The sequence below is a fragment of the Numenius arquata genome, chromosome 10, assembly GCF_964106895.1.
Source record: "Numenius arquata chromosome 10, bNumArq3.hap1.1, whole genome shotgun sequence".
In the NCBI taxonomy this organism is placed as follows: domain Eukaryota; kingdom Metazoa; phylum Chordata; class Aves; order Charadriiformes; family Scolopacidae; genus Numenius; species Numenius arquata.
In genome coordinates, this window is record NC_133585.1 from 42,787,149 (window position 1) to 42,931,327 (window position 144,179).

A 144,179-nucleotide genomic window follows, 5' to 3' on the forward strand; every position below is an offset into this window, starting at 1 on the left:
CAGAGAAAGCAAAAAATAAGCCCAAAGAAGGCAGTCAGGACCTCAGCAGTTCATAGGAAAACTGCTCATGTATCTTCAGACTTTCAAGGTTCGCTGTGTGTGCAAGAGCACTACCGAAATCTGCCTCTGATTTTTATTTGGCACAAGTGAGATAAATCCACTCGAGTGATTGAAATGCCACTTATCCACACAAAAATAAACCACCCACACATGCACTTTCAAGCAAATACTTAAGACCTTAACGGGATTTTTCTTTCAGGATGGGGCGATTTGGAATTCAAATAAAGAGAAGGGTGATTGTGCCTGTTTGATGAAGACCCTGTACAGCTGCCATCGGATTGCACATGAGGGGAGCAGAGTGTCCCCCCTCTGCCTAAAGTGGGGCACAAAGACAAACCTTTTACTAATGATCCAAGCTCTAGAGATGCAACACAGGAGAAATAAACCCAGGTCAAAATCTTGCTGATGCCTGTGGATTTCCCCCTGCTTTCTCCCCCTAGAAGAATGTCTCTGCAGTTCTTGCAGGAGCTTAACATCGAAAATACATATATCTCAGAAAGATTTTTTTCAGACCTCTTCTTTTTGGGGGGGAAGCTGGTGATTTAATTAGCAAAATCATCATTCTTATGAACACATTTACTCAGCAATTCCTACCAAATGTGGCGTTCCTGCAAATCTGACAGGAGGGGTCCCTTGCCTCTCTGTCCTCTGCACCTGAGGACAGCTAAACATACCATGCAGACTTTACTGAGCTCCTGCTCTGCTCCAAGCCTCATCCTGGTCAACAACGAGATTCCTTTTGACCTTCCTGGAAGCTGGATTAGGCCTTTGAAAGCCATACATTTTAAAACATTCCATGGAGGTTATGTTTGCTCTAAAACCACAGTGAAGTAAATGCAAAACTATATTAATATTTAACATTGGCCTATAAAAACTAGGAACTCAGAGTCAGGACAGCTGGTACAAGTTTAATTCACATCATCATTTCAAAATGAAAATGCAGAAGAAGACAAGGCATCACATCTTCACGTTCGAAATCCATTTTTTTTCTCTAAGATCCAATTTTGTCATTTCTATACCTACACCTGTTAAATAGCCACGAAAACTATTTTGCATTTATGCAATTTTTTAAATTTGCTTTTCCTATCTGGTAGTTCTGGGTATATTTAAAGAAATCAAAACAGAAAAAAAGTGGGTCAGAGGGGAAAAAAAAAGAGAGAATGGATTAGTTAAAAGAAAAACAAACACAAATAATTGTACTTGTGGACTGTATTTAGGGGTTGGCCAGAAGTCTAAGGTCTTGATAGATGGTTCTGGGCGCCCAGTTTTATTGCTGGTACACAGCACACTTTGTTCCTTTTGTTTCACTGAACCTGCCAACTTTGGAAATTAGTGACACGGGCATTCAAAATGTTTGACAAGTGGTCAGACTCCGATATACATATTCATACCCCAGCGGTAAATGATGGCAGGAAGTTTCAGATGCAGTAAAAATGAATTCTTTAGTTCAGCCCAACTTTAATATAAGTTTTGTAAGCACTTTTACTGTTAAAGCAGGAGTGCCTCTTAGATAGCACACAGGGGACACATCATTTAAAGAAATGTTTCTTTGCTTGAACCAGAAGTCCAAATCTGCTCGGTTCATTTAAAATATTTTTTTTTTTTTTCTCAAGAATAAATGAATAAGCAGTTCCTTTTGTGGTTTTCCTGATGCTTGGTGACTTGCTATTATTCTTCCAGCAGAAAAAGGATCAGACGCTCATATGAACAGATGTGTCCCTCCTCCCCAGCCCCACACTAGCCCTCTCCCTTTGGAAAATAAAGGTGACGGGGCCTGGTGTTTGACTAAAAGAGGCCATAAATCTTCTGGGGATATACTGCTATGTCTTTGCGCGTAAAAAGTATCGAGGAAAGGAAACAGGTTAAAAAGCAAAGACTCCTCGTAATAAATCATACGCTGTGCTTGTGTTTTTTTAACTCTTAGAAGCGCAGGGCTGCTTTAATGAAGTGCTAATGCCAGAAGCCCTTCTGCTTTGGGGCGCCGGGCTACGGGTAAGGCAGGGGGCATATTTCGGGATGGAAGATGCCCACATATCAGCGCAGCCGACTTTGCAGAGGGGCTGAGCCCCCGAGAGGCTGCAGCCTCTTCCCCCACCCCGCGAAAAGCACACGCTGACCTGGCCGCAGCCCTCGCTCCCTCCAGGCTCGTCCCCGGGACTCACGGGGACTGGCCCAGCCGCACGGAACGGGACAGGGGGCGGGTAGCGACCCGCGGGACGGCGGCGGGGGGGGAACGAAGCCCCGACGGCAGCGGAGCGGCGGGGCCGGGGGGCGGCAGGTGAGGCCGGGGGCGGCCCCGCGGGGGCGCGGCTGCGGGGGGGGGAGCTGCCCCCCACCCCCGGGCGCGGCGCTGGAGGCCCCGCATCGCTCCCGGGGCCGCCCCCTGCCTGCCCCGGCGGGGCGGGCGGGCAGCGGGCCGGCGGCGGCGGGGCGATGGCGGGGCGGCGGCGGCGAACGCTGCTGCTGCGCTGGCTCCTGCTGGGGCTACTGGGCGGCGGCGGCGGCGGCCAGCCCGGCGGCGGCGAGTATTGCCACGGCTGGGTGGACGGGCAGGGCGGCTACCACGAGGGCTTCCAGTGCCCCGAGGGCTTCGACACGGCGGCCGCCACCATCTGCTGCGGCTCCTGCGCCCTGCGCTACTGCTGCGCCGCCGCCGAGGCCCGCCTGGAGCAGGGCGGCTGCACCAACGACCGGGAGCCCCCGGACCCGGGAGTCACCGCCCGTGAGTGCCCGGCGCCCCCCCCACCCCCGCGGGTCCCGGGGCGGGCGAGTAGCCGGACCCCCCCTCCCCGCCGAGCATCCCCTCGGGCGCAGCCCGGCCGGTTTGCGGGGCTCCCCGGCGCCGCCCGGCTGGTCCCGGAGGGGGGGGGGGGCAGGAGGCGGGCGCTGCTCCAGGTGCGCAGCGGGGGGAGGCACCGGGGGTGCGGGAGGCAGAGCGGGGATGCGCCCGGTGGCGTTAACTCCGCCGTCCGGAGGGGTGCCAGCGGTTGGGACCGTCCTACCTGGAAGGCGCAGGTTGTGTTTTAAGTTTGCATCGGCAAACTTAGCTGTGTCTGCTCGGCTTGCTTTTTCCCGGGGGTGAGCCCGGGCTCCGGTGCTCGGCAGACGCAACCCCGGCGTGCAAGGGGCCGTCGGGTTTCCAAACAAAAGGAATCCGGCAGCGCAGAGGGAGACTAGTGTCCCAAGTCACACGTTTTGCCCTTATTTTCCACCTTAGGAGCGAAAGCGGATTAACAGCATCTGCAGCATTTGAGCTTTGCCGTCAGATTCATGCTGTTACGTTGGACAAACCCAACAGTTTTGGGGGGTGAGGGAGGGGGAGAGGAGGGTGATTCCAGAGCAAAACCTAACTGGAACCAGCAAACGGGACGCGGTGTAGACAGCTTTTACCATTGATAACTATTAAAACTGTCAGCAGAAGGAAATTTTGGCTGGTATGTGCAGGGTTTAAACTTTAATTTTGTTCTGAGGATAATGGTCGGAAGCTCTGTCTTCTGAGCAGCTGAGTGTGTCCGTGGGACTGAAAGAAACGGTGTGGGGCTTCGTAATCTCTGTGGAGTGCATTTCTACGCAGCAGAGCTGTCACTTAGTAGGCTAACGCGCGTGGCTTTTCTTATTCTTTCCTCTCCCAGAACCGATCTACGTCCCATTCCTCATTGTTGGATCAATATTTATTGCTTTCATTATCGTGGGCTCTCTGGTAGCCGTTTATTGTTGCACATGTTTAAGACCTAAACAACCCTCGCAGCCAATACGGTTTTCTCTGCGGAGCTATCAGACCGAGACTCTTCCCATGATCCTGGCCTCGACGAGCTTCAGGACGCCGTCGAGGCAGTCCAGTACCGCCACGAGCTCCAGTTCGACCGGCGGCTCGGTTCGCAGGTTCTCCTTTCCCCGGGCAGAGCCAGGGTGCCTGGTGGCATCGCCGCCTCCGCCGTACACATCTGGCTGCTTCCAGGCAGCCCACGCCGTCCACCTGACCCAGCCGTCGGGATTTCTGGTGTCGCCGCCGTACTTTGGGTATCCTCTCCAGCCAGAGCCTGCCCTCGCTGGGAAAAGCTGCTCCGATTTTAGTCAGAGCTGAAAGGAGTTGCCGAGAAGTAACGGGGCCTTGGGAAGCTGCTGCTGGGTGTCACCCCGACACGCTCTGGGGCTGCAGAAGTCAGAACCGTTCCCGTGGGTGAGTTGCCCTTGAAAAGTGCAAGGTCTCGTTTGGGACCTCATTTCCCAAACTTGGATCACACTTACGAATGAATTGTAAAATACTCCAAACTTAGTTGCTCTAAAAAGTGACTGCTCTTATGGTTCGGTCTAATCTGCGCAGAACGTGTTCAGAGACAAGTAGAAAAACTGTTTTGGGATAAAATTACTCATTTCACGGCATTATAAATGACATTTTAACCCTAAGTGCTATTAACTTAGCTGTTAATTTAGTTAACAAACGGTGGCTGCGTCCCACTGATAATAACCAGTCTAGTTCTATAAAGCAGCAATAAGCCTGAGAAGTAAGAGAGGAGCTAAACTGAAGAGAAGAGTTTGTGGATCCCGAAAACAGCTGACTGCTTCCCACTTCCGTGAGCAATGGAAATAGGAGGAAGCATTTTACTATAGATATCAAAATGTGTGGGGTTTTTAAAGTACACATAATATACCTGAACTTACGCTGCGTATTTCTATTAGTAAACTTTAACTACCATAGGTAAAACTAGTACTAATTATGCTAGTTGAAAACATGCCAATCCCAAGCAGCCAAATAATTATCTATGAGAAAAGCAGAATGTATTCAGCAATATCACTAATAATTTCTCCGCATAAAATTCTAAAACTGGCGTTATATTAAAGCATATTTCAGAAGGAAGTATTTATTGTTGGCTTTTTGCTCAGCAACGTGTTAAGTTGGACAAACTGATGGTAAAGTTCTATTTGTAAAATTAGCCGTGTATAAAATGTAAAGACAAGCTTGTAATTTAAAATGTATTTACAGCATTGACAAGACTAATTATTTAGTAGTCACACACACACACGAATACCAATAAACTGTGTGTTTGAAATGTTGTGTCATCTGTATGTCTCCGTACAGATAGTGTTGGATGAGCAAGTTTTCATTTTGATGGTGTAACTATACTCTGTTTTTTCCTGTTAAAAATAGTTAATTTTGCTTTTGTAAATGATTTACATCTTTTACTGTGCACCTGTTGTGCAGATTTAATATAATATAAAATTCTGAATGTATAGCAAACTAACAGATCAATTAATGTCTTTTATATGCAACTGTGGTAAAAATGTGGTAAAACCTACACTGATTAGTTGGGTATTTTAATTTAAAACATCCTGCCCTAGGAATAAATTTTGTTTGCCCTCCTACATTCCTTCACCCAAGTAAACCAACAAACCAAATGGAAGAAGAAAAAAAAACGCATCTAAACCAAACACATGCAGCAAGCAAATGGAAAATACACACGAAAAAACGCAGCCATCAAAGGGCTTCTCTGTATACTTATTTTTGTGAACAAACGAAGTCATTCTGCGTGTCAGAATCTGCAATATCAGAGGCTGAACTGTCCTATTTTATCAGCCCCAAACTCCCCGTCTATAGGATCTGTTAAAGAAGTACATTATAGCTGACCTATTTCTCCAGTGCTAGTGTAGCGGTGCGTGTTAAAATTACAGCACTTCTGAATGACAGTATAACTGCTCTGGGTTTTAGAAAAGCCCCGTTGATTCTTCCTCAAGAGTCAAATACAATTTTTTTTCTTGGCAAGTATCTATCAAACAGTATCTTAGCATTTATGAAAAAAAAGTTTTGAAATAACCCTTTTAATATATTTTATATTGCATAGTTAACGTTACAATCCAATACATACTACTATTGGAAATGTGGTTTCTAAGCAGAAGGACCACTTGAGTTGTATACAGTGATGTTTGAAGTAACAGGTTTTAGCTTGAATGTTGTACTTGTTAATTACAAACTAAAATAACGATACACAGGAGTGTATGTTTGATCAAAATCTAAAAAGTAGATTTTGAGTACTTGGGAAATTACTTGAAAGGTAAAGTGTTTTGCCTTGCAATTTTTAAGAAACAATCTTCAAGGAAGGGGGTGGGTAAATTTTTGCCCACCTTTGATGGTGTTTCTCAGGACTCTTTCACTGCACATTTGGAATGGATAGGAAACACGGGACTGTTCATCAAGTAAATTTTTGGAAAAATCATTTAATATTACAACAGATACCGGTTTGGAAACATCGAGATCTGCTGATCATTTCTGTATAAAGCAGAAACTGATAGTGAAACAGTTAAACTGTATTTTTTACAAGTAGAAGTCTTCAATTAGTAGAAATCTAGTAAACCAAGGCAACACGGATCCTTCTGGAAGCAGAAACTTGATTGATTAAGAAGGTGCAATTTTACATTCCTTTAAAGAGTGGTTAGTCATCAGAGGCACTGACGCAGGCGGTGGGTCGCTGAAATTCAGTGTTTTTCTCCGAGATGGGCTGTACCCCGGGAAGCCACGAGGTGGGCTCAGTTATTGCCCATTAGCGTTTGGGGGCGTACCCTGGCTGGGCCAGGCTGCCCCACCGCCATGGTCTCAGCGGGCTCGACAGGCAGATTTATTAATGTTTTAGCACAGGGGTGGGTTTTTGCGACACTTGCGTGTAGGCTTACAGATTTTAGTGATTATTCAGCCTAAAGTAAAGGCTGTGGAGTTTGCCCTGTAGCGTGAAACTGAGCCTGGTGGGGAAGAGCCCTCCCAGCTACTGCCTTTCCTCCCTTGATGCTGCGTAACAGGTTTGACCTCATAAAATGCTGGAAGAACTGGACACGCAGGAATAATTCCACTGAATCAGACTTGGAGAAGTCAGTGAGTTTATTATAGAGTGCGAAGCGCCGCGCAGATGGGTGGCCACAGAGCGTGACAAATCCTGCAGATGGGGGCGGTGGGCTCGTGTCTAAGGCTGGGAAAGATCAGGGGGAGTTAAACCAGCTGTGGTGGGTGACCTGTAAAGCAGGTGAGGTGGGGGTTACGCACCATCTGCCAACAGACAGACGAGAATCTGTAAGTTAAGAAGAATCTATAAATTATAGTTCACGTAGCCACCCTGGCAGTGACCTGTACAGCTGAAGGGAGGGGGCGGGAGGTGGCCAGAATAGAAGCCCACCGACTGACATGCTCGTTGCCTGTGCCGGGCGTTTCCAACGCAGGCGGATGCTGGGTGCAGGTGAGAACCCTGAATTCCCTGCCTACAGAAAAGGACCTAGCGACACTGGATGCTTCTGTGTTTTACAGAAAATAGACATTTTCCCCAAACTTGCAGGCAGAACACAAGTGGCATTCTGATACCCCGTTTCAATGACTGATGGAACGGTTTGAAGGGCTGGATGTACACTTGAACCAAAAGAAATGGCTTGCTATCAGAAGTAACGTGTACACAGTGCTTGCTTTACTGCCGTGCTTCTTTCTTACCACGGTAGGCGTCACTATTTATTTTGAAATACTAGAGTTGGTTCATACTCACTTTAACAGAGTGACATCAACGTAAAATAAATCGAAATGAAACAAAAATCACAGCAAATTGATTATTGTCATTCACACACCACACGCACAAAATGCTTTCATTGCCATTAACGGGTAAAGGCATGTCTGAAACCCAACCCTTCCTTGGGCAAAGAGTAATAGTGACACGAATTAGATCAGCCATTTGTTTTGTATGTCTACATTTTGGGTTTCTTAAGCCTGCATCTCCAAAGTGCATAGAAACTCTTCAGCGCTAAGAAAAACATGACGTGTACCTGCAGGGACGTCTGAAGGATTTTATTTGAAACTCGGTAAGCGGTAGGGCGTATTGGCTACGCAAATGCATGGGTTATTTCTAATACTAATCCCACTGGAATATTAAAAAAAAAAAAAAGAAGTGACAGTTTCAAAATTAGCTTGTCGCTACTGCTGAGTTACAGCTTGACAGTAACGTTAAGGGGACGGAGTCAATTTTCGGCGCTGTTTTTCTGTGGACTTGATCCTCTGAACAGAGCTGCTGCTTTTGAGGGGGCTGCTGCTCCACAACACTCACGTAAACAATTTTTCCTTCACAATTACACCGAGGCTGTAATTCCATGATATGCCACCTTCATTAGCAAAAGCAGAAGAAACGCCTTTGTGTTCTTTTTATTCTCTCCACCTACGACTTTCGCAAATTCAGGGGGCTGTGGTGTAAATCAGGGGGGTGAAATAATTTAGCTTAAAACCAACATTTGCCATAAGAAAGGAGGGAAAGGATTTGAAAGGGAGCTGGGATCATTATAAACTGGACTAGAATCCAAATTTTTTCAATGGCCTGGTGACTGCCAGCGGAATAGAGGCGGTGACAGACCATGAGGTGGAACCTCCTTAAACCAGCTCTGCCACTGAAGACTGGGTATCACGCAGCTAACAGCGTGAAAGATGCATCTATTATCAAACCTGCCCTGACAGGATACAAAGCTTACAAAATAAATTCATTGTCTAGTGCGTACATAAAGAATCTGTCACCTGTCTACAAACAAAACTCCGTTTAGGTTTGGATAGACTGATTTTTATTCAGTGGGTGGGCACTGGTAGGGGAAAGAAATACCCGCTCGTATCATACCCAAAGGATACGGTATTTATCACTGTTCTATGAGAAAGGAGTTGATGTTTCCTTATTCTCGCTTTACCGTTCTTGTACTGCATATTTCTCTTTCAAAATATGGTATCAGCACCAGAGTGTGTTGCCGCTAATCGCTAAATTGCAGACTCCCGTGCTCCCCCCCCCCCCTCCTTTTTTTTTTTTTTTAAATAACTTTTTCTGGACTTCACATGAGAACTGAAAAAGACATCGGAAAAAAAAACCTTAAAATAATTTTCTGCTTTTTCAGTTTACCTTAATATCAAGAATTCTTTGGTATTTGTGAAATGCTACTTCTGATATGTCCCACTTTAAAGAATTCAAAACCAGGAGTGATGAGACATGTTTTCCCTTGAACGCAACCCCTAGCGTTTGCGACCAATCAATTCAGCCAAGCTTCTTCATTTAATGGCAAAGTTTATTCATTTTTTAACAATTAAAAGACAAAACATTTAAAATTTGCAGTTCAAAACATGCACATTCACCAAATGCCAAATGACATGTAACACTGCATGGAACTGAAAGTGTTACTAAAAGAGAAGAACTATTTATAAAACACAGTGCATTTAACATCCAGTTAAAACTAAACCTGAGAAACTACCATAAACACCGAGTCAAAAAGTCTTCATTCATGCAGCTTCATAATTTCCACGACAGTTTCAGCAGTAATGGCTTAGTGGAGCTGTAAAACCTCACTTCACCTTGAATGCAAATTTTGCTGTTACAGACTGACCGCTTTCTGCAGCGGTTCACACATATCAAACACTGAAAATCTTAATGAAAAATTACGTCCAAGTAGAAAAACAATATTAATGCATTTATGGCTTCTATTCTACAATAAAGAAACACCATAAAATATGATTTAAAAAAAAAACAAAACCCAAAACTTGTTCTGGTCACAGCTTTGCAATTACAAATCACTCTCTACACGGAAATGCTTTCATTGAAGTTAAAGTATCACCTCTCCGAAGTGCCCAACTTTGCACATCACCGCTCGGATGAGTAGTCCTTGTACTCACAAACAGTCCGGCTGAAGCCTACGCGAGGAACGGTTTGCATAAGCAGGGACCAGGTTTGGAATGCTAAAATATTCCTTTGTTTAATAAAGATCTATTGGTTAACAGCGAGGAAACTGGGGGAGCGAGGGCTGGGGGGTTGGTGGGTGGGAGGGGAAGGAGAAACTCATTTGTTGAGTTTTGTCACCAGTGAAAACATCCAGTGCCAAGAAAGTTGAACTGACAAACTCATTTGCGTACATAGTGATAGCTTCTCCATATATTATGAGCAGACTTTTAACGAAGGCATTAAAAAACAGGGAACAGCAACCACCATGCATTGCCTCGAACACTTAGGAATATTGTCTCATGCAGACAGAATGATAAATTCATCAGAACCACAAGTGCTTTTACACAATACACAAGAAAAAAAGGGAAAAAAAAACTTTGCTTTAAATTTAACACGCATCCCTAATTACTCATCATTCAAGATGGGTTTAAATGTAACAAAAGAAGTCTTAAGACACCTGACGCGCATCTTTGTAACACGGTGAATTTTATGGATGCATGTGGATATATAGGAATCTTCAGCTATCTCTTAGCATTTCAAAATATTTTATTTATCATTTTATACAAATAGAATGATGACTAAGTATAAATCTGTTGAAACTGCTTTGCAAAAATAAGTGTAAAATTAGGAAATGGCAAGAAAAAATTCCAAATACAAATTATCAATAGGTTGTTAAAATTTGTTTCCTGTTACTTACTCTTTTGAATCATTTATATATATATGTATATATTTAAAAATAATCAAGCAACAGTATTTATATAAGATATCCAATTTCTAAGTGGCACTGGTGCCACTTTTTGATGGAAATTTTTAATACTAACTTGCAATTGTTATGCAGTGCACACAAAGCAGGCAGAAAAGTCCATGTGAGTTCTGTATTTGATACAAATTTGAATTTTCAAACAATAAGACCAGAGGCATTGTTATGAGAATTTGTGCCTAAACTGTTTTTTCTTTAAACAAACATCTGCATGATCCCCTTATTTTAACAAAGATACGATGTACTAACAGGATGGTCATAGATTATATTACTGTGTACTCAACATGAAAATAAAGTGCATACTGTATACTTGACCTGATGTAAAAATGGGCACATGTAGATAAGATCATCTTACATTTTAAAATGGAATTGTATGAGCAACCAAAAAACACAGTTAGAATTGCCACACTGTCTTTTTCGCTATTTCCAAGAAGTGGTCTCTTCTAACCGCTAATTACCAGAAAAAGTACAGAGACAGGAGAAAAACACATCAGAAGTAATAAAAACGAAAAATGCACTTTGTGAAATACCACTTCAAATTCTGTAAAGATGTAAGGATGAAATGCTGTGATAAGACTATCTTTAAAACCTTAAATTACAGTCTAAATGTGCAATCTTTGAGCTGTTTCAGTTGCTTGCTTCCTTCTTAAGATAGTTAAACTGGGGATGTACTGCGTGTTATTTTCCACACACTGTATTACAATGGTGAGACAATTTTATTTCACAGGAAGAGTAAGAGATCGTGTAAATTTTTCATTGTTAAGTATTTTACAATGCATTCTAGTCCTTATGACATTTTCTGCAAAATCAGCAATTAAACCATTTAGGACAAAAAAAACCCAGTAATAATAAAAAATTTACCCACAGAGTACATGTATACATTGAGTCGTTTGACGTGAGTTAAGTACACTGAAAAATTGTAAAGGAGCAACAGTGTCATGGTTAATTTCAGAAATGTTTTGAAGTTGGTCATTGTCCCTTGGATGACAGAAAATAGGGATCCCCATTTTAGGAAAGGGGCATGCCCCCAAATTTTTTCTTGCTTTAGGTCAAGTGATTTGGCCCTCCCATATTGATCCATCTATTTATCTATGCCTGAAATGGCTTTTCTGAAGGCAGTTCTTGTCTGCATGACTGACTGGCAGCACTGTTTCTAGTGGGATACGTTCCCTTTGTCCCCATGTCTTCTGTTTTCTGTTTAAAGATCACTCCAGGAAGGCGAGAGGAAGACACTGCATTACATGCATATGAAATGCAGACTGCCTGCCCATTGATGCGCCTTCCTAAATATGTACTTTCATATAGTGCCTTTTGTTGGGCTTCCCATGTGTATTTATAAGTTTCTCCTGGAATGGAGCGTAAGAAACTTGGATAGTGCAATAAAGTTACATGTTAAGTGTTTAGCTAGATAAAAGGCGCGGTAAAGTCAACGTTTAGTAAGTATAGGACTAATGAAGGAGGGCAGAGAAAAGACGGGATTGGACGACTTGTTACTTTTAAGATGAAAGTGGATGATTTGGAGAGCAAAGAGGAAATTCTTAATTTAACAGATCATTGGGGATGCTGCTGTTCTGCCTTTCCATCAGTTGATCTCCATTCAAAGAAAAAAAAATCATTTCTATGTAATGCACAGAAATTTAATTAAAAATTGCTACTATAGAAAAATGTATTTGAAATGTAATTATGGTGGCTTTTAAACTCAGAATTAAACATGGACCAAAAAGCTACAAGATTTAACTAAATTCTAAAGTTAAAGTAGCTTTTCTTATTTTGAAACCTGATAATCTGATGGTTGTTGGGTAGTAAGCTGAGAAATACCAAGTATAACTACTTAAAAAAGTTACCACGATGCTCTCATTTAACACCTCCCTTCTTTTTTTTTTTTATCTTCTCTTAAACCAGGTGTGTGTCTCTTTCGTCAGTCACTTCCTCTCCATTCTTCATTAGAGGTGAGAGTATATAGGTATTCTGCACGACCAGTAAGTCGTAAAGAGGCTGCTGCAATGTATTTCACACCTTTATAGGAAGTGGCTTTAGTGCAAATAAAACAGTACATACCACAGACTAGTGAAGGGCATGCTTTGCTCTCTCTTTAAATGTATGCATTTCAAATAATTTTAGTATAAAAATGTTGAAAATTTAATTAATTTTTTAAATTAAGTTAAAACAAACTTTCTTTTTGAACCTACAGTACAAGCAGATACAACTAAGCATTGCAAAAGAATTAAAGTTTGTTAAAGGGAAGTAAGGCAGAGCAATTCTTAAAAATTGAACAAAGTAATACCTGTACTCAATTTTACAAGGTGGCAGCCATTTTCAACATATGCAATACAAATGAAAATAAGGGAAAAGCTTGTGTAAGGCCAAAGGTGCAAAGATTTGCAGTTTTGAAAGCAAATGCCATAAAGGCCACTCAAATTAGACTCACTCTACTGTAAATGTTTCTCCTGAAGTGTGTGGAGACGCAAGCATGCAGTTCTGAGATCAGGACTGGAGTTAATTTCCTTTCAAATTATTTCTAACAACAGAAAACATTTATGGAACTTCTTTGGCAAACGTTTTTAGGTTAGTTTGACACAAACGTCTATAAACGTCTTGACTCAAAAATCTTTTTCAAAGAAGGTGAATTAACACCATTAAGATACTATTTTTTTTTAGCACTTGTTGAAATCAAAGGCTTGTTATCAACTGTATTTAAATATATTAACACTTAAAAACCTTCACAGGTGCTAATGGTCTGTCAATGTAAAGTATGTTTAGCGATCTGACCATTGCCTTCTGAGTATATGACCAGTATTGATTCAACTTCAGTGTAAAATAAGCAAGCTGGCAAGATACAAGGTAAATTCCAATCCGTTTACAAAGGCTAAGCAAATACTCGTTAAAAAATTTAGAGATGGTGTGTTACAGTATAATTGCACAGTGCTTATGTCTACTGAATACACAAATCCAAACTTTATGGAACAAGACCATCACAGATCTTTAAATCTCTGATAACTGGGCATTAGATGCAGCTCCCAGCAAAGATCTAGTAGTCCATCTCACAAAAGTAACTAATAAGGCCTAAATCTCGAGCTGTGTCCCTTCACCATTCATCCGGCCTTTGTTTTGTGGTATCATAAGCTCTTATTACTTCAGACTGGGAAACTATTCCATTTTCATCTTGAGAGAAGGCGTAGCCATCTGCAGATATAAAACAAAATAGAAGCCAATTAAGTTTTGATCAGATTGTTAAGTTGTTTTTATTAAAGCTTTTAACAAAAAACCAAAGGTCAATAGGGGGGAATAAATGTCTTTTTCTTACATAATTTTACAAATATAAAATAGCAGAAAGAACATTGTGCAGTATCTTAGGAACGAAGAGAAATCTACCAACAGGCAAAGAAGATGGTTTACTGCATTTAAGATACTATATCTTTACTATAAACAAATGCAGTGAAAGGTAGAATTTTAATTCTATATTGCTAATAGGTATTACTTTTGATTTGTCAGTGAAAACTTACGAAGCAAGTTTTGCTGCAGAGAGTCAGAGCGATACAAGTTCACATGGTTCTTCTTGAATACATTCTTCAGTAGTTGGGCTCTTTCAGTTAAGCTAGAAAGAAAGTGGACATGCGTGAAAAATATTTACTCATTATAGTATCCCTTTATCTTTGAGTCTGTTAAACGAGAATTAGTTATTAAATGAAAAGTGTCCATTCTCCTTTTTCTTTTTAAATTGTGCCTGAACTAATTACTAAGAAGATGATTAAAAGCGTGTGTGAGGGCAGATTATGAAGTCCAGATCCCTGATAATGTCTCTACTCGTCCCAGTACAGGCAAAACATCTATTTGAACCACTGTTGTGTGCTGGCAATGCAAATAAATGAATAATATTGTGAACATTTGAGCATGACTCCTTTAGAAACTTGTGGTGTAAAGAGAAGTCACTGGCTTCCTTGATGTAGCGTGGCCAGATTAGTGCCAGGCTGAACTACAGTCTTTGTTTTTTTTACATAACAAAGTGCTCTCGGCCTCTACTGACACAGTACCCCATGGGGATGGGAAAAGGAGGAGGGAAAGTCACATCCGTGGCCATCAGCTGTGTGTACAAAAACATACTGCTTCCATGAAAAGTGTTCTAGCAAGGCGTGTTCCCCACGAAACTCTAGATGGTGTTTTTCTGGAGATCATACACAAATAATAGACTATTTTTATTACTAGAGGTTGGTCACTTCAACCGATCTCCTTCCTTCCCAGCAGTACCCAGTCTGTTGTGTTATGTGGTTATTGTGCTATAATGTGATCCCAGCGACTCTCCATTTCAGCCCAAGTAGAAAACAGGAATATTAAACAGTTTTTAAACTGAGACTCAAGCATCAGCTGAATCCTGCAACCTGTAGTGAATGTGTCAGGTTTCCTTACCGTGCATCTTTCTTACACTTAAAGTTCTCTCAAATAGGACCCTATGTTACTAAATAAATAATGGACTAGCCATAGCTCAGAAAACTTTCGGAATCTGACAATTTTCATAACGTATTAAAGATGTTCAAGGGACTATATTAAAAAAAACCTCACATAAAACCTTCAATTTCTTCCTCTGAATTAGAGCCTGTGTTTCAGAGAAATACCAGCCTACCACATAAAGTTTTCCAGTGCTGAAAAACCCAGCCCACCCCCAAGTGAACTGGTCTAAAAATTAGTTCACTTAGAAAGTATCTTATGTTTACTCTGAGTATATAGCGATTCGCCTTGTTTTTGTTATAGCTTTGCTAGATTATCAAAGTTGTCTCCTGTGCAAGGACGTAGGATAACAGATTCACATACCTGCATTATTGAGTTTTGATTAGTCAAATTACTTTTTAATATTATTGTCAATTAGCTCAACAGACTTACCTTCCCAGGCTACTGACCACACTAAGTGGTGCAAGGAATGGAATTAGATTGCTTTCCTTACTAGATTAGCATTCAAACCATCACATTAGAAATGTTCATTCGTTCTTCAGCGAGTAGACACTTCTTATCTATGAAGCTGGACCATTGTCTTAAACTGACGAGACTAACTGTCTCCTCTTTGTGTTCCCCTCCAGTCCCATGGTTAAAGCACATACCAGGAGGTGAGAGCTTGGCTCTTCCAAGTTGGAAGAGGGAAATAAACCGATTATTCCCACACCCACAGAGGAATTCTAACTGCAAAATCTACAGGGTAAGGGGACAGGCAGGGGAAACTGCTTCTGTGGCAATGTTTTGAATGACAAGATGGAATGAGACTTCCTTGTAATAAAGTAATTAGGTACCAGTTCCAGGAAAGCAGCTGGCATCTGCTGACTGAACCAAGCATGGAGAGGCTGCAATACCGAGACTCACCTTACTCAGTGTTTTCATAAGATAGCTCTTTGGAGATTTGTTTGTTTGTTGTTTAATATTTTTTTTGGTCCTAATTGCTCCTCTAGGCTGTGTAGGAGCCTTATTTTTTAGTTCAGAGCTACAAACTGTTAAAGCGACAAGATCAATAAAAAATTAGGGACTGAGGTTTAAACCACAGGGATACACAGAGTGAGTAAGTATCTTCATGTAAGATGGCAGGTCAAAGAGGTGGAAGGCCATGCAAATACTTAGATACAGTTATCAGCTGTATCTCCTCTGCTATACATCTGAGAAACCCTTCTTCATGTGAGTCAAAAGCAGCAAATTTATATGTTATTGTCTAATAAAAAACTATTTTATTAAAAACATAGCAGGTCTATTCTAACATTCTTGATACCATCTCTGTTCTTTGTTTGTGTTCCAGAATGAAATGTTCAGTTTGCTCAAATGCTAAGCACTGAAAATACTGCCTTAAGTTTTACAGGAACACGAAGTAAGCACATTTCTTAGTTTAAGTATAATGAAGTTTCCACTGCACAGATCTGATTGCTGGTACAGAAAATACAAATAAAGTAGGAAATACCTTTGGGAAAAGAAAAGTGCTTCCAGCTATTCAGGTATTAAATTCTGCTCTATTTCTATACTCGAAGAAATATTGCAGGCTCTTTATTATGAATCACCCTGTTGCCATTCAAACGCACATTTAAAAATCTACATGCAAAGTCAAGAAAACACGGTTTCATAATTATCCAATGGTAAATCATAGTAACTAAATGCCTATGCTCATTATGTGTACCAACATGGACAAGCAGAATATTAACTATTTTTGAACATGAAAAGTATACATTATTTTCTGTATTTTATTTACAGAAAAAGTTATCAAAAAATAACTATTTGATCTTGCATGAAAAGCACTACAATTTAAGAATAGGACATTCCTTACCAATTAAAATACTGGCTTTGCAGTGGTAACTGCAGACTTCTGCAATTTAGGAGACTAAAAAAAGGTTTGCAATAGTTCAATCAAATTTCTGAAGATGCAAGCAAGTCAGTTCATCAGACTGTTTGTTGAACAAAGAATACTTTCTCCATAAAGGGTGAAGTTTTGGCTCTTTAGCTGAATTAAGATATAATTTTTTAAAAAATCATGGAGGGAATAAACCCTTAAGAGATACCAAGATGTCTAACATCCATTGATTTGTACGCTAGGTGGATGCTTGCATACTTTCAAGAATACAGGTCTAAAACCATCTTTGTGGAGAAAGAATGGATCTAAGAAAGACACTCTAGCAGGTAACTAAACCACCTTCATGAAGCCCTCCTAACAACTTAATCGTGGGATAAAAATGTAAAAATGTATAAAATTGTAAAATAATGTAAATATTGTAAAATATTGTAAAATATATAATGTAAAATAATGTAAAAATGTATTTGTAAAACCAGTGGTGAAAACACCAAGTTCCTCTTACGTAAATAAGAAGGGATTTGGAAGACATTCTGTAGGAAAAGTGTACTGCCCAGACAACTGAAATCAAAGTAGCTGAATTTGGGAATAAAAGAGAAGTCTTGGGAATGCGAGCATGGAACACTAAAAAGGTACACTACCTTCCTTTCTTCTACATCCACAAAATGTTCCCCTTTTAGCACTATCTAGTACTAATGTCTGCTTTCTTTTCTGTAATTCATTCTTTTAGAAATTTTGCTCTTTCCAAAAGAGCACACAGCATAGAGTGCTTCTGGCTCAAAGCTCAGCACATTGATACAAGAGATGGTTAATTTCAAGGAAGATCTTGTCCTGAAGCTGCCTGAATGAGCACTGCCACCTGCAAGAGGCATCCAAAACAATCAATTTATATCGCATTTAAAGCACTGTTGGATCTTGCAGTGATGAGGAAAAGTATAGTCAATGCAGGAATTGTCATCAACTAAGGGATTCTGCAGCACTTCCAGTATGAAGCTGTTGTTACAAAGACAGCATATAGAGCCTGATGGGAGACACTATACAGGTATGCGCTCCTATGTTGCCAACCGCACTAGACTAGGTGTTCCACAAGTGGTGGGATGAGCTTACAGGCCTAGCAGTACCTCCCCTGGTATTTGTCTGTGGTACAAGGGAACATGAACTCCCCTAGAAACAAAAAACTCTCGTGAAAATAATTTCTAGGAAAAGAAAGGAAAAGTAGGAGCAAACACACAAGCGGGATAATCCAACCATTAGAAATGGTGGTCATCACCTTGGTATCCAATGTAATCTGGCCTCAACTTGGTAAATCCTAGTAAGCTGATTCCCACAGAACTGCAGGAGGGATACAGTAATATTGAAGTATAAAGGGGACTTAAGTATCTTTATGAACAAAAGGTGCTTCCTGAAAATTGAACCTAGAATAAAATAAGTGGCTGTTTGTGTTTTTTCTGGTCTCTTTCCATGCATACCTCAGCAGGAAAAGCGCCTTCTTGGCTAAGCTCTTTGCCATGAAGATACTAAAAAACCAGCAGTCCAAAGGAAAGAAAGAACAGGAAAATCAAGTATCAACAGTTTCAGCTTTTTTTTTTCAGACTTCACAAAACTCATGAAAATGAAGACAAGGAAAGAAAGCTCTAGCTCAGCCAAATGGCACTAATGAATTGGAAGGGAGTGAGAATGGGGCTTTGTCATCTCATACACCCGTTCAACAAGCGCTTGCTACAAGTTGAACTAGGGTTAAAGTGTCTGAAGTATTTTAGTGAGCGCACACCTTTACGCTGAGTTTACACATAGAAATAATCCAAATGTTCAGTCTTACTTTCTCCCTTTTCAAACTACCTGCCTGACCCATGAAGGAGGACGTAACAAGGGAATTCTTGTTGAGTCTTAGTTTATCCTATCTAAGGTAAGAAATAATTTTGTCGAATTTATTTGCTCTGGACTTATATTAGATAGAAAGCCAGCTTGTTCTATTTGATTTCAGCAAATCCTAGACAGATTTTGCTGTTTTCCCCTATGGCACCAAGAAGTTTTTAAAAATTTATTTTATTTCTTGTATTGTGCATAGGCTCAATTTATAACTATGGTAGTAAGTGATGCAGGTTTAAAATCACTTTGTATTAATTGTTAACACAGTCCGAAGTTACAGAATTCAAAACGTACCTGAAGTTTGTTCTATACATAATAACTAGAAACATCAGTCAGCTACAAAGAAACACATCAGTTAAAGCCCTTGGCAAAATCTACATCGAAGCGCATGAAAAAAAACCTATGTGGCTCAGTAGACCTGAAACCTCTTTACAGATGCCTTTTGTTTGTATGCATATACAAAGACAAAAATAACCTTTTGTCTTTGATACATGTATAAGGCTGAAAATATTAAGCATTTTTTAATGACAATGACCTACAGATTTTTCAGATTTTTACAGTACCTCTTGCCATGCACAACTGCCCCAGGATCCTCAGACTTTGCTTCCAACTCCTGAACTTCATCTACCAGTGTCTTAAAAGTGGCTCTCTTTACTCTGTAAGAAGTATAATACTGCCAGATTTACTCTTCTTGAAAGTAAAAGAACAGATTAACACTTGTATAAACATTCAATTTACAAATCCATTTTCCCAGATGACTTAAAATTAAGCTTTACAAGAAGAAATACTATAAAGCAAGTCTAAATAATATATTTTATCACCTGTTCTTGCAAATTAGAAACAACAAATATTTATAAAAAATACATGACAATTATCGAAACATTTAAAATACTAATAACAGTTGTAATAAAGTTTTTCAAAAAGAAACAAGGTGAAAAGTAATTTTATACAATCACCAGAGATGATCTTCATTTACTTTTCTTATATTAGTAATTAGAACACACATTTAAAAGTCTGTACTTTCTCCTGTAAACCTCATCATTTCTGTACTCACACTTTGTAGACTACATCAAAAAGTAAAGCTGTCATAGGAATACATAGAAGTCCCATCCAAAACACTCCAGAGCTGAACAGCATAGCTGCCTGGAGGGAAAAAAAAGCACAAAATGTGATGTTATGACAAGAACTAGGGAAAAAGCCTTAGAAATATCAATTACTTGGTTAAGGGTATCAAAAGCAAATTTAAATGAACCATTCCAGACTCTCTAATGTGAAATAAAACTTCAATTCCTTTCTAAAATCCCCTGAGTTGCTATAGAAATTCACTAGATAGCAAGTGCTAATTCACGTTAAGAAGCTGGTAGAAAGACCACACCGCTTAGCTCTTTGAGAGGGGGAATCTACCCCTCCACAACCCCGCTCTACGCCACTATGCCGACTGTAGACATTTCCATTAAAATCAGATTTATTGAAAATCCATCCCTCCCACCCACACAATCTTTTTCAATACCTTATGAGCACAATTTGTTATTCGCAATCATCCCTAACAGGATATAATGGTTCCTGACCCGTCACAGGGATATTGGACACTGTTACAATCATTTTGCGATATAACTTGGATCAGAGTTCTCTCCAGCAGAACTCACTGTACCACAGTTCCCACACTGCCACAGAACTGCTTAAAAATGAGAACTAAGAAAACGACTAATTACATAATTATGGAAGTATGCAACACATTGTTAAATGAAGATCTAACACATTAACTCAAGGTGAAGTATTTGCAAATCAGATCATTGCTTTTAGCTGCGTGTTTGCTTTTTTATACGCTGCTTTATATTAATACATAGAGATTTCTTCTGTTCATAACTGAACTTGGTCTGTAAACACACTAAAAAGCCAAAACAAACATCATAATGTACGGACATTAAAGGAAAAAGCCACTTTAATCTACCCTTGTAATTCATGCCCAAGTATCGACATCGATAATATTATGGATGCAAAGAGTATGATAAATATATAATGAAACATATTACTGAAAGATTGTTTTGAGGTCAGTATAAAAATTACCTTTGTAATGTAATTAGATTGCAGAGAGATTGAAAGTAACTGCTACACAACGATACTCTTTCAAATCCTTTGCTTCATTACTTGAAGACTAATTCCTTTCAAAGGTTAGACCTCAGTACGTAACTAAAATAAACAAGCTGAAATTTTCCTAAGATTAATTACCAGACACAAGCAAGTAGCTACAGCAGCTAAAGTCTAATTTCTGAATGTGTATATATGAACATTTTAGAATTCTACTTGATATGTTCATATGTAAAAACAAAAAGTGAATTGTTTTCAGAAAAAAAAAAATCTTTCTCTTATAGGTAAAAAGTTCTATTTACCTTGTTTTCTTATCCAGATTCCTGCTGACACTGATTCTTTGGAAAGCATTAGAATGTATTTGAACTGAAAATTTGGTAAACTTTCCACAGCTATGTTAAAAGGATACAGATACCACCCTGAGATTCTACTAATTATTTCTGCCAACAGCTGTCAGCAAAGGTGTAAACACTGAGCAGGAACAGGTTCAAAATAAAACAATTCACATTTTCAACGGAGAAACAAAAAAGAAAATTTCGTATCAGGAAGTGGAGAAAACGTATTAGCATGGTCACTTCTTAAGCAAAACACGACTTTTGACATACTTGATGAAATGCTCATTTCCTAAACCAGCAGCTAATAGGAAATGTTCATCACAACAATTTGCAAGACTTTGTATAATTAAGAAGCAATTAGAGAGACCAAGTTTCCTAAAAAGCAAGCAAAAGCATAAAAAATACAACTTGAAGTAATTACAACTCTTACTACCTACTATTAACAACATTTTTTAATTTATATGAACATAGCAAAGAGCTGAGCTTGCGTTAGCCACCCTGTAGTAAATGTTTGCTGGTGAAACAGCAAAAGTGATAATGTAGGTCTTAGGATGTTAATTCTGACCATTGTAATGCTAACTATGAATGAAGGAACAACTGGCGCCTACTATTCAGTCCATCCAGCCTTTGGCTTTACAAATGAACAACATGAATTGAGGAAAAAAAAAAGTTTTTCTGCGTCATATTTGAAAGCCTGTCAGATTTTTTTCCTTTTACAGAGTTAATCCAAACCTAAAAGATTTAAAGCCGACATTCGCATTAAAGACAGAGGGCCTCTTTGTATTTTTTGGACGAAGAGGGGAAAAAATAAAATCCCACAGAGGTATTTCCTTCCTTTCTGTACAAGAAAGCTCCCCCCTCACTCTGTAGAAAACATTTTTGTCTCTAACTTTTCACATCTCTCTACACATAGGCAGGTCATCTGGGAAATGGCAAACCAATCCTTTTCAGACAATGGCACTAACAGGAGCAGCCTGTTCTGGGGACGGACTCTGACTGCCTCTGTTCGTGGTTTACAAATTGTTCCTAATGTGAGAGATTTGTGGTCTATGCCAAGTTTTCCCCCTTTAGGCCTTGTGAAACCAAATGGAATCTGCCACAAAAGTGGCTCCCAGGGGAATTCAGAAGTAATCCAAAATGAGAGCTGGGAAACCTAGTTTATTGCAGGATTTACAAATCCTGCAGGGAGGATAAATAATTTTAGATAATAAGTCTGTGGAGCTCATGCTCAATATGAGGACTTTAGAAAGTGAATTAACATTGCTCATTAAGTGCATCGTACAGATTTTATATAAGTTCTTATTTTTAAAAAAAAGAAAGAAAATGCTGCCCTTTCATGGCTTAGTGGCAGATCAGAAATCCTGGCTGCAAAACATTTTTAATGTACTGATGAAGATGTACCGTTAGGAAATCACATGCCAAAATGAACAGAAAATGTTCCCTTTTTCTTCACTATGAAATATTCTACCGAAACAGCTAACTCAGATTTTAAAAAGCCTTCTGAAAGTAAAGAGAGAAAGATGAAAAGAACAGTAAAATTCTTGCTGCAGAAAAGCTTATGAAAACCACTTTCAGTTTATCTATTTCAGGTATCATCTATGTATGTGTCCTCTCCTTACAAACTACAGAACTATTAAAATAATACCTCCTCAACACCGTCAAACCAACTACAGTTTCTCCTCTCAACAGCCTACAGAGACAACTTCATAGGTTTTAGATATCTGCATGTGTTTGCCTTCATGCATGCCAAAGTACTTACTGTTGTAATATTAAAACAGATTTGCATTTAATTCCCAGTGCAGCGAAGTTCCAACAAGTGGGTTCTCGGAATGCCTCTAGTCTTTCTTCACTATTTAGAGTTTAAAAAACATCCCATAGGTCCTATTAATTAAGAACTATGTAGAAACTCTGCTTATTAGGTTTATCAAGGGTGTCCCTCCATTTTCTCCAAATACATTCAAAAGAAAAAGCGTTACAGGTACACAACGCACAGTACAAGGCACTGAAACAGAGGGAGCACCAGGGAGTCAGGAAGCAGATAGCTGTGGATATCTGCAGGCAGAATCTAGAAGTTCTTGAACAAATCTCCAATGAGACAAGAAAAATGAGTAAGGATAGACTAAGTAATATGTCTTCCCTTTTCCCTAGTTCCTCTCATTTTCTTCAGCTAAGGGTACTAACTAGTCCATTGCAAGATTACCGATTTCCTCACTGCATGTGGAATGCACAATTAAGATTCTGGTTTTAATTATATAAAGGCAAATAATAAATATTATCAATAGTAAAAACATATAAAAAACCTCACAAACACAGACGTACTATAAATCCTCAAGTTTCACAAAGCACTCCTATGGTGACATAGAGTATATGAACAGTAATGAAGCCTGACAGAGCAACACAGAGAATTAACTGAGGCTCAGGTCTCCTCCTACAGACTACTGTCCTTAGTTCAGTCCCTTGTTTCGATGAATATTTTAATATTCTAAGTATTCATCAGAACACACATCTTGCCTTTTCCTAAACAGTAAAAAAAAAAAAGCCAGCACATTGTCTCTTCTGATCTGGTAAATATTTGATTATTCCACACAAAGTGAAAGAGCAGAAGACACAGTTCTCTGCTCAATCACCCTTTCAGCAGAAAGCATTACCCTGAAAGCTGCAAAACAGAGAGAAACTTAAATCTGCCTTTTGTGTAACATCCATTCTGGGTTCACCCAGAATGTTGTTCTAGTATTTAACCATTGGATAAATGGGTATTTTAAAAAACATAGGTGATAAGGGTCTAACTGCTGGAGGTAGTTCAGGTTTGTGAATTATCAGATCAGCGTTTATCTCTAACCACAGTAAGGCATTTGAGCCCGGAAAGGGATGAAATGCAACACTGCACCTTAGTACACGTTTTTCTGACTTGCTCAGAGTGGTCGCTTATTTTCACATTGTCAATTAAGTTCATAGGCATTTAACGCCTTCCCTGCTTTTTATGAAAGCCTAGGTTACCTCAGTAAGTATTTCACATTTGGAAAAAAACAAACAAACAAACCAGCAATAAATCACGGTGCCAGGAATAGCTCTTATGAAGAGAAATTATCAGTTGTTATCTCTGTTGACTTTAGACAGAAACAGCGATGAAAGTGCTTTCAAAGATAAAAAGCAAGAAGAGAGTAAAGAAAAAAACCTCACAATAAATAGGAATACCTGGAAGTTTCCTCAAAAAGCTAGAAGGGAAAATGATACACAAACAAAAAAAGCTTCCCCAAGAATTAGGAAGAGAAGCAGGTTGTTAGCAAATATTTTATTTCTCTGAAGACCCAGAATTTTGGATAATATTTTAATCCAGATTGGCAATAAGCAGTGAAGCAGGAAAAAATTAAAAAAAATCAAAACAATTACTGGCTAACTCAGCATAACTGCCCAGATATTAGCCACTAAAGAATGGCTGTCTTCCACAAGTTTTGCAATAACCAAGTGAAAATTGAGAGACTTCAGTATTTGTTTACCATATAGGGCTCAAGGTGATTTTTACAAATAGAGATTGTCAACTGAGTTATCTGACAAGTTCCCTTAAAAGCATTACACATTACTACTCTTCATTGAAGAACTTAAGGAGAATCGTTACTTCTCAAATTTTAGGTGCATTATTTATAATTCCCCTTGCTAATATCCAGGGAAAGTACCAAAGCAATTTTCTTAAATATACAGGCATTAAAATTTATTTATTATGCTGTATTCTGCAAAAGTTATTAAAATAACACTTGCCTGATTTTAAAAATGCAAGAGACAAGTATCCATTAATAGCATCTTTTACAGCTGGAGGGACAACACAGCAGGGCGTAAGCCAGATGACCCTCACAGAGAACCTGTTGATGGATGGGCTGGAGGAACAGGCAGTGAGGTGGACTGAAAACTGGCTGAATGGCCAGGTCCAGAGGGTGGTGATCAGTGGCACAAAGTCTAGGTGGAGGCCAGTAACTAACAGCATACCTCAGGGGTCAATACTGCTGTAAGGTCCTGTTCAACATCTTCATCAAAGATCTGAATGATGGGGCGGAGCATACTCTCAGGACGTTTGCTAATGACACAAAACTGGGAGAAGTGGCAGATGCACCAGAGGGTTATGTTGCCATCCAGAGAGACCTCAAAAGGCCGGAGAAACAGGCTGACAAGAACTTAATGAATTTCAACAAGTGCAAAGTTCTGCACCTGGCAAGGAACAACGCCCTGCACCAGTGCATCCTGAGGGATGCCCAGCTGGAAAGCAGCTTTGCAGAAACGGACTTAGGGTCCTGAGGAACAACAGGTTGAACACAAGCAAGCAACGTGCCCTTGTGGCAAAGAAGGTGAATGGTATCTTTGTCTTAATTAGACAAAGTATGGCCAGTCAAGGGAGGTCCTCTCTACTCGGCACTGATGAGGTCACACCTGCAGAGGTGTCCAGTTCTGGGCTCCCCAGCACAAGAGACACAGACATACTGGATCAAGTCCAACGACGGGCCACAAAGATGATGGAGGGGCCTGGAGCACCTCTCATACAAGAGGAAAGGCTGAGAAAGTTGGGACTATCTAGCCTAGAGAAGAGAAGGCTCAGGGGGAATCTTATCAATGGAGATAGATTCTTGAAGAGAGGGTGTAAAGATGATGAAGCTACGCTCTTTCCAGTGGTACCCTGTGACAGGTCAAGAAGCAATGAGCACAAACTGAAACACAGGAGGTTCCATCTGAACATCAGGAAATACTTTTTTACTGTGAGGGTGACTGAGCACTGACACAGGTTGTCCAGAGAGGCTGTGAAGTCTCCATCCGTGGCAATATTAAAAAAAAAAAGAAAAAAAAGAAAAAAAAAGGCAGCTATCTGGACATGGTCCCGGGCAACTTGGACATCTAGACCTCCAGAGGTCGACTCCAACCTCAACCATTCTGTGATTGTCGACTAGCCTGAATACTGGCTTTGCTCTCCATTAGACTAAAACAAATTCCTGCCTTTCAGATCAGACTTTAGACAAACATCTCCCCAGATAAGACCTGTTCACTAGAGATTGAAGTATACGGACAGCCAGCTTTTGTAAAAAGTTGGGTGGGTGGTTTTTTTTTTTTTTGGTGTGTAAAAAAAAATATCAGGGGATTAAAGGATGTGTATCTATTATTTTAACAAGCACAATTCCATATAAGCAGGTTATGTGGAATAATACAAAGGGAAGCAATATTTAAGAAACTAATACTGATGATATAGTATATTCTAATACAACTTTCCTACATGGTGCAGCTAAATCATCCAACAAGGAATATTATTGTTTTTAACAAAGATTCTGCAAACCTCAATCAAACGATCTAAATTTCTGTAAAATACATGCTTGCTCCTTAACTTCAATTTCCGTCAGTAGTTTTATAGATCCCCTGGGTCAGACAGAGCAGAAACAGATGGTGCTCTGGAGAACTTTACCATGCATTATCTACAGTACCACAATAAATTAAAAAGTTCTGCAGATACTGAACTTTTGGTTTTAATCCCAATGTCATACTTCTTATTCCAGTAAGTGTTATAATTTTAAGCTAAGTTATTAATCAGGTAGGTGCACAAAAAAAAGGCCTAACAACTCAGCGCACACGACAGTAACAAACCCAAAAGAGCCAGGAGTTGTACTAGTATGAAATATACAACAGGTTGGCTTATTTTTCCCTCTTCTCCAATTTGTTTTTCAACTCAAATCACAACCATATTTATTCAAGAAAGAGATAACCATACCAGCCTAGAGAAGTATCTATTTTGTAATTTTAAAAATCATTAAAGTGGCATTAAAAAGAAAAGTAGCCTTTTGAACTGAAAGGACAGAAGCATTAATGGAAAAGTTTGAGCAGCTTTATAGTCTACTGACACATGAATGGCAGCTACACTTATTAGGGTGATAAGTTACAGAAACTTCATTAGTTAATGCAATTATTGCAAGAGAATTACACAGATATAGAAACAGATAATTTAATCACAGCATCATTTCTTTCTTTCAAGTGGGTATAATGCACAATATGACAAAACATGGACAACAGGAAATACCTCCTGCTAATTCACTCGATCACAGATTTAAAATGCATTTTGTTTGGCATCACAGTCCCAAAGAAAAAAAAATTACATCTACAAAGTAAACACCTCATCAAATATGAAGAGACTTGGCATTTTCTTTTAGATATTTATGAAAACTACACGTGGTTTAAACTGAGAAAATAATATAATTTGTTTAAAAAAATATTGACGTATACTTCACTTACTCTCTTCGTTAATGTTACACATAAAAGTATTAATTTCATTTATATTAATGTAGTAGAGAAAGGTCTGCAATGAAAATGTTCTGTAGTGGCACCTTTTTTGATATTAAATGGAGCTTGTTTCATGTAACGGGTCAAAACAGCTGTCCTGTGGTATTACCCACTTCTCCATAATGGTGTTAAATCTAACAAAAAATCGCATATAAAGGAGTATTCTTTTTTTTTTTTCTTCTTTCTTATGCATCTATATTTTAAAGCACAACCTTTACAGGTAAAATATTAAGAAAATAACCTATAAAGCTGATTGTTCAGATGTTTCCACACTTGACAATACTGCCAAACAACAAATGCAGGAATAAACATTACTGCAGATAAACATTATACCGTAATATAGACTATGCTGAGATTGCAAAGTTGTTATAAAATCACTGAAAATTTTTGAAATGTTTTCCTTATTTCTCTCTCACACACTGTGCATCAAATTCCTTCCAACAGAATCATGTTTTGCTACTACTACCAAAAGCCACCTGGTAGAAAAGGTATTTTAACACTCTGGTATAAGCAAATACAATGTGAATTCCTAGTATTTTAAGATCTCTAAGCCTAGAAGAATATATCCCTAATGAGTCTAAAGTACAAGCAAAAATAGGAACTTCAGTGTAATTAATGATAAAAATTGTAAGTCTTGTTTCAGACTACTAAAAGACTCATAACTTAAAGTTGATCTGCTGCAGTAACTGAACTAGCCATGGATACTATACAGTTAACTACCTAGGTTATTACCCCTTTTTTATCACATATCCTTCTTCAGTTTTACAGCCTATTTTTCCATTTTATTCTGCTTCATAAATCCCATTGCTTCTCTCACATTTTCCATCCATTTTTCCTTCTAGCCTGTGTCTGCAGAAAGACAACGGTGAACTGACAGTTTTCATCTGAACATCATCAATCAGGGAAAATGGATGAAGTTTTCTTCACTAGGGACTTTTTTTTTTTTAAATGGAACATAAACTGTTTTAAGGTTGACAATATGTAACTGGTTTCTTGCTTGAGTGTTGATTCTAAGGTTTTCTGAGAATTTTACTGAAGAAACATGTTTCAGCTACTACCACCCAGATGCCCGTTCCCAATCTCAAACAGATACGGGCTGTATAACTACCAGTTATCCATACCAGGAGAACACTTGTGCCAGGATACCTCTGCTTATGTGAGCCAGAAGTCACACCTTTCACTGGTGCACTACCTACTTGGCAGCCTAGTTACCACTATTGATAGGACGTAGGAGTACCGTAACATGGAGAGTCATCTAGTTCCCATGCTGTGAGGAACAGTACTGTACAGGTGGGAGGAGTTGGTCCAGAGTGGAAGTAGCAATCTTGAAAGACCAGAACACAAAGGTCTTGATGCCAGAAGTGCCTCAGCAGAATGAAAAATATGGTTGATTATAGTACTAGGAACATGTCAAAGAAGGTGGTGGTGTGGTAGTGGCCTAGACACTGAACAAAACTGTTGGCCCTCTGTCAGAAAGTCATCATTTTTCATCTCACTATATTTTGTTTTAGAGCACAGCATTCTACAATCTTTCCTTCTGCATTATTAGCATACAGCAACACATATGTAAAAGCCGACTTAGTCATCTTCTCTGCAGTTTGAATGATACACAAAATGACAGAAACAAAATTAGTGTAAGAAGTAGGGAAAACTTGCAAAAATAAGTGACATGCTTGTTTCTTTGTTCAGTAAGTTATTGGGTGATGCTTTGATACTAAAAGATGAACACAAATCAACAATTCTTATGATTTAAGTTTGGGTTGCTGGCTTCAGTGCAAGAGCTTCAAAATATTTAGATGAAATCTTTCCTCTGCATCCAATGAATGAGTTTTCCATCAGCTCCATATGCTTTTTCTCTCCCCTTCAAGACCATTAGTATTTTATTTTCTTGGAATAGAACCAGCAATAGGTAGCAAGGATCTTATTATTCTCGTGACATGAATACAAAGAAGTTTGACTGAACTCTTATTGGGGTGTTTCAGTAGGTTCTTTCCTGTCTAAAAAAAGCCATGAAACAGACATTTGTAGAAGACAGGTATCATCATCTAGTTAGGACTGAATGGTTGGATGTATATTTTACCAAGAATACTGACTGGTAAGACTATAAACCTACTAATGTACAACTCTTGTTACCAGCTCTAAGGAGCTGAAAGAGAATACATTTAAACTTTATAGGGATTGTAGTTAGTAAAATCTCCTTATAATTCTACCGTTTATTAAAAAGGGGGCATTTTTAATGAACACATTTGGAAAAAAACCCCAACCCTGAAAAATCCCCTTCAGCATAATTTATCAGATCAGGCTAAGGCAAAACAGACAAAAAGCTACAGAAGTAGAGGTCAGCTTTTGACTTGTTAATTTAATTTCTGCCAAATGTACTTGGATGAAGTTTTCAAGTCTGACTCGCACATTTGAAGAAATCAGACAAGGAGTATTTGCACAGGCAAGCAGAGATGTGCATATGGATTTGTTTCTATCATGCCACAATCTTTTCCACAGTTAAATTTGTGAATCTTTTAGTTTGAATACTTATGGAAGGCCTGGACTTGCTTCTGAGAAACCCAGTGAATCCTGCCCTGCCAGAGACCACCTGGTCAGTGAAGGGGCTTCCAGAAGAGAATACAAAAATCCTGCTTCCAATCTGAGCCGCAGTATGCATCGACAGGACTTTTCACCACACAGAGTAAAGCTCAAAAAGCTAGACCGGAGCATTTAAAATTAGCTCTTATGGTCTATGAGATGTTCAGGAGACTTTACTCTGATGTTACAGACTTCTAACTATATTCTTAGAAAGGAAACAAAACCAAAACCGACCTCACCCAACTACACCTCCCCAAATAACTGCATGCACCTACACACATCTCAAGCTACTATATAGACATAGAAGCATAAGCAAACATTCTAACAAAATAAGACTGTCCATTTCAAGTGTAGATACAGTTTTATCACAGTAAATAAATGAATATGGGTTTGTAAGTCAGACTACTTTGGTGTCATGTTGAATTCAAACTGCAACAGTACTTATTTTTGTTGACAGCTACATCTCTTTACAAACAACTTTTTTTCCAAGTTTGTAGGAATTACATTCCCTTCAAAAACATCTTTTGCTCACAATAACTTCAGAGACTGAAAATGTAATAAGTAAAATATTCAGTTATTTCAACAGTGAAGTAGCTACCTTTATGTCATACCAAGTATAACACACCTGCTGCTCCCACTGTGCTTATTACTGTAAAAGTTCTTCTGTCCTAAAGAACAATGTATAAAGTTTTTACAAAATCTCTAAAACCAACAAGTTCCAAACCCATTCTATTTCTTCTATAAAATATGGTCTATATGAAAAAAATGCTTAAGTATGACAGCTTCAATTACTTTAATTTAGTATAATGTACATAATTAATTTTGAGTAGTGGAGGCAACATGGTAATGTAAAAAATCTACATATATACATGGGTAAGAGTTTATAATAGAGAGGAAAACCAGCAAGAAATTGTATAATTTTGAATTCTTTCTTTTTCTTGGGTGTGCAAATACTTAAGTTAATTCCTTGTGCTTTCCATTAAAATGTCATAGTTATATAAATGCCTATATACTAATCTTCCCATAACTGCTTATATGTAGGAGGTGAGATTTTTGGGTCTGAATTACCTTGAAATGAGGGAGAGAGATGCACCTAAATTTCCCACATTCTGCTGGAGTTTTTAAATTGCTGAATTATATCGCAGAGGCGGAGTTAAAGGCACCCACTCTTTTACTGGTGTAAGGCTCGATTTAGTTGATATGCTTTAAAAACCACTGGAAGAGTATCCTTCTGAAACAAGCTGGTATTCTCAGTTTCTGAATCCCACTGAGACTGCACACTGAACTTATCAGCTCAGGAGGTACTGACCATGCCCAGGAGCAGCCACTACTGTTGGGAAAATTAATATTAAACTTGAGATGTTTCAGGAACTGAGTGGTTTTGAGAATTTGGGACCAAATTCCCAATTTCATCAGCACAGGCAGAAATTAGGCAGCTTTTATGGATTCAGTCCTATTTGCAATATTCAGAGCAGGTTTACACAAATGGGATAATAAATGAAAGAGAAAGCAGCATTTACTGTCAAAAGGTGAAAGACAGAACAATAACGCATTCCAAGCAGAACATTAACAGAAAAGGAAAAGTTTGCATGACAAGCAGTTGCTCACGCAGTGTTATGGCACCTCAAATTTTTTGAGGCATTTTACAGTTTCAAATACTTATCAAATTTGTAAAATTGAAGATGAAAAAAAGCCTTAACCAATGCAATACTCGTGCTACCTCATTGTAAAAAACCTCCAGCCAAATAAGTGTAGTAAATCCAAGTTCTGAATTTCTTAAGACTTCTCTTTAGAAAATTAAAACTTAAAGAAATACAAAGCGGCTTACTTGGCTATTCTTTCTTACTAGACCATATAAACACAGCCCGTTAGTTGAGCTCCATTTTCCCACAAGTAAAAATTCATTGTTTTAAATAAACACGGCTACCACATTGGTATAAAAGAAGCAACCCTTTTATGCACCTCCAGTTCACAGAAGGATCCAATAAAGATCAGATCTGTACTAAAGACTGCAAGAATATTCTTTGCACACATTCAAATATTAGTTAAAATATACTTTTACCTCTCCTGACATATCAGGTGCCATTGGAATGACTGGCCACAAAGAAGAGTAGATTCCAAAAAACACTACCCAAAGTGCTATGCTGCCCCAAATAGCTATATGGCTGAACTGTTAAAACAAACAAAAAAAGAAAGCAGAACGATCATTACAGATGTATTATGACATAAAAACAAATCTCTGCTACTTAATATTTCCAATATGATTCTGATACATTGGATAAAATTTCCATGCCTTCTAGTAATTTAACTCTGCTACTTCAGTTAGCTATTTCTTAAAGAAAGATAATACTTTCAGCAGCAATATTACTGCATTTTAAGTCAATGTAAGTTCAATTACAATCTGTTCAGAGTAATTCAATTTTTCTAGTTTAGAGATTACGTTAAGCCTTATCCTAATGTCCTCCTTTATTAATTAATAATTAAGCATTATTTTTTGCATGTGGATATTCTGTCTTTCCAAACAGTAACCAGAGTTTAGTTTGATATTGGGGGTGTGTTTGTGTGTGTGCTGACAAACTGTAAGGGCGTAATATAATAAATAAGAAGAAAGTAATATAATTATTCATCCTTCATATTTCATAGAACATTTGAAAATATGGTAAAGACATTTGCTTACCAAAGTCCAATATGAGGTCTCTAATCCAGCCTTCAAACACACAGTGAGAACCACAAACTTAAAAAAAAAAAAAAGAGAGAGTATTCTTATTTAGTATGGGAATCTTACTTAACATACAGAATTGATTAGTTTTGTTAAAATTTCAGGAGAACAGAAGAAAAAGTTTAATGGCTTTCACATGTTTACTTGTACAAATGAACTAAGGGAAAAGATAATCAGTCTCTTAAATTTAAATATGAGTTCCTTAATAATACTCAAGAAAGTACTGTGTGTGTCAGTGTACCCAGCTGTGTAACAGGATCCAAACCAAAGTTCGTAACGCAGAAGGCAATCATTTCTATGGACCTGCAGAAGCTATGGAAGAGCCCTTATGCTTTAACAGAATCTGCTTTAACAGAATCTGCTCCTCCCAAAAATGTAGGACTCTCAGTGCCCCAAAGTGAAATTCTTTTAGACCACAGCCAGCTGTATTTTTTCCTTTTTTGTGTGTGTGTGTGTGCGCGCTTTGATCTGAAGTGTCCCTTCAGAAAGGCCACAGTAAAATGCCACTAGAAGATTTAAAACCTACACCCCAGTAATAAGCTAGTAATAGAACACTGAGAATGATTAGCTTCCCTTAATAATCTCCACTCATTTGATTTGGAAAAATCCTTCTTTTGTATTAGAAGTCTTAAACATTTCCCTTGTCTCCTAGAACTCTGCAAGCCTGGCTCTTACTGAGTCATTAGCTTCTTTCTCATTGACATTTTGGTTACACAGGAAGGGTTGTGAGAAGTGTAGTCCCCTTCAGTGGAGACGGCAAGCTCCCTAGTTATGGGAAGGTTGACTACTACTTTCTACATGAAGACAGATTTAGAAGATCTAGATGCTGGGCTGAAAACTTGCAATTGATCAAGCTCACACTAGTCTAAATAAAAAAAAAAAAATAAAAAAAAAAAGAAAGAAAAAAAGATTTGTTTACTGCATTCGTACTTGAATGACCTTCGCCAAACCCTGAAAAGCCAGAGTTAAATGCTGGCAGTCTAAGACCCATGTTCTGCATATAAATTAACATGTTGAATGAGTCTGTTATGTCATTTTCATTTTTCCCCTCTCATCTTTAGTCTTGTCTTTACTCTTTTTATGGAGCACTCTCTGAAAACGTCATCTTATGCCTGTAGGGCATACTCCATTTTAGTTTAAATATGAGCAGTAGTAGAAAGTTTATAATCCCACAGCAAGGACTCATTGATTCAGGAAAATTGTTTATCTCCTTCCTTTGAAATTCACAAACCCAAGTCTTCTGTTTAGCAAAGAAATAGTTATTACATTTTGTAAATCACCTGTGAACACGTATTTTAAGTTTTGCTATATATGCAATCCGAAAAAGGTGAGGCTTGAAAAACTGAGTCACAAAGACCAAGCTCCAACTGGAACAGCTATATTTAGTTTGTTGCCCAGGTTGGCCGCAACGATGTGAGTTTGTCTGTGGTTGAACTTCAAGGAGCCTTAGAAACTCAGAAGAAATTTACTTCAATCAGAAGTTGCAAACAGCTGGTTAAATATATTTGACAAGTCCTTCACTATGTCTGGTGCACAGGAGGATACAAATCCTGCCAGAAAGCTTTCACCCTAGCTATAAGTTTATGCTCTTAATTCTGGAATCTCCTATTTCAACTACTGCTACATTATTAAGGACACAAAAATTGCAATGCCACAATTCCATTATCTAAAACATGTGTGAAATCTAATTAGAAGAAAATTAAGGACCATGACGAGTGTTATAATTTACTTATTCTATCCAGTTTTGGTGCTATATTTGGATGAGCGAAAAAAATGAATTATGGTCAAAAAAAAATACTCATCTGGTACAGTTGCTTGCTACTTTTGAGTCAGTCGTAAGAAAAGAAAACATGATTCTCCAGGATCAGATCAAGAATTCTCATTGCATAGACAAAACGTGTACACAAAACAAACACTGTAGGTCTCTATAAAAAGAGACATAGACTACATAAATAGACACCATCCTTGGACTCCCCTAACAAGGTTACCAACTATGCACAGTGGCTTACTGAAGTATTTGGTTTTTTTTTTTCTTCTGCCTCCACCCCTTGATCCAAACTAACAATAGCTCACTGAGTCCTCCCCAGAAAACAAGAAATCAAACTGGAATTCCGTAAAAAGCACTGAGCTTTTTTTAAAAAGACTTTTCATGAACGTTCGCAGAAATATTTTCATGGCACTCTAGTCTTATTTGAAATTTATGTTTGAAGAAATAATTCCAGGACATGATATGAATCAGTGCACATTCCTGACTTTCTTTGCGGATCCAAAGAAACTGTATTAATTTCTCAATCCCTTTGCTATTGCTTTTTGCATGATTGATGAATGTAGACTTCCTAAAAACAGATTAAAAGCAGTGGGAAGAATGAAAAGTACCTTAGCTTTGTGATTTTGGTATTTCAAGACAATGACAACTGTCAGTCCACATCACTTCACGTGCACAGATATTTAAAAAAAAAAAATAAAAAAAAATCCCCCTTGTCCCCCAATTTTGAAAATCTCTCAAATCTTCATGTGTGCTCCAGACCTCCTTGAATTCCTGTGCAAGAGCAGTAATACATCAGTTGCAACCTCCATCCCTCATCAGATATTCAATCTGAAGTAAAGGAAAGTGGAGAATCTGGAAAACAAATGAAAAAGCAGGTTGTCTGGACTTATAATGGTGAAATAATGTTTTATTGGGAAATTCTTGGCCATTCTGCAGGTCAAGCAATTAGCTTCTCAAGATGGTGAGGTTTCAGGTCTTCCTGTTAAAAACCGGTTGCAGAAGATGACAGAACAATTGCATTGTGGCATTCTGGGGCGCATCAAGAAGAGTGTGGCCAGCAGGTTGAGGGAGGTCATCCTCCCCCTCTACTCTGCCCTGGCGAGGCCACATCTGGAGCACTGTGTCCAGTTCTGGGCTCCCCAGTTCACGAAGGAGAGGGAACTGCTGGAGAGGGTACAGCAAAGGGCTACAAAGATGATGAAGGGACTAGAACATCTCTCTTATGAGGAAAGGCTGAGGGACTTGGGTCTGTTTAGTCTGGAGAAGAGAAGACTGAGGGGGGATCTGATCAACACCTATAAATACGTAAAGGGTGGATGTCAAGAGGATGGGGCCAGGAGGATGGGGCCAGTCTTTTTTCAGTGGTGCCCAGTGACAGGACAAGAGGTAACAGGCACAAACTTGAACACAGGAAGTTCCATCTAAAAATGAGAAGGAACTTCTTTGAGCATGGCAGAGCACCCATAATTGGGTTTAACATGTACGGTGCTAACTCACTCTACAAAATGATGGGCAATACAAAGGATACTTTTAAAGCAATCAAAGAAAAGGAGATGCTACTAGAAAACTTGGCTTAGGTGTTAGAATAGCTGAAGTTATGCAACTCACATATACATAACATATATACCATTCATAAAATAAGCTTCAGCTGTACTAAGCAAGATTGCAACTTTTAAGTACAGTAAACAATGAAACACTTGTAGATAGTGTGAAAACCTGGGGCAGAAAATCTCTCCCCAAGAAGAACACGTTTCACTTACAACAACAGGGGGTTCTGGTGGATACTCTTATGAAGTATTTATCAACATTGGGGAAAGCAGTGACATTCAGATAAATGACTGGCTTCTAAACACTGCTCGGTGTTATGAAATCATAATACAAATAGACCTGTGTCAGTTGATCTACTTCTGTCAAGATTGAGCTATGACAATGACTGTGACCTTACATCTTAATTTTATTAAGACTTGCACAGAAAACACTTACCCAGGATATTCCATCCATCCCTAATGGAGATCAGTTCATCATATGATAGATTGCATGATCATATGCAACCACTGCTGACAAAACATGCTGTGCTTGCCTTTTGGAACAGGGAAAGGGAAGTGTAGAGCAAATACACTTTTAAGAGAATGTGTGAACAAACAATTTTTCAATGTGCCTGAAAGAATAATTTTAAAGTCCACATAGAGACTAGAAGAAGAAACATTTTATTTTAACTGCCACAGCAGTAGGAAATACAGAGAACGAGCTGTGGCTACTCAGCCCTTTATGCTCTTTAACCTTAGCTGACCAGAAAACACTACTCAAAATGTTCTCTCATACACAGGAGATGTTGATAGTGGCTACATTCTCAAAGAACTACAATGTATTCTAGAATACTTTCCTATTATTTCAGTTATAATGTTTCCCTATTCCCTAAGGAAATTAATTTTGATGTGACTTTGTATTACAGCCCCCTCATTTTGATGGAAGAATTAATTTCTTTTTTGTATCTGCCAACAACAGGAAGTTGAAAAATTAATCGAACTCTTAACGTTGAAGAACAGAGGGAAGCAAGCACAAGTCCAATTTTGCTTCTAAGAGAGCTCTTGGAGAACCCTCATCTATTGGGTAACATTGACGAAGTTCAACAAGGCCAAGTACAAAGTACTGCACATGGGTCAGGGCAATCCCAAGCACAAACACAGGCTGGGCAGAGAATGGATTGAGAGCAGTCCTGAGGAGAGGGACTTGTGGGTGTTGGTGGATGAAAAGCTCAACGTGAACCACCAATGTGTGCTCGCAGCCCAGAAAGCCAACCACATCCTGGGCTGCATCAAAAGAAGTGTGGCCAGCAGGTCGAGAGAGGTGATTCTGCCCCTCTATTCTGCTCCCCTGAGATCCCACCAGGAGTACTGCATCCAGCTCTGCGGCTTCCAACATAAAGAGGACATGGACCTGTTGGAGCGAGTCCAGAGGAAGGCCACAAAAAAGGTAAGAGGGCTGGAGCATCTCTGCTATGAGGACAGGCTGAGAGAGTTGGGGCTGTTGAGCCTGGAGAAGAGAAGGCTCCAGGAAGACCATATAGCAGCCTTCCAGTACCTAAAAGGGGCCTACAGGAAAGATGGGGACGGACTTTTTACAAGGGCACTTTTTACTGAGGGGGTGGAACTAGATGATCTTTAAGGTCCCTTCCAACTCTAACCATTGTGTGATTCTATGACTGATACCTAGCAAGTGAGAAACAGATATTTAGCTCTATTAATTTACTCTAGTTGATAAAAGACTAAAAGAAAAAAAAAACAAGACACAAACAACAATAGTCACTAATAGCTACAAGAGCAATAGAAGATTGCTGTTAAGTGTGGGTCAGGTGTAATTTTGGCAGTTTGGTTGCCTCCAAAGAGGCATCCCACAAACCTTGGTTCCATGTAGCTCTATCCCTCCTTCAAGGCCCCATGATAAATTGAGAGGGAGAACAGAATTATATCTTCACAAGTCCACAAACCAGTTCCATATCCAATAACCTGGGATTTCTCCAATGAAGAAACTTACCTTAAATTAATGAGCATGCAAATTAGGGAATCACAGTTCCCATTTAAAAAGCAGACAGTTTCCAGCAAAGGACAGATATATCTTCTGCATTTTTTATTAAACTGCTTTGTTTCTAAAAACTGGAATTAGAATGCAAAATGCACTTCAAAGTCTCAAAGAGTCACTCAAGTGCCATTTCTTATTCCTAAGGGAATACAATTACTCAAGTATTCTACGTAGAACATTATAAACAATAATAAACCCACATCTCTTAAAGAGTTAAAGACAGAGCCAATATAGCTAGTCAGCTGAGAGAGCACTAGATAGCTGCAGCGAGACTTACAGTGTATACAGTGTTTCCCAGGAGCAGGTAATCTGAAGTTTTGCCATTGCCGAATACGGTACCTGGAGAAAGAAATAGTGATAGAACATTTAAACATTAAATATCCGGAACAGCAATATATATGTGCATATATATAAATGTTGTTTTTGTACAAAAGAGATGGTAGCACTTCCTACAGGGTACTAACAGCAGACTTCACCTTGAACTGTATTGAACATTAGAGATCTATGACTTTTATAATTTTTACTCCTTTAAAACTTTCAGTGACTTCAGGACTCACTCTAGAAACAGGAGTTTTTTTATAACATCATGTAACAATATCAGTAATATTGTATTCAGTGATAATTCAATTAGAGTGACTTTTACGTTCAGAGATACAGTATCTTACCTTCAGAAAAGTATGAAATATAATAGCTATAGTGTACATTGATAGTAACACAGAAGTAAACAGAAAGCTTATAGAGTCAGATTTTCACGGATTCTGGATATTTTTGGTATAGAATCTCATTTTTGCTCTTACCCACATTTCTGAGATTCAGTTTAAGTAAAAATACAAAATATACTCTATTTTAATTCTTGAGATGCTTGTTATTCATACATTTTTCAAAGTTTATCCAACTCAAATCTGTGGATTCATATAAATACATATCCATTTGGCACATATGGATACACTCACAGCATTTATGCAAAGATTCAGTGCCCTGAAGAGATGTGTTTGCATAAAATTCACATCTACTGTCGTTCTTAAGTTCAGAATTCTGAAGCAGTGCATTTATACTTATTTAACAGAACTTATTTTATGACTATTGCTAGAGCAGAGGTTTTTCTGATCCCAATTCTATGAAAGTTCTTGGCAGACATGGGACAACATACAACTGAGCTATCTAGAGGGAATTCCTCATTCTCAATTAGAAGTATTGAGCTTGCTAAATTTCTATGTGTTCAGTTTAGAAATGCTTTTAGCACTGGAGATTGTTCATATACTGCAACTAAACCAGAACGCTTACTCTGCTGTAGAGCTTCTAATCACTGGGATATTGCTATTCACTGCCGTCATATAAAGAGGTATCAAAATACTGTGCATGTAATAAGGAAGGATAAAAGTTTAAGACAAAAAATAAAAAGAAAAATAATGCCCACTAATGCTGAGAGAGGACAAAGAGGGATATTTTAAAAAAGTATGCTGGGGGAATGAGAAGAATAAAGCCATTTGGGGTTTTTTGGGGGGGGAAGGTGAGGGTGGGTTTAAAACTCCTCTGATTGGGCAGACCAGAGGAAGCTGACAAGCTGATAAAAATGGGTCTGTAGTTGAAACCACTTATTTTTCCACTATCCTCAGCGAGGAAATGATAAATTAAGTGCTGCTAATTAAGTATGTTTTCATATTTGTGTTGAGCATTTTTTCAGCCTTTGTATCACCTTTACATATGCTTGAAATGAAATTCATTTTAGTTGTGGATGAAGAGTACTCCTTTCTTTTCAGGACCTGTGAGGCCAGTTTGTCACAGAAACAAAGAGATCTATTTAGTGATATTCTGGAAGAGATAGCAGGTGAAAGATCACACAAAACACTAGAATAAAAATAGTCAAAATAGTAAAAATAGGCAAATAAGTCCTCCTTAACCTAGTCCTCTCCCATTCCAAGATGAGGAGCTCATAGTGACTGCCTCCTTGGCTCTAGTGATACTGGTTGCATTCTTGGCACTTCCCCGATTTAACTTTCTCCCTGGACAGACAAGCACACCACAAAGGACTGTAAGAGCTCTGGAAGCCTGAAAACAAGCTGAGGCTATAGCTCATTTTAAAAGAGGGAGCAGCTGGTGGATTTACTTGTAAATCTAAGTTTGGCTTTGCCATTTACTGTTACGTTGACAAAGCTGCATCAGAAGCAGCTTCTGTGAAGATTTATGTCCTTGTCAGTTTTCATATCCACGACAGTACCTGGAAGTCATGTGTACTGTACAATGCTTAGGTCCCATGGAGCAAATTCTGACAAACAACAAACAATTCTTACAAATCCATACCTATTCTCTGATCATATATTTCTTTGCAGACTCTGCTTCAATGCACGCAGTTTGAAATTTTCCACTTACAGACAGAGACAGACAAGTGAGACTAAAGAGTAAACAGGAGAAACTGCTCAAAGAAAATGACTGTGAGCTCAGAGATTTTCATGATTTTCAAGATTTGATTTTCAATGTTCTAATAAATAGCTGCTTGAACATGCACTCTGCTGCTTAACAATATATACCGAGCAGTAAAGAGCATAACAAGGATGAAACAGAAGAATAGGCAGGCAGCTAAGTCTGCTCCCATCAGTCAGAGCGCTGGGACTCAGGACTTATGCACAGAGCTGAGCTATCCCCCATTCTTCCCATTCCTCCTTTCATGTCTCAGGATCCTCCTGCGCCTCTTCTTTGCTAAGAGAGGGTAGAGGCTGAGACCTGTTCTCAGAAGTTCCTCTCCCTGGTGGATCTCTCTGGCACTCATCAGCTCCTCCCTAGGAAACTAACAGCATTATTTCCTCTTTACATATACAGTCATCAGAGATTTAATTAACAGCAGCTCCCATCCTGCGCTCCTTTCTCCTTCATGCGGAACTCTGTGCATGACCCACTGGACCCACGGCAGGTACTGGTTATACCACCCACGATGCACACAATCCCTGTCCCATTTCTGCTGCCCTGGCCTCTCTCTCGAGGAATAAAAGACGACAGAAGGCAATTTGCTCAGATGTGCTAGCAGGTCAGTTCTAGCCCAGGGGCTGTGAGCCAAGGAGACCTGCACTACAGTGCTCTCACAAGTGCTCGTGCAAGTGTCTCAGCTTTGCCATTCACACATGAACAATATCTATTCTGCATCACCACTTACACTCATTAAACATTTCTCCATCATTTAATGCAGAAGTCTCTCACGCAGACTGCACAGCTTTGAACAGGGACTTTGGTTTGGATTGAGGTTGTGGTTTTGGAGTATGCACTGACACTTTGGGACCTCTTTCCTCCTGGGCTGTGTAAGCCTCTCCAACGCAAACCGCTGCCACTGAACTCACATCCAGTGGCCTTTCAGAAAAAAACAGGAAGCTACCTACTTCCCTTTACTCATCAGAAGTCACCGGGTATAAAATATTCTGCAAGAAGTTTGCCCCTTGACCTTTTCAGGCACAAGCAGCTGTGACTGTCTCACTATCTAGTCTCAATTGTTCCAAAATGCCCATGAGAATATTTCTGTCCCCTACACCAGGGCAGACAGCTTGGCTCTATCAGGGAAACTGAGAAGCCTACTAATTCTACAGAAAAGCTACAGGGTACACGCTTCTGTTTTCCTCCCCACAAACGGAAGCAAAGCAAAACCCTACCCCTGTGAGAGCACCCATGCACACAAACATTCCCACAAATGGGAAGCAGTGCTTTCAAGTTTTCTCTAATTAATACAGCTTTCCTCCAAACCACCGCGTTTCCTTCTGCAACTCAGGTGCACATACAACTAGAAGATAGGACCGAGCTGTCCAAGACATCCCAGTTTCCTCTGACACCAGCCTGCTCACACAAATGTAAACTAATGGGTTAGCATGTCCCTGAGGTAATAGGAGAGCAGGTATAAACATCGGCAGTAAAAGCCTACAAAATCTAAGGGACAACGCAAGGGACAGTTGCGCGAGGGACAGCGATTTAGGATCTTGCAGGTATTTACCATGGTAGTGTATTATATAAAAAAATAGCATAATTAAATAGCAATCTCTTTTTCTTCATCTTGTTTCAGTTTACTTCAAACATATTTATACAGTTTCATGCGCATACGTACATAATATTACTCCTACTTTCCACAGATTTTAAAGAAAACATTTTCAATACACTGTATCTGCTCTAGTTGTGGAAATGGCATCTTGAAATTTAATCACACAAAACTGTTAGTATCTATAAAGCTTTCCTAAGAAAAAAGAAGGAATTTAGATAGTTAGTACCTTTTAACTTTTATACTTTTATTTTTCATAATACTTACCATGCTGGAGGGCTTTCAGTGGAAACCAAAACAGAATGAATGAGTGGAAGAGGCCATTTAAACAATGAACCCAGAAAACCTAAGGGAAAACAGAAAATCCATGAGAACCATTCGCAATAAACTAGCTCTGTGAACCCTGACCTTTCTTTTTATCTGTGTGTTAGAGTCACAAAATGTGTTTCTGTCAGGCCACCACTGTGAAGTAATATAACTGACAGGCACTTTCTGCCTCTTAGCTCTTCATGGGTCATTTGTTTATTTTTATGTTTTGAAAAAAAGTGTGTATTATCTCCTCCTTTTAATTTCAAATCAGAAGGGAAATTAAAATGTATACATATGGGAATATCATCAGAAAAATTCAACTAAACCAGACAACTGGAACAAGTGCTACATTCTAAGCAGGGAATTAAAAAGAACTCCAGCTTTTATAATTTACATTTTGTGTAATAAGAAATTCGGGTAGTAGAACAATCAAAACCTGAGTTTTACATATACCTACCAACATGTTTCCTCACATAAAAGAATTAAACAAAGGACAAATAAAAGTATCTTCCTTAGATTTCTCCTTACATGCTCCATTCTTGAAGTGCTCAGTTTCATCATATTAAACTTCCTTTAACGTATTTGCTAAATAATTCAAATTTAACTTTCAAACTTATTTTCATTTGTAAAATATGCCTTTTGAAAAGAACTGTATTAAGTTTAAGCACAAACAACCCATTGATGCTTTCCAAAACATATTGTATAAGACTTAATCAAAGATACATAATCCATTTTCCTCAGGATAGCAATCATGTTTTTTCATTAACAACGCTCTTGACAATCATAGCCTTTATTGTAACTAACTGATGTGTATTATGAGTGTTAAGGTGTTCAAGCAATTGAAATTAAGTTGCCTGCCTCACAACATTTTCCACGATGTCTCAAAGTCTTTTGTTAGATTCTACAACTACACTAGATTGTATGATCCAATTTACACTCCAATACTTTGCACATTTGAACTTGTGCTACTCATTAACCTTTGTCTCTCCTTCTTGCTATGTCATTACCAGAAGTTTTTATTTGACAGAAAGCACAGGTGGGTGCAAGAAAAATTAGTTCTACTTTTCCATTTTCCTGACCAATTCTTATTGTCACATGCTAATCCTTTAACCTCTGTCACGACCTCATAACCTTTGATCCCTTTTACCATAACAAACATCTGCATCTACATTCAAGGCAGTAATGTTTCCAAATCTTTACCACCAACTATTCAACTTATAGAGCTGGGAATTTTGTAGCTGGGAAGTTTGTAGACACTTACTCATAACACGTCTCGTATGAGATTAGCTACAGAATTTCCAATGAAGTCAACAATACTTCTGTGCAGTAATAAAAACTGTATTATAGATGACATTTAAAAACAATCCAACAAATGTAACTCATGACTTGCATAATTGCATTTAAACTATCACAACACGAAAGTGTCTGTATTAATGGATCATGAAAGGTCTTACATTTGTAAAGGTTTTACAGTGACACAAAAATCAGTATTTCCCCTAGTTTCCTTACAATTTTTAGGTTTGCTTTTGTGGGTGAAGGGATAAAGTGAAGAAGGAGGAGAAAAATCTCATATGCTTCAGTGAACAAAGATAGCTTAGATAAATAATTCTATATACATAAGAGTACTCCAGTTCTACAGCACAAGTGGCACAGAGATAAGTATGCTATACGAGCTCCTCATATCCACTACAGACCATCGCATGTAGGCATTGTTAACTCAATGACAGACTGAAAACGTTCAACATACAAAGACATTACTTGAAATGTCCCAATTGTATTTAGAAAAATCAAATCAAATCAGAAGGAACTCTTACAAACACCACGATATTCATGACATTGCAGATTCAGGAAAAAGTTTTACTTATTTTTTTTAATGGAGACTATTTATGGATAAATCTGTAGAAATTGTGTATTTTGTATGTATTAAGAGTCCTACATTGTTTTGCTACTTCTTGTGCTAGTCTTTCCAAGATGAATGTCACCCGTTTTCCACATAAAGTAGCCTCAGATTTCTTTTGATCCACCCTGACAATTCCTGTCTCCCAGTATTTTTTTCCCAAAAGTCAAAATTAAACCATAAAATCGCAACTCCAAATTGACATAGAACAGTACCAAGTACCTCCCTCTACAAATCTAATGACAGTTCTTATTGTACTCTGCAACACTTCTCCACAGGCTTCAGTAATCCATTTCCATGTAACAGTACCAATACACACTGCCCAGAGACTGAGAGATTTAATCACTTCTGCCTACAGAAGACAGCTTTATTACTAGCAGAGGAAAAAAAAAAAAAAAAAGAATAAAAAGAATAAGGGCTTCCATACTGGCTAAAAAAGGATAAACATTATTTACACTGTTCACAGACAAGTGGACAACTGGAAATAGCCGTAATAAGAATCCCCTCAATTTTTAATTATGACCAGCACAGAACCAAAAGGGTAACTACACTGAGTTCCTACAAATTTATGCTTTGATTATATTTGATTTTTTATTTACCTTAGTATTAAAGTCCAGTGCATTTTGGGAAGTTTTGTATAACTCCGGATATTTCAGCATGTTTTCTTTTCGACAGGATCTCTCAAATATTCCAAGAGTTAGTGGAGGCATTGCTGTGAACATCTAGTAGGTGGAAAAAACCCCAAAACAACAAACATAATGCAAAACTTTAGAAGTGAGGACTTGCTTAAAGATTGCTTACTCAAGAAGCTTTCATGATTATGGCTGAAAATAACTGAGAAAACACAAATCATCTTACCACATTGTAGAGACCTATACACCACCTTTCAAAAAGGATTTGTCCAGAAAAGCCATTAACGAAAGCAAACCAGATCTGAAAAAGAGGAGAACATTACATTAGTTAAATGTCATGCGAGGCATGACAGATTTTTTTTTTCTCAGCTTCACAAAAAAGTATTCCTAGAACACGTTTACAAAGTTGAGGATGTTATGGCTTAAACCTATATGAAAATAAATAACTAAAAACCCCCTACTTGTGTTCGGAACAGATAATGGGCCATCTAGTCGAATATGTGAGCAATTCCATCTAAATATGAAAACATTTCAAGGAGGTAGCTATTTTCAGAAGGAATTTCATGCTTGTTAAATATTTAAGAGTGGTTTAGCTCATTGCATTTTTATTGTACCTAATTCTTAATGAAATAAAAATTCTCATAAATATCAGGGGGAAAAAATCCCACAGGAAACACATAAAGGTTAGAAGTAGCCATCTTCTAATCATTAGCAAACTTCCAAACTAATAGAATTCATACAGTAAGCTATAGTCTGAACTGCAAATTGTACCAATAATCCTTTCTCACGCATGAAACTCATGAAAACATGAGGCTTCACCAGAGTCCTAAATCAAGTACAATTACTTAGGTAAAAAGCACTAACTCAACTAAGGAGTATTTTGGAGAGGCAGTTGGAAATCTCTTCATTAGAGAAGTTTTATCACTTTTTGCTAAGAGGTTAAAAAAAAATAAATTTGAAAGGCATGACAACACATTTTCACATGTTTTTCAGTACAGAAGACAGCAGTCATGCTGCATGCTATTTTTTACTTCGTGACAAAGTGGAGAAGCAGCACATCTGATGAACCTTTCTTAACAAGTTACACTGAAGCTATATTGCCTATGACAAACATAAGCTATAAGGCAGCAGAAACTAAACAACATTCTACTCAATTTAAGATTCATGTTTTTCAAGAGAATCTTTAGATGCTGCTTTGTAGAAACTTTGCTACAGTTCACATGTCATTTGACTTTAATATGGAAGCACAAATTGCTACAATCAATAAGTATATTTATCAATACGTTCGCAGGCTGGCCTCCAGGTGACCAGATTCTATGACCAAGCTCATATTCTTTTATCATGCTGTGGAATGTTTGAACGTGTTTGTGAACACCTTTGAGTTGCAATACATGCTGAAATTAGCAACTATTAACACTAAAAATAGGAGTTAAAATCCAGCAAAAATTGCTATTTGTTCAACCAATAAATGAAAAGTAAATAGATTTTTTTAGTGGCAAATAATAGGAACAAGACTGCATACAAAATCACGAATATTAGTGGCTGCAATATAGAGATATAGAATACACTGAATTTTCTGAAGTCTGATAATGCTGAATTTCTTTACTTTGATTTAAGAGTAACAAGCACTCTATTTTCTAACCTTTCAGTCTATTAACTGAAAAGACAATGGAATTACTTATGCCAGTTGAATGAGATTTTTATAAGCTCTCGTGTATTTTGATTTTTGACTTCTGAAATCAGAGTTATGATTTAACTGTGATGAATTTAGAAGACACGTATTAGCATCAGTTTCTCAGTAGTTGAGTGTGAAGGAGGAAGCAGAGTGCATAATCAGTTGTTCATTACTGCACTCAGCATCAGCACAGTTTTTGGAGGCTTTACAACTAAGCTAAATGTGTGCACCTAATCCAGAACCTCACCACCACTGCTAGATACAAGTTGTGGTCCTCAACTGCATTCTCTCTTTTAAACCTTCTCATTATATATAGTTCCTACGTTCTTTTACTCCCATCCTAGGAAGAGAGGTCTTGAGAGAGGAGTGAAGGACAGATATTATTATGTGATTGACCCCTTAATTTTTTTTTCTTGTTTGTACCAAATACTGGAGTAAATTTTAGAATTCTTCATTTGAAAGGGTTTAGGGTGCTGAAAAAAGACAGTTTTAATAGAAAATATGTGACTCAGTAGCTGGGCATGTGTACATATTTATATGTACAAATACTTATATATGTGTACATCTCATTTCTGGTCATTTCAGACAGAGTTTAAGAAGAGTATGACTCTCTAGGAAGAAAATAAAACAGACAGCAAGTAGATATATACTTGACCCTTTATAACCAAGGAGTATATGTAAAGATCATTAACTTTCTGTTGTAATTTATCTAACAGCCAAAGTGTTATAAAACTTTAATTTAAAAAGAAGGGTCTAAATACATCTATTGAATCTATTCCACATATTCACTTCTATTAAAGGTAAGTGATGCTAAGCAACACTTGAAAATGTTTTGGAGTGACTGTTTTAAAGAAATGAAAGAATTTATGATAAAATTTCACTACCAAGAAATCCTCTCAGAAATGCTATTCATCATTTTATTCCTTAAAAAAACCCAGTGCTTTCAAGTTTTATTTTGTACAGAATTTAAGTTAAAATTTTCAAGCTTTTTAAACTCTGAAAACTACAGTTTTACTGAAGAATTGTAAAGAAATTCTTTAAGTTATAATAGTAACTTCCTGAAATCTTAGCATTTACTTTCTTCCAAAGAAAGCATGCAAGTGACAGACATTTCAGTTAGATTTTAGTGTAATATGGAACTGGAACAAATCTTGGTTAGAACTCTAGATGCAAGCCAAGAAGAAATGAAACTTGGTAGCACCCCTGGGTTCTAAAGTTCTTGTTTAATTTATCAAAAAATGGCTGGGAAAAGAAACCTTTGAATGTGGCTAAAAACAATGCCCTCTGTAGTAGAAATACTATTTGGTGGAACACCACATATACTACTTTAAGAGACAGAGCATTGTTAATATTTAAGCAGAAACATGAATTTTCTATTGTTTACAAGATACTATTTGAATGTTCATGTAAAGAACACCTATGGCTCAAAAACAATTAGCAGATTTAGGGTGGAGGTGACAGTGTAGTGGAAGCAGCAAGGACAAATACAGCACTCATCTCAAACTGTAAGAGGGGATGAAAGTAAGTCACCCACTTAACCTGATTTCTGAGCCTTTGACCCTAAAAATTAAACTCTTAACCATACCTGAAAAAACCTCTGTGGAGCTTACTACAGTATTAACAGCGACAAGAAAACAGAGTTTCTTGTTTCACAGTAAGAAATTGATTCATGGACAAGTGTTTCATTCCAATTATGATGGACAACGAAGTCCAAAATAAGTTTTTAGGACAAGTTGTACATGATACTAATTTAGGAGCAGACTCAGCCACTTCTCTCCTAGGGGAGCATATCCTACTCTAACAGCTCAAATTACTAATCCAGCACCCTTATAGAAGGACAGGAGATAGGTGTCCTTGAGAAGTAATTTAGGCCATGTGAGGGAGAAGTGAAAATTCGGACCATTTTGTAGTTCAATTGCTACATAATTTCCATTGAAAAGATAAGATTTAGGTTCATAGCCCATCTAAAATCACTGCAGATCCCTGTATTTCTAAGTTTTCAAACCATAAAATGCAAAAAAAAAAAGGGGGCATGGGAACAATCGCTTCCTGCTGTCGTGTTTTAAGCTGAACTTGATGCAGTTTGCATACATGAAGTATGCCATGGCACACTGAACCACAGCACCTAAACTCTACAGCCCAGAAACAGTGTGAGTATACACAGAAGTCCTGCTCATGTTTGGTGTTATGCATGATATGGGTCTCAGTATGACCACAGGCATCCGTCTGACGTGTCAGGCAAGGGAAACTGGGAGCAAAATGGTAAACTTCAGTAATGGGCACAAGCAGCAGAAAGCATGTTAACTCAGCAGGGGCGTGAAAAGGACTTGGGGGAAAAAAAAAATATAAAAAAAATAACAAGTTGATAACCAACATTCAAAATTCACAGAACAAAAGAGGCTGTTACAGCTCTAATTGCTCAGTATAATTGAATTGTTTATGTAGTATCACTTAAATTGTTACAAATAGCCATGTTTAAGGAACTGTAACTGAAACTTAAATGTGAACTCCATGCATCTGTTTCTTCTGTTTGTGTCCTGGTATTTTAACTCTTTTGTTTGAATTTTCCCCTACACGAAACATGAATGACCTACACAGATCTCAAAAAATTATTTTTAAATTTGTAAACCTTTTTTATTTAAAATTAAAACAGTTATTTTGTGTTATCACTATTTATTACTAGCTAGTAGAACAAAAAGTAGGAATAGGAAAATTTTGTCCCTTCGATGTTGAAGGGAGATTTGTGTAACTTCACAAAATGAGTAGTTTTAACAAAAGAGTATAGGCAGTAATAGTAATTATAAAACAAGCCACAAAGGCATTCTCAGTCGCTAGGATCAATCCCAACCACCATTATAAGGTAATGACATCCCCCTCAAAATAAGTATGAGACTCTGCATATGCTTATCCTATGCAAATGTGAGGCTCGGTCCAAGTTTAATAATGCACATTAGCAGATTATTAGAAATGCAAAGTTTCCACTTGCAAATTAGACTGATACTTCAGAATATAACCTCTAAAGTTACTGGGACTAGTCCTATACAAAAGATGAGGTCCATGATAAACATCTTTTGAGTTGAGACACAGAGTAGAAAAAGTTATTACAGACCACTTCTTTCTTTTGAACAGGAGTTTAAACGTCTGTAAAGACTGATCAGTGTGCAGGAATATTACTGTAGACCTTTACCGTTTTCTGAACCAAGAAACCAGTAGGACTCATTTTGTACGACCTCACAAATGCCCAGGAAAAAGCCTGTATTTTAGATTAAGTGGAATCTATTACCTTACTTGTTTGATTGGTACTAAGCAGTACCAGTATATATATTATTCAAAAATCTACTATGCATCTATTAAATAAATGTAGATGTTTTTAGTTATTATCAGCTAATAAAAGGAAACTTAATTAAAACAACTTCCAGACATGCCTTTCATAGTATTATTTTCTGAACTCCAAGAGGGAGGAGGTGTGGCCACAAAAGCTTCACAGACGTTTTCCTGATGTAGCATTTCTGCATATTAAGCAGCAGCTTACAAATACTCATTGAGCTCTCTGCTCCCACGCCTGATCCGTACAAAAAAGTGAAAAGAGAGATTCAAGACTGGCAGTTGTCCTTTCTAGAGACATTCAATGATGAATTTCTGCCCATTCACTCCCAGTATTGACAGGAGCTATTAACATCATCTGTGAAAGTTTTCTGAGCTGACAAACGTTGGGTATACGGGAATTCAAGTAGAAGTCATCTTGTCTTCCACAGAAGGTGTATATGGTAAAATGCTTGTATGCCTGATATATAAAGAGTCATAACCCATATAAAAATGATCTCTTTGCCCTCCCATCTGCTCAGGAGGCAGAGACTACCTCTTCTAGTCTCTTGTATTTTTAGACTATGATCTGTGTACCTTGCATTTAACTTGCTTCCACAAAGAATACAAATGGTGGAATATTTGTATCCGATTTAAGTTATAAATTTACAATGTGTTTGTAGGTGACAATGACAGAAAATTAAAACAAAAATAAGATAGTATGTGTGAAAGCCCAACTTTGTATGCTTTCCCTAAACACAAAGTATACATTAATACTGGTTTTTCAAATACTTCGAAAGCTACTGCTAATCAGTACTTCAGGAATTCTGATCATTTAAGCAGATATTCAGCTTTTGAAATGCAGGAACTAAAGCCTGCCATGACTGCTAAAGCAAAAAAGAATCTTTAATGGATTTGCTTTTTCTGTGGCCTTCTACTTTATGTTTTTCTAAACAGGCTACAAATTTGCAACCACTTTGATAGAAATCTACTTAAGTTAATAGTACAATAAGGAGGACAAAAAAGGAAAATTTAAAAATGTAAAAAATATGCTAAGAAAAATTCACACTTTTTGGCTACAGCACCTGCAGATAAAAAGATGTTTAAAGTATTTCCAAATATTGCAACAGTGTAAGATCACATACATAAATACCAAAATCAGAAATATTAACTTAATGTTTACATTAGGTCTAACAGAAATAAGGCATTTTCTTTCACTAAAAACTGGATACATACTGTGCATGTTTAAGATATTAATTTGAAAATATATTAAACTACAAAAGTTTTAAGAGTAACTGTTAACCCCATTACCGTAAAAATACAGAAGACTGACCAATAAAGCTTATTTTGTGATCAAATTTTGCAAAAATTTTTTCCACATTTTTAACCCAAAGCATCATTGTGAATATAAAGTTTGACTCAATTATAAATATAATTAAAAGATACATATTTGGTTAGAAGAAAGGAAGCAGCTGTTGAAAGAAAAAGAGGAATAGTAAATGAAGGGGAACAAAAAATAAAAAATGCATTTAAAAATATGTTCAAAATTTTAAGGTTGCCATGTAGTCATGAAAATCATGAAAACTGTAGCTATATATGCTGTCTTAACAGCATATATATTTATTGGTAGATATATCAATAAATGTACATTTATTACAACACAGTTCTCTCACACTGTTTCTCACTTTTTTTTTTTAACTTTTTTTTTTCATTTGTTTTTAATTCCTCCTGTTCTTAAGTATTTTTCACAAGACTCCAGTCTCCTTAAAATCCCAGGTGAGAAAACTAAGTCAACTGCTTTCAGGACAATATCCCTGTCTGTGAACTACAGCCCAATGAGGCACAGTTGGTTACCCCATCACCAAGTGAAAAGTAAGCAATAGTGTAACTAAAACATATATATAAAACTCCTAAATACTGGTCTGAACAGCAACAGCTCAGCCATGCAGTTCAACAGTGACCTGAAAAAGTACTTCAGATTACAAACCGGACAGTTACTGACACCAGCTCAAACTGCTTAAGAACATCCATGTCGTGGTAAATTTAAGGCTACCAGTGTCCTTATTCCTTAAATACTGAAATGCAGTTACAGATACAGAATATTAATAAGCTAGCAGTTTTATGCAACACAAACATTCAGTATTAATATTCAGTTTGTATTTGTACGACAATTAGGTCTTTTAAAGTAAAAAAAAAAATATCCCTAATATTAATCAGTTTATTAAAAAGCAAGATTCAGTACTAGTAGGTGTTTATTAACAATTTAAATACTTTAAAATCATATATAATAATCAAAAGCTCAAAATAATAAAATATTTGTTTTCAAGAAGTAACATTTACTGGACTGTAAAATTACCTCAATAATGTAAAGGACTATATTCTTGTAGAAACAATACAAGATGCATTTAGCTACTCTGTTATAATTCCAGGCTCCGTGAACCAACAACAAGTTCTTCAAATACTTGAACTGCAAAAAATGAACAAACATACAATCAGGACATGCACACACCAATATTAATCTGACATTAAACTACTTTATTGCAGTATTTTACAGTGTAATGATTTACCTGAGCAATTGAGTAGTCTGAAGAATTAGCAGCCTGTAGACCTTCATTCCCACTAATACCAACACCAACGTGTGCTGTTTGTATCATACTAACATCATTTGCTCCATCACCAATCGCTAGAGTTACTACCTTAACTTGTTTTTTAACCATTTCTACAACTTCAGATTTTTGAAGTGGTGATACCCTAAGGAGTAACAGAAAGAAGAAAGTTTAATACAGGATTTCAAATGAATGTACTTTCAAAACATACTTTATGTTCTGTGAAAAGGTAATAAAACCAGGCCAACTAACATCCTGGTCAGTGACACAATGTTGTTATTGCCATTTAGACTAAATGCTAAAAGCACATTCACATGAAATTCAAAGAAACCTTCCATTTGTTGACGCAAAATGTTAACAGGACTGGAGACAACGTAGATCAAACACCAATGGGCCTCTAAAACAGAGTAATGGAAGAAAGCCCAGACACTGCCACTGGCAGTGCTAACTTACAACAATTACAGATTTTTGATATATTTTGTTGTTATGCTTTCTATTTTCCTCTCTGTTTAATTATGTATTTTATAAACAAACAAACAACAAGATATTTAAGACAGATGTCAAAGCAAACAGGAACAAACAAAGTGGACCACCACTATCTTCACAAAGCCTACACTGCTAAATTAGAGGATGCCAATTGTATTCTGGGCTGCATCAAAAGAAGCATGGCCAGCAGGTTGGGGGATGTGATTCTGCCCTTCTACCCAGCTCTGGTGAGACCCCACCAGGAGCACTGCATCCAGCTCTGGGGCCCCCAACATAAGAAGGACATGGACCTGTTGGAGCAGGTCCAGAGGAGGACCACAAAAATGATCAGAGGGCTGGAGAACCTCTTCTACGAGGACAGACTGAGAGAGTTGGGGTTGTTCAGCCTGGAGAAGAGAAGGCTCCAGGGAGAGCCCCTACTTATAGCCCCTTCCAGTACCTAAAGGGGGCTACAGGAGAGATGGTGAGGGACTCTTTATCAGTGAATGTAGCGATAGGATGAGGGGTAACGGTTTTAAACTGAGTAGGTAGATCTAGATTAGATACTTGTGTTTTACAAGGAGGATGGTGAAACACTGGCCCGGGTTGCCCAGAGAGACTGGAGATGGCCCACCCCTGGAAACATTCAAGGTCAGGTTGGATGGGGCTCTGACCTAGTTGAAGATGTCACTTCTTATTACAGGGGCATTGGACTTGGATGACCTTTAAAGGTCCCTTCCAACTCAAACCATTCTAAGATTCTAACTTTGAACACTGACTCTTGATCCTCCACTTTGTTTAACTGCCAGTAACTTCTCTTTTCTTTTCAGGGCTGCTCCAATTACCTGTCATTAAGAAAATGCCTATCCCAATGCCTATTCTCTGCCAATGAAGTGAAATTTCTTAAGCTTTAAGTACAATAAATCAGAGAAAGTTTGCATAAAATATAATTGCATAATTTTGCAAAAGGAAAAAAATAAAAGGAGTGAAAAATAATATAGCCTTCCGATTGAAGGTAGCTATCCACAGTTACTTTATGCAGCAGCCTGTGTGACAAAAACTACCAGACTTTTGAGAAAGGTACTTGGGATGAGTACAGACTTGTACTTGGCAAACTTGGCATTAAAGCTTCTGGGCAACAGCCCTTTAGAAAAATTCTATGGTCCAAGTACATCAAAAAGCATTTCTATGATCTTTGGTTAAATGTTTTATTTGAACTCTGCTGATGAATATTGTACCAAGACTCACTAGAGCCAGCTTCTACAGAAGATTCTTGACACGAGAACTTCTTTTTCATCTTTTTAACTTTCCAGGAATAGTGGATCATTTCCCTTTCAGACAATGTTATAGGGGCAGTTGGAAGATGGCACTTACTCTCATTGCCTGGCACATCAAATTAATGGTGAAACTAATAAAAAAAAAATAATGCTTTGTTCATTTTGTTCACTCTTAACTGTAAATCTTTACTACAGAATAATCCATTTAACATTCTTCTTGCACACATTACTCTGAAGCCAATATAGAGTTGGAATTCAGTTTGTCAAAGTCTTTAAGCCAAACATCTGCTTGGAATTAATAACATACACAGATTTTTGAAGTTAAATTTCTACTGAATATCTGTCAGTTTCATCTGTGTTATGGCCAGTCTTTGTAAGATCCATAGGCAATAAATGCTTCTGAACAAGTGAATACAGTCTGAAAACTTCAAAGAAAGTGATGTAATTTGTACTTCAAAAACCAAGGAGTGCTTAAAATGTTTACTGCCTTTATGTGGATGGAAGAGGCCTGTATTTTAACATATCGTCCTGATAAAACGAAAGTGATTTACATTAATTAAAAATTACCTGTTTAAAATTTTTTATTTTCAAGCTCACAAACAAGGAAATGACATTTTTGTTACTACTGATGGAGCATTAACAGAAACTTTTTTTTTTTTGACAGAATTCTGACTTTTGAGAAGCATGTGATATTAAAAAAAGCACATAGTAAAGCAGTGAGTGCTACAAGCAAATATTTTAGTTTTAAACCTGCAGCCAATTTTTAAACAACCACAAAATATGTCAGAGCGTATACCTAGACGTGTACTGAATCCAGCTGACCTAAGCATATTATGGAAATGTAGAACTGGCAGAAAGAACACTACCAGAACAAAACTTTCAGGGTGTTTCATGCTGGAGCACGGCTACGAAGCTAAACCACTTAAAATTATGGTGGCATAACATATCACTTAACACTACAGAAAGACTACAAACCAGGTGTTTCTTGGGATACTATAGCTCTTCCCTGTCCTTTTGCAAGACAGAAAAATAGCTCCATTTTGAACACAGGTTTTTCAGATGTATCTGCTTTATCTTAATGGAACATTATTAAACTTTCTACCTGAACACAAGAACATTACATTTATTTATCTTATTAATCAAAAGCAGACAACTTATTAAGGTGTATTTACAACAGTTTTCACATTTGTACAGATCATGTCTCTACCTTCAAGTACCTAATAGGACAGGCAATAGTGAGGTAGTAGGCAGTAAGCTTATATAATTTATTGAAAGATTTGAATTTGGTAAGAAGTGATGCTGAATTCTAAGGATTATTTTCGTCTTGTACAAAATCCAGCCTGACCTCCATTTTAATAGAGATTTTTTTTTTTATAAAGAATATTTCAGTTATAATCAGACATAGCATCCTATTCAAATATGGAATTAGACGTGACTCGACCACACGAACAACCTTAGAAATTTCAGTACTACATTAATTGTGAGAACTTGAATTTGTGACACATATCGAGAAACAGCAAGCTATAAGGCTTCTAGAAGAGCTTGAATACCTTGTTTCCGAACTAACTTTTCCTGTTTTAATATAGGAAACAGCCTTTTCTATACTACTACAAAGGTCAGAACAGTGAATAATACTCTGAGAACATCAACTGGCTATCCCTGTAATAGTTACCTCAGATACTGATGAAAATAACAGCAATTTCCACAGTTCTGGAATGTCTGACTGTATTTCTAATACAGATATCCTACCTGTGTTGCCAATGATCTTGTAAAGAAAAGTCCTTGCTTCTGCTTTTGACAGATCAATCACTTGGCTCAAGCCAAGTTCTTTAAACATCAAAAGGAGTGGTTCTTGTTTACCTAGCTAGCAAGCAGCCAACTTCCCTTTTTGTTCAATCATTCAAATGTAGAGAAAGCGATGCGCTGCTCAGGAGATGCTTGCAGTTTTTGTGTTTGTAAATCCAAAAAATTGCAAGGCGGCCCCGCAAAACATACCCTATCATTAATACAGTCCCACGTATTCCTTCCTTCAAATAAATCTGGAAATATTAAAAAGCAAGCCAAACTGCTTTCATATTGTATATATTTAAAGAATGCAGATATTTAGTTTTCTTTGATCTGGAAAAAGTTCTCTTGTTATGATAAGCTTACAGTTCTAATGGCTGATGTTTAAATATCTGATTGTATAAAAGAATCCTAAAACAATCAGGAGTAATAATAATAGTAATAAAAAACGGTGTTTTCATCAGCTTCAGGAAATAAAAGTAACCCAGAGTACTACCTTTAACATGTCTGTGTATTTCTTATGCAATGTAAACCGTGGCTTACAGAAAAGCAGAGATACAAAATCTTGCCTACGGAGGAAGCTGTACAAAAGAATCCAGGTGTGCTAAAACCTGCAGTTAACTGTAGGTTATCAATAACTGTAGTATCAATTTAAGGTTAAGATCAGTGTCTCAATCTTGCTGAGACTACCCTTGATGGGTGACAAATTATTTTTCTAGGTATATGCAACCTGAATGCCTGACAGGAACACTCGGTAGCAGACTGCTCTACAGAAATATTTTGCTTGAATGACTGTATTTCATAACTTCAGCTACTAAGGTTAGGTTTTCTAAATATATATTTCATGGTTGGACAACATGGATATGTGTATTTTCTCTGAAATAAAAGAAGCTTCTTTATTTTTATACATCAATAAAAATACTGCAGAGCAAAAATAACGTAAAGCTTACCTGCAACAAATAACAGCTTTACATGACAAAGCCAAATCCAGAAAATACTGTCTCACTCCAAATGTCAAAGCATACTTCAGAGATTTACCATCAATGATGAGAGCAAAATCATTTTCCTTTCTCAAAGCATCCCCAAGAGTACTGCAATGATGGCTAAGCGTCTCTCTTGTTCCCTGTTGTACAAAAAAAAAATTTGTCCATTATTTTTAATTCCTACTGTTCTTAAGTCCAAATTTTTTTCAGTAATCAGAAATACTGACATTTCCTTTTTGGAAGAAATTACCTCTTGATTATGCTATCAAATAGAAAGTATCAAATGAAAAAAGTATTTCCAAGGCTGTACTACTAGAAACCACAGTAGAAATGGCATGTAGGATTTCTCTCACACTCTGCCAAAATACATATATGTGTAAGTTGTGGCGGAACTTTTAATGCTCTTTGAACAGCAACAATACTTGCATAAATGTTTGCTAAAAGATATTATTATGTAAGTTTTCTATATACCTATATAAAAGAAAATTCACATATAAAGAGATACCAGAAGAAACAATTTTGGTTCACTATTATATAAAATGGTCCTAAATGTTTAGAAAAAAAGTAAAAGAAACATCAGAGATAATTCATAAGTACATGCATTACAACTGATAATTCTAACCATCCCATTAAATTTATATTTTAAAATAAGCCCACATCAACCACATGTTATATAAAGGATCATACTTTGTATTTTTCAGTTTCTAAGAACAGTTTGAATCACACCTACACAAGCCACCACTCTGTGATCCAGTACTGAGAACTTCAGCTTACATTCAGTAGACAATACATTCTTCTGCATTTATGCAGCAGGACCTCACAGTCCTCTTTGGGGAGGTCACTAACATCTAGTTAGTTACAGTGCAGCTCCACCATCGAGCGTCATGAAACAAAAAAACAACCTGCTTGTTGCATTTCTTTCTTTTTGAATGGCCTTCACAGACCTACCACGTACTCTTCTTCTACTGTTTTCCTGCTTCACAGCCCAGACGTAAGAGGGGTTTTAGAGGCAACAGGAAGATGAAAACAAAACTTCTGCTTATAAGACCTTGAATTTGGGAAATAGTAACATCCTATGACAACAATGTTCCTATATTTTTCTACAAGCTTAACAACCAAATAATTCTGCTACGTCAGTGATGTCAGGCATACACATAAATAAAATTTGGTGCAACCACTTTAAAAATAAAACACCAAGAAGTAATTACAAATCTTAAACTTCTGAAACGAAATTAAAGATATTGCTTTGCCTTTCCCACCCAACCTCCTCTGCCCAGTTCCACACACTGTTGTGTCCATGTTTCTTGCCTACTTTGCTTCCACCAGCCTTCTAAAATTCATTGGTTTACACTAAAAGGAAATTAGGCTGTTGGGGTTTCCTGGCTCTCCACCCATAAAAACTGCAAGGAAAAAAAGGTGCCACTGTTTAAAATTACATGTTAGAAAGCCTTTAAAATGATAATAACTTCTTTAACTATTTTTCCAGAGTGTCTTTTCTGATTAAGAAATACTGCAACATAAAGGAAGTATCAATTTTTCTCATCTCTATGGACTGTTTAGCTTCTTACTAAATTTAAGCAACACAAGAGCCTGAAACCTCATGTTCCTCTCATCTATTGTTTCTTCTCATTCATGCAGTATAAACTCTTCTGTTTAAATTGACCTTAATTTTTTATCACAAACAGACATGCCATCAGGTAGCTCCAGGCATGCTACATATTAAAACAAACAAAAAAAAACCCCAAGACAATACAAAACACTTACCCCAACTGTAAACCTGTCATATTTAAAATTCCTTTTGGGCTATAGTTCTATGCTGAAATCCAATGCCTTAAATTAAAAGCAGTATCAGAACATCCCTTATTTGCTTCTACACTATTTCCATCAAATATTTCTCAGTGAAATTTAATAGTAATCGAACTATTTTCTATTATTATTAATTCAGCGCACAATTAAAAGAATAACGCTATGTTCTTTATGATTTCTGTCTATGATTAACAGTACTATACTGAAATTTAGCAGGCCATTAAGTTAATAGGAAGGCAAAATAAAATCCAGTGTTCTTCTCTACAACTGTAAGAACTTACTAACAAAAACACATTTTGTTTGTGAAGTTAAGCAGATGCTCATGGAAGCGGAGCCTCAAAACAAGTTGTGTTTCAGAAAATGAGAGATACATAAATGCTTCCTGGAAGTCTTTCCAGTTCTATCCCACCAAATGCTAATTGAGGAGTGGGAGAGGGGTTTGGGGTATTTTTCTTTTAATTCCATAAATAAGGGTATTGGTTCATACAAAAGAGAATCTCTTATTTCAGCATATTCTTTGTAAACTCAGTTTGCAGAGCTGGGATACAATCTAAACAAGTGTTGCTTTTTTTTTTTTATTCTAACTTCCTCTGTCTTGCATGCTAAGGTCATAATAATGACCAAACTGAGGAGGTATTTGTTTTGTTAAATCTGCATTGTAAGTCTTAGGGACAGGGGACTCTGTCCCTAACAGGATTAGAGTTGAGCTAGCTCTTTTTTAGAAGAAGCCACTGGTATGCAACAGATATTGTACTATTACTGCAAGAGCAAGGGCAAGAAGCATCCACTTACTGCCACCCTTTTCAGTACCGTGAATAGTATGTAGACCAAAAGAAGCCAACCTTCCTAACTCCTATGAACGTAACATCCTTATAAAGCCAAGAGGCTGTGCCTGTACCTTGCAGAGCCAAGGAGGAGAGGACAGCCACAGAGCAACTCTTCTCCAAGATCCTAAACACACAGGTCCCACTACACTGGGATTTTTTTCTTCAAGGTTTCATGGCTGCTCAGCTCCTCGTGCGCTGAGGGAACAGGGTTGTACAGTAGCCCTCACGGGAGCACAGTTCTCCTGCAAGGTAAGGGACAGAGTCCCAGTACAAGAGGGACTATGCTGCTCACAAGCCAAAGTTTCAGCCATATTCCCTAACAGACAATATTCCAACTAAATATTATGGCCTCTTGCCAGCTGTTGTTGCTATGCAGAAAGGAAAGAGGAATGGCATCCACCTTTGCAGCTGCACTGATTCAAGGTTCTGCAAACACAGCAGTCCACCCCTCTCTCCATTTCCTCAGACCCGGCTCCACTCCTCCATTTTCAGAATTTTCAAGGCCATTTTTGACTCAGTTGTACTAGAAATGGAGACTGACATCTGATTCCAACCACACCAGCAAGGAAACAGTAGGACACAAGGTATAAATTAATCAAACAGTGAAACACGCACCATCAAACAAGGCAGAAAACTTTCAATGGACTCTCTTGTTAAAATACTGGCACAGAGGTAGTTTGTTATTATTATTTGAACTGCCTCTTGCCCTCAAAATATTGGATTACTACGTTTATCTGCTCCTCAAAAAACATGATCTATGTTACCACCACAGACAGATTTGCAAGTGGCCAGTTTGCATATGTAATTTCAGCTGCCATACGACATCTGCACCCCCATATGCTAGGAATGTACTTTGTGCATGTAGGGAAAGGATCTCTCAATCTTTATGCAATCTAGACACTGCCATTTGAAATAGGGAGTACAGTGCAGTTACCATATCAGATACTATCTATTATTCCTAAACTATATCTGTATACATTTATTGTTAAAATACATTGCTTAATACATATTTACTCAGCTTTCTAATCATCGCATTAGAAGTGGTTAATGTGCAATGGCTGTTTAATGAGTTTTTATTGGACTCTTTTCAGTAGTTAAATAAAACCACCTCACTTTATTTCATTACATATATGAAGAAGTATACAAAGTAGTCAACCTTTTGCACTTCAGATCTATTAAGTATTGCAGTAGTTCCGAAATCCAGCAGTCAGCGTTAATACCCTAAATATAGGACAGGAGTTCTCCCTTCCATTGGTTAATTTTTACTTAGAGATTGCTTGAGCGAAAAATTCAAAAGCAAAGTTAAGGGCTTGAACCAAAAACCTTCCCTGTTTTTTCAACAAACAATGATCACAATCTTTCAAAAGCTACCCAATGAACTAAACTAAGAAAAGAAAATTGCCTCTTTTCATTAATATCACAGGCTACTTGTGTCAAAAGTTGCTTACTGTATCAACAGACTCTGGTTACAGACATTAATCAACAGCTTCTGCCTGTCCTGTGTTTGGGATTTTATTGTAAATCTTACCATCAAAAATATGTTGCTTAAAACAATTTATATTTGAAATAGAGTGATTAAATTCATACTAATGTTGAAAATACGTTATTCTAAATGGGTCAAAACATTTAAATAAGTACTTACCTAAAAAAAAAAAAAGGTAGTAAGTATTTTAATTCATGTTGTAGCCTACTCTTATATGCTACCATGGGAACTTTCAGTTAAGGCACTCTTATCGATTCTCATACTTTATTTTCACTTTCTCTCCCTACATCCTATCTTCAGCAATCTGACCACGATACAGAGTAAGGTAAACTTCATTCCAGGGTTTCCTCCTGAAGCCTTCTGGACAGTGAGTTTTCCCACTGAGGGAGTTCTTCCACGTCTAAGTTCATTTAAGGCTCCCTTAGGGGGCGGTAAAAGGATTTAAGTTCTTTCCCTCACGGGATTTTTCACTTAATATTGCATTCCTACCTTATCTAAAGAATCTCTTCTCTACAGTGCAGTGTATACTTGCAAGTTGGTAGTTTTAACCCTTACATGTACAGCAACATCTGATTAAAATTTCAGCTGTTTAACCACAGTAACAATTTTTGGCAGGAACTAAGTATTCTGTAAGAAACAGCATTAGAAAGGAATATAGGATTAGTTTGTTTGGGCACTGCTAGGTGTGACTAGAAGCATGTGAAGCTCCTGGCTTTGTGCCTGCATGGATGGAGTCATTTCACTACACGGGATTTGTTTGCTCATCATTCTGAAGTTCATTTGTGTAGTAGCTATGCTGTGGTTTTGGAAGCTGTAGACTAAATTTCTAGTTATTCAATAACATTTTGTGACAAAAGACCACACATTCTTTCAAGTATGCAATACTAAAATTAACTGAGAAGATTTTAAAAACAGACAAAAAAGTAACCCTCCCAAAACAAACACACAGAAACAACCCCCAACCGTAGTTTTAGTAGAATTTTCTGTGTTTGTCCAAATAAATAGATGTTCCAAGTTATTTTTCAGGCCACCTCCACCATGACGTCTGGATATTTGAAGCAGTAAATTAATGTTTCATTAACTGAAAACTTTGCAGACTTTACTTACATCAAGGGAGCCTTCATTTATAACAATTAGTCCCATGTTCTTTCGCAAAAGTTTACAGGAGTGACCTGTTAAAAACATTTTTGTTTTCAAAAATTTGTTCCACAAAATCCAATATAATATAACAAAGTATTTTTTACCCTGTAAAAGAATTACAGACAGAACTAAAAATAAGACTTCCCCAGCTGAAATCAGTGGTAAAAAAATTATACTGCATTCTATTAAAAATTAGACAGACAGGTACTAAGTCAGAACAGCCAGAATTTTCCTTGCTGCGGCTTGTGACTGTTGTGCCTTATTCACAGAGGTGCTCAGCAGAAAGACAAGAAACAAACAGCTTTACAGGGAGTTACAAAAACCAGCAAACAGATCACCCTGAGCCTTGTAAATTTTTGGAATGCAACTTGCATTTCATTAAAAATTTACATATATCCATGTTCCCATTCTTTTCTTTTAGTCTTTGATGCTTTAAACAGAATGTATGCTGTGTGCTAATAATCCAGGCTGCCTAGACAAATACATATCACCATTCTTAATAAAGTGAAAATACTGGTATTACATGTGTGGCCTGAAACCTGAAGGTACTAATGAAAATAACCTTAGATCAACAGTATTATGTGCATACAAAAAGTTCTTTAAAAATAAAAATAATAATAGTAATAAAAAGGACCGTATGACCAAAATAATGCTTTATTTTGGGCACATATTTAGGCTACTGCAGAACTGATGATACGCTCATATGCAAACAATATTAAATCTTAAATGCAGCTTTCATGTATTACTATTTAAAAATACAGATCTGTCTCTGTTGAAATTATTTAATTCATGATTCTTGTATTTCCTCCTTTATAATAAAAGGGAAGAATAAATGGAAACCTTTGATGGATGGTAAAGTTTATAGTACTTTAATGCTCAATCTATATTGTTTTGCTTTAGTTAAGATTATGGTCCCTACCAGCTTTCTTAGAAAGAAGGAAAATTACAGAAGGAAAACTAAGAATACTTACAGTTTCTTAATGTTACTCCCTTTCACTGTAAAAACCCAAACAATGTATTCTTTTTAATTCATTTTAGATGCTACAAAAAAGCAAAAATGCCTTTTTTCCCCTCTTCTCTGCGATAACATTGATTTTTCTTGCTCTTACTATTTTTGGAGCAAGAATCCCCCATTTCCCACTCTCCCCCTACCAGTGACTTTCAATGACTGAAAAATAAATTAACATTTAAATTCTGGAATGCCATATATTATTATTACTTCTTACAAGATAACTTTCCGTTCTGAAAGTAGTTTCACTCTAGCAGCTTCTATTGCTTCTAAATCTGTAACAAAGCCATCAAATAAATGCAAATATAATACCAATGTTAATGGCAGTCTCTTGTTTGTCCCCAGTAAGTATCCAAATTTTTATGTCTGCTTTCATGAGTGTCTCTATGGTTTCAGGCACTTTGTCTTGTAATTTATCTTCAATTGCTGTTGCTCCAAGCAGCTGAAGATTCTGTGAACACAAAATATTCAGTATCTGCAGTTTTTTGGGTTTAAGTTCAGCTTTAATCTTTCTGTTTCTTTTGTTTAACTTTCCATATTTACGACAAGATTAATGCTCTCTAAGTTCATTAACCAGATTGGTATCAACTAATAAACATCTTGCAGTTTATACCTATGAGCTTTAAGTTAAATATCTGTGTGGCTTGACAAACTGCACAGCGTGATCACTCAAACTTCACCCAATTATTCACAAGCTCAGTACTTTGATCAGCAACATCTACCTTTTCCTGAGGGGCACCTCTCTGATTTGAAGACTTAAGGAGTGCTATTATTATGTCTTCTCTCACTTGTAATGATTTCTCTTCACCTTCTAAAAAGAACACCCTGTCAATTCATCTTAATCTTAAAACTATAATCTTGATTATGTTTGGTTTTAACTTCCCATGCAACAAATCTATATGGTTTTTTTGAATACAGCCATTTTTATACTTCATATTTCTGTACCTTTAGAACTAGCTAAAACCCTGTTAATGACACCATTATAAACCTAATAGTGTGCAATCCTGGTTGCAGCATGACCTGGATACTACGTACTGAGAAAGTACTTGTGCAGCTAATACAAAAATTTGTAATGGTAGCAGGGTTGCCATGGCATAAATAAAGTTATACAGTTTTAAGACTGTCTTGTGCATGTCTGGATAACTGCTCATCTATGTAAACTGAAGTCTCACAAGTGACTGACGCTATATACCCTCATTCTTCTTTTTCATGAATTAAACCCTGCAGGTTTTTGAGGCTCTGAATTTTAAGCAGTTTCATCTATGTAATCTCTCTTATCCTTTCCAAGGAAAAAAAAAAAAAAAAAAAAAACACACAAAACCTAAAACGCCCAAAAAGTCAAGTATCAAAACTTCAAGCAATATTGGTCTCGTGAACTCCTTTTGCTTATACATTTCAGAGCCACAGAGCCTTTTTTGTTGAGGCAGTGAGGTCTAACCGCTGTAGTCTAACTTGGCTAGTCCAGCAGCAGCGGTGCCAGAAACTCAAGGGAAGCGATTACGGCTCTGCTCTTTGTGAAGCTGCATCTGGGTATTACATACCTCCCTTTCTGGGCCTTCAAGAGAAGTTGACAAAGTGGAGCAAGTTCAGCGCAGGGACACAAAAAGAATCTAAGGCTTGGAGCACACTGTATTAAGAGTAGCTGAGGAAGCAGGACGAGTTTAACATGGGAAAAAAATTAAGACCAAGGCTGCCTTCTGCTAATGAAGAGGGCTTGCAGAGAAGCTATCCTCCTTTAAGAGGTACACGGTAAAAAGGCAAGAGGTAATAGTCATATTCTGCACTAATAGAAATTTTAATTCAGAAAAAAGGGAAAAAGAATAGTTGAGCACTAAAAAAATTGCTTACTGCAGCTGGGAAAACTCCCTCCTTACAGACACTCAAAACTTCACCGAAGTGCTGGGCAAGCAAAATTAGCCCTGCTTTGAGCAGGGATTTTTGTCTCTAGATGACCTCCAGAAGTCTCTTACTCACTCTATGGTCCTATGATCATTAGACAAAGAAGCAGATGTTGTTTGCCTGTTATCACACTTTTTTACACAACAGAGCAACTCTGAAAAAAAGCTTTGCAGTAGTTCAACTCAAAATCAGTACTTTCTGGCAAGGCAGCTACTTGCTGTAAAAGTTTTGTCATATCAATCTTTCCTTCATTTTGATCATCTAAACAGCAAGGACTACATGACACAGCTGTCAGAATTAGAAAAAATTAGAGCTAGAAAACCCCTTTCCTCACCCCTTCCCCCCAAAAACAACCAATGAAGAAAGCTACACATACTTTTTCGATTAGTTCATAGCTCTCCTCAAGTTTGAGCGCTCTGTTCTGTATAGCTGTAGAAGCACGGTGATAGAAGTCCAACCATTCTTGATAATCACTTTCTGAAATCTCAGCCACAGCAAAACACAGAGTTCTTAAGCCTTAAGAGAAAGCAAATAGTATGATTCAGTAATTGTTAGTGCCTTTCTTGATATGCCTGCAACAATTTACTATTAAAAGCTGAATTAATTCTGTATTTTATGTATGCTTATGCCTGATTTTCAACTTAATGCTGTATGTCTCAAATGACTTCTTTTAATATATACAAAGTGAAAAACATGATGTAAATAAAAATTTATTCAATAGAATAACCATTTCAAGGTAGCTGAAGGTAATACAGGTGACATACTTCAGGAGACAAAAATAATAACATTTTACACAAAATTCGACTTACCTTAAACTGTAAACAAAACCCAAAGCAATCCCAATTACACTTGCTGAACAGGTATAAACACTAGATTTTTAGAAACATTAAAACTATAAGATTGAATTACATTTCTTAACAAAAATTTTATAAACTTAAACGTTGCTATGCTGGAAAGCAATAAAGTGAAAATATATCAGCATAATGTTACAGCTACCCTTTTCTTCACCCCTCCTCAATATCCTTAGGATATTCTCGGTTGGAGTTTGAAAGTTACCATCTAGAAGCCGACTTGGAATCTGCTCAGATTTAATTTTCCCATCTCACAGATTCTTTCAGCTTTCCAAGTTCTTACAATAAAATCTTTGTGTACAGGCAACACTTGCAGATTCTACTTAACAATCTTTGAACTGGTTATACTTAACAGATTTTTTCCTTCAGTAGAAATCTGAAGCACTGCAGTGAGAATTTGAAATGGCAAGATTATAAGAAACTTCCATTTTTGACAACACACGTTTACATTCAATTTAAGTAGCTAGGTGTGAACGTTCTGACAGTTCATTTTCACATAGTATCAGATTCTTAGATTTCCAGAGCAAGAAATTGGCCTAACTCTTTATATACTGAGAAGAGTGTTGATCTAGCCAAATGATGTCTCATGAAGCCACAATTTGTAGACAGGTCGATTTAGGAGGGGGACAGAGAGGACTGATGTAGTCAGTGCCTTTGGTTGTTTGCCTGCTCTGCTCTAGGAGATGAACAGCACCATAACCAGGGATGGCTAAATGCAATCTTCATTTGTCCACAGGTTTCTATTGTGTACAGCCCAGCATCAGCAGCAATTCTGAAATGATCAAGAGGCTGGGCATGAAATAATACATATCTGTCTTAGATGTAAGACTAATTTAGGATCTTCAGGATGAAAACCATGTGTAATCTTAATAACTTGACAACTGAACGGCATCAGGAACACAGTATTTCACCATCTACACCTAGAGAATAAACTTCAGACTGACAAATCAACTGATTTTTTTTTCATCTGTGTAATAAGGATATGCTAGCAAGGTCCAAAACAATGAATGTGATGTGAAGGGGAGGAAAGGAATTTATGACTAACAGTGACACTATTTCCATAATTCTTTCAAAGTATTTTATACAGATGATAAAATGAAGAAAAGAATGTGTGTATGGAATATCAGCAAACAAGTTTTTCAAGGCATTCACTTCTTTTTAAATTAGAAACTAATTATTTTTTTCTATTTTTCATTTTAAAAAGATTATTTTCATTGTGATTCAAAAGAATCTTCCAAAAGAAAAGCGGAAAAGAAAACATCATTAAGTCTGCTCCTTAACAGTCTGGAACAAAAACACAGGAAAATTACACACTTTTTCTATTTATCCAAGCAGGCATTAACACTCAGGCTTAATAAATGCTTAAATATAAATGCCAGCCATGCTAACCACTTCATTTTTGAACAACACACCAAGAGCATGCAGCAAATGCCAAGGACATACTGTACTGCCACATGAAAGGCTACTCATGAGAAACTTTGCAATGTCATAGGCTGCAATTTAAATCTGATGCAAAAATAAATACCAATTTCTTTAATCGATTCCAGAGAGAGACACATACTTAATTTTTCTTTTTCTTTTTTTTTTTTTTTAAAAAAGGTTGAATTTTATGCTTTTTAAAGGTTAGCAATTCACTCTTCTGAACAGTAAATCTTTTCATCTGTTGAAAAGAAGGGTACAAAAAGTACTTGAACAAACATTTTAACACTAATACTTATGTACAATGGTTTTAGATGGGTGGAATTTTTCACGTTTTATGTTGATTTATTTGATCCAATCTGACTGCTAGGGAAAAAATTCTATCAGTTGTACCACTGATTTAACGAGAACAGTAATTAATAACTGGATTGAAATTTTCATAGCAGTTCACACAGGATAGCAGACACTGATCTATTTTTACCTCTTCTGTATCAAACAAGTAGTTTTATGACACAAACTAACTTCACATCTAAGTAACTTTTCCTTGACTGATCCTGGTCAGGCTTTTATAAAACCCCAAGCCGGCCAATCAGCTCATGCAACTAGGCTCATGAGCTCAAAGGGTGTATCTGAGGCTTCATGTTCTACCATCAGTCAAATTTGTTTGGTTTTCATTCTGCTTTCAACTTTATTGTATAATTTATTATACTTTGATAGTATAAAATTATTTAAGGCTAACCAAATGTTTCCTGCAGAGATCTTGATATGGAAAATTAACAGAAGGAACGTATCTGTGGCTTGCTTCTGCTGTCACTGACAGAGTCAGGAGACTGAAGGTGCTATGACACTAGTTAAAATGCTAAATTCCATTATAAACCAAATGAGAAAAAATAGACAAGTCATATGTATAAAAGATTAAAAAAGATCTTTCCTGATACAGGAAGATTTGGCCAGACATCAGTTATCAAAAAGTAAGGACAGTATTTTAAAAGGAAAATATTTTAATAAAGTTTCCTTTCCAGTGTAAGCTTATTTCTTAAGACACATTAAAGATAACTGTAATGTTCTAGTGACAACGTATTAAAAAAAATGAAGAGGTAAAAAAATTGCAGTCCAGATTCCTGTAACTGTGATAATTCTGCTTCCAACTACTCTCTCCCAACTCATCGATAAACTAAAACATCTTCACTTTGGCTATTTCTTCCTGTGTGGCATCCCTACAGCTTTCATTGAGTGTGGGACATGAAAGTGACCATGGGAAATGAGATCTTCACAGAAAGAAACAATGATGTGCACTGTGTTTGCTCTCTGGAAAAATATATTTTGTTTAAAAGGCTCCATTGTGTACTGTGTGGGTGTTGTTTTCTGTTGTTGTTGCATGTTTTTTTTGATTTTTTGGTTTTTAAAGGATGAGTTTATTCTGAAACTTGTCAGGAAGAGGAAGATCCTTTTTAGGAGGCATTACTAAAAGATAATTTTCAAACTAACATGAATAAAACATTACTGTAACATAAAACTCCAGAACTGAAAAGTTGAGCAGTAACTGAATTTCATAACTACTTTTATATTCAATAGTATTACCCACCTTCTGTAGCAAACTGCTCTAGATGTTTTAAGGTGATTTCTTTGTATTTTGAACTTTCAGCAAGACGGTCATAAATTACAGTATCCTACAAAGCAAATAAAGAGAACTTAGAACAATTTAATAGAAAAATAAGGTTTTTTTTAATGTAGACAATAAAAATCACGTAGGAAAATGGCAGAAAAATATGCAACACTTAATTTATTTCAGTACAAAAAAATGAATAGAACTAATTTTATTTGAGAGAAAGGAAAAAAGGGCATTCCAAATCCTCAAATACTTTAAATTTACAAATTCTGCTATGATGCAGTTTTTCTTTCCTACATTTTTGCTTTTATTTCCCTTCATTTGAAAAGCGCTGCACCTTGCTTTGGTTTGCCATGTGAATTCTTTTGATCTCCTAAAATACTGTCTTCCTATATAATATTAAGCCTGCAAGGTAAAAGTAGTGTTTCGTAACTGCCATTCTCAGGTTTTTGTAACCAGCTTGATACACAGAATATTAACAACAGCTTCTTCTCTCCGCTTGAGAAGATACAGAATGGATATTTATATTCAATCAACTTCATTTTTTTTTTTTTCAAACTATTTGGGAACTGCATTTGCATCCCCCTCAAACTTGACGTAAAATACAAAACAAGAACTAATGTGCAACTCTGCCATTCCTAGCTACATTATGATTAAAATATCTTCCCATAGATGCTGTTTCCAGGAATTACTTACTTCAGGCATAACATTAATGGTAGGTTAAAATTCCCATCTACTCACTTGCGCTGAATTACCATTTCTACCTAGTGATTAATACTCAGCTACTCCAGCAAGTAGCTTATAGATTAAACCATACATTCATCCATTTTTTTGGAGTACAGAAGGAAGCAATTAATAGGAATCATAAGCGTACTAGTCCAGTACAAAGAATAGGATGAACAGGTCTGTCATACCCTCATAGGCAGTTAGTAAAAAAAGACCTTAACTAGTTCATCACATTAAACAGCCACATAGTAAAATGGTGTAGATTTAAAAAGGAATCAACATTCCTTCCCCCACATTTTCAATGTTTTGACTGCAGTTATAACAACTTTCACTTTCATATTTGTATTGGTAGCACACTTTCTTCGATACAGTTAAAAGAGAATAAAACTCACAGCTCCTTTGCAGTAGAGTCTTAACTTTCCTGATGGCGTGCGAACTATCACTGACATTCTCTTCCTAGTGCTGAAAGAGAAATAAACGCCCTATATAAGGTGGTTTGTAAATATAAATATTTACCAACATTTAACCTAAGAATATCAGTATATATCTTATATAAGACAAAGGAAATTAAGCAAGGGCTACCTATTCTGAATTATGTTCTCAGGTGACTGGATGGCAAAACAGTTTTACTGTCTAATAATTAGAGTGAATGCTGGTTTTCTGTGCATACTTCTGTAGGCCTTTTTAGCATAAAAACAAATTTGAGAATCTTCACCTTCATCTGAATACTGTGTATTGATCACAAAAAAGCATCTTGAACCACAAAGCAGTTGTGACCAGTATCATAAAGGGGTAGTGAATCAATCATCGTTTCAGCTTTTTCTTCTTTCCCAGCCAGTCTCTCATACACTGTATCGTGCTGCAAACCTATTACTGTCACACCAGAGTTTCATTCATCAGGCAAAGTTTTAACTATGCTAAGAACTGGAAATGGGCTTGCCTCATTTTAACTACTCTCTGGCTCTCAGTTGCTAATGAGATCTAAGTTTTTTTTTTTTTTTTTTTGTCCTCATGACTGAGGTAGGAATTGGAGGAAAGCATGGACAGGACTCACATTCTACTTTCTGTCTTCCCCTGGAGGTCCTCCAACAAGCACACCTTAGAGTCAAGATCATGTCCGGTCAAAATGTGTATTTATACTGTAATTCTTTCAAACTTCAACTTTTAAAATAAACCCACAGAAACTATTCAGGGAACAAAACACATTTCTCATGCAACAGTTCACAGTAAAAGACACCAAAGATATGGAGGTAAATGGTCTTTCTACAGTTTTGGTTCCTGTTGGAACTGGTTCTCATTTATACATGATCAAATAGCATTATTGTATGAATGGCTCCTGAAGTTCAGACTGCCATGGAAAACTTCCTATAAGTGGAATGCATGGAGATAGGTGGAGGAAGGAATTTTATAATTACCGGTGAAGTAACTGACAGAATAGTATCTTCAAGAAAATATTTTTCTATTCCACCTGTGCATGCACTTTGCTTCAAGTACAGACATCTGGACAGCAACATTAAATTACGTTTTTACCGCGAATATTGCACAAGAGAGCGCAAAAAGGCATTAACTGCTGCAACTCCTCCATTTCATCTATAATCAAAAAAAACCTCAGATAAGCTGAATTCCAAAAACCCCTAGACATCGTCCAGTTGGGGATCTGCCTAGGCAACAGTGGAGAAATTCAGATCAACTAAACTGCAGTTAAGTTGCCTAAAATAAAAGCAAGTCTCAGATCCACTTCGATTCTTACCAAGATTATCTAGCCTGCTGCTACTTAATTTCATTACGTTTGCCTGAATGTTCAGTTAAGTTAAGGAACTGTGGAGAAAACTGTAGTAATATAGGGTTTGTATAAACAACAGTTTGATATATATGCCCTTGATGGATAAAAACTCTCCAGTTTTTCACTTGTCTTGCAATCCTGAAGTTCTGCATACACCTGCCTATCAATCTACTCAAGATGTATCGGAGAATAACCAATGTTTTCCTGTAGCATTCTGAAACTTTGACTACGGAGACAGATATTGAATTGTGACTGACAAACATTTTCTTAGCAAAACTGCAATAAAGCTAATGAGCAGAACTTACTGTCAAGGACTTCTAACCTTTTATGCGCCTTTTCACTGCAGTGACAGTTATGTGTTCTTTTCTTGGTGAAATATAGAAAACCACAAAATTGCACTACTACAAATAACTGTCAATGTGAGACCATTTTTTTATGTTTTGTTTTCTTCAGCATGGAAGTGTCATGAGCAGCCATACAGGTGACCCGGTTATAAGGGGAAAAATACTAAACAGAAGATATCTGCTGAAATACTGACAGAGAAAATGCCTGCCAGCCTGGGAACCAGAAACATCCTTGAGAACTGCAGCCAGTATCTCTGAAGTACAGCTGGGTACCTAGAATCCATTAATAAGTGCAAAACAAGGAACTGTAACTGCAACTTGTTGTCTGGAAAGGTCAAAAAGTCTGGAAAAGGGAGAAAACATCCTGAGAAAGTAGGAATTGGCATCTGCTATTGGTTATTCTAGCTGAAAGAATATGAAAACAGTCTGGAAAAATAAAAATTGGTCTGAAAGAAAACACCATCATCTATTGGCCATCCCAGGTGAAAAACAGAAATTAGCATCTATTGACTACTCCAGGTAGTGGTGTCCTTTATATCTCTGCCATATCAAAATGACTTGCTTTTACCCAAAATGGAGCCTCTGTCTTTGAGAACTCCCCCTGCATGAGTTTTTCTTTTCTTCATGAGATCTCCTAGACAAGTTGGACCGGCATCAGGAACACCCGGCTGACTCCAAACTCTCACTCTTCAAAGTGAGGCTTTGTCTGTCATCCACTTTGAGGCCCTACTCGTGGGAGCGGTTTGGTGACTGCTGTACCCATACTATTTTGAACACTATATATATATGTGTGTGTGTGTGTGCGCGCGCGCACATATAGGTAACTGATTTTAAGTGTATTTCTTCACTAGTGATAACTTAGTATCAACTTGTAATACATGGAAATATATAGTTGCTTCTACTATTGATTGCTGCTACTATTAAAATATAAATGTACTTTATTACTCATGAGTATACTTGCTTTACCAATTGTAATTAGTAGTAATCTGTAATGAAGAAATATAGAAAATAAAGTCTCTGTGTCCTCATGTGTTATGGAATCCTGCAAACCCATTGTTACGATCTCTATACACCTGCAGGCTGGGCAGCCCTTTGGGTTGTGACAAGGAGGCAGAATAGTTGGTAATTCCCATGGAGTTGCCATGGGATTACAGATGGACAGAAGCATCATAAGGGGACAGAAATACCTCCCTCAGTCGCAAGATTTGCCACTTCCAGAATATGGGAATGCAGAAATAGTTCATGATGGGCCCCCTGTTACTTTAAAATCTGTCTTAGGTTTAAGAAGAAAATTTGTTTAGAGTGTAAGCATACAACCACAGAAAACTAACACCGCTACAGAGGTTTCAGTACCTCCTCTGTCAGCCACTCACTCTTTTTCTACCTTGAGAAGTATCAGTCTTCAGTCACAGAATAGGATCACTATATTCTGGACCTCTTTATGACAGAGAGCAGATAAGGTCTCAAATGCTCTAGGAGGAGCCCTTCTGTCTGCCCAGTACAAAAGCCAAGGCAAGGTGGATTATAAATTAAACTGATCAGACAGGGGACTAGTCAAGCTATCGCTGTATTTCAGATAAATACATCAGCATTATAAATAAAAAAAACAAGTAGGTTTTAGACAAGCAGCTTTACTCTATGACAGACAGTTTCTGCTAGACTGTGGAGGTAGCCCCAGGGATACAGATGAAAAAAATCAGTCATTAAATCAACAGATGGTACATGCTCCAGATATTGAGATATTACTGCATCTATACTCAATACTTGCCAGTGAAATTAATTCTAATGCTAAAAAGTCAATTCATCCCTCTAACGAAACAAGCAGATACACGTCAAAACCTCATTCAGTAGCACCACTAGTAATGACACACTGATGCAAGGACTGATGTGCAATTCGTGCACTAATAGAGGACATCCCCTATGCTTACTGAAACAAGGAATCACACACTCAAAATCATGCTCATTGCAACTTGCCCAGGTGAAAAGACAGTGCACGTAGTTGGGAGAGGCATGGCAGTAAACAGAAGATATTCTACGCTTCTGGATCCTTACTTGACACAGTGCCTTGCTTCCCTCTGCCCATAGATACGGACCCTAGGGGTTAGTTTTGGCTCCCAAGAGACAGCTGTGGTTTATCTGTTTGTTACAGTTCCAGGTGACAGAATACAAGAAGGGGAACAACACAGCACAGTTCCTTCCCTGAGAGTTTGGGGAGCCCTGAACAGCAGAGGGTCTGATGATCTCTTCAATTCTTTGAGCTTGAGGTACCACAGCAGTTGTGGCACCTGAACAGAGTATCATCTACTGGAAGCAAACTAAACTCAGCGCAAGTTATCAAGAGATTAGCAGTACATTTCAGGAATAATTGTCAACTGGTTAAGGATTATCAGTTGCTTTCAGTGTGCTCACCTGACAGTTAGACTGAGAGCTACTTCCCTGCCATGAACAAAGTATAATTAGCATATTGTAGAAGTCTCTTTTCACAGGTACAGCTATGATCACTATAAAAAGAGAATACCATGAAAGACAAGTCTGCCAAGCTTTCCTCCAAGTTCTACTTCTGCAACGTACTTCTCCAAAAGACTGTCCTATTAAATGTTGACACTGTTGCACTCGACTTGCAGAAAAGTCTTATCTGGCTTGTACTGGAAGGTGGCAAGGAATTAGTTTGCATTTTTTCTGGGAAAAACTCGGAACACCTGGAAACTCTTAAGTCAATAATTTAATCACTACAGAACACTTCTCTGAAGGTACATGTTCCTACCCATACAGATGGTGTTATGTTTTGGAGCCAAAATTTCTCTTGCTGTGGAACAAGGGTGACCTCTAGTGCTTCCAACAAGTCAGTTCCAAGCAAAGCTAAATATTACAGAATAAGAACAATAACAGCTATAAAAACCTGAATGCTTAATAATGTTGAGTGATTGGTATCCACCAAAAAACTTAAACCTCCAAAGGTTAAGATTTAAAAGCAATTCTCCTTTCTCCATGAAGTATCACTGTGTAAATTACAATTTTAGACTGCCACAGTTTTAAACAGAAGTTTAAAAAGATCTATGAAATCAAGACAAAGATCAAAACCAGAAACAACACAGGAATCCGTCACTGCTACTCACTGAATGCAGTATAAACTTTCACAGATGTCAAACTACCACCACCACACTTTGTGCTACGTACTTGCTAACTTTCCAGAACAGAAAGTGAAAGAAGTGCCTACAGAAAAATGAAACCATGGCACAGATCTGAAAAATTTCCAGTATGTCCTCTACAATATATAAACCCAACATTAATTGCAAGCAGTCATTGAAAGACATTCAAAACTATAAAAATTGCTTTCTGTCACATTATTTTTTTTCCCCTCGTGGTGATCTCTCTTTATGTTTCACATTATTATTGCTATTATTATAACTACAGCCAACTACTTCTCTCATTTCACCCAAGCTCTACATCTTCAGCCCGTCTCTCCAGTGTTGCCTTGGATTTTTATATTTTTGGGTTTTTTTGCTTCTTCCGCTAAGCTCCAGGGAAACATAATAGGACAGGAAGGAGAACAATGATCACTTTCCCCAGGCACAATTACAAGTAATCATTCTAAGAAAAAAAGAGCTTCCTCTACATACAAATCCCTTCCCCATCCTGTGCCAAAGTAAGCAATGGGCCTACATGAACACTTAGTACACAAATGGCATATGTGGATACAATTTAAACAGATTTACATAACAAGTAAAATTGCATCCAGATTTCTTATGGGTACCTTTATAATTCCAACAGCTTTGACAGAAAATTTTTACTGAAATTGAAGTATGTGGTAAACTCAGTTTCCAAGAAAACTAACTGGCCAGAGCTCTAGTGATGCTGGTCAGAAGAGAATGGGTTTCAGTCTAGAGTATTTAAACAAGTCATTATTATGCAAGTATATTTAAGGTCAAATGCAAAATTTCATTTTATCAGTTCAAGTACCTTCCTATGCTGTCTTTTCACGTGATTTTTTTACATTTTTTAGATAAAGGTTTTTTTCAATCTTTGCACAAAAGCAAAAGTGACAAAATGTTAGCCCAAAAAGGAGACAACAGGAAAAAATAGATGCCTCTGAAAATGTTTTACAGTAAAACCAGCAGTGTGATCTTAATCACGTACACTGCTTTGCCTATAGGATGATCACATATTACAGAGATAAAAGCCACACAACCTGCATACTTTGCCTGCACCAATATAAAAAATGCTTGCATTTTTATCCATAGGAGAAATTCATAAACTATTTTCACAAAAATGCACTACGTGCACAACATGCTGTTTACCTTGTAAATTCCAGGACGTTTAGCAGTTCATATCTTTCCTCCTGTCCCAACTGAAGGGAAAAAAAAAAAAGGGTGAGAATTAATGCAAAAAACCTCAAGCAAAAGAACCAAAACCAACCAAACATCAACAGATACGTACCATGATGCAGTAATTCAGAAATTATTTAATACAGAAAGAGTTAATTTCCAACTCTAAAAATTCAGTGAAATTCAGTGAAATTATAATGTTACTCCTATGTACTTACAGACTCTATGATTACTGAGTCAGGTGTCCTTCCAGTGAATACAAAACGAAGATGCCTGGCTGCTCTGACCAATGCTCCTTCATCTGCAACAAGTCAATTAGTTATTTTGCAGATGTACCAGAAAACTGCTGGTTTACCCCATGATTTAATGAACACAGTACAAGCTTTTCTACTTTTGACTTCCTTTTTCCTTTATAGATTTTTAAGATTATACATGGTGCTGGAAAGAACTCTTTGTTTCCCCTGTTAAAAATGATTAAATGAGTTTACTGTTCAGAGAAAATAAGCCCCCAGAGGAACACGCCTCTTGGCTCAGTAACAAGAACATCCTCTTCAAAGCACCTAGGCAAGCACCTTCCTCAGTAGGGCACTGGACAAGGTTCATTTCTTCTAAAACAGAACTTACACAAAAAGAAAAGAGTGCTAAGTCATTCCTGTAAATAATAGATAGCTTCAATGCCTACATTCAGGAAACATTTCAAGCAGCAACCCAGTCTCCCATAGGCATCTGTTCTCTCTGAATGGCTCAGGATGTCAGAATGGAATTTGCTCAAAATGCCCAGTAAAACATTGTCAGGACCCAGTTAGCTCTATTTATGGCCCTACCTCTAGCCTTGTCTTCCAACTGTTGAAGGACACAATTTAGAGAGACTGCCACCTAGGAGCCGGGGCAGACAGGGAAGAGGAAGGCTGGAGAGTCTCTGTGCTTCAGGTCATTTCTCCCATTATAACTTGTTATATAATACGTTAGCAGAGCTGAGCATATTTTAATAATTTTGCCTTGCTGCATCATTTTCTGAACCCCAAAACCGTCTATAAACCACAGCAGGCTTGAATCAGACCTTTTGCACTATAATCTTTTATCAATCTCTAGCAGAACTTATCACAACTTGGACCCTATTAAAAACATTTCTAAATCAATACCGTGGTTACCAAGTACAGAACAGGTTCACAAGCAATGACATCAATCTGTCTCCTGGTTTGATTTATATTTGCATTTGAGCCATTCCTTCAGTCTTTCAAAGCAATCTGGCAACACCTTAGGAAGTCTGCATGGTTAATCACCCTTCGCCCTTACATAACCTACAGGACATCCATACGTATTTTCTAAAGCAAATCAGAAAAGTCTAAATCCTTTTTGACAAAACTGATTTTAGCTGACACCAATTCTTTTTTTGAGGAATATATTTTCTTTTTTAATTCTGGACGATACTATGAACAATAAAATTTGAATAAAATTTGCTTGTAAGGTGACAGAATACTATATGTTCACTCAATTGTTTGAGTCTCACCTGGAGATGCTGCTTGATAAATGATTTTATCACCTTCTCTTTCTGGAACTGCTGTATGACACACTGCCATCATTGTCAAAAACTCACATATTACAGGTGCAGTTGGCTAAAAAAAAAAAGTCAGAGTGTGATTAATCATTTAAGCAATAACTAACTGAAATGTAATAATAGATATGGACAAATTACAGTCAAGAAAAAAATAGTCAAAAGACTTTTCCTCTCTTCTTTAAAAACTATCAATACCTAAACAAAACAGGCATTATCTGTACACTAATTTCAGCATCCAGAATAACTTCTTGATATTGGACTTTAGTACTGGCTATATAGCAAATACCACTACATATTATCTATCATAACAATGAAAAGTAGATAACCAGAAACATAGAACAATTCAAATAAGCATTTTATAGGACAGGTAAGTCTAAACTCTGAATAAAGTAAGATTCTTTCAGTACAATGTAGTCTCTTTGGATGTTGTCTTTTTTACTAAAAATATTCCCTTTTACATTCCCTTTGTCTAATACTGTATTTGACAACACTTTTTTTAAGAACCTTCAGAAAGATGTAGGAACCGAACGCGAAAATCATGTGGACAATGCTGCAAGGTCAGGCAGACAGCTTTTAAAAGAAGACATTCAGATAAATGTCTCGGGCACTTCAGAATTTACAAAGCTGAGACAATTTAAAATCATTTAGCCAAAAGAGGGGAAAAGTTGATTGTTTTGGGCAAATACACCTAAAAATCTTATTAGTACAGCTGAAATTTGCAAAATGAATGAATTGACTTCTGAATGGCTGTTCAAAAGAAACCCCAGCATTCCCCCTAAGTAAGCTCAAAGAAGATGCCCCCTCAATTGAGTTTTTGTAGCATATGTATAGTACTCAGATAAATAGCAGACTAAGAACGCAAACAATGAAGACAACGTTACAATTACTCTATAAAATACAACAATCTCTGAAAACCTAACTTAATTCCATAGTGCAGAAACACTAATGGGAGCGGGTTCCTGTCCTCTTCCACTGAGGGACCCCAGATCCTCTAAGATATATTCGGAAGTCGAAATTATGGATTCTTTTCCAAAGCACTTCAGAACACATTTAACATACAGTGGTGACACCTATCTTTGACGGTGTGCCTGAATTTTTAACTTTAAGATGTATACAAATGCATTTTTATAGCTGGTATGCTGATACTATATATACTTAATACTACATATGTACCAGAAAAACTCCCAAGATTCAACCACCTGCACACTAGGGATTCTCTAGACAACAGCAGAAACAGGATGATGCCTCTTCCAAGCAGTCTATGTTACTAGCACTGAAAATGGCTCCTGCAGGTAATTTTAAGAGCCCCCTCTGTTTAAATACGCTTGAGAGTTGCACTTGGGTGTTTAGTATTTAAGACCGCCCCATTTGTAGGAACAAAACGCTCCACTGTCTGCCAGTGACTCTGAAACTATCCTCCCAGGAAAACAAAATTTGAGGAAAGAAAAGGATAATTTATTTACACTCATCAAAAAGAGAACAAACAATTATACTATTTAAGGCCAGTGTTCTTGGTTATGACTAGGCAAAACCATCTCCTGTACAAATGACAAACAGAAAGCGGTAATGATGGGACTGTTTCTTAGTCAAATCATAAACTAAGTTACTAACTTTCTGTGAAATCTATTGTCTCTTGGGGGCAAATACCAGCCTCTAGAATGCCTGTTTCATTTCCTCATACGAACTGATGATCTGACCTCATGGAAGTATGTATACAACCAATGTATATGGTTAACTCCCGACTCTTGTACTAAGCCTGGGCACAGAAATACTAAGTTATGTCAGGATAGTAAGTTAACTTGACTGACCCTGAAAGCTCTGATGGATGTAATGACATCCTATGAACAGCATAACTAATGTTAAAACACCTACAGAATGAAAAATGTAAGATTATTACATTTCAGACTCATAACATCTGAATCATACCATAAAAAGAAAAAAAAGAAAAAGAAAAGGGCTGGATCTAATTACCAAGTATCAACAACAAACAGTTACTGAAGTATTCATGAGAGCATGCTGATTTTGTGTAAACACATTTTTTATTTATTTTCCTTCAAGGTACATAATCTTTTGAGTTACTGAAAGCAATGGTTTGATTTCATAAAACAATAGTAATTGTTTCTATATAACTTACATGATTGCTTTGTAGATTCTCCAGTAATGATGAGTCACTAAATGTTTTTTCTTCTCCATTTTGTGAGCCCTGCCTAGAAATAATTAAGTAGAAAAAGAGATCATTAGCATATTCTTAACAATTCATATCCAAATCACTCACACTACTGCACTAAGGTCAAATGCAAATTTTGGTTTGTGGCTGTTATAATAAAGTCTGTAATCATATACTGTGAGAAAATGAAGTAAAAAGGTACTTGTTTCACATCTCCAAAGTTTATCTAAGAAATTGTGATTTATATCAATACGCTTAAATCCAGCAAAGTTTCTCGGCTGACTTCAGGAAATGTAGGACGAAGTGAAAATAATTCTACAATATACGACTGGGGCTTCTCATCTTCTGATCTCTAGAATGAGATTACTGAAGAGACTCAGAACAAGATATGCCCAAAGAGACCACATTTCTTTGAGAAATTAGCCGTTTTGGAATAGGTTTGCAAATGTCTGCAGAAAAGAAAGTCCAGTATTTGAAAGAGGTAAGCAAACTGAGTTCGGACATCAGGGAAGTCAGGTTTGTTTTCTATTACTCATGACCAAAAAGGAATCCAGTAAACTGATATGGTATGTATGTAGTACGATAAAGAAGACACAGCAACGATAGTGAAGTAGGAAGGAACTGAACAGTTGGAAAGTGGGGATGGTTCTGGAGAAATAAAGTCATATACTAGCAAGTCTCATATTGCACAAATCTTCTGGCTGAAGCTGAGAGCTCAAAAATGTAGCTACTTCTAGGAATACTCATTACTGCTGCTGACTGTTGAGTATTAAGACAATCTAGATGAGTTTGAATCTTAGTGAAACAAAACAGTGCTGAAAAGTGAACCAAGTTGGAGGAAAGTATTTTGTTTTCATTTACTTTGGATCTTGCCTTGGCTCACAATCTTAGAAGACAGCAGACACATTCAGTGATTTAAGTTGAAGGATAAGCCACATACATCAAAGGCAGTCTAAAGATTCTCTATGAAAACCAGTCTAAAGATTCTCTATGAAAACCAGTCTAAAGATTCTCTATGAAAACCAGTCTAAAGATTCTCTATGAAAACCAGAAGTGAGCTGTTTTAGTCCTGCACTACCATGAAGGAATATAAAGTGGCAGTCCTCCTCTATACAATTACTCAAGGACTACTTTTTCTAAAGATCTTTTATTAAAATGAAAAATTCAAAGCATCCTCATTCACCAAGACTTTTTTTTTTTTTAAAGTGCAAAGCAAATAGATCTTGAAATGCCAAGTATTAACAATTTCAGACACATTAAATTTGTTTAGAGCCTAGGTTCGAGCTTTGTTTGCTTAAAGCTGTCTGACAGAAAGACTTCACGATATTTTCCAGATTCTCAGTGCTAAAAAAAAGTAAAAATATTTGCAGGTATATGTTGTGTCAAACTGGAAAACAAATTTAAATGATTTGCAATTCAGTACATTAGTCATTTTAGGACTAGAAACGTTACTGTCATAAACAGATTCTATTAATTACAATAGACTCATACAAAAAGTTGTCTTCTGAAGTATCATTTCATAAGTATTTACAAGATGGTCACTGCTTATAAAGAGGGAAGGTTTTTGTTTTGTTTTGTTTTTGGTTGGTTTTTTTTTTTTTTTTGGAACTACTGTTCAGGCATCAGTTTATCCATTTCAGATGTGCTTATAAAGATTTTAATGTGTATTAGTGAAACCCAGTCTTATTTCATAAATATCTTATAAGCAAGCATGCTTAATTTCACTTGTGCACAGTTAAGAAGACTTGTACATTTCTGTAAGAAACATCTTGCTGCTACATCAAATGAGGATATTCAGGTCAGGTAAGATTCTGGGGTGCATGTATGCCACTTTTTATGTGTACGTGGGAGGGATATTTCAGGTTTTTTTAATCTAAAGAAAGAATTATTAATTCTAATCGAGCAAAACAAGTTATTTTTCTTTCAAACTTCTAAAACATAAGACAGCAACACATTACAGTTTTGTGCGACATACCTTGTTGTGACTTTGAACAAACACAACAGTGATAATTTGAAGACTATAAATGACATTTTTCCTCTGATCTCTCTAAGCTTATTTTGAATGGTATTGCAAATATTTAGTTTAAGAAAGTACAATAAAGAAGTAGAAGGCATCATGTAGATAGCACCACAAAGGACGCCAGGTCTTAGCCCTTCCTGAGGTACCTGTTAAGGTGTTTATGTTGGCCCCAAGTATATTTGGGTACTTTAATCTCAGTTTCAGTTAAGAACTAGATAGTGCTAATATTCTAGTGCTAATAGCACTATCTACATGAAGTAAAATATTAACAATAACTTACTACATATTTTTCACTGTCAAATATGGACTTTCAAACATGTTAGAGATTATTAATAACCTACTAATAAGTAACAGCAGAAAAGTGTGATCAAAGTTACCATAATACCAACTAAATGACAAAACTTTCTCTCCAATACGCAATTCTGAGCTGTACAGGATTGTCAGTAACGGTCCTATACTTCAGTGACCCTATTAGCAATTCTATTTCAGAGTACACAACTTAATGCTGTATAATTCTGATGGCATGAATTTGTACAAGACGGTCGGTCTGCATCAATCTGAAGCTAAAATAACTTTTGAGTAAAATAGCTCACATTTAGCTCTCTTTCAAAAAAAAATCTCTTTCACTGGTTTTAAGCTTGAATCTTCAACAAACACCACATACTAAATGATCTTTAAAGCTTACCAATCATCTGAAGGAACACTATAATCCTCAGGCTCAGGGCAATGGCTGCACAAGAAGTAAGGGAAGAATAGAAATAGGGAGAGGAAAAATAATCACAAAGACTAAAAAGTGGATCATGTATAAAAAAGAAGTTAGTTAATGAAATTAAATTACTATAAAAGTTTTAAAGGTACTTTGAGTATTTTGCTAGTGCAAAACATTTCAAAAATATGATATTTCTCTTGAGGCTTCATAAACTATAAATGATTTTTTTTTTTTCCAACTGAAAGCTTGTCTACTTACTAACCTATACCAGAAGATATAAAGGCATTTGCCCTCTTTACAAATCTTGCTTTATATTTCAGTATATATACATTGTTAACAGTTTCTCATTAAACAAGAGAGAGTTTTTTAATTATCTGAAGCCATGCTAATGCAACTTGTCTGGCTGAGTTCACAAAATGCTCATGAACAAAGCTAGCCATAGCACACAAAGGACTCTGCCCTGTGATGAAACACATTGGAATATATCACAATTTAAAACACACGTAGAAAGTAGAGGCATGGAAGATGGAACAGTCACTTTTACCCTTCTCTGTGTTCCCAACTTCTAATTTGCATCAATACAGAAATACAGAGTGACTCTGTTGTCCAAGTAGCTATGAGAGATGCTGTGATGGCTATTCACTGTAGAGAGAAACTCTGTTTTCTAAACAGTGATGCTAATCAGAAAACTGGCCTGTGTTTTCAAAATTAGGTGGATGGGAGCTGGAAAGTATAGCAAGAAAAAAATATCAGATAATTTTTTCTGAAGAAAACACTCACACCTAGGTTTCATAAAGGAGAAATTTTAGAATTTGTGCTAAACCAACTTCAGATGAAGATATATGAACTGAATATCAAATACTGATTTTAAGTGCCATTATCATTAATGTAATTTTTTATCTTAAAAAAACTGCTATACAAGGAATTTGAAAATATTTAGCTCAGAGCACTTGCTCTGCAGTCATAAAATTAGCTCATGTGGTTGAAACTGAGCCATATATATATACACACACGTTTATGTACGTATCTGAAATATCAGGGTTAGAACTGTATTTTATTACAACAGATTAAAAATCATCAGTATGGTTAATGTATTAAGGATCTAAGTTTTTTTTTTTTTTCAAAACAGCCTGGATTAGAATCCTGAAAGTTAAGAGTTTTCAAAGCGATCCAAATGGTAAAGCCACAAAAGCCAAATCATCACCTTTAGCACAAGCCCAACACTTAATTTCATAACCTCTGCCTGATCTCTGCCCAGTTCTAGAGGTGTCTAATTATCTGCTACTGAGCGCTCTGAGATCGGCCCAGATCCAGCACCTCACATACTGTAACTACCAGTGTGGCTCACCAATGTAAGTACTTCTGCTCTGTTACACTAATGATTTTTTTCAAGTAAACAGTCTTAGAAGTTTGAGGCTTTTACAAACTGTGTTGAAGGAGCTGGCCGCAACAACTGACAAAGAAATGGTAAAATGCTTTGTTTGCATTTATTTGGAGAGACTTCTTAATAGCAACATTGATATTTGGACTTATGCCACTATAACAGTATTCATAAAAGCCACTTGGATGCCATTCATGCTACAGTACTGTAATTCAAATTCTTGTTCACCCTGCATATTATTTAGTGGAAGAGGATGTGACTTCATAAAATATGAAGAATGGACAACGATACAAGTTTTTGCAAGTATGAGGGAAGAGTTCTTTTTAGTAACAACATTAAAAAGACTGAGAGATAGAAAGAACAAGTATACTGGAGGTGTGCTACAGCAGTAAGCCTTTGGTATTTAAACTTTATTTTTGCTCCTCTTTGCAAAAAGACATGTCATGACTGAAGTAATGATACCTCTTATAAGTAATATTTCGTAGTCACAAACAAACTGACTCCTAGTTGTAGATATTGCCAGGTATAAGTTTATTTTAGCTGTAGAATTAATGCACGGATACTCATGCGCAGGCAGAGGAAAAAAAAAGGCACACAGATAAAGAAAAGTATATAAAAATACCTACCCATAAGCAACCCCCGCTACAGTACACTTCTTAAATTGCATGACGTTGCATGTCAGGGTACCCGTTTTGTCAGAAAATATGTATTTGACCTAAATGAATGATAAAATTCATTATACATTAACATTCAACAGTTATTTACATTTCTAGTAGAATTCATGACTATCAACACTAAATATTTTTACCAGTTCTGCAATCTTCATAGTTTATAGAAAAAAAGCCCATACAGTACATAAATGTGGCAGATGTAGTCTTGATACACATTTCCAAACACAGCAATCAGCTGAGCTGTCAGGAAGCTTAAGCTTGCTTCAGTGCGTGGTGATGTACTGAACTATCCCTCACTGTGTATTACTGAAATGCAAGAAACTAGTGAAGACCAATGGCTTCACCAGTAAAATATTCCATTTCTAACAGAAAGCAATATGGTAAAGTATCTATATGCATTTCTAAACCCCTCTTTTTGATATAGAAATACCTTCTTAAAGCCAAAACGCTAGTAAAAAAACAACAGTTCAGGAATGCCAAATTGCAGGAATAGAAATACATTCCTTTCTACCTACTCCAGGTCTCCTATTTCCGTAACATCTCCCTAACCCTTCCTCTCCGAAACTACTAGTTAAAGCATTTTAAATATTAAAACTGTAATACATGTATCTGTGATGTATTTAAATGTAGTTCAAACCTAATCTTATGAAAAATGTTAGTATATGGAGAAGTGGTCTGTGATGAAACAAAGGCTCTATTAGTCAAAGGTAAACTTCAACTTTAATTCATTAAAATGCATTTCTCATTAAAAAAAAATCACAGTATTCTTCATTAGCAATTAACTGCATTATACGTGGAGCTAGTAAGGCTACGTATTACTAAAATTTACTCAGCATCTCCTATTTAAAGATTTTGTTTCTGAGGGATTATGACTTAGCCACATAAGTAGTTAGAAGAAATCTTCCATGCCAGGTTTATGCCCCAAACTTTGTTTTTTGTGTAGGCAGAATGGAGAAGCAGGAATTGCAGCTAAGAAAACTCAACCTTTTTTTCAAACATGTAAGTTTTGCCTTTCTTCAGATCTGAAGATCTCTTGGGGGAAATCTCTTAATTATGTGCAGCCCTCATGTACTGCAGAGAAGACTCTTGCTCTTTTTATTAGCAGAGTCTCCTTTGGTCCTCCTACAAAAATCTGCTCAAATTAAGTGTCTGTCAAAAAAGTGGAGATCCCAAGAAGTCTGACTAAATCTTGGTAGTAAAGGAGACTTTGATGACAAACTTCAGAAACGAAGGCAAGAGCTGTCGAAGTCAAAAAGAGGGAATGTGTCTGGGAATGCAAATAACAAACTAACTGCAGAGAGAAAAAAAAAAAAATCAGACCGCGTAAAATGAGACAGAAAGAAAAAGATTCAATGGAACTGCTTCCCACTAGAGGAGCTAGTGCTCCCCTTTAAGGCCAGGAAGAAAATGATTTTTTCTGCTATCTGCACATACTTCTTACACCCAGTAGGCAAAGGCCCTGTCCTCTATGTAGACTGATGTTAGAACATTGTAACCTGCAACTACTGTTTTCCCAGAGGCAGGCCACTTAAGTATTAGTCCCTAAGATTTGTTTGCGATATGGCTAAAATTATGTAACTATTTATTGTTCTTGGAAAGCTAAAAACAACTTTTACATTCCTATGCAATAAACTGAAGAATTAGTTATGAAAACTTCTAGTTTAGGAAATGCAAGAATTGTATTCTTGTGTGTATAAAACAGTTCAATTAAATGAGCACATAATATTTCTTTCCACACAGTCAGTTTACCTTCACCAGTCAGTGTAACAGAAAGCAAAGTGTTTAGCATGTTTTTAAAGGAAGACTGCAAATACAATTGGCTGAAACAGCAAATGTAACATGTACTGCTTCTGGAAGCACATCCTGGGCCCCAGACACACTTCTACAAAGTCATGTTTCCATAAAATGAAGAACACACAATGAGTGATCTCTTGTAACTATCAGATGATTTTATAGTAACTATAATTTTATAGTATTAAAAGAGAACTCTAAAGCAAAATGAAGAATTAAGGCCAAATTTCCAGGGCTTAATTCAGCTGTGAGTGCCCATTCCATTGACTGCTTCCAATCTTCAGTGGCTAAAAAAGAGGTACTTTATACAATCATGATTCAGTCCTAGAGCATACCCACTGTCTCTTCTGAGCAAGGCAGAGCATGTGATAAAAAAGACACACTGAAAATGAACGTTCTTGTAGACGATATGTAGAGACTGAATTTTTGTACCACAGACAGCCTTAATGCCCAGAATTCCTCTGATTTTGTAACTTTAATGATACATCTCAACCTTCTGTGATTACCACGTGCAGACTGATACGTAAACCAGGGTTTGTTCATTTAATACTGGTTTCAAAAATTTAACTCCCGCATATTGCAAAGTGGTTTGAAATATATCTGACAAAACGAAGAATAGAAATAAGCAAAGACTAAGGCAAGAATATAAGTTTTCTGAAATGAACCATCACATCATTTTAATAATCTAGATTGTAAAACCACATGAATAATTTCAATACATAGTTAGAACCAATATTTTTTTTCTACCTGTCCAAGTTCTTCATTGAGATTGGAAGTACGAGCCATCGCAGCAGTGTCTGTAGGTTCATAGTGCATGTCTATGTCCTACAGATAAAAAAAAAGCATATATATTTAAAAATTAGTCTTCCATAACTTATTACAAAAAATATCTAGTACATAAATAGAACAAGTGTACAATAGCAGACTGAACATGAATACAAGTTCTCTACTGATGACAACTTCAACATGCGAAGCCACAGACACAATCAGATGACTTCCAAAAGTCTCCAGAAAAAAAACAGATTTCCTCTTTAAAACAAAAATCTATATCATTCTTTGAGACTTTACTCTGATTATTTCCAGCGATTTGTATTATGAAAAAATGTTGTCCCCATGCGTCTAAAATAGATTTAGTAATAAGCAGAACTACTATGTTGTAACACGTAGAGAGAAGTCAGTCTTATCTATTTATACTGTATGCACAAACAGCCACTTCAAAATAGCAAGATAAATATACTTTGAAATAAAAACATGAAGATAAGTTTAAGAATACACAATAAATGTATGGTACATTATAGGTGGTGAGGTTTTTTTTTCATTATTTTCTGTTAAAAAAAAAATAAAAGAATTGGACTTTATTTTTAAATACAGTAAAAGATTAAAACATTGTGAAGTATGGCAGTGTAGTGTAACAGATTGCAGACGACCAACTTCTCTATACCAATATATTATGCATACACACGAGGATAATGTTTAAGATAATCTGTGACTCTGGGTTTTTATTAAGATAAACTAAAGACACCTAATCCCTCATCATGTGAAATGGGGAGAAAACACAAGTTAAAACTGTCTTGCGGATTTGTTGTATAAACAGTTGCCAATCTACACATTCAAAATGGGTCAGCCTTCGTTGAATATTTATTTTAGAATACAGAACATAAAGGAATAATTTTGTTGCATAATACTATTAGACAATGCTTTATAAGAAAAAAAAATTCACATTAAACTATGGTGGTGGAGGAAAAAATCAGCAAAATATGTAAAACACGCAAAACACAGGTTACGCTTAGAAAGATGAAATGGAACTGGACAAAGCCCCACTGGACTGCAAAACACTTTCTTCTGATCGTTTTGGATGAAACTGATACCTGAATATTAATAATGAGAAAGTACAAAGCACATAAAAACATATTCCAAAAACTGATTTGGTGCATGTATAAAAGTACTAAATAAAACCATTTATTATTGCCTTCACAGATTCCAGTAATAATAAACAGCTTAAGTATTTACATTAAGAAAAAGTCTGAAAAAAATGTACAGAGACAAGCAATCAATCATTTCACTTACTCGTAAACCACTTGATTTTAGAAGTCAATGCATATTGTAAAAATAATATTTACCCAATTTATGAAATATGCCTGGATAAATTTAACAACTTCAAGTGTAACCAACAAACTGATTGGAATAAGATTATTGAAGAGAATGATAAAAGTCAAGAAATTCAATCCAAAGTTGCTTGCTCCACCATCTGCCAAAAAAAGCAAATAAAACACCCATTTAAGACCATACTTAGAAGTATGTATATACAGTGTATTCAGAGAATTTCACTAACTTTAAAATTATTTTTAAGATGTTCTTTGTCTAAGAAGCAACTTGAGAATTCATTACAGTATGACTTGCCTATATAGCGGAGTTCAAATTTAGAGATCTTTGCCACCTTCTCCAATTTCTGAAAAGCAAACTTACCAGTCATTCTCTTTTCTTACATTTTAAGATCATAACATGGAAATCTCTTTCTATAGCAACCAAATTCTAAACTCTAAATTTTAGAATTTTATATTTTTAAATGGGGAAATGTGGAGTGGAATGATTTTTTTCTCTATCCACCCTCACACCTTCCTATTCCCTCCAATCCAGCAAAATGCTATGAAAAAGGTAAATTCACACCACATGAAAAGAAGAGATGAAATTAGAGAGTTTAATAAAAGTTCTAAAAGAACTGGAAATGTGAGTATTAACATATATAGCAAGTAGTTTTATATTATTTTTCCCTTTGAAAGTTTTAAATAACTCTAGTAGTAGCACCTCAGGGAGATTGCGAATGGGAACTAGCAAGAGGGAAAAAGATGTAGTCTGCCTGTCTGTATTCAAAGATCTCTCAAAGAAAACCAGCCTCAGACAGGTTTCCACTGTCTACGGAATGTGGATCTGGTTGTTACTCTAAGATCCAAGAGAACAAGTTTTGGATACTTTCATTAATACCAATTCCAGCATCAAATGACATAGAAGTCTAAAAGACCAGAGAGCTAACATTCATATGACACTGATATTCTCAATAATGACTACCGAGATTAAAGGAAGTTTGATACCTATTGCTACCTGTAAATGAAATAATATTCAAATATTTATTGTTAACATTACCACTTTTTTATCATCCACAAGCAACAGATTTTTCTAATTAAATACTAACAGCATTCAGAAGGACAGGGCACTGCTGGGAACCCGTTTCACAAGCATATAAAAATTAAATAAAGGGAAAGGAGAATAAATTGCTTCTTACATATTAAAAGTACCTGCTACAAGAATAACTATGAGCTAAATGCAGCTTTAAAGGGCATACCTTACAAGACCCAACATAACTTCATTTAATCATGAGGCATATAACAGAAAATAAACTCAAAAGGATAAACACTTCAAGAACAGACAAAATACCAATGATGACTATGTCATGTTTCTTTTTTCAGGACTAAAACCAAAAGCTTCTGAACTGCTTCACTACTGTACTAACCATCATATTCTGAAAACTTTTGCATTTCCCAGAAAATTAAAAAAAAAAAAAAAAAAATCACTGAAAAGAAGAATCAGATGAAAAATAACAAACGATGAAGCTCATCTAAAGCCATCCTTTCATATTATTGGAAATTATCAATACTCCATTAATGATTTCACTTCACCTCGAGTGATTTCCATCACCTCAAGATGGAAATACGAAAGTTAAGTTTCTTCCTTAAAAAAAAAAAAAAAGTGTTTCAGCATCAAAAAGAAGAGAAGCAAGATTCTCAATAAACAGAAGTTCATCATAAACAAACTGTTTTCTTCAACAGAAACTTCAGAAGAGTGCCTTCAAATAAAAATTCTAAGATTTTTCTCTTAGAACTTACCAAGCCACTCCATAATCCCTACTTTGATGATTACCGTCAGCGGCTTTGTATTCAAGACTCTTGTTTCAGGAGCAGAAAGTCTAGTTCTGGTTGTACTGCCTAAGTAAAGAAGGCTCTAGGCCCACCGTAAGAACTCTCAAAACCTGAATAATTGACCACAAAGTATATTTATGACAACTTCCTGTAAATCTAATTCCCTCACTGAGGGTCAAATTATGTCAGTGTGTTGCATACTGCCATGAAGGCACACATAACATCACATTGCCTTGCATCCACTGTGAGTACAGCTGCCCAGTACAATATGTTAGATGAGATCAGCTGTGCCTGTTTTACCTTCATTAGGAGCAGTCTGCTAAGATCTGATGTTGGCAGCCAATTAATTAGTTAGCTTCCTGTATAGTAAAAATTATAAAGCCACAGCATCATTTGTTGGGATACGAGAGCTTAAAAAGCCAGAAGAGTCACTGCAGCTTTAAATGTAATCCATCAGTAATAGCTGAAAATGGCTTTAGTCTGGTGTCTAGGAAGCTGTTTATGCCAGTGGAATACTGATACAGACCTTGCTCAGTTGCAGAGATGTAGAGGCAAACAACAAAGCTCCCCTTCCTGAATTAAGCAAGAGCTCAGATGGCACAGTAAGGTAAATTTTATACGTGCCTGTGATATACCTAGCCTAATGGCTTCAACCAACAACCAATAAAGACAGACCGAAAAATCCCACACTGTGTAAAGGATGGCAATTATCCTCCTTTCCAAATATGAAACACATTTCAACACTAAAATATTAATATATTATTTTACATCTTACAGTTTAGATCAAGATACCAGTCTCTTCCAGTGTGCCTTCGATTCCATATAGCTGAACCAATAGAGCAGATCAAAGACATGGCAATAAGGATGCAGAACAGAATCAAAATCTGAATATTTGTAATTCGTTCCACGTTAGACATTTTAAGAGGTGGACTTGTTGAATTCTGCAAAAGACAAAAAACCAACAGTGGCTATTGAATATTAGAAGAGGTACACACAGTTCTCACTTTTCAAACTACATGTTACTGCACCCTTTTCTAAATATTCTCCCAAATATATCATCATCATAAGTGGCATAACTGTTTCACTCAAAAGAAGAAAAAAAAGAAGCAGCTTATAAATCCATGAAGTAGAGCTTCAGATTTCTGTCACAAGCAGTTTAAACAATCACACAGAACACTCATAACAGCAACAGGTAACAGTAAACATTAAAAATGAATGTGCATACACCTTATCAGTGCTACCGAAGACAATTGCTAATACAAACAATCAAGCTGTTTCAAATAACTGTTCTACAAATTAGAAAAGAAATAAATAAGAGACATGCATGACCAATCTGAAAGCATTCTATTTTCTCAACAAATGCACCTCAATTTTGATATTTCAAACGGCACTAGGGAAAGCAATTTCATAGTCTGAGAATGGTTCTCTTCCTTCCTTATTTTGCAAATAAAGTTTCGCTTTGATTTCTTACAAGAACGCTTACCTTTGCACTTGAAAGAAAGCTCCACAAGAGGACAGTTTTAGGAGCAGTCAAAAATAAAAAAAGATGAACAGGCAAAGTATAGTGATCCAACTTGCTAACAAAATAGGTTTCAAAACACAAGTTACAAAATAGAATCAATGAATATGCTTTCTAGAGTAAAAACTACTCTGTAGCTAAGTGACTAATAATAAAACCAATAAAATAAAGCAATTTCTTGTTAACTCAGAAGATGCTCTATTACTGACATTTTAACTACGATAGCGAATCTAGCCATGTTTTCTGAAAGGATTTTCTGTGCTGTATAATGGCATAATAAGGTAACAAAACAGATAATTTAGAGAAAATCCAAGTGACGAACCTGCATAAGTTTTGTGTCGTGTCCCGTATAGACAACTATCCCATGAACCCACTGAGTATTTCTCAACTGAGCTCCTCGTAAAAGAATCTGATCAGATCCCAATGGAACGGTACTAGAAGGAAAGAGTTTTATATTTCAGCATTAAAACAATCAACATCAATGAATAAATGTAACCAGCAGCTGTTGAAACTTATTAGCTAATTTCTCAAAATATAGACAATTATTGTAAATATGCTAGGAACCCAATTTTCAGAGTTAAATTTTTGGGAGTCTTGACAGAGAGAAAACCAGACAGTTTAAAGCAAGTCCAAAAATGTAAGTTTGCAAAAATATTACCGCTTAATTTGACTAGGGACACTAAAGATATGGTACTACTTAGCAAGCATACCGAAACTAACACAGGCTAATTTTCCTGCGATTTAGGATTACAAAGTTTTTTTTCTCTAAAGTGTATACTTAAACTCAACTACTTTTACAAAAATTGATTTTCCAAAGCAATTTTCAAGTGAAATAATCTTCTGAACTATCAACTTAATCCACTCTTCCAGTGAAATACATAACCTTTATGAAAATGTCTAACACTTTAAAATTCACAACAGTATTTCCTGCACCTTCTTTAAATTGCAAACCCAAGTAAATTTTCTTGTGTTATTCTTTTAGAACTGCACTGAGTAAATGAGCAACCAAACCTCATAAGACACTGGAAACATTTAACTGTCTTAAATTCAGACAGATGACTTCATACATATACTGTAGCTCAGGTTTTTCTTAAAATATAAAAACTTTAGGTAATTATTACTCTTTTCCTGGGACAAACAACACCCTATTTTTGCACTTTTCTTTCTACAAATACCAGCTAGCAGCTCAGACCTGTCAATAATGCTCTAGTATTTGGCATTCTTACATAAAACTGTTATCTCTACAGCTGCTTGAAACCAACACATTATGAAGATCACATATACACATTGCTTAGTGACAGCAACTGTATCTCTGATATATAAGCTATAAAGAGGAAGTCATGATATTTGGTAACATTTTTGGTAGCACAAAGAACAAAGTCAGTCCCAGTAAGTTTCAGGTGATAATTTTTTCTGGTACATCATATGCCTTCACTCACACAAGCTTTTAAGATTCAAAGACAGCAAGTAAAGAGGAAAAACCACGTTCTTCCTCCTGTAAAATTAACAATGGCAATATTAATCTGCAGAAACTAGAAATAAATATTTGATCTGGAAAAATATTTGAGTGCTTTCACATAAAAAACAAATAAATAAAACCACCACTCCACTACAACTCAGTCCACTTACTTTCCAGGAAACTAGCACAGAGTGCACTGACTGTTTAAGGAATCATTCTCCCTACCGAGTAAGTATGTTTCAGCAACTGAAATGTTGAATGATACTGCCATGGAAAATAATTTCCAGGTGCAGGCACTTCATCAAAAGAAAGAATTGGAAAAGAAAACTGAAATATAGAACACACTGAGATTTACTTGCTTTCTAAATCCAAACTGTACTGATCTTGTATTTGAGATGTGTTCATATCACCGCAAAATTAAGAGAATAAATGTCCCCTCCAGTATGAAAGGAACTGTTGGGGTTTGAATTACACAAGAATCATTTAAAGTGACTCCTGTTGCCATCAAAGATTGCTTCTGCACCTATATTTATTTGCAGTTCTGAATCAGAATCATTTTAAGACTTTTAGACCACAGAACAATACATAGACATTTCAGATAAGGAATGGATTATATGTCATTCCAAGATTAATTAGGTACTTTTAGTCTATTAACACTAACAAGATTGTCACAGAAGATGAAAGGCATATAACCGAAGAGTTACTTTTATGTTCCCCACAGATACATTTGAAACCTTTTCAACTATGGACCTTCTCTGGAATGCTAAAAGACTTTGTCCCTTCTACTAACACAAGAGTCTCTTGGAAGGCAGAAGTCAAAACCTTCCACTCTTAATTCTTGTACTACTTGTAGAGCCAGGTGAGTTCTAAGATTCTTCCTGACACCTCCTGATCTTCCTCTCTTCAAAAACTGTGTTTTTCCCTCTTCAAAACTGTGAAGATCGTGCAATAAAGTCCTTTCTTGATTCTTTTTTCCATCAGGATACTGGCTCTCAACTGGATACCCTTTTCCATCTTGGGACAGGAATTTATCCTCAAGGGTCTGTTACTGGGAAGACAATCGGATTGCAGCTAGTGGGAGTTGTCTCCAGCAGAACTGCTGCACAGACCAAGGAGATGAAAACAGACAGCAAAACAACCAGAGACATAAAAAGCCCAGTTCTGCCAGGTGTCATGCTGACCTCTCATGAGGTGATGGTGCAATGACTTGACAGAGCTCTCAAGTCTCTATTTCCTGGCCTCACCCTTCTCAAAACTGCTCCAACTCATCTGATTCTTCTTGTGTGCTGTGTAACTAATGACCCCTCAGCAACATACTTGGGTTGTATTTGGTAAGGGATATTCTCAAAGGGGAATTACCCTTTCAGCATACTTTTCTGCCAGAGCTATCAAGGGTATATTAAGAACTAATAATTTCTAAGACACATTTGAAAGCTTACATATCAAAATGTTTTTCTTAACAAGCATACTTCACTCTTATCCAAAGTTTTCTTAAGAATGTCTTCAGGAAAGCATTTACTTTAGGTCTGGATAATCAATATCTGCCCTTGTTTTTAACTTGCTCACCCTTTTTCTCAGAGCCATTGTCTAATCATAATTTCAAATTTATCCAGGCTAAAGAAATTTTTCTCTTTTCTCTAGCTAATTGTCTTCATTGTCTCAAACCAAGTGACATGCTTCTGTATATTCATAAGCATAACAAAGAACTGCACACTTTGGAGATAAGAGTTAGCACACTCAAAAGCTGAGAATACTATGAAAATTTTTTTGGCCTTTTAGTTCCACAGATTCAGCCAAAAGGCAAAATAACCATAGTTGAGTTCTACCTCCTTGAATACCAAGTATCCGAAAGAAAAAAAGAGAACCTTTGGTTTCTTGAGCTGCTCTCCCATGAAGGGAAAAAGACTGAAAAGGTCAACCAGATAAGTTGCTTATGGCACTGCAATGAGGTATCTAAAGGGAAAGAAGAGGGAGATAAATTCTCAGTATCCTCCACCGTTTTTGCAAAAATGTTAAGATGGTACTGGATAAAGAAGAAATCAAAGCTGCTGGATCCACGTGATCTGGTAGGAAGGTTTTAAGGACCTGTATAAATAAATATGAGTTAGATGAACCTGTGCCACCTCTAAAATGAGCAGAAAGAGAACTCATTCCTGATTTTTCAAGTTGAAATAAGGTCAGGATCCAAAAAGAGTTACTTACCTGCAATTCTTTTTCACTGAAGGTAAACATTATATTAGAGCCACACTTTTGGAACTATCCTACTGCACAGGAACTATATCAAAAATATTTCAAAACTGAATTTCTCAAGTGAAAAATTGCTTGACCAGCAGATGGCATGCTCCTACACGTTCTTGAGGCATAGTAGCCATCAGCACATTCAATGTTTCTTTTTTTTAAGTCAGATTTTTAAATTAAATAATTAGATTAAAAAGAAAAATACGTTTTTCTCTCTAGCCAGGGAGGAAGGATGAATGTGTGGATCTATTATAACTATTACCTTCAGAGAAGAATTACAGGTAAATGTTTTTCTCTTCTTAACGACAAGTACAGTGGAATTATAATAGATCCACACTCTTGCGACTGAAAACTCCCGGAATGCATCTGTAAGAAATCAGTAAATAAATAATGGAATATATATAAAAAAAGGTATTTAATAAGTAGTCAATATTATATCTACCAGTCTAAAACCACAAACATGAATATAAATGCCTACCAAATAAAAAAGAAGTCCTGTAAATCTTTGGGAATGAAGGACTCAACAATTCTGAATTTAGTAATGAATTTTATACTCCTAATACATCACATTTGGTTCAAACCCAAAGAACAGTCTATGCATCACTATTTTGTAAGCACTTAAGTATTTTAAGAATTTTTGAAGCAGCTTTACAAGCATGTATGTTGCAATTGCACTGAATCTATTTTTACAGAAACATACTTTCAGTAAGCTAATGTATTAAATGTCTTTTAGCTACAAAATTAGAAGAATTTGAGGGATATAGTGATGGACTAAGTTCCACTCCAGGCTTAGACAAACAAAAGAAAAATAACAATTAAAAAAATCAGACAAGAAACTACTTCTATTCAGCTTCTACAATAGAAAGTTAACAAGCAAGGGATGAGAGACTTTAGTAGTGAGTTTCTAGGTACGTATTCCAGAACTATTAGAATTTTAATAGCCCTCTCTTCAATTATGATTAGCTATTGCTTTATGAAGGTCAACTAGTATAAAAACCTCAAGTCGTAGACCATAAAGTACGATTTTACCCATCATTTTTTGAAAGAATAAAGTCTAATACAGAATACATTAGAAAAGACTTTTACTTCTCTAGTCTTAACAGAATAAAGACTTTACTATTCATACGTTAGCTTGAGTAGTTTAGCAACATATAGCTATCTATTGTTAGACTGAATATATTGAGATGATGTTCCTCAGATTTACATACCCATGCCCATCCAGACTGATGTTTCCAACAAAGTCATAGAGATGTCGGTTTGGGCTCTCACATTCAATTCTGCCTGAAAGTCTCATCAAGCTTTCTATGTCCTTTATGTCTGATGTTAGTGGCAAACCCTGTAAACAAAATTAGTTTGTCATGACATTAAAAATCACTTTCAAATAAATAAATCTATGTATTATAAATCTGATAGTGCAAAACCAAAAAAACCCAGTATTGCTATGGGAACAAAATGGGACTGCTACACTTCAGTGTCACAGTGATGGATACTACAGACTGTGAAAAAGTCACCTTCACATCTTGAAACATGATGATGAAGACAGGGTCATAACCCATCATATAACTCAGCAAGGATGTCCCTGCATGGAGACAGCGTACTCAGTCAAAAACTGCTATTCCCTACTTAACCCTCATGGACAATATTGCCACTATCAGCTTCTTTCTGCAGGGCTTCTCCCTCACCTGTCCTCTAAAACCAAAACGAATGCCTAACTACCCCACCTTCCACTTATATTCCCAGAGAAAAATCCTAAAACAAAGTGCAAGGTATGGTTTACGAGCAACCACTCATTCCTTCTACTTAATTAACTGAACAAAACCTTGTATGATATCAATAACCCACAGCTTTTTATTCAAACCATTAAAATTTCAGTCTTCTTAAATGACCATTAATGTAATAAAATAAGTTTTTATAAGCAGTAATAGATAAAAATTAAAAAAAAAATTCTCAAAAATGAAATTCCTACCTGTCGAATTTTTAAGTTTGTCTCACCATCTAAGTTAGATGTTTCGATGTAGCACATAGCTTGCGGTTCACTATTAAGAAAAAAATTTCTTTAATTTCAAATTATAATGTAAAAATCCATGAACTTTCTGTAATCTTTTAACAGCTATTTATGCATTTTTTTTGTTTTTTTTTTGTTTTTTTTGTTTTTTTTTTTTTTTTTTTTGTTATCAATTCTTCAGAACTAGAATAATTTACAGCCAAATCTGTAAAACCAACAGTACTTTACATTTTCAGGAAAGGTTGCCAAAACCTACCTGCCTTAGATGAAACACTGCTAAAAATGCTGTATGTAGTAAGTTTTCTATGTTTTTACATGAGATTAAAACACAGGCGCAAACATAGTGCATTTGTCATGCCTACTACTGTAGGTAGCAGTAGTTTAGACATAGAAGTTTTCTTGTAAAGGGTTCTCATAAAAAAGGTCTAAATTATGGATAACACAATACAGTTTTTGAAATATATGTCCTCTTTATGTGATTTAAAAAAGCTTTTTTATAAGTGAAAAGATTTAAGTTTATACAGAACGTTAGTACTTGAACAGTTCATCTATTTGACATGTACTGATAAAAGGTTTTTGCATTTGAGTTTTTCACTACAATTTTTTGATGTGTAACAGTGGTATTTTGTAAAATACTTCCAGGTTTTAAAACATATTGCAACCATTATAGAAGTGTTCACTACGAAAACAGAGATACAGAGGGACAAATTACTTTTCTGCAAGTAGATAATAAACAAGAACAGTTCTAACACATCAAGATTTCTGAATTACTACACTCAGCTCCCATTTTCTGGACACGGGGACAGATCACCTACTACTTATATCTACAACAGAAAGAAATTTTGACCTTGTAAAGGACCAGGAGTCATAAAAATCCTCTACACCTTAAAAGAATAAATCTTTACTCTCTACACCACTTTAAAGCTTCTAATATTTTCCTTCTATTCAAGCATCAAGTGTTTTTAAAACTTGCTATCTTAAGGCAACAGTGGCTACTGATAAGCAACTTAACTTTATCCTGCAAGGATTTTAAAACTACGTAGGTTATTCTACTATTTTTGTAAAGCAAAAGCATCAAAATCTGATAAACCATTATCACAAATTTCTTTCAGGCTACCATTTTCTTCTTGGCAAACTTTTCTAAAAATGTAAGTAACTTGTTTAGATCTTTTGGATGGAATCACCTGTATAAAACATTATTACAATTCTAGCATTTTTATTAGTTAATAGTAAAAAACAAACAATATTTTTGTGAAGCACTTTTAACACAGACTGAGGCAGCAAAGACACTTCAAGTGAGACACATGCTTAATTGTAATTACTGTAGCAGATAGCAGTGACCTCCAAAGTAAATAAGTTACAGATAGATCAAGGCAGGCCCATTGATTTTGTTAGGGAAAAAACAAAGTGCGGTAAGAGTGCAGACAATAGCATAAAGCTGACGTGTCTAAGAAACATGCATTTTGTCACAATACACAAGGACAGCGCTGCTTTTGCCATCGCATGCAGCAGAGATTGTGCAACATCCAAGTTTGTGCAGAGGGTCCTCTACCAGTCCTACCAACATTAAACTGGATTCTTTGCTGGAAATAGTGGGTTGGTATAAGCATGTATACTCTTCTTAATTTGCTCTAAGGAATCAAACATATATTTATCCCGGTGTTTTACTGTGTGTTTATTCAATGACAACTTGTCTGATAGAATTTCATGGGAATAGTGTAAGAACAAAGAGGACTGAAACAAATTTTCATTTCTTGGAGTGTTATCGTGTATTTACACTTTAATGATCTGTACTTTTATCAACCGAACCCTTCCTAATTTTATAGATGTCTGGGTTTTGGCAAAAAAAGGTGAACAGCAAAGCAAAGATTATCAGCACGGCAGTGTTCTTCATATTTGGTATATGAGGACCCACGTACACGTATCCTGTGCAACTGGTTTATTCTAACCTTGATGACAGACTGATGAGATCAGCTGGGAGATGCTCCCCATTGGTCACTTTCACTACTTCCCCTACTGCCACCTACACATCCCAGTTTGAAAATGATTAGAACAAAAATAGGTGACGGGGGGAAATAAAAAACAAAAACCAAACAAATGGACAAAGACAAAAAGACAGAGTTTGAAATTATTATACAAACAATACATGTTAATTAAAAATGTCTGATGACAATTTTTTCAAAATCTATTTTAATCAGGTCAGAAAGAAAAAAGCTAGAATATTTTCATTTTTACTCAACTGGATGGTTTTTACTATAAGGCACCAATTTTAAGCTGCAGAACACACTGATATTGTACAGTAAAAATAAAAAGCTGTTATATCTATTTCCCTATCTATATCTATATCTGACAAAGCTTCCAGCCACTCCATACATTAATTAAAAAAAATAAAAGGCACAACAGAAGATTTTCCACCAACTTTTCTGAAAAGTTAGATGACAAGAACCTTTACGCAGGCATGCTGAAATTCTGTATTTTGTTTCAGCTTTGTAAATTTCAATTTACACTAAACTAGCAAGAACCAAGCAGAATTAAATCTCAGACATTTGTGTCCTTCCACTGTAAGAGATTACAGTTTCCTAAAGTAATTAAGATCTTATTTTCCAGAAACTGCTGTTGCTGGTAAAAAGAACCAAGTATTATTAGCTTGAATTAAAACCAGGCCCACAGGTTTACATTGCTATTAAGAAACCTAAAGTGTAATTGGGCACCAACAAACACCTGGAAAGCAAAATTGACAAGACTGTCTTCCTGGAGAATGCATGGCCATGTGAAGATGTAAAGCACATGCTGGTATGCAGGCAGGACAAGATTTAATGTAGTAGCTCAAGGTTCTCTCCTGGAAGGAGGGCTGCAACAGGACTCCAGCAATATAACTAAGCTGGAAGAAACGCCTGAACCGGGCCTAGATAAGCAATTGCGAATCAAGGAGTCCCCTTTGCAAACTGGATCCTAGAAGAAAACCTGACCGGAAACTTCAAGGTGAGTAATGGTCATAGTTGGGACTGTCTGTTCTGACAAGGGCAGTAAAGTGAGGTTAAGCAAAGAGGTAACAGTCCTGACGAGTCCAATAGCAGCTAACTATTACTTCAATTTATCAACACGTGAGGTAGGATTCCTTCAGGAGGGCAAGGCTCAGAAAGAAGGCTTCGCAGGCATTTGGTATTTGTCTGTGTGTAAATACAACTGCAGAACACCGCGATGCAAGTGTCCTCCAAATCCAAAAGGGCAAAACAGTGAAGACATCAAGCCAAAGACTCAAATTTAGGAGCTTACTCAAGATTACAAAGTTGCTCTGAGAGGATGCAATGTTTTGCTTACAAAACACTAGCATGACAGAAGCTATTATCAGGCCAATAGAACAAGTGCTCTTTGCTGCATGGTGTATTGCCTGTGAAGATGGTGGAGAAGCACCAATAAAATCTATAAATGCTTCTCGAAGTGCAGAAGTAAAAGGTTTATAAAGGATACTCAGTACAAAGACATCTCAAGTTATCACAAACATCAGTACTGAAGACAGACTGTGGGGAAAATTTACAGTATATACTATCTGGCAACTACTTTATTTAAGAGAAGTGTTTTAGAAACAGCTACACTTAATTTTGAGACATAATGGAAGATGGAACAATGTGCTAGCCTACACCACAGTCTGTCACAGAAACACATAAGATTCTAACCTTATTAATTGTATATATGAGTGGATTTATTAACATCAATGGGATCACAGAGGGTTTATACCTAATCCATAATCATACATGTTATGATAATGCTTCTGCTTGTGCCAGAAAAAAATATGGAAACTGCACTGTAAACACACAGTAATAAATCAAAATACAATTGGTATTTAAATAATGATTGCAAAAAAATTCTTAGAGTATGTTGTCTATTGACCTGATCAAACAGATGTTGAAAAATATGCATCTTCCACATAAGATGTGGATTTCTTAAATAAAACTGTCCAAGGAAATGATGATAAACAACCTCTGATTGTCCATGTAAAAAGAGTCACAGCATTACATGCTACAAATTAAGTCTTGCTTCCAGTGCTGAAATTATTCACAATATATATTAGAGAATAAAGTGAATACTCAGCTCGTAGACAGAGCTAATTTGATGGTTCACATCTCACGTTCACTGTTTTTCCTGATTCAACTATCAAAAATGGCGACTATAACCATTATAAACATTATTAACATTGCTGTTCCCTGCAATATATCCATTTTAATTTATTTATAGGATGCAATTTGTTAGGTACATATGAAAAACTCAACCTGGTTAAATATAGCAGTTGAGGTCCAATTTTTAGACAGAGAATCAGCCTTTTTTTATATTATATCCAACCACAAAATAACATATTACATTTTTCTTAGGGGTAAATTGAATGCCAGTGTAATCTTAAAACTGTAATTGTCACAGTTTAAAGAAACACTGCCTGAAATGATAAATGCCCGAATGAACAAAAGACTACACTTCAGAACAGCAGCATTTTTGTTTATTCCTTATTTCCTTGGAGCAATCACAAATAAATAAATAAATAAATGCAGGGTAGAGAAACCAGCCTCTACACTATAAGCATCAGTGGGCATCTCTACCTTGATGAGAGCAGTACAGTGTCAGCAGGTATATACTCTTTGCCTTTTATTATAACTATATCTCCAACATCTACCTGAAAGAAAACTGGGAATTGGTTAATGGTCTCAAACAGAATATGTTATCCCTTTGTTTTAAGCACAATAAATATTTACCTGCTGAATTTGCTAGAAAGACTGTTAGAAACTCACACACTTAGAGAAGCCTATAGGCATTAGCTACTCAAAGGTCACTGAATTGTTTGGAAATCTATTCTTTACTAGACCTAATCTGATCTTCTCAATGCAGTTCTTTACTTTTGCTAGTTATTGTAAAATATTTTACTGGAAGACTGAAGTTGAGTTAAAGAATAAATTAATCTGCCCTAAATTCTTTTGCAACACGCTATATATTTTTTTTAAGCTTTCAGGCATGGAAACCAATAAAACTAAGGGACCAGATAGCGTAACATTCAGTCATGGAAAGCTACCTTTAACACTCCCTTCCTAACTACTGCATAACAGTCTTTAAAGATCTCATGGCTTAAGCCAAAGAATTTCACCAAATACCCAAAGCAACTAGTTTCTAGAAAGAAGTTTCTGCCTTGGCACACCAAACAATACTAAGGAACTGTACAGTTTTGCCATATGCGAATACTCCCATGTAAATCATATTATTCAAGTTATTTTCCACTGAACTTGAAGCCCACCATTTGACTGCAGTTTTGCCTGACTCGCGAGATCAATACTGACTTGACTTAAAAGTGCATTTTAAGAGACAAGAATTAATAGATTAAAAAATAAAATACAAAGATTATACACTTCGCATCACACCAGTTAATCCTCATCAATGACAATCATTTGGAGAAATAAAGCAAACATTAAATCTGCATTATGCTCTAAAAGTCACCAACAAACACACACCTTTTCCCAGTGGACAATCTCCCATGCACCATTTCGTAGTACTGAAAAAAAAAGAAAAATAGAAGAAAGAATTTTCCAGTTGTACAATTTCACTGCAGTACACAGGTATGTGTCAGATTCCTTATCAGACACAGCTCATTTACACAATATTTACAGCATGCCTTGTCAGGTCACACATTTCAATTATACAGTACATATTCTGTGTAACATTTTTTTGTACCATAGAATCTTATTATAAAGTCAATCAGAACATTTTACAGAGTCTGAGTATCAACAAAATCTAATATAGATTGTATGACAATGTGGTGCTTTCTAAATTAAATTCGTAATTGGAATAAAAACTTCCAAAGATATTGGAAATCATTCAATCAAATCCATTCCCCCCAAACCCATGCCATTTAACCTAAGATTTAGTATAGATTTTCCCTGGCTGTAGCAATTGACATTGCAAGGACATTCCCCTCTTCTAGTTTTAAGTATGGCTACTATGATATGAAACCCATGCCTTGTTTGCCAGTTAATTACCAAGATTGTGTTTTCAGAGAATAATAAAGGTAATTTTTTTTATTAGCACCAGTTAAAAAACTATTGAAGATTAATGTGCAAAAAGAAAATGAAATGAAAACGTATTGCCATGTATCAATATTCAGATGGCTCCAAGACCTTGTCCTCTTTCACTCTGCCTCCCTGTCAGGATGCTTTTCTAAGTACTTGATCAGGATCCTATTCTTATGCAAACATGTGTTGATTTCAAAAAAAGTGGATCAAAACCTGGGAATACATATGGCCTTTACAGCTAAATCTTCCTTGAGGTTCTGTCCAGACTGACCCCTCTTCTTGTGTATCTCAATGATTTCTGCCAGTCATTACCTAACCTGCTTAATAACTCTTTAGGAAGAGAAATTCTGTTACCCTTCCTTCCCCAGATTTATTAGTGCTGATGCGCTCAGGGCAATGGTAAACGGAGCAGTCTCCCTTTCAGACAGTAAGCAGATATTTTAATGACTGTCTCACCAATCAGTTGATCATTACACAAATCTATTTTGACAAACTTTTCCCTCCACTGGGAAAACTAAAGATCCAGTAACACTGTCCTAAGGAAACCAAGACATTTGATAACTGTGCCACCAACTACCTACTTCCATCCCCTTGTGTAAGTAATACTGTTTGTGAAGGCATGGTATCAACCATGAGAGAACTGATGAAGATTAAAAATAGACCTTGCAGCAATCCAGATGACTAAGTTTCACAAATAGCTGTACAGTAACTGCCAGTGGCGTTCTGCAGGTCTGAAATGTAAATAAGCAGAGGTGTCCAGAGCTTCTTAAAAAGTGCTGGCCGCAGAAGCACTCGCACTGCTGAAATACATCCTGAGGTTGTTTCACATACATCCAAGCTGACCTAATATAGCATTGCCATTGCAAGGGGAAAGTCCTCTTCTGCTCTCGCCCCATGCAAAGGTGCGTGCATTCACTGCTTAATGCCTGCTGCCCCTGGTGTTTGTTGGACCCTTTCAGCAGCCAGTTTAACCCACTAAATGGAAGGAAACTGTCAGCTTTCCTTTCTGGATGTTTCCTGCTGGTTTAGCCAGTTAAAATCAGCTCACAAATGGATAAGCCAGACTCACGAAAACATCCTGAGAAACCTGAAATCTCAAGAGTAACCTAACCCTAGCTTGATCCAATAAGCTTTTAAGTACAACTAACATAAATTGACATTCAATTAAATCCATTTCCTTGCAAGAACAAAAGAATTGCTGTCGCTATGCACCTTTATATAATGGTTAGAGAACTGGTGCCATAAAGTCCTCTGCAGCCTGGCTCTCACATTTGTATCTCCCATTTTTCATGTGTTTAACAACTAACTTTCAAAAGCATGCTCAATCTGCCCTTCAAAAAGACTACTTCACCACACTGCAGAAACACACACTTCATCATCAGAGTGTCTGATGGCATCCTGCTGGATATGTATGCAGCCTGAGGTAACATAGGTCTTCCCTAATGCAGCCTAATAAATCAAAATCCTCTGCAAGAGGTTTTTCATAATAATGGAAATTTAGAAAGTTAAGTAATTAAGATAATCGCGACACATATAATCTTTAAGGAACAGACAGATGAAGGAAAACCCACATACAGGATCTATACTCATTTCATTAACAATTTCATATGTTTAAAAGACAACACAAAGGTGGAGCTGGATATACAATGTACTATGCATATTGCTGCTTTTCAGTGTTACAGAACTGCTGAATACATGAAAACAAAGTAAGAGAGTACCATACTGATTAACTTTTTAATTATTGCTTTCACAACAGACTATATTTGACAATATATTTAAATATTGCTTTGATAGTACACTAGGATTGATGTTGTACTTATGTGGATCCTGCATTAGCTTAAAGAACTTGTTTCTCAGTGCTAGGAATATTTTATAGATCCTCATTATACTTTCGACTTTCAAGATGCTCTTTTGCATGCATGGAACATTCAGGAATTTTAGGAACAGTCACCAAAGAGCTGACCAGAGAGGTAACCCAGGAGAAGAAGCAGGAAAGACAGTAAAACATTTGTTTTACTTATTTAAAACTTTGTACACTCTGGGGAAAAAAAAATAAAAATGAAAAGGCACTTCAATATTCATTGCCACCTAGAACTGCTGGTTGCAATCTCAAAAGCTATGAATGCTTGATGAAAGCATTGAATTTTGGATGCCTACATTAGCTTTCCTTTGTTTTTTATGTATAGATAAGAGGTTATCTGTTTCTCCAGGCCTGTTCTCTGGAGATTTGTATTCCCAGTGCTTTCAGTCAACAGATTTGTCTCCCTGCCCTAAGCTCTCCAGAACTCCTATTGAGCTACAACAGTTTCATAAGTTATCTTCCCCCTCTGTCCCTCATAAATTTTCCTGTAAAGTTTTATGTACAATTTAGGAAGGCTTTAAAATGTGTGGTTTTAAATTAGAGACATTTCAAGTATTTAACAGTCCTAAACAATTCTGATTATCTTTAATCGATGACTACACCCCTCCTTAAAAAAACTTAAGGTTATGTTCATTATTTATTTAAAAAAGATTCCATGTAAGATTCTCCTCTTTGTGGTATTTTTCATATTTTCTGCAATCGAATTCACGTGACACTTATTCCTCCTCCCATTTATAAAAACAGGACCAGCTCCTTCAAGATAGGCCTTCCTCAGAACAGGTAACGTGAAAAGTTAAAAAGCAGCAAAGCAGGAATTTAAACTTGGACTTCCTACCTGACGAGTGTGTTTAGGACATATTAGCTAACAATTCCCTCACTTTCTGAGCTAAAATAATCCTCTGATTTAATACTACTTCTTTTCTTTATTAAAATGTTTTTTAAAAAACCACATTTCAAAGTTTTGGTTGGGTACACTGGCTAAATCTCTCATTATCTCTTATCAAACTATTACATTGATTTCATATTAAAAAAAAAACAAAACCAAAACCAAACCAAAACACAACAAACCCAAAAAACTCCATTCATCTTTATCCACAGTTCCAAAGCAGCATAGTAAGATAGTTCAGTTTTATGAATTGTCCTTCCAATTGCAGTTTTCCAAAATCAAATTATTCAAGATTTGCTGGATGAAAAAAGAATTATGATTTGTGTACTTAGAAACACATAGACTTTTCACCATAATCTAGATCCTCTAAATATAGTGTTGATTATGATCTTTTAAACAGCTACAGCATCACTTGTGATGAGTAAACGTTAAAGTTTCTTAGGAACCTCATAAACTTAATCTAGAACATATTCCATTTTGTGGGACTAATGTGACTGCAAATTCTTATTTCCACTGTTTAGATTCCACATTTAGAAGTAATCTGCATAAACAATTTCCCACTCAATTATCTGTCAGCAGTTCAGATTACATCATGACTATTTGCAAAAAATTCAAAAACCAACCCCTTCAAAGAACAATTAATAGGCTTTTAAAAAATTCCTACCTTGAGTTTGTTTCTTGTTCACCGCATTATCAGCTTTATGCCTTTTCTAAATTAAAAATGCACAGTGGTTAAAGACTTCTGTTGACATGATAAAGCTTTCACACTTCAGATAAACACATGTATTACCCCCTCCCACTTATCAATCCAATAAACCACTTTAAAAAAACATTTTAAACAGAACTATGGATCATTTGCATAGTTAAATTTGTCAGGAAGTCACATCCAGTTCCGGCTAATCGTGTTGCAATAAAACGTCATCCTATGTGGGCAATCGCTATCTAAGTAAGTTTCTTATATAAGAAAGCAGTGTATTTGTGTACCATAACTTAGGCCTTTCCTAGAACTGGGAGATGTTTCTACCAGAGCAAAGATCATGGAATGATTCTTCATACGAGTGTCTCATGCAGAGCTGAAATCAAACCAGGACTGTGTAAACCTATGACTTCACTTCCCCAGAAGTGCTTGCAGACTTCAGCAACAGTAACAAAAGCAGACAAACAAACAGAAATCAACAAACCCCTCCACCCTAAACAGGCCGTGATGTGCCTCAGTTTTAATGTAGCTGTGAGAAAACTTTTGACAGAAATTTTCTGATGCAGCTACTAATCACCACCACCATTTTCAAGGTATAATCCAACTCAGCTACGAAAAGCTTAGGAGACTGCTAGTTTAAACACAGGATTTAGGAGTAATGAACTCTGTTCTTCCTGAGCAGGAACATGATTTGGAATATTAATTTATGAAGAACTAACGGTTTTAAGAGCTACAGAATTCATGCCTTTGAAATACAAAGAAAATCAGAAGCAATCTTGTAAATTGACAGAGAACAAGTCAAGCTACTTAAGGGATTTTTTTTTTTAATAAAATGCTGGTATGACTCTGAGCAAGCAGTTCTTAGCAGGACACCTTATCACTTTGCACAGACTAAGTTAAGGTATTATCTTTTACTAGATTTTCCCAGATTATCAGCAGATTCTCCTTTCAAAATGATGGCTGATTTCACATATAAATAGCCTTTGATCAACAGGAAGGCATAATAACTTGACCAAAGGAGGTGTTTATTTGCCCACAGGGAGAGTCTCCTCCAGCTTGAAAAGTACCAGTTTAATGTCAGTTGCTTTCTGAGCTGTGATGGGTGAAAATCATTGGAAACAGCTGATAATCCAGCACTTCATGTCATTTTGCTAGCACTTCTAAAGCATACATGGAAAACACATGCTGTTCATGAACAATCTCAGTCTTCTGCTAACTTCTTCTGCCGCTTGGGATTTCTCTGTAGAAAAGGAAGCATTTGGTTCTTGAGCTGAAAATACTATTTTGATAAGTATATTTATTGATATTGATATATAAGGTTCCCATCCAAAAGCCAATTAATCTTGCTGTAGTATTAGATGAAGATAACCATTCCCAGAAATCTCAGATATCTCACTGCATAAAGAAACTAAGACATAATGAAAATTAAAGGTTAAGGGGGAATAGACTGATATTTTACTATGCAGCAAGTGGTCAGCTTGCCCAGGGAGAAAAGGTACAGCTGTCAGTCAGCCAAATATTCCTGCATGATATAACCAGCAGGCAACATCAGATTTCATACCTGTTTGATTACAAAAACAAAGCAAATTGTTTTGTTTGGACTATAGTCTGTGAAACTCAGCAGTTCAAGTGAGAAATTCATGATGCTTCCATCAGCTATATACATATATAAATATATATACAGCCTTTAAATCAGCAGCTAAATTCTCCCAATCAGTTCCTTCATCTCATTCAGTTTTGACTAATTACAGCAGGAATTAACTACACACTGAGGTAATGTAAACTTAACAGAAAGAAAAACAGTATTTGAATTGCCTTTAGATACTTGTGTAGTACATTTGGAAATATGAACTTTATCATTTTAGCTGATGTATGCAAAAAACCCCTAAACCTGTTCCCTGTCTTCCCCCCCCATGCCAAACTGTACACTTCAAGTTGCAAAGAGCAAATGGTAGAAACAAAGGACATAAAAGAGAGGTGACTGGAAGAGATAATTTTAAAAAGGACACTTTGTACAGTAGCAGCAGCTTCAGTTTTATATTTGCCTAGACACTGACAGATGGTGTAAGTCTGTAAGCATTAACAGCAGAACCGTTAAAAATATCTGAAAGAACATGAATTGATTTTATGGCTTTTTTAAAAGTGGTTTTGTTTATGTAAAGAGAAGGCAACAAAGACATGTAAGGAGAAGCTAACTATTGGGCAGCAAATACTAGAAATGCAAAACAGAATGAAAATATTTAATGGAAACATCATTATCTCTTTTGGGACCACTCAACTCTGTGGCCCAGAAGCTTCATACAACCCAGAGGGACAACATATGTTGCCTACCATCCATTCACAGAGGTAACTGAGGAGAAGATTGGTTTGACTGTATCAGCAAGAAAGGCAGCACGTGCCCAGCCACCCTCCATTTCAGAGCTTCTTTGCAGCTCATCCCTCTGCCTCTTGATCATGTTTCTGCAGACACACTGTAATTGTGATCCAACACAGTAAATCTGATGTTCCCTGGAAGCCTACTATTTGCGTGCAGGGAGAGACTACACTACCCGCAACCCTTTCCAAAAATCAAGAGAATAGCCCACAATATCAAAATCCAGGAAACTTATTCCTCCAGCTGACACGGCAATCTGCCATAGTAAGATGTATCTAACTTGTCCTCCACGTAACACATCTGCAGAACTAAAACAGAGCAAGAGAGGATTAAGAAATTCTTGGCATGTAGAGTGACTTGGTAAAGCATCAAGACTAATTCCTAAGATACAAAAGATCTAGATACATCATCTAAAGCTAAATGACTCAACTATGTTATGCAAATTAGACAGTTTCCACAGGACCAGGTAGGAAGATACTCTGAAAACCCCAACGACTTTGTATGAAATGAAAGAGAGCCTGAAATTCCTTTCCCTACCCACAAAATAGAACAAGTCAGAATGGACACTTCCATCATGACAATGAAAACTTGGCATAGGTGTGGGCACCTGCCTAACAAGGACAAGTGTCCCATGTGTGTTCCTGGCCATCAGGCATCAGCAGATCACACAGCACCAAGACACGAAAGACTAACAATAAATTGGACTGGGCTGGAGCAACGGGAAAACTTGCTGTCTGAAAAACTGCTAAGTCACAACAGTGAAACCAAGGATTTTATGCATGTGACTTTATAGAAATAAAAGAGATGCATCAGATGCATGGACCTGTATTTGACAACTGGAGAAAATCCATTTTAAAAACTTTAAAAATGGCACACATTGGTGACCTGTACTCATTCATCTGAAGTATATCCAACCAAATACATTACTATTCTAAACATACTACAAGCATCACATTATAATTCCAGTAGCAAGTTAAAAGACACTTTTTGGAAAGGTCCAGGAATTATTTGGTCACGAAACAAAAATCCATCCAGTTTTAGGTATGGAGAACAAGTGAAGATGCTTGAGACTATGCAGCCCCCTAGATTCGCAACTCTGAGTTCCTCAGGGCTTATATACTTTTTTTAAAGGCACCTCACATAAAGATGTAAAAATAAAAAGGATTCTGGGAAGATTTTTTTTTTAATCCCACCCTCTTCATGGACTGGATTAAAACCAGAGATTCTCACAATTTTTTCTATAAAATGTGAGTCTACTATCTCATTCAATGTTTGAGTTTAAAACCAGCTCACAAGTATAATTAGGGGGAGTAAAGAACTCTGCTCCTACTTATGCAGGTAGAAAAAAAAATATTTTTCTAACCCAATAAATATTTAAAGTTTATTTGATTTTAAAATAGATTCCACCTGAGATGAACTCAGTAGCTTCCAATCTTCTTTTAGCAGAGCCCTTGCTCAGGAAAATGGCAGTACTCTGGACTTGACTGGGCTCTGTAGAGTCTTTGGTTCCAGTTCAGACTTCAAAAATATGTTTGTATTTCATTAATGAGAACTGTTTGACTAAAAAAACCATGTGTATAATAAAAACAACAGTCACTGTTTTACCATGTTATTGTTACTTGTATATATAGGAAACACTCTTTCAAATCATAAAACTATATTCTAAATATTTCACCTTCTGAATAAGTAAGTAGCTTTAGAAGCTTTCAAAAGCATCCAGAAGGCAAGAACGGTTCAACACAGAATTAACTGAACACAATTTTTGTAATATAATCTATGAAAAAATTGAAAGTAATTTACAAAGTATTGCCATTAAATACTTACAATATCCTCTATTATCTCCTTCACTGCAGCTACAGCTAAAATAAATAAGAGAGGGACCAATGTTGTGTAACGGCCGGTTGGTGATACATCAGGTATTTGCTATTAAAAAAAAAAAGAAAATATTTGTTTGCATTGCTGGTTGAAAAACATATTTTTAATACAAGAAGCAGTACTTTCTGTGAAAATACAGACAAAGCAACTGAATTCACATTTTAGACATGGTGCTGATTATTTCCAAGAGAGGGTTATTGTCTTCAATTCAAAAGAAGCTGATACAATAAAACATTTGCATTTTAAATGGCACAGTATTCAGTGGAACTACTTTCACAGGTTTTAGTGTCTGCAGAATACTCACCTTTCTTTTCTGAGTTTAAAATTAAATGAAATAAATATTTATAAAATATAATTTTTTTTCAGTTTAGATTTTTGTTAGAGTAGACAAGTCCAAAGTATTTTTCTTCCTTGCAGTTTTAATCTGTAAGTGATATTTTGTATCACACTAGTTATTAATTGACAAATTTCAAATAGCTGCTTTCTGCCAGATTATTGTAAGAAATCCATTTTTAATAAACTGGTACGGGCACAGGTGATAAAAGCAAAATGTGTATGTAATGTAAATGCTGAGAAGATGCAGCATCCATGATATAGACATGGATGATTATCCATAATCATCTATATATTGACTAGAGTTGTTAACGGCAAAATGGATAGGTCAGAGTATTGCTGCCCTAATAGACTTAGAATAGGCGATGCAGCCCATATGACAATGAGATCTTTGCGAGAAGAGTACACTAGTAAGCGAAGCCTCAATGTGGTTAGAAGACATCCTCAATTTATCATAAAATGTTTTGAAAAACAGCCAATGTTATGTATGTATTATACACATTTCTTTTTGTTACCACCACATTGTGCATCTGAAAGAAAACAGGATGTTATATGTACGAATGCTATGTTTCTTGGAGTAAGACCAATATAGATCTATTTTTCAGGTTACTCTAGACCACATTTTTCAAGCAATTACGTGGAAACCAGGCAGAGAGTTACTGCTGGGCAAGTGCCTATGTGCTGGCTACAAGCGAAAGGGATCTGTCGCTTCTCCATCTACTCCTACCCTTTCATTCCTCCCTACATGTATGCTCAAACTCCCCCATTCCAATTACACATTATTTTCCAGTCAAAATATGAAAGCAAAAGGGGCAGTAGCCCATACTCTGGTTCCATTACCCTGCATTTTTTATCCATGCCAGTGCAGTCTCACTGATAGCAGATAGTGAGCTTATAAGTCCTCACATTCCACTTCTTCACATTCCACTTCCTCCACCCCAAACAGCTACCTACCTGCCAGCCTGTCACCCACTCATGCCAAGCCTCAAACAGCTTCTGAAACCTCATATTCTGTGTCACTAGCTTGATGTGCACAGTGGCACCACAAGAAATGCTGCCGGACCACTAGATTAGCCTGAGATGCCAGATGGGGGAGAAAGGATGTTTATTTAGAAGCCACAGGTTTGCAGGCAGACAACCTAATGAAACTCTGAACTTCAGATTTTCCCCCCGCCTAGAAAACAGTGTAAGCTACCTGCACAGATGTATCCTAAGAAACTGCTCCAAGCATTTACAGAACAAGCAAAGAAACCTGATTAAGTACAGAGGAATCACCTTTCATTTGCTGAAACATCTGAAGTGAGGGAGGAAAAAGTACACATGGCAGTATAACATGCCATTATTTTAGCAATTTTTTTTGGTATGTCAATTCCTAACACAATGAACTCCACAACAGACAAATCAATGCATTCTAAAACATACACTAGAAATTATGCAGAAAATGTGTATTTATCAAATACTATTAGAATACAGAACTAGCCAATGGTAATTAGCACAGCACCTGCCCACAGTTCAATTTTCATTCATCATCAACTTTGCATTCATAGAATAGTATACAAAACCTCACAACCTACTTCATCAACTTTAACTACTGCAAAATTAAAATGTGCTGATATATCTGCAAAACTTTATGTACATCTTCAAAAAAGTCTCAGTAAGCTGGGTCAGGAACAGCCCTTTACAAACATACCAAATGAAGCTACAGTGCTGGCACAGAAAGCCTTGTGTGCTTTCTTCCTAACCAGCACAGCTGACCAGCTGGGATATGGGAAACAGCTGCTACAGTAATGGACTCCACCACTGTTTTTCATCATCTAGGCTCAACTTCAATCATTATCAGCTTCACTCTAAGAATAAATAATCACTTCTCCTCAGCTGCAATTCCTGCCCTTCAAAACCCACTACAGGATTAAAGTTCATAAAGTTCAGGTTTTTAGGTAGTACCCTCCATTATGAGAGACGCCAATAATGGCTAACATTTTTCCATGTATGCCAGATATTTTTAAATAGGACTTTCCTATTACAACAGTCTTTTTCACCTGACAGCATTTTAGCTATACTTAACCTGTTTTACAGAAAAATCTTTGTGTGTGCTGCGTTATCTCCAAGGATTAAAAAAACCCACAAACCCAAACATTTATTGAAAGCACATTTACACAATTCAGCTATTCTGCTAGGCTAATGAACTCAGAAAGAATGGTACACCAACCTCAGTATCTCTGCAAAACACTGTGGTATAAATGCTCTCTCAACAAGTTTCAAACATCAAAAACATTCAAAAGTTAGCATCTTATTGTTGATCTCACCTGAAGTAATGCAATAAAAAGAAAAAATGCATTAGCAGCTCTTCTGAACTGGGAATAAAGGAACCTTGGCAGGAATGTGATTATGTTGTACTTCGCAGTGCTGAGAGAAAGAGACAAAAATATGCATATTACAGTATGAAAAAATCTTCAAATGTATTCCTTCCCTCTCAGTTACACAAGATTTTAAACAAGACAGAACCTTTTGTGATTTCTGTGCTAGCTAACGGATTTGTTTTGGCTAAAAGAGAAACTGAAAGACTTCCACAGAGAGAGTCCTGCAGGCATCCATGAACCAGGTAAGCCAGGGAAGCGCCTGCTGCCCACAGAGACTGTTGTGATCTTCTATGTTGAGGGAAGAAGATCCCTTGTCACCTCTGCCTGCTCTCTGGGAAGCAGCCAAGCTTGGCTGCCACTCAGTTACAAGCAATGAGAAGTGATGAAACACTAGCCCAGATTGCCCAGAGGGGTGGTAGATGCCCCATCCCTGGAAACATTCAAGGTCAGGCTGGACAATGCTCTGAGCACCCAGATCCAGTCGTCCCTCCTCATTGCAGGGGGTTTGGACTAGATGACCTTTAAAAGGTCCCTTCCAACCCAAACTCTTCTATGATTCTATGATTCAAAGGAATCATAGGGCGCAGGTAAGGCAGGCCCCAGTACCCCACCCCACCAGCCAGGGCATACCTGGGCAGGTAACTCTACACAACAGCTCCCCTTCAGATGAAACGCCTGGGGTAAGAGGTGTAATGAGCATAACGAGGAGGGTGCTAAATAAGGACTGAGGAGCTGTGCAGCTTCTGCACCGAGTATGAATTTGCACAATTAAATGCAAAAAAATGTAACAGGATCAGCTAAATTTAAATAGCGCATTTCCAAAACGATTAAAATGACAAAATTCCATTAAAATATATAAAAAAAAAATACTCTTCACTGAATGGAGAGTTCACTTTTTTCAAAACTGATAAGTACCGGATATTATGTATAGTTTTGCTAGGCTGGAAGAAGGGAATACAGTTTAACATAGTGTAATAACTTCTGCTAAGCCATCATCACAAAACGTTTGAGTTCCCAGCTCTTTGCCAGCCTTACATTTGTTTGAAAACAGACTGCTACCACTTAAGGTCCTATAACAGTAACAGTGAAAATAATCATGCAAAAAAACTTAAAAGCTAAACACTTGTAAGAATATTTGAACTTTTTTTTAAAGTTAATAATAATATTTTTAACTTGCATAAAACAGTCAATTTAAAGGCGGCATGAATATATTCTGAAAAAACTTCAGCACTGTCAAGAAACAAAGGGAAAGACAGAAAAAGCAAGTTGCATACACAAACAAAAAGCATTATAAAACATCTGAAGTCTATGAAAAAAAGCCCATCGTGTTATTCTCACTTGGGACAGGGATATCTTTGCCATTCATTTACTTTGAATTTTAACAACAGAAGTGAGGAAGTTTTCAGATCTAAATATACATTATTTATGAGTATTCAGTGTATTACTTAAAATTCAACAAAACCCAAAAAAAACCCCACAACATAAACCATCAGCAGAGCACTAAAGCTGAAATTTGAAATTCAAAACTAGTTTCATAAGCAACCACAGCATCTTTGTAGCTGGTTGACTGAAAAAGGCAGTTTCCAAGGCACAAACAATGCCATACTCAAGAGAATTATGTCTAAAGTGGCATCCAGCTACCAGGAATATGTTCAAGGGTGAAAGATGAACTGAACTTCAACTGAACTGAAAGCTGAAGAACAAACCCATACTCCAGGGATATGTTGATGGCACAGCTGTAAAGGCAACCCTTTCCCCATCCAGACCTTTCTCATCCCATTCTTAAAAATTTGAAGGTCAGGTTTGTAAATGAAACGGCTCTACTGCTCTCGCTGGTCTAATTCATTCCCCTCTACAGAGTCAGAGACACAGAGTCTTCTTTCATTTTTGCTATGCAACGTGAAACTTTCTGAAATTTAATATGTATTAACAAAAACACTGGTTAATACCTGACATGATTATTGCAGAATTTGGTTAGCTGGGGTTGATTGATGAATATAGTTCTCAGTTCCTCTTGATCAGCTAGAGAAGTTTTCTCTGAAACATCATCTGTCTTCTCATAGCCTGTAAAAACATAGCATGATTTTTCCATATAAGTACATTGATATACACGAGATTCAAGGCACTTCATGACAAAAAAAACCTTTTATTGTGAATGTGAACTCAATGTATTTGAATTTCTCACAATAACAAGTAAAGATCTTTATAAACAAAAAAAATTCAACCTGTTAAATCATTTTAATAAGATATGATGATAAAAGGTATATAGTCTATGTGCTTTGTATGTATGAATGAAAAATAACTGTAAAATCTGCTGAATTCATAAGTACACTTAAATAGCTTGTGCCACTTCATGGCAATATGACCTATGGTCTGTTGATGCATCTGGTCTGAATCAAGAAGTGAGAATACAAAAAAAACATAAAACACATTTCTGTCTCTCCCAGCTGAGTGATCTTGAGTTAAAAACCTGCAAAACTCTGGAAACTACTTCCAGTACTGAGGTAAATACTTTAGAAAAGACATCAGGAGAAATATACGAACACTGACATAAGAAAAAAGTAAGAAGTTCAAGAATACACCAGTAATTCTGGGCAACACGTAATGAAAAATGTAGTTATCTAACAAATAAGCATTACAAACTCAGAAGATCTATATATTGTACAGAGATCATTCAGCAGATCAGTTTCAAGTTTTGCATGTAAAATACAATTAATTTCATACTGCTTAATCTACTTTCCTGTACTATATCTGTCCAAAATACACATAACACACTTTCCCCTTTGTGCTTCTTTTTAACTAGTGTTACACACACCCACCCAACAGCAGTGTAACAAGAGTTTGCAAAACAACACATAAATAGGTGAATTTCTTATAAAAATTTTGTGAAAATTTAACCATTAATCTCAATGGGAGAAAAACAGTTTACCAAGGGGATGTCTGAACAATAAAATTAAATACAAAAAGCATGTGTCTGGTATAGCTACCTGAAACCAAAATGACTAATTCTATCTGTTTGCACAAATCCCCTGTTCTCAGAAATACTCACAGAAAATTCATTGTCACAATTAAAACTAAGCAAACACAGGAAACCAATTTAAGCTAGCCTACAGGGAGACCGATGATATTCTTCCAGTCCTCAGGAACCCTGCCAGAATACCATGACCTTTCAAAGATAACCGAGATTGGCCTAACAGTGAGACCTGACAACTGCCTCTGCTCTGCATCAGAATGCATCTGATCAGATCCCATGGACTCCTGTATTCCCAGTTTAAGTGCTCCTTAACACGGTCCTCCTCAATCGAGGTAAATCTTTCTTGCTCCAGACTTTCTCACTGGTATCAAGAACCTGTGGTTCCTGAAGGCTGATCTTATCAGTAGAGACCAACCTGGAGAAGGCTCCAAGTACTGCATTCTTTCCTATGTCCTTTGTCTCCAGGTTCCCGGCCCTGTTCAGCAGCAGGCCCACACTTCCACAGTCATCTTCTTCCTGCTGTTACATCTGAAGGAGAACAAGAAGGGCTTCTACAAGTCCCTCCCAGATTAAACCCCAGGTGGGCTTTAGCTTTGCTAACTAACCACATCCCCCTCTATGCTCCTCTCCAGCCATCTGTCCCTGCTTTCACCTCTTTTATGTTCTCTTTTCATGCTTCAGTTTTGTCAGGGGCTCCTTGCTAATTCATGCAGTTCTACTGCCACTTTCGCCTGATTTCTTGCTAATTGTGATGGACTAATCTTGAGCTGAAAGGACATGATCCTTGGAAGCCAAGGACACCAAGCATTTGTTGGTTAATGGGGTACCATTCCTTCATCTGCTACAAATTTTCTGCAGGAGACTTGCCATATTATTCCCAGAGAAGTGACATTAATATATTCTTTGTTTGGTGTGTGCTTAACTTGAAATGGTATTATTAGAGCTATTGACAGTCCCGGCAACCTGCCTCCACTAGTCAATGAAAGCTGAGATTTATGCCTATTCTTCTATGGAGGAATCTTGCACCAACCTGCATCACGACTTTCATTTGTAAAAGGGGATATCAATGTATTCTTCTCTCTCAAGACTTTTCGCTAATGTTTCATCAACCACTCAGCTATTACACTGATGACCAACAGGCCCAAGAAGTCTATTCAGGCTGAAGCTTGTAAAGTAAACACAGCTAGGGCATAAATCAATCATCAAAATTTTTTTAAAATGATAACAATCTCAGTGTGTATAGCTGCTTGTTAAATAAGCACTGTTCATTCTGTATGCTAAATGAGAAAAGTTACACAGAGAAAAACCCATGTTAGAATTCAACTGAATGCATCAGAATGTATATGCACATCAAGGATAACTAAGGCTGCACATGAAAACTTACAGCTTATTTCTAGCATGTTGTACAAATCCTTACAAACAGGTTATGCAAAATCAGTGTCATCCTCCAGTCCGCTGGCCTACTACATAGCCTCTTACCTGTTATACCCAGAACATATATTTCTGACACTACCTTGCAAGGTCAAGTCTCCACACATTGTGCAAAGACTCAACAGAAACTTCTAATTTCATGCCATTTGCCATTCAGAATTCACAGGCTCCTTTACTATGTGGGAAACCCCCACTACTACATTCACCCACTGCAATTTTTCTATTTCTTTCCTTCCAACTCCCCCAGTGAAAGGCACACATCCAACACATTTCTATTCAAACTTCAGTATCTATCTCAACATGACCCTTCAGAGGAAGGGCAACCAGCCTAAGACCGGGACCACCCTAACAAGTGTCCACACAATACTCCTTCACTCAAGTAACCACACGGGTGCAGGTGGCAGACTAAGCATGTCATTTCCTGTTCTTGTCACTACCTCTCATTGGAGTGACAACCAGCATACAACTGGCTATGCACGACCTCCAGCACACAACTCCATAAACATATATCCCTGTAACACAACTGGATATAGGTACATCTTTAGGAAGACTGGGTTTTCAGTCAAGCCATAAGTGCACATCCAGTCACATGTTTATACCCGACTGAGCCTAAATCCATCACATGGCAAGGGCACCTTCGTTCCGGGTACAGGACATTTACTTTCCAGTTGCTTAATGAAGGAGCAAACACAAAATACGGCTCCTGCAAGAGCATTTGGGTGGAAAAGTTGGAAACTATTGTGTCAGAAGTACCAACCTAGCCTGACTAAGTTCAGGAAATAAGGAAAGAGTTTGCACATCTGTGGAATGTACTACTTTCATTTTAAAGCAGTCATTTAAAAGCCTATGCCAGTATAAGCCTTGAATACTGACAGTGATAGAGTTAAAGCAAATGTTAGCAGGCACTAAACACTACATATTATGTCTGTTAAAAAAACTGCCAAACTACAGACATTTATTTTCATATACCAGTATTATGGCATTTATTTGTTCTCTTTCAACCAAAATGACAGCAAAAAGGTGCTGAGGAGCTTCATAAACGTTCACCAATTCACTTCCTACTACCTTGATGCCATTTCTTTAAATGTCCATATACCGCCCTTTGCACCAATACCATTACATCTTGCTTGCATCACCTATGCAAGAACTTCAGTGAACAGTCAGCACACCTGCGTTTCAGCTTCTCTGCAGCTATGCGTCTGTCCTGGTCAGCTGCCTAATGCCTGGACAGAAATTGGGCACGCTCTTCTTGCCAGGCAGGTGCTGATTTTCAGAACTGCCCGAGGTCAAAGAGGACTCTCTGCTGCACAGTTGCAAGGCAAGCCAAAGCTCCGGCACTGTTTCTGGGCTCTCAGCATGCCAAATGTCATCAGGAACACTATACACCTGCATGCGGGACAGGCCTTCCCTCCAACAGTTTTGTTCTGTTTTTAAAGTCAATACTTTGTGTTTGTAAGTGAAATTTTCCACTAATTTGTCAGACACAGGACAGTATGTTCATAGGTGTCACCTTGAGAGTGACTGGAGTTCCCCACGATGCATTCACCCGAATTGCAACTAAAAATTATCTATTGCATTCCCAGGGTTTGTTTGTATTTTGCATCTTCAGAAAACTATCACAAAAGCATTTCTAATTTCTGCTATGTCTCGCCCACACTCATCTAGCATAAACAGATTAAATCATCAAAAGATTTATTTCATTACAGTCATTTTTTCAAATACAACATGCAAGGAAATCTTCACTATATTTTATTTACATAAGGAGAGTAAAGAATTTGACAACAACTGGTTGGCACTCAAACGGCCCAAAATAATGCCAGGAACTAAAGTTAAAATGGAATATGCTCTTCAACAAGGAAGGATGTTAAAGTTATGGCAGTTCATATGTTCATTTGAAATGTCTACCAATTTACAGTCAAGAGGACGGAAATAAAGGCTGCAGATAGGTCCCATTATTACAATCCCTGATGCAATCTGGCACCTTACAGGAAATCACATCTAAGACATATATCAACTACTCTCTTTCAACTACGAAGTAGGACATCTATCAAACTATACTCACAAACCTGATGCCTAACTGAGCATTACATCACCCCCCAACTTTTAAGAGCTACTTTTCTATGAAATTTTAAAAGCCCAAACTATAAGCTAGAGTTTAACTGCTGACTAACCTCACATTTCAGCGCAGCAAGTCTACATAAAAGCTCACCACTCTGCAAAAAAGCTACTGTTATATTTCTTCCTCCAGAAGGATGTACCCATTGGCATCAAACCAATTTGTATGAACTCGGCCTATGAATCAAATAAGCAGAAGCCGGCCTGCCATAAAAATATTGTCCACAAGTAACTGCAAGAACAAATAAAGCATACCCATGCTTCAGAACAGAAGGGAAATTTCACCACATCATCCCTTGGTGAAAGTAGCTACATTTTTGATAAAGGTTTGTTTGAAAAGGATGCATTTAACACAGTTACAAAGAGTTGGTTGACCTTCTGTAGAAGGAACGTCCATTAGAAGGTTCCAAGACAACACAAGAGTGCTGACCTAAACATTCAGAAAGTTAACTAAGCAAAAAATATAAAAACCTGAAGTACAGAATTCAGACAGGAAGGATAAAGAACCCACAACACATGCACAGACAATAGCAAAGCATCGGCCGTTACAAAATTCTGATTACGAAAAATCAGTGAGAAGAATAAAAGGAAGAACTTAAGATGAAACAATCATTCTCTCTTTTTTTAAAAAGTGTAGCCATTGCTGTGTTACAGGTATTAAACCAATATTCGCCTAACTTGCTTCTTGTTTCTCCATCGCACTAAGTGATCAGAAAAGCATTATTCCAAGGCTTAGAATTAAAAGTAGAATCACTCTTTTTGGCCTAAAGGCCACAATTTAAGGTCACAGCAAATTCTGAACTACTTCTTAGTCATAATTTTGAAGTCTTATATTTAGCAAGAGTAAAACAGCAATTATCACATTTCAAACAGGAACTGTGATGCTGTACTAGTAAGACCCACCATTCAGAAAGAAGAACAAATATATTCCAAGACTTTTCTTCCTCTGCTGTGGCTTGCAAAACTGCTGACATTTAACTGGAGTTGAGTTGATATTTAACCACAGCTGAATTATCAAACAGATTCTATGACATACATTCTTACATGCCCCCACTAACAGAAAAGCATCTGACTTGAAAAAAGTTTGAAGTCAGCACTTTAAAAGGAATAATAAGAAATGCCACCACATCATACTACTATGACAATGTATTATGCAGAAATGGCAAGTTTCAAAACTAATTTCCTCATAATACTCAGAATCACACTTTCAGATAATATATTTTGATTATTTTATTATTTTATGTCACTACAGGGCCAAAATGAATTAAAAATGTGCTTCAATATCAAAGGAATGTAACTATTACCCTAATCAAAAAGCTCCTTTACAAAGCTGCTGCATAAACTAGAATGACTATACATAATATCTGTTCTGCACTACAGAAGTTATTTGCTAGCAGAACACAGAACCTGGAAATTATTGACGGGTAAGCACAAAACACCACAAATTTCAGTCAAAGTTACTCAATAAATAACTGAGGTTTTGGTTCAGGATTTCCTCCAATCTGTCCAAAATTAAAGAATGGAAGTAAATTATATGCAAGAGTGGGAAATGGTAAGAAGAAATTGGAAACAGAATTCTGAAAATACAGAAACCAGGTAGTTTCTTCCCATGGTACAAGCTGTACCTGAAAAAAAAATTCAAAGCAAAATGTGTGTTTTGCATAGAATATTTTTCAGTATGCAGCAAAAATAGCATCTTTATCAACAACAAAGCCCAAATAAATAAATAACCAATGAAACAAACAAGAAGCAGCCCCCAAACAACCAGCTTGAGCTTTCTCCAACAAGAAAATCCATTGAAGACCATATTGTGTTTCCAAGAATAAATTTGTAAGAAGCAGCTCTATTCCAACACACAATATTTGTAGGGATTCTTCCTAATCCAGTTTTGATAATAAAGTTTCTAAATTAGTAAACCAACAACAATAAATTCTAAAGAGTAAACATTTCCAAATGTTTACCCTACCTAAAAGGAAGTTTGGATACATGGAAGTTTTACAGTTTCAGTTTTCATTCCTTAAACCAGTCTCATTTTCATTACAAGCAACAGACAAAGGTAAATACAGATCGACATGAAAAGAAAGGGAGGAAAAGAAAACCCTCTCAAACCACCAGAAGGATTTTAATTCACTCCCTTTAATCATTAAAAATTTCTTTTTTCATTCTCAAAGTACAGCATTCAAAAGCTTTGAAAGCTGGTGTTGTAGCCAAGAACCTCTTATATGAGTATATCTGCTAGCTCATATTTCCGAGGAATGCAGAGAGGTCAAAGAGAGTATTATTACGAAAAAGAAGCAGAGTTATTTGTCATAATGCCATAATAGACCTTCGAAGACAGAACAGGCCCTTTGAACCTGACCCATCAATCTGTCCTTCTGAAGAGTCAGAGCACAGAAGGGAATTGTAATGACCTGCTGGAACCTGCTGGTACTACTGAGACAGTCAAGTCTGTGCTAGAACTAGACCAAGATTTTTTCCCCGTTGTGAAGGATTGGGATCTCAACATAATCTGCAAAACAGACTTGGCAGAAAAAAAAAACAGACACAAGTGACCATAACAAACACTACACCTGGTAAAACGTTATATAGTCCTATAATCCATGAGTAGAAACACCTAAGGATATATTTAGGCATTACAAAAAAACATGGTCTGCTGAAGGCAATCTGATGACTACTACAGAATTTTAAAACACTTTCCCTCTTCATATGAAAGTCATCTCATCTCGCACAAGTTCAGCTTCACCTTGTTTTCATACAGGCATTTACCTCCATTAATATGAAGAACTAGTTATTACCTACTGTTGTTGGTAGGCATTACCATGGTACCTCAAACTTCTACCCTTTCTTGACGACCTAATATAGTTCACTGAACTCCACCAATACACAGATGAAAAGCGTTAACGCTTCAGTCTTCAGAGAACCCTATTAAGAACTGCTAACCACAATTTCACTCTCCCAGAGTCCCTCAAAAGAAATAACATGCTTTGAATGATTACATTTTATATTATTTAATAGATGCATACATTAACTGTGCAGCTATATACAGCTAAAATAACCATAGTTAATTGCTGTATTTAATAAAGCTAGATGTAGGCTACACTACTCAAAGATTCCCCACGTGTTTTGCAACTGCAGAACACATGACACCGGTGCTATTTCCACACCATCAAATATCTGAAGCCCAGGTACAATTCTGAGTTAAGGTTACTTGGTGGTGAAAAAACACCTAGCGATTCCCTACATTTCTTTAGGAGGCCAAATCTTTCATGCTTTGAGCAAGACTTTATTGATACACATACCACTTCAGAACTGCAGCATTTCTTAGGCTTATGGTGAACTACAGGTGTTCTTCCATGCAACAGGGATAATAGGCACAAAAATCCATTAAGTAAAAGTTGTAAGTGTGCCTGGCTATCTTCTATCAGCCACAAACACCACAAGAACCTGCAGAGGTTTGGAAGAATACCACAAAAAATAGTAGCTCCTTTATAACCAAATCCTTTTCTCTATGCAGGTAACATTGTCTCACAGATGTTAAAACACCTACAATTTTTATTTTGCAATAATTTACATATTGTAGTGTCAATTCTTCCGTGCAACTGTTGACCAATTCTTGGGAATGATACATATGTGCATCATTCTGACAGTTCCAACTTAGTTAATTTCATCTGAGCACAACAGTTGGTTTTCTCTAATAACAGTATTACTATCTCTTCATGTCAGAGAGCACTTAGTTCTGAGACAATGTCAAAACTGTCCAGCCTGATAAGGTAGCTCGTGATCCATGGAGAAGGTCTCTGAAGCAGAAATTAGTTGCTGCAGTGACAGGAGAGAAAAATGAGGTTTTAACCTCAAAGATACAATATAAAATTTCTAGAATAAAGGAAGTAATATTAAGCTTGTCTATCAGATCCCCACAAGTCTTAGGCTACTCTAAGGAATGGTCAATGCCATAACAGCACTTATGGAAGCTGCCATCTGTGATTACAGTATTATCAGAAACTTCCAAAGAACATACAGGGACCCCGCCAATTACAAAAAATTCCTACTCTGCACTGCAGCTAAGACTTTGATGGAGGTCTCTGAAGGCAGCCTTACCATCACTTTGCACAAGAGCCTCCTGTGATGACCAGATGTGCTGGTTTTGGCTGGAACAGAGTTAATTTCTTTCATAATAGCAGGTATGGGGCTATGTTTTGGAATTGTGCTGGAAACAGTGTTGATAATACAGGAATGTTTTCAGTATTTACACAGAGTCAAGGCCTTTTCTGCTCCTCACACCATCCCACCAGCAGGGAGGCTGGTGGGGCATAAAAAGTTGGGAGGGGACACAGATGGGACAGCTGACCCCAATGGACCAAAGGGATATCCCATACCATGTGATGTCATGCTCACTGTATAAAGCTGGGGAAAGAAGGAGGAAGGGGGGGACACATTCAGAGTTATGGCATTTGTCTTCCCAAGTAACCATCATGTGTGATGAAGCCCTTCTGTCCTAGAGATGGCTAAACATGTGTCTGCCCATGGGAAGCAATGAATGAATTCCTTGTTTTGCTTTGCTTGTGTGCACGGCTTTTGCTTTATCTGTTAAACTGTCTTTATCTCAACCTACAACTTTTCTCACTTTTACTCTTCTGATGCTCTCCCCCATCCCACCGGGTGAGATTGAGCGAGCAGTTGTGTGATGTTATTTGCCTACCGGGGTTAAACCACGACACCAAAGCTGGGGTTCCACAGTTCGTTTATGTCACTGTCGAATGCTAGGGATGAGATGCAGATCACAGAACTGTGGAGTTCTCTTTTTTTAGAGAATAGTAATATTAACTTATAAAGAACTGTTTAGCAATGGTAGCCACACTGTCCAAATGTGTGGACTAACAAGACTTGGGAGCCGTTTATCTCAAAAAGAAACAAGGAAGTAAGAGACTCATTGACATTGGTTTCATTGTGAATGAACTGAGTATAAATAAATTGAACTGAATATAAGTAAAATGACCCAGCAAGTAAAACATTAAACTTAGAGTAGGAAGACAGTAACAGTTTTAAAACTACTTCTCTTTGAGTAATACTATATATAGCATAGTATATGTCAATAACTCCACTGCTATGATGAAAAACTATCACATCATTTTCCAAAAGCTAACTTTCTTAAAAGAAGTTTCATAACATTTTCAGACCTAAAAAAAGTATTTTTGAGAAGCCTATAAAACACTACATTCAACTGTTTTACAGTCATCCAACCTTGAACACTATTCAAATAAGGTAGACTTCCTCCTCCCCCCTTTTACTGCATCTGCACATCTTAGATATTTACCTTTAGGGAACACCACATTTGTTTGTTTAACAACCGTTAAGATTCCTGTAATCAGATCATTTTAAAGACATTATCAATATTCCCAATTTACTTGTGCAAAGCTTGCAGTGAAAACCAACTGTCTGGAAAAGAACTGAAATTAAGCACTGAAAATTTAGATGTTTAACTAGTGCCATTATATGTGTCTACTAATCACTGTGAGTACAGCAGTACGGCTGCTCAGGCTGTAAACATATTTCAGCAGTGTCCCTGGAAGAATGTACCTGGAAGATGCATTCTTCTATTTCTTGGCCAGCTAGCATTTCCTAGGTAAAGGCAGAGCCAGACCTCCTACAAACCTACTTTTGGGGGAAGAAGGCACGTAAAATGAGAGAAACAGAAATGAACATCAACATAATAGCCTACCTCCAATCTATCTTTCTTCACGCTCTTCCTAGCAAAAGAAAAAAAAACCAAACCAAAAAAAGAAATCCTTTTGAAGAAGGATTAGAGAAAATTTCTACCTCCCTATACAGCCAAACAAAGCCAAAAAATAATCAATTGGATATAATGGTTTAAGTGTGTAAACTTTCAGACAAAGGGCTAAAACCTGCATACCTGCGTCATTACAGCGACGTTGCCATCATTACCTACAGAAAGTGGAAATCAGAAGCTGTCCCAATACACTGCTGCTTTGGTATCAGTGATGTTAGATCTTTCGCATGCAATAAATTAAGATCACTTCAGTGATTCATTTGACAAGGCCGTTCCTGACATGCTGTTATCTGAAGGCGAGCAATCCTAACCCTTAGGCACGAAACACGAGCATGGTCTGAAGCTTTCAGGCAGTTTCCCTGTATCAGAAACCCTTATTTCTGATGACCAGTATACACTTAACATACCACCTACGGAAGAGGCATCCCGCCTTATCCCTAGGAGGAATACCCCAGGATAAATATCCCAGGCCACGAGCCGCTGCTGCCGCCCGGCGCCAAGAAAACAACCGCTGCCCGGGGCTCACCGCCCCCGGCGGACAACGGAGAGCCGCTGCATACGGGACCGCCCAGAGAACGACACCGCCGCCACCAGCAACGCCATGCCCGGCCCCGCCGCCGCAGCCTCGCCGGGGGATGGAGGGGAGCACAGCGGGACGGGAGGCCGCGGCTGAGGGGCGTTCGGCGTTGCAGCAGCCGTCGCGACACCGGCTCCCGTCGCGACGACGGGTGCCCGCCGCCTCCTCTCCCCGCCGCCCCCTCCCGGCCAGGCGGCGCGGACCCCTCCGCGACCGGACGAGGCGGGAGCCCAGGGCGGCACTTACCCTCTGCGCGGCAGCGGATCTCGGACACCGTTTTCTGCACCGCCGGCATCGCCGCCGGGCGGGAAGGGGGGTGGGAAGAAGTGTGTGTGCGGTGGCTCGGCCGCCTCTCCCCCCCCCCGCACCCTGCACCTGCCGCTCGCCGGAGTGCGGCCCGCGCCTCAGCGAGGCCGGGGGCGAAGGCGGCGAAGGCGGCGGGGACCGGCGAGGGCGGCGGGTCCCGGCGGGGGAGCTCCGCGGCGGCTGCTCCGGTAGCCTGAGGCGACAGGCTCGCGCCCAGGCAGCGGTTCCCTCCACTCGCGCCGCCGCTCCTTACTGACAGCCGAGGCGCCGCGCCCGCGCTCCGCGCTCGCCTTCCCCCTGCGGAACCTACCAACTCCGCCTCCCCCCTCCGCCTCCTCGTCCCCCCGCCATCTCCCGCCCCCAGCCCCCGGGCTCAGCGCTGCCGGGCCGCAGCGGCTAACAAGGCACCGGCACTACCGGTGGTTTGGGTCCCGCTACTGGAGCGAGCGAAGGGTTTCCGATGTGCGCCCCCCCCCCCCCCCCCCCGATGGGAGGGGAATGGAACGCGCCGAGCCCTGGGCCGCTGCCCGGCGATAGTGGGCGGGCGGGGGGAACCCCAGGGACAGGCCAGCCGGTGTCCCCGGTACGGCAGAGCTCAGCCTCAGCGGGACGGGAAGTGGTGGAGGGGGGGACGGGCAGGGCGAGGTGGGCTGCTGAAGGCGGCGGGCCCCGGGCGGCGCAGGCTCGTAGGGGCGGCGCGGCCTGGGCAGAGGAGGTGAGGAGGCGGAGGGCGGTAGGCCGAGCAGGCTGCCCGGCCTTGTTTAGCTGCAGAGGGCACTCCTTTCGTCCTATGCTCCCTTACACAGCTTGGGGAGGTGTAAATGAAGCGAAAGGCGCGGGAGGCGTCTATCCTGAGAGGGAATTTGAAAGGTTGCTCTGAAGCCCCCTCCAGGCGGAGGGAGGCTGGCTGCCGCTCGCTGTTTGACAGGCAGCTTTCAAACTCTCGCCCAGCTTTTTATTTTTAATTTCTCCTCAGTCAAAGTGCCGCAGTTTTGACAGCCCTGAGTCAGTGTGAATCCAAGCTCTCCTCAATGTGTGGGCTGGTGGAAAGGAGGTCCCAGCTGCAGATGCCTCAAGCTGAAGCAGCAGCGGCATTTTTTCTTCCAGACTGTTAACGTGACACTTGGGTGACTGCAACAGGCTGAGCAATGTGTCTCTGGCATGTGCTCCCTATGTCTCGGTAAAAACAGCCACAGTAAAAACAGGATGGAGAAGAAAATAGGAAAGGTGGTAGGATTTGGAGGTAGGTCTTCTTGGCACAATTATGTTTTGCATCCATTTCAGCCAGGCGCAAAGCATACTGACTGCCTAGAGGGCAATGGAAGTTATGAAATAGAATAAAGCTACTATTGTCCCATGAATCTTGAGAAGGCTTGAAACTGACATGTCTGCTAAAGGCCACCATTGTGTCCTCCAGAAAGTACATAACACAGTCAGATTACGGATGTGGGATTGCTGCTGATTTCTTTACAAAGCATACATACATGCTATGAGAAAATCACATAAGTATATTCTTTCTTAACAGCAACAGAATCAGGTTTTTTTTTTTTGATAAAATTATATATATTTAATCTGTGTAAATTGATCAAGCAGCACTTCATCCATGGAGAAAATTGAACCAAGATTTTTTTTTTCTTAAATGTTGAGCTCAGATACCAGGAAAGAGGAATATTTTTTTTCACAGAAGATTACATTGGGAAATAAATGCACCTTTTTTTAAGCCATGGGCCAGAAAACCTGCTGGAGTCTCCTCTTAAAAGAGAATGCTCTTCTGCCTCATCTTATGCAGCAATCTGTGGGTTGTTTGTGGTTTTGTTTTTGTTGGGTTTGTTGGTTGTTTTTTTTTTTGCTGAACCAGAAACAAGATTGTAGAACGATCTCTCTTCGTGCTTTTGTACTGGAAAAACAAAATGCCCGGGGAAAACACGGACTGCTCATCCAGTTTTAAGAAATACTCAGTGTAGGTCAGTCTGCCGTGGGCAGAGGCTTGGCTGATGCAAGTTACTTTCTGTAAGAAACAGCTTTTAGTTTTCTGTTGAGATTCCATTGAAGCCTGACTGAGATAATCATTTAGGAGACTCAACATATATATAACCCTCCCAGCATAAATAGGGCCCTTTGGTGAAAAAGGATCGGGGGGGGAAGGGGGAAGGGGGAAGCTTTTGCAAATCATAGCAGCTAAAGTATTGTTAAAAGGCTGCACCCAGACTCTGAAACTCACTATAAATTTATAAACATGCCAGTCAACACGCATTTTCCCCCAGATGACTGCGATGCTGGTGACTTGTCACTTAAATCCACTTTTAAATCCCATTTTATGTCTAAACTTTTTTTTTGGCTCTATGATCCCTGGCAAGTGCAGCTTATTATTATACCTTTGAGCAACAGGAAATTTACCCACTTGAGAGATACTAAAACAATGCTGCCAAATGCTATTTAAAATTGTGAATATTTATTTACAAACAAGACCACTATCCACATCACAAAACAGCACAGCATCAACATTAGTGTCTTTATTCTTGGTATGCTTTTGTGTACTGCTGCAGCTTTTTAAGCTGAGAGTATGCTCAGTTTACACAGTTGAGAATATGCTTTATATTTAAGGAATCCAATATAGTTGTTTCTGGATCATCACTTGTTTGGAATGTGCATGACAGGGCTGCAAAACGGAAGCAAGTCAGTCAGCTTTCCAGTGAAGGTGTAAATTAAACAGTATGCCTATATTATGCTTTAAAGATTAGATGACACTCTAGATTTAGCTCCTGCTTTGATTTCAATGTGTATTTTGAAATACGTTAAAGCGCTGGTGGAACTGATAGCAATTTATTAGCTTTAACTTATTAGCAGATGCTACCTTTTGGCAAAAAAGAGGACAGAAATCTCGATTTTTAAATATATGCAGAAAAATTGCATATCCACAGAGAAGATGGAGAAAAAACCTTGCAATGGCAGCTGAAATGTTGAGCTAGTAAAAGAAAATTGTGAAAGGCCTTGGTTACAAGCCTATTTGTGTGTCAAAAATATCACATATATACTACTTTATAGTTTTATGGATTAAACTGAGCTATGATGAGGCATTCTCATCTCACCAGTTCATCTCTAATGGCCTTTGGTGGTATAGACTACTTAACCCAACTGAAATCTATTTTTGCAAATGGTATAAACACTTTATTAGGACTTTAAAGACAGAAGTTTCCATTATTTATCATATACCAGCTGTCCACTGTAGTAGCCTCCCAGAGTGAGAAATACTCTCTTTAAAAATGAATGCATGTATAAACATGGAAAATAAGCCCTGCAGGCTTGAAGTATTCACAAACTTGACATATATAATAACTTAATCTAGATTTTTCCTGTAATGCTATTAAGGTATATGAATTGGTTCAATTTTCCTTTGTGATATGCTGTGAGAAAACAGGTGGCCAGGTTTCATGCAATAGTGGAAGGGAAAATTAATACTGTAGCTGCTTCCTCTTTTCTGGAGTTGTCTGGAAAGGATTTCTGGCATATGTCTTTTTCTGCTTCATAAGTTATTGAAATAACTGAAGGCTGTACAATTAATCTCAAGCTCTCATAATATTTTAACCAATACCTTTTTAGTTTAATATATAAAATACTCCCATAGCATTGGAAGTTTCTAATGAAATGTTATAAATAGCTAAATCTAAAATGTAAAAAGGTACAGGGAAGCAGTCACTTTAGCTCAGATAAGCCTATAATTTGCCTATCAGCCAGGAGACTCTGTATGGTATTGCTGAAGACTGAACCAGTGCTGTGCTGTAAGGAGCAAAAGCACATTTTTGCTTTCTTTACCTCCTTTGACCCTCTGAAATGATAACACTTGTAGGCTTTGCATACTGATTTTTAAATCTGTGGTGCGTATGTTTAAGCATAAGCTTCTGCTATCTGTTCTATAAGCAGATCAGATAAAGTGCTTTGAAATTCTACCTGGAGCCATTAAAATGGTGACAAGTTGTTTTATTTACAAAATTATATGTTAACTCATTGTTATTTTCTGAACTTTGAAATCTCTCATGTTAGGTTTGTTTAATCTTCTCAGATAAATTTCTCTCCAAAGCAAGTTTATTTAAATTGTTTGACTTCTCTTTGCTGATATTTCAAGTACTCTCAGTGAAATTCCCGACAGTTCTCCGTGTGATTTAAGAAACCAACAAATCTTCTGTTTGCCCAAATGTGGCATCAAATACATCAGCTAGCCTACACTCTGTAAGCCAGCAAAGTCTATCCAATGTTCACATGCACTTACCAATATCTTGCTGCAAGATATGAAGAATTATTTGTCTTCTACTTGCTGTTTTTTATGTAAGGTTGCTTTGCTCTTAACTGTTCTGCACCCCATCCCTCTGGCTTAAAAAATAGATCACCTGTAGAAAGAGGCTGTGAAGTTTTCGTTATAGAATGTATTTGATCTGTACAAGCCAGTGTAAATTTATATTATGTGTATCCTTTATGATTATGAAAAACAAAACTTCTTCCCTGAGGCAAGACATGTTAATAAAAGAAACCTCAACTCCCTGCAGTGGATATTTAGACATATAGAATATACCACAAAACACAACAGATAATTCAGCCTCTGGACTGATTCATAGAAACCCATGAAGGCATTCCTGTTACTTTCTCACTCAGCTGCTGTAGCAGCACCTGAGTGCACGAACAGAACACAGGAAAGCAAAAAAAACCCAGACAAAAAGAAACAAAGCAAATCCAGAGTGTAACAGATAGAGGCTACATCTATATATCCTTTTTCTTTGTAGACCCAGCCTTCACCTGAGCCTGAATGTCCTTTACTCAAATTTCCATTGTGCACTGTTAGATTCAGATTCAGGGCACTGGAGGAAAAAGATTTAAGGATATATAATTCCCTGGCATAGACCCAAACTCACAGTGACTTGCAATGGAAATCTGCAAGGACAAGTTCTCTGATGTGCATCCTGTTACAGTACCTTGTGGCAGCATCAGGCACGCTGGTTCCTGAAAAGACATGATCTCACATGCTAAAAGGAGCTGGGGTAGTTGGAAGCAGGCAACCTGCAGATGTCCACAATGGTGCAATGCAGTTATGGTTAGTTCTTGGTCTGTTTTGTAACTCGGTCTTGAAAAGATACAGATACTACTAAGTATGCCATCAGGAACATTCCTTCTGGTCAACAAAAAATAATCTATCAGTACTTCTTCAAATCCAACTCATTATCCTTTTCTGAGGTGGTGGTGAGCAGCATGGGCATCATACCTTTTTTTTTTTAACATGTGGAGGGAAGGGAACTTATTTTTTATCTTTTCCTGAAATAGGCTTTCCTGTAACTCAGTTTGCTCATAAGAATGGTGGGATGGATATAGACAGAGAGTGAGGGTATGTGAGAATTGATTCTTGGGGACCTCTGCTGTCTTGGTGGTACCATATACTTCACACATGACTTCCAAATTCTCAACTTTGGAAGCTTTCTTTTTTGAACAGTTTTTAGGGTAGCTTTATGACATGGAAAGAGATGCATGTTTGGGGATTGCATATTTGTTTGCTCTATTACCTTTACAGGAGTGTGAAAAAGTGAGATACTTGTATTCTTTTCCTGAGTGTGCCAAGGGACCTGTTGCGCAACCTTGGGTAAGCGCGTCCTGGCTGCTTTAATTCCATTTATTTGTGATTTGAGCTGTTTGCAGGAAAGTTTCTGTCTTGATATTTATTTGAGTAGCGCCAGCCCCACCATAGTGGGGTCCTGGCCTCAATGATAGTGCTGACCACAGTGATTAGCCTTTTACGGGAGGTGTTCAATACCATGCAAAGCTGGGCTGAAATGACCATCATCTTGGGCTTCCATGGTCTTAAGCAGTGTCTCTGGAGACATTCAAACCTCGCCTGGACATGTTCCTGTGCAAGCTGCTCTAGGTGGACCTGCTTTGGCAGGGGGGTTGGACTAGGTGATCTCTGGAGGTCCCTTCCAACCCTATATCATTCTGTGATTCTGTGATATAGGTCCACAGTAGAGACAGTTTCTTACAGGATTGCCAGTACCTGCTGTACCCACAGGACCTCGTGTGCTACAACAGGTAAACAGGAAGAGCAGTCATACAGAAGCAGACAGCTAAAGGAGAATATCAAAGTCCAGGTCTCAATGTGACTCTCTTGATAGTCACTCACAGCTGTAGAACATGTGAGGAGGAAGAACATCATGCCTGAAATAAAAACTCTGGCATGAAACAAGGCAAAGATTGAACTCTTGCCAGACTCCTTGGTGTTTGTAGCGGGTTCAAGGGTATTGTAGCGTTCTGCTGGCATCCCGTGATGTTTGTGAGGCTGCGACAGACACACAAGCACCCATTGCTCATCAGACAGAAACCGAAACCATTGTGCCGGTAGTTTCAGTATAGTGTTGTGGTGAGCAGATTTGTCACACGAGGAACATGGCATAGGAGCAAGCATTGCTGGCACATAAAGAAAATGGATCAGGAAGAGCGTGGCCAACCAGATGGCCTGTTTGTGGCTAATCACACACTTATGCAAATACTAGATTAAAACCACAGAAGAGAAACAAAATGCAGATGTTTTTATTAGATTGGTTTCTTCTGTGAGGGCCAGCCATGTAAGAAAATGCTAAAAGGGTAATGACTAGTGGCATACACAGGTCTTTATTGTGCAGCATGACTATTTAATCCTGCTGTCCGGTCATTACTTTCACTTCAAGAAAAGGGTGCAAATTTAAGTTATATGGCTTTAAATTGATAGCAATAGTATAATTTGCTGCTGCTTTCCTCCACTTTATGCTGGCTTTAACACTTGCAATTTGAAGATGTTATGACCCTGTAGACAGGGACTAACTGGACAGTGAACGAGGCCCCTGAAGTTTCAATTTAAAACAGCTGCAGATACTTTTCCAATAGCCTTGCTAAAATGCTCATGTCCAATTAGATACACGTTTCTGGGAGAAACATGTCTTTCCCTGATTTCACTGTATCCAAATATCAGAAGCCTTATAAGAGAGAAATAATATTATGTGGCGGGGGACTCCTATGTTAAATATTAACCACTCATTTAGTTGAGAAACTGCAGAGCATTTGGAGAGATGCAGGTGATCTGCCTGATCATCAGAGGAGTGCTTAATGACATTGCTCAGAAGAAACTGAAATTAAAGTCAACTGCGACTGGGCGAGTCATGACTGAACATCTGAGCTTGCAGATTCTCAGCGCAGTTGGCATTTGACAGCCAAATCTCTGAAGGTTACACAGTTTGCTGGATATATTCTGTCCCAGGACTACAGGAAGAGAGCAGGATTCCCTTCTGGAATAGCTTTCCCCAGTGTCTGCCCCAGCATCAGGAGTGGACATTAACATTCAACCAAGGACAAAATTAAACTTCCTGTGCTTTTTAATGTCACTTCTGGAGACAGTTGTGTGTCAAGGAGGATGAAGTGTGATTGCTGGAGTCAGGAAATAGTTGTGCGTAGGGAAGATAAGATGCCAGCAGAACATTATACAAATCAAAGGAGGAGAGGTCGGGCCTGGGAGTTAAAACAATGGATAAAGGGTCTTTAGCTACCAAAGTACGCTTCATTTAGGGTATCAAGAAGCTCATGCTTTCTACAGACTTGTGGAGAAATATCTGGTATTTGACACTGGCGTGGGTGCTTGTCCTAGTCCTTGGTTAGGAGTCTCAGTTCTTGGACTGTTTGGGTAATAACCACATGTCTAACAACCCCAGCAATAGGTAAAGTTTGAAACCTGTGACTGTCAGGATACTCATGGAGTTTACTGCACGCTTCAGTGAGTGATTCCAGGAGGATGTTGGTCCATCTGTAAAAGAATAAATTTGTGATAAAGACATCAGATGATTTAGATTTATATCTAATAGTTTTAATGAAAAGTGAAAATACCCTGCATGATGAGTTTTTTTCTTTTTGGTTCTAGAATGCCTTTAAAAATATAGTGACTTTCACTGGAAGGTTACAGAGCCAATTTGTCACAGTTTAGAAGTCACAGCACTCTGGCTGCCTGTTGAACCTTACTAATGCACGCATGAAACATTGCTCAGTTTAGACTTTGATCACAAACCACTTTTCCCAAGTTCCCAAAGAAGTTTCCTTTTCGTACTCCTTTTGTGAAAGCTTTCTTTTAACATCTTCTACATCCTTCAGTTAAAAAAAAAAGCTCAGAAAGAAATCCTGCATGTGCTGAACATGGCAGTCCTTTTTGCTGTTGACCTTAGGAGTGCAAGGACACTGCCTAGAATTTTTGCAGTAGTTTTAAACCCATCATGTTATTATCTAGTCAGTAAAAGAAAACCACAATCCTCTTCAGACTAAAAAACACAGTGCCAAATAATGTTATGCGATAAATCAGTACTATTCTGCAATGATCTGACCTATTGCATTAGCCATTTTCTTTCTGTCCTCTCTGCAGCAGGGTAGTGTGCGGCAATTAAAAAAAAAGGTGAAGGGCAGAACAGCATTCTCATGTAATCTTTAGAAGAGTGTTATTACTAAATGAAGAATGTAATTATGTATAGCCTGTGTTGGATGTACGTGACATGGTATTTTACTTTCTAATGCAGTAAATTCTGTCTTCGGCATTCATTTAGCTCTGCAGTATCACAGTGAAGAGAGCCATAAGACTGCTTAGATAGAAAGGCAGCTGTAACACATTCAAAAAAGAATATTCTGACGTATTTTGTTTCAGGAGCTTTTGAACAACCAATGTGAGGGACTAACACATCCCACTTTCACTTTAACAATACCCATTCATTTCCACATGCTAGATCTAACATATACCTGTTTGCCCTGAGGTAATATTTATTGTCGTAGAACAGCATCATTTCCATTTATCTATCTCTTTGATAGACTCATCCCTTGTGTTGATGTAACTGTAAGCATTTACAGTGTGTACTCTCTTTTACATAGGTAATAAATACAGACAAATCTGAGGAATGAGGTCATTGCTCGTGTACTCAGACCCTTGCGACACTGGGCCCCTATGAAATGTTCTAACCATGTGCATTTATGAAATAGTTTTCTTAAACAGTGTACTCAGCTAATGCTTTGCATGACCTTTAAACAAAATAATGTCCTTGTGCTGGGTTCATTACAAAATGAAAACATGCAGCATGGTAGGAGTCTCTGAAAAGCTTTGAGAGGTTCTAATATAGATTGAGCGAATCTAACATGACAGATGCCCATTCTTCTGTGTTGGGGAAGTGAGAATTCATGTTTTATTTTTGAGAAGTTTGACATGCCAAAAAATCTCTGTCAGTCTGGGTAATCAGCAGTGTAACAAATGAGTTAGCTCATTCTCTTCTCCTCCCTTTTTATTTATATATATTCACACTATAACAATTATGTGCTGTTCTATTCCTGTTTTTCAGAAACATAACTCATTATGTGATTAGTCTGTTAAATCTCTGCATGCATGTCCTCTATTACTTTATTTATATCTTAAGATATTATATAATAGGCCAGATTCATTCCAGATATATACTCAGATAATGGCAGTGGAATGAAAACAGATGAAATCAGCATTGACTGGCAAGTGGAGTGTTAGAAAGGTGTGCAAGGGGCCAGGTATATATCTTCCATTAGTCCGAAATAATGCCCGGTATCTGACTGGATGACTTGGCAGAAACAGGATGATCATAGCTCTTACTTAGTGAGCACTTAGGACAAACGGCTGTACTTTATGTACCTGTTCCCAGGTGTAGCAGGTTATCTGTTCTAAATCTGAATTTAGCTGAGTGTGTCAGTTTAATAGATGAGACCTTAGAGGTAAAGACGGGCTTAATGTTTCTATACAGATGGCATCACTCGAGGGTGGAAGCTTAGCAGAGTTCTTGGCACTGAAGTTGAAAATGCCAAACATTATCTGTGCCTATGATAACTCTTCCCCAGAACTCAGAAATTGTGGCTTTTATAATAGTGTTGGGAATATGTAAGATGCTTTCAGATCCTATGCAGCCAGCCAGCCAAACTCCTGACCAAATTTCTGGTATCACATGGGACCTATTTTCTTCAGTAGTATAAATGTGTAGTTTTTCAGCAGGACCTCTAAAAGTTCTTGTGGACATTAATGGTCCTCAGTGGGTCTGCAGAGGCTTTTTAGCATGAGCAAGGAAGTGGGATTTTTTTAATCATCAGCAAGGAAGTGGGGGTTTTTTGGGTTTTTTTTTTTTTTTTTTTACTATGGGGAAGGAAGTGTTGGTTGGTTGGTTTTTTCTACCATGAGCTGGGAAATGTTTTTTGTTTTTTTTTTTACCATGAGGTAGGAAGTGAGTCTTTTTTAACAGGGAGCAGCTACAAACTTCTGCAGGTAGAATTTCCTCATCTTCTGCAGTGTTTTTCCATAAATTCCCTAAGTGTTTTTCCGTATAAGTTCTGGAAAGGTGACAAAACTTGTGAAGTGCATATTGTGTGCCTTATGCCTTCAGGATATGCTGTGCATCAACATTTCATTGACACTTTCCCATCATCTACATTGAATAGCTTCTGTGTTGTAGAGACCACTAAGACTATAGCCACCGAAGGCAGCAAACATCTCTCTGAGTCAGAGCCTAATGGCATTACAAGGTCTGCAACAGCTGCTGCAGAGATATATCTGTGACTCATCTGAAATCCTACTATGAATAAAGCACTAATCCAGCATCATAATTCTTTCTGCTGGCCAAAGAAAAATGCTAAATATAAATAAATCTGTAACAGAATGCAAATCGAGTGGAAGGTTGGTAAGATTTCAGAGAAGTCAGAAAGCTCTTTTCTCCCAGAAAAGGAAAATTGAAAGGGAAACAAAAAAAGCGTTTTCTCTAAGTGTTCTATTTCCATTTTTCTTTTAGTTTTCTGGAGGCACCAACATCTTTTTAGACACCATGAGACTAATCTAATGTTTATCTAAGAGAAAAAGATCATTAAAATGTAGATTACCAAGTGAAATCACTTACTATTACATCAGATGCTTGGAAATTAGAATAGATTATTCAGATTTTGAAATAAGAACAGTATTCACTGTGGGTGAAGTTTAACTAGTTCATCTCATGTCAGCTACAAAAGCTCCATCAGCTCCAGCAATGCCAATTTTCACTTTGTATCTCTTACCAAGCTGATTTGATGCATGCTAGGGTATAAACATTAGCTTCCTCTAAGCCAAAAAAATCTTGCTTTATATATTGTTTTTATTCTTAAACATTAGCCTGCTGAAAAGGAGGTTATTCCCATGCAGAGAAATACTTGCTGTAAACTTAGGTCTGGAGAGATCACTTTGACTGTCACTTTTCCCTGCAGTGCTCTGGAGTAAAGCGAGTTCAGCGTTACTGAATGTAAAGATCAGAATGAACAGAACTGAATATGGCTTGTGCAACATCTCAATTTTAATAAGCTTAGTTGTGGCTTTAAAACCCACTGAGATGGTAATCTATTTATATTTCAGCAATACCAGGCACAGCTGCAGTGTGCTTAGGACCCAGAGAACCAAGTGATCTTGAGCCAAATGGAACTCTATGCAGAGCTGATATAAGGGGAAAGTGTAGCTTACCAAAGATAAATGTGAGAAAAACAGGAAAGAAAATTATTTTTTGCTAAATGGGATGCTTTTTTTGGAAAGGGAAGGGAGAAAAGTAAAGGCACTGCACCCTCTGTTATGGAAGAGCACCACGCATCTCACTGACAGCGTCCCCTTTTTATTTACTTTTTTCTTCACTAAGCTAGAAAGCAGACATGAATATAGCTCCAGATAATGACTCTCATTTCCTGCAGTGATTTCCACAATTGTCTCTTTACCAGTAAAATGTAGCTGATAATAGCTTTGGGTGACAAGTACAGAATTCTTAGTTTAGAACAAATGAATAATACTGCTCACTTTTCATTTTTCTCTATTAAAGGGGTAAATATAGAAAACTAACTAAACTTTTAAAAATGACAATTTATAAAATTATGTATTGTTTTACAGTCATACTAAGCATCTGCTGTATATTTATGGAGAAGCATTTTAGTTGTGGAGGTGAGTTGACTCTACTGATTGGCAATGTGGAATCATTACTCAACGTGCAGTGATCAGGCACAAACTGCAAGAGGCTCGTAAATCAGAGCAGTGACTCAGCATTCAGCGCATGATCTTTGCCTTACTTTCCTTTCCCAAAGAAAATGTGGCGATGTGAAGAAACTGATCCCTTTCTCCCACAGGGAAGGAGCGGAGAGGAAGGGAAGCCTGCTCAGGTTCCCGCTGGCTCTCTCCCCGGCTCTCAGTTCTCTCTCTGAGTGCGGCCGGCAGCTTCGCTCCCACCGCTTTCACTCTTAGTGCCTTCCTCTTCCTAATGGGATCTGCCTGTTGCCACCCGGGAAGAAAACTGCAGCCTCTGCTACAATTGCCACATTAGGGTGTCAAATATATTCTGGCAGTGTGACCACAGGCCACCCATGGAAAGCAAAGATAGATGCTCCTCTAAAGGAGAAGCTGAAGAGTCATGCAAATGCGCTGCGTGGTGGCAGTGTATCAGCCGTGTCCGTCAGTGCACAGCTCCACTGGCTCAAGAAATGTTTGCTTCCACAAGGCTGAGGCAGAGGCTGCAAAAGCTGGATCACTTATTTTGATACATGAAGAGTAAAGATAAAACCAAGGAGACACGTACACTAATTGGATTCTCGTTGGCTGCACGGAAGTGTTACCTCTACTGGCTTTGTGATTAAATCGTTCTGGGGATGGGGGATGCTGTCTTGAAAAAGCACCTGTTATAAACTGCATTTGACAGGTAATAAAATTCATATTATCTGTTGAAGTCCCTGACTTTGCACACATAGCTGAGAGAAAAAGAAGTGGTCGTGAGCTCATTCTTGCAGTCTCTGACCCAAACAACTTTAGCGTGCTTTTTTTTCTGTAAAATGAGAGTCTGATTTTAGTCCTGTGCGTGAAAATCCTCTATTTCTGTGGAAGACAAATAGCCAGTTGTAATGATGCTGCACCATTTTTGAAAATAATGCGAACTGCAAGAGAAAAAGAAAAAAAATCTTAGCTGGCAACAATCATCTTATTATGTATGTTCCACACATGCTGATGGCACAGAAGCAAAAGAGCAATTGTGAGTGGTCATTTATGAAACTGAAGTAGGACATTCATTCATAGTGTAAAGGGGAGTACTGGGAACCCCGTGAGATGCCGGTAATTACTTTTACAAGAATTAGTGTAGGAAACTCATTCATTCCCCATTCTGAAGTGCTTATGAATTATTCAATTAATCCTGTCTGGGGAGATAAATGTCGCATGCGATAGGAGCACATGCTATGGTATTTATTAATTTAATTCAATGTTTGACAGGCTTCAAATTTGCTTTTCCAGAATGCCGAATATTATTGTTTTAGTTCCTGTATTTTGCTTCTTATCACTGAGTTTACAAGAACCACCCCCATCTGTGTTTCTACTTGACAAGTTTTCTGAAATGAATCATTTAAAAAAATGTTTGATGTTTTAAAAATCTATTGTAGACATTCTGTCTCGGATATTAACAGTATCTGTCAGCCACCAAATAAACACAGCTTATCTGGACTCTTTTCATGCCTTGGAACACTTTCATTGGATCTTAAACTTTATTTTTAATTTAGGTCTTATGTTGACAGTGATGTAAAGTTCAAGCTGATATGTGTTTATGAACTGTTAAAAATCAATACATTTGATGAACAGTCTGGCAAAGTAGTGAACGAATCCTAATTATCCATTTGGGTGAAGAAATTTTGGCTGATTTTAAAATACTTGCTGGAGTACCATGCAGTGCCTTATGGCACAGGTTACTGCTGCTTTGTGCTTTGTCTCAGGGCTGCAGTCCTCAAAGCTCAATGCATTTGGCATTCTTTAAAACAGCAGTCCATGTATTTTATAGACAACCTATTTCAGTTCTTATTGCACCATGAAATACTTAGTATATTCGTTGAAAGCCACTATTTATATGGTTAAAGTGAAGATGTTACTGCTCTAGTGAATGTCTTTCTTACTAAAATTGTGCCTTGATTACAGTGGGAGCAAAAGGGATCATAGACTCATAGAATGGTTTAGGTTGGAAAGATCACCTAGTTCCATCCCCCCTGCCATGGGCAGGGACACCTGCCACTAGACCAGACTGATCAAAGCCCCATCCAGCCTGGTCTTGAACATTTGCAGGGATGGGGCATCCACAACTTTTCTGGGCAACCTGTTCCAGTGTCTCATCACCCTCACAGGAAAGAATTTCTTCCTAACATCTAATCTAAATCTACCCTCTTCCAGTTTGAAGCCACTACCCCTCGTCCTATCACTACATGTCCTTGTAAAAAGTCCCTCTCCAGCTTTCCTGTAGGCCCCCTTCAGGTACTGAAAGGCCACAATAAGGTCTCCCCAGAGCCTTCTCTTCTCCAGGCTGAACAACCCCAGCTCTCTCAGCCTGTCTTCATAGGGGAGGTGCTCCATCCCTCTGATCATCTTCATGGCCCTCCGCTGGACCCGTTCCAACAGGTCCATGTCCTTCCTGTGTTGAGGACTCCAGAGCTGGACACAGTACTCCAGGTAGGGTCTCACCAGAGCAGAGTAGAGGGGCAGAACCACCTCCCTTGCCCTGCCTGCCATGCTTCTTTTGATGCAGCCCACGATACGATGCAGTGAAGAGCTTATATTACACAGCAAAATGGGACATGCCCTTTACCTGATGCAGTTTATCCTTTTGCAGTCCTTTACTCTGTCCCTGCAGCAGACAGTTGAGTGACCAAAGATCAACCTTTCTGTGTTGGGAGCTCCTCCGTTTCACTGCAGCATTGCAATCGCATTTGTCAGCTGCACACTAGGATCAAGAGTTAGCACGCTGGCAAAAAGACCAGTAGTTGTCCTAAGCACTTGCTTTCTAGGAAAAAAGGTGGGCTTTTCTCCCCCCTAGACATCTCTCTCATTCTCAGTGTGTGCTTAATCTGCCATCATCCTCTTGTAAAAGATCTGAGGATTGTTCAACCTGACACAAACCCTGTCTCTGGGACAGCAAGGCGAGTTGGCTGAAAGAGTCCCTGTCAAAAATATTTATCTGATGGCATCACAGTGTGAATGCACCTGATTATTCTGAAAATATATGGAAGAGCACGTATATCAGGACAATGGTTGATAATTCTGCCACAGACTTAACCATGTAAGAGTATTCAGTATCTAACTGTCAATCCACCTGAAAAGAAAGTGAAATAACTGAAAAAATAGGATATGTGCAAGAATCAGTTTTAGTGATCAGAAGTGACTGTTGTATTAACAGAGGATTGACCCAGTTTCTCCACAGCCCTTGTGCTTGGGGCACGGGCACCGGCAGTTTCGCTGCCATCCCCAGCGAGCACTGCACACACCAGCCCAGACCCTGCCCTGCCGGGGCTCCCCAGCCCCATTTCCAGACTCACATCTTCCCGAAAGCTTTTTCTATCTCAGTTCAAGAAAAAAGGGTGAAGTCTGAATCCTCAGAGTATAAAGTGGCTTTTGTGCATGTGCACATGTGCACGCGTGGATGGGGACACGCACTAGATATACGCCTATATTTCTTTATGAAAACAAAGAAGAAAATAATTTCAAGTGATTTTGGGTGCCCACGTCCCAGGTATGTTCATCATTAGAAGGAAAATACAAAAAGAAATGCAGCTTCAAATAAAATACTGTTTATCAGAGATATATTTTGTAAGAATCACAAAGTAACCATCCTCTGAGCTGTGATGCTATAATTATATGTTGTTCTCTGGAAATTCTTATTTCTGTGGAGAAGAGGAAGGGAATGATGGATGCTTTAATACAGCGATAGCTTTTCCCCTTGTGTTTACAAGTATGCCTTGAAGTTTCCTCCTGGGTGTTACATCATTATAATTCCACTTGACCTGAATCTTCCTTGCATACTTTGATTTTATGACACCATTAAGTTTATTTGGCAATGGAGTTATTTTCATCCTAATTACTTTTCTAGTCTGGGTTTGTTATTTTCACAAAGCAAGACAGAGACTAGAAAGAAAGCAAAAAAAGAAAAGTAACCAAGAAAGTCCCAATATTTACCTAATGTTTTGTGTTGTTTAGCCTAGCAACTCTCTACTGCGAAACATACTGGTGATCAGTGTTGGACCTGGCTGGAAAAAGTCTTGAGTTACCAGTTAGGCGACACATTAACCTAACTATGTTTTGTAGTTTTGTAGGCGCAGAGGATCCATCTTCACTAAGCTTATAATTTAGGAAATTTGGGTCAAACTTTATTTTCTATAGAAGGACTGAAATATTCTTTTTCCTACTTGATTTTTTTTTTTCCCCACCAGAACACCAACATTTTGCTGAATGGGTGCTTTTTACAGAAATGCATTACTTCGGTTACCTTTCTTTGTCTTTTCCTCCCATCCCTGAGCATTATTGGATGCATCCTATATATTAAACATTTTAAACAAGATGTTAATCATGCATTTTCTAACCTTGCCAAATCTTTATTTATCTGTGATTTCTCCTTTTATCTGCGGTTGTTTGGTGGTTAAGTTTAATTAACTCACCTTATGGAATACTTCACAAATTATTTCTGCTAGCAGGGGTAATAATTCATCCAGATAAGCTTTCTTTTGTAAATTAAAAGATATTAAAGACATTTACTTCTCACTTAATAGTAAAAAATACATTGGTTTCTTCTTTTGTCACTCCAGGCCATGTGTTCCAACAAAATGAATGAGAACTCCTGTCTTCTTTTTTTTAAGACAGCATTTTTTTTCAGCCCTTCACATCTGAATGTCCTAGAACACAGGAGAGAAGCTGGTCAAATTAGTCAGTTGTTTTGCTTCGGCTGTTGCTTCTGCTTCTTTTTCGGAGGACACGTTTAAAGTTTATATACTGCTCTATAATTTTTTTCTCATTTCCTAGACCCATTTCATATGGC

At 37.5% G+C, this 144,179-nt stretch overlaps 2 protein-coding genes across 2 annotated transcripts; one reads left to right on the plus strand and one right to left on the minus strand.

Moving 5' to 3' along the window:
- Nucleotides 1-2,493: 2,493 nt before the first annotated feature.
- SHISA3 (shisa family member 3) lies at nucleotides 2,494-4,144 on the plus strand. Its single transcript, XM_074155152.1, has 2 exons — nucleotides 2,494-2,782; nucleotides 3,693-4,144. The coding sequence occupies exons 1-2, from the start codon at nucleotides 2,494-2,496 to the stop codon at nucleotides 4,142-4,144; spliced, it is 741 nt and encodes a 246-aa protein (XP_074011253.1).
- Nucleotides 4,145-12,422: 8,278 nt separating this feature from the next.
- Nucleotides 12,423-103,202, minus strand: ATP8A1 (ATPase phospholipid transporting 8A1). The gene is made up of 30 exons (XM_074155163.1): nucleotides 103,171-103,202; nucleotides 97,640-97,709; nucleotides 96,882-97,009; nucleotides 92,299-92,410; nucleotides 91,233-91,398; nucleotides 88,664-88,791; nucleotides 87,291-87,368; nucleotides 84,708-84,796; nucleotides 79,939-80,011; nucleotides 77,757-77,862; nucleotides 76,465-76,547; nucleotides 76,220-76,269; nucleotides 70,187-70,256; nucleotides 69,045-69,129; nucleotides 65,566-65,705; nucleotides 63,603-63,741; nucleotides 62,249-62,313; nucleotides 56,993-57,165; nucleotides 52,477-52,660; nucleotides 52,266-52,376; nucleotides 45,158-45,232; nucleotides 44,899-45,021; nucleotides 42,361-42,439; nucleotides 38,359-38,420; nucleotides 32,693-32,749; nucleotides 32,078-32,185; nucleotides 19,761-19,849; nucleotides 19,270-19,362; nucleotides 14,031-14,122; nucleotides 12,423-13,710 (listed from the first exon to the last, which is right to left on the minus strand). Exons 1-30 carry the CDS (start codon nucleotides 103,200-103,202, stop codon nucleotides 13,613-13,615), a joined length of 2,958 nt encoding a protein of 985 aa, XP_074011264.1. The 3' UTR covers nucleotides 12,423-13,612.
- Nucleotides 103,203-144,179: the final 40,977 nt, after the last annotated feature.

Excerpts from the sequence above, each read along its gene's own strand:
- SHISA3 (XM_074155152.1), top strand. The coding sequence starts at position 2,494 with ATGGCGGGGCGGCGGCGGCGAACGCTGCTGCTGCGCTGGCTCCTGCTG. Across the intron at positions 2,783-3,692 it reads GGACCCGGGAGTCACCGCCC|AACCGATCTACGTCCCATTC; the intron begins GTGAGTGCCCGG and ends TTCCTCTCCCAG.
- ATP8A1 (XM_074155163.1), bottom strand. The coding sequence starts at position 103,202 with ATGGTGCATGGGAGATTGTCCACTGGGAAAAG. Across the intron at positions 69,130-70,186 it reads GACTCTACTGCAAAGGAGCT|GATACTGTAATTTATGACCG; the intron begins GTGAGTTTTATT and ends TTTGCTTTGTAG. Across the intron at positions 65,706-69,044 it reads AGAGCAGTTTGCTACAGAAG|GCTTAAGAACTCTGTGTTTT; the intron begins GTGGGTAATACT and ends CTTTCTCTTAAG.